We start from the raw sequence: 104,388 nt of genomic DNA on the forward strand, positions 1-104,388 counted from the left end.
AACCTAGAATTGCACAACAGTCACCTGTATAACTAGCACCTGAGCAAGAAAAATTCCAATTCATTAGGTCCATTATTTGTACAGGCTGGGAATAATGGATTTGCAAGTACAAAAAGCAAAGGCTTTCAATCACAGTATGCAACCATCTTATCTAGTAAAGTACTACCATCAGCTCAGTGGTGGTGCCCTGTTTACGTAGTTCACACTCCAGACCCTTGCCTGACACCTCCTTTGCTATCCTTCTGGTGCCAACAATATTTTATTTTCCCAGGATTTTGATGGTTGAACAGCAATATTTGTATTGCTGTCGTTTTTTAACCCGCTGTTTAGGCTTTTTAAATTTTGGTACTATCTTGTTGTATTTGTTTTCTTTTTTATTACGCAATCTACCCTGAGAATATTTGCACCGAAGGACGGCAAGGATCGTGGCTGGCCAATGCGGAGTCCTCCAGATGTTGCTGTACTATGGTTCCCATCACACCCAGGCAGCATGGCCAATGGCCAGGGAAGATGGGAAATGTAGTCTAACGAAAGCAAGCGTTGGTACTTACTGTGATAAGTCCCTTCTTTGTAGGGAGGAAGAGGCTCCTGTGTGGGTTATCCCCGCCTACCTCTCCACTGGCAGGAGGTCAAACTTTCGAGAGCATAAACCAGGGGGCAGGGCAACCTTGCTTTCTCTCTTTTGGTGCGTCTGGAGCTGCCAGCAAGAGCAACCTGCAAAGGAGCTGGCAGGAAGCTGAACTGGCGAAGAACTGCCCTGTACCCTCTCAGAAATTTGATTTCCTGCCAGTGGACGCGGGCAGTGACAACCCACACAGGATCGCCTTCCTCCACTACAGGAAAATCACTTGGGTTACCCTGGCAAGTTTGTTTTAAAATGGCTGCATTTTAATGCAGCCAGGTTAGAAAAGAATGAACAGGAAAGTTGTTGAACTGTGTATATTCCCCAACGGCAAGGTATGTCTAAACGGCCTTTATGTTTTCACCTTGTGCTCTTATGCAACATGTACTGTAATTGCAAGGGCAAATTCAGAGTCGCAGATAAGGAAAGGATACTAAGATCTTTTTAATAAGGGCAACCAAAAGAAAAGAAAAAGTTGTTTCACCAGGATAGATTCACATTACAGTACATCAACATCGACAGCATTCTCTTTCGTCTATTTTTGGTACATAAGATGGAACCTCTCTACATAACCTCGTAAGGCTTCAGTAACTAAGAGTAAAAAACCTATTAGTTTACAATTTCTTTAAAAAATTCTGAAAGACACAGCAAGTTCTAAACTTTAGTAGTGCTACCCATACACAACTACCTGATTTCAGAACCCAGTAAGAGCCCAAACGTCTTTTTCAAGGAAGCTCTGCAGCAGTGAAGTTGTGCAATATGGATGTTGCTTACTATGACTAAAAAAGAATAAAAGAGAGAAAGAAATACACATGGCACATTCTCATTCATGTTTTGCAATGTAAAAAGTTACAAACATACCTAACCAAATAAATAATAATTAAAAAAAAAGATGAATGTGTTTGTTAAGTATCCTAAAACCACTATGGAGAATAATGGCCACATTCGCTCACAGATTATTTACATGGTAATACCCAGCTGAGGGTACACTGCTACAAAACGTGTTAAACAAAGAGTAAACTTGAAATGTTTTACTTTTTCCATAATAAAAGTCTAGCAGCTTGACTAGCTAATGCTGTTGTGTTTTCCTTTTCCCCCACAGAGAGTTTGGAAAGTGTTTAATCTATGTCTTCATCCAGTTCGTAATTGTCTTTATCATAAATATCTTTTACTAAAAGAACCCGTACGAGCATGTTTTCCAATGTATTGCGATCCACTGAGGTGGAGGTGTACCAGACCGTGCTGTCTGAGGGAACCGGGTAGGCTGGCTGCAAATAGAACACATCCATTCTCTGACTGAGATTGGGCGGGCTGAAAGGTGAAAAGAGGGCAAGATGAAAACAACAACAACAACAACAACAACAACAACAACAACAACAACACAGCCTATCCACATAGACATTCATTCATATGCTGTCAGGGTACAACTACAGAAGAGCACCTAGTTAAGTAGTGACTTCATGTAACATGCAAAAGCTAGTACCTTAACACAAGTCACACTATGGAAAAGTTCATAAAATCAGTATTTATCATCCCCAAACCCACTGAGAAACAAGCAACTGAGGTTTACTAGTGCAAACAGCCCAAGGATGATCATATTCAGACTTTTCTACTGTTGTCCTGTCCATTCTTCCTTTAACAATCTGAATCTTATCATGAATGTTTAGATACATGCCTAGTGCTCCCCCTATTGGCTTTTCAGCAGAAGCAAGGCAGACATGGGTACAAATAAAACTATTTTGGTGTAGCCCACCAACTCAAAAGAAACAGAGGGAAAAGACCTGGAAAAAAGAGGGGGTCTTGTGAGACAACCCAAATGGAAACAGTCCAAACATTCATGTAGACGAAGAGGCCACTGCCGTTACAGATCATATTGTTTTTAAAGAAATAAGGAAGAATTATGTTTGCATTATGCTGTATCTTTCTTATGAGAAAGCATAATTATCTCTGTTAAGAAAGAGAATAGAAGCAATAAGAAACAGATTTACATATACACAGGCTTCACCGCTATTGTTATTTCAATACCTCTTAGATAAGTAGCATTCAAACATTTTCACAGGGCATCTAGAGGGATCCGCTGTGTTCTCAGTTTGTTCAAATACCGGCTCATCATCTTCATGCTTCCTTTTTCCAGTAGTAATTTTATCTTCTAGAACAGAAGAAAAGAAAAAAGAAGAAGAGATAAAATAATATCAGAATGGAATGAATGGAGTGCAAGCCCAAAGGCTACAGTCCCAGAAAGTTGAACCTTTCCATCTAAACCTAACAGCCCTGCCCCACAAATGGCCGTGTGAGTTGGAAGGTGGAGGTATGTGGAGAGCGAGGTTAGGGTTAAGCATTCCTTCCCCAGCTGCCACTCCACACATTATTCCCCTCCCCCCCCCACAATAAATCAGTAACTCTAACTTTCTCTTGAAGGGGTGAAGCTGCAGACAGAAGGCCAGAGGATGGATCCCAAAGCAGTGTGGGCTGGTGGTACCCCACCCCTGCCACAAGGAATGATAGCTACATCTCCTCAGCTGCTAAGTAGTGACTGAGCAGCCCTCAGTTTACAGCAGCTCTTTCTCAATGCTATGCAAAGAATGGGGAAGAGTGAGGTGTTCTATGTGATACACGACGGGGTAGAATATAAAAGAGAAAACACAATGCAATGAACCTGCCTTGAATAAAATCCATAACATCTGTCCTTTAAGTGAGGCTGTGGTTTCTTTGCCACAGCTTTGTGGGAGTGCCACATGGTTTGGCTTCAAGCACATGGTTTGGCTTCAAGGAGGCACAACTGAGAGACACCTGGTCAGAAACTCTGGAGGCGCAGTGCTAACCAGTGGAGACAATACAGAGCTGAGTGCGCAATCTGCCCTCTTTCCAGAGGCAGACCTCTCCCCTTTAGCTAGAGGTCAGCCACTGCCTCAGGTCTGTCTGAGAGAGATGGCACTATTGCTGTTGATTTCTTACCCACCCTCCACCACAGGGTCCCAGGGCAGGTTGTGGAAATTTAGAAGCCTGTAGAAATTTACAGAGCCAAGTAAGTAGCCCAGTGGCCCTTTCGATTGGGCCAAATATGGATGCTGCCACCATATTCACTTCAGAATGCTATGGTACCTTCGTTATCCGTTCCACATAAGGAGGAAACCTGGTATCTCAGACAAGCTTTGCTATCCATGGTTAGAGGATTTTTCTTCCAGTGCCTATAAACGGTGCCAAAGGAAAGTCTTAAGTGCTGCTCCACTGTTTTCAGGCCAAAATACTTGGTGTTGAAGTAGAACAGTGTATTTAGAAGAGCAACTGGAGAGTGGGATCCTAACTGCTTTATCCTCCACAGATAGTCTTCTTCAACCCGAGAAAAAATTGAACCTGGTAGGAAAGGGGGGGGGGAGGAGATGAGTATTCTGTAAATGAACCTATGGAATTTAACAAAAGAAAAATGTGCTAAACTGAATTATCAGTTATATCTCTCAGAAATATCTGCTACAAATTAAAAATTCACAGTCCCACCTCTTCAGTCTAACCAATCAATTGAAGTTTACATATATCTACGACTGACAATCAGCTTCATGGAACTTAAAACACGGAGTTTTAATTGCACTGAACTTGCTTAAGGAGCATGAATTCAGAAAGAAAAGAGGATAATGACCAAGACAAGAACAGTTACCGTCTGGAAGTATGCTTGGTTGCCAGCATCTGAGTATTTTATTTATTTCCTGCTCAAATGTTTGATAGTCTGGATCCAAGAAGATATTATCCTTTCTATTGCTTCCGTTCAAATACTACAGGAAAAGAGGAAAAGCAAAATATTTAGTAGACCAAGACAAAAAAAAAAAAAAAGAATCAAAAACTATTCCTTATATATACATATGAAAGCAGGCCATTTATTCATTTTAAGTTTTACAAACCACTCTCCCTCCAAAAAGGAATTCCTGAGTAGTACACAAAGTAATTTAAAATTACAGAAAAGGATATGGTTAAAAGTGTTTGAAGGTCTGAATATTTTTATATATTTTAAGCTGCTGTATTTTATGCTAACCCTTCTTGCTTATGATAGCATCTCAAGTTTAACACATTTGTCTCAGTTTAGTAATTAACAGGCTTGTCAAATATTAGGTTGGATTAATAGCTTCCATTCCCTTCCATTCACAGAGGTTCTTCCAGGAATGCAAAGGCCTCTGAACTAAGAGAGGAGATAATTATCCCCTGGCCTTCTGTTACTAGGTGCTAGGAGCATGCTTTTTGTGACTAGAATTGCACTCATGGAAGCTTTGGATACAACAACCAATTTATTCTACAGACCAAGACACCTAGTAGCATTAGTTACAAAAAACATATTTAATCGTGGGGGGCGTGGAGAGAGACCCAGGGAACAGTTTTGGGTTGAAAGAAAGCAAAAAGTATTTGTTTTCCACTTCAGCCAGTTCCACTTTGGCCACGTTTACTTTTAGAAAGTATTTCAACAGATAATTCCTTATTTTGCCACTGCCAGTCTTTCATTCAAGATTATCATGATATCTCTCCCATACAGATTACACTGTTGTTAAAATGACTCACTTCCTGAATCCCAAGACACAAATAATAGATGCTGTCAGGTGCATAGTTTTCCCCATTTGGTCTTCGGATCTCATTAACGAAGTGTGCCAACCCAAAGTTTAGCTCAGCAGACGTATGCGACACGATATCTTCTTTCAATTTCACTGTTTTAGCTGTAGCGCAAAATATCGAGAATCATGTAACGCAAACTCCATGTTATAAAACAAAGCATCTAGCAGAATACAGGAAACAGATAAAACGCATACAAAAGCAAACGCAAACACTATCGAAGAAGCCCATCTCAGACAAGATAATTTTTTCACTAAAACTGGCAATTTCCATTAACACTTTTATAATGCTTAACTATTTGGTACTCGTAGTTATTATTTGCAATATCTTGCTATGACCCTGTTTCACAGATCAGGCACTCAAGCTGAGAGCAACTTGCCCAAAGCCACCCCAACAATAAATGGTAAAGCAGAATTCGAACCCCGATCTAATCTCAACCCACTGTCTAAGCTCAACCCACTGCCTGCCTGCCTGCCAGACCTGAGACTTATAGCTAAGTAGGAAATACTTACTTGAATTCAGCTCATCTAATACTGGCAGATCTTCATCTAGATTCCTAGTTTTTACCCAGTGTTTCCACGCATTTACACCATACGCATACTTGAAGGGGAAACTGCACTCTGAATTCTCAGAGCTATCATCCTGAGAGTGGTACTCTGACACTGCTTTTCTCTTCGCTCCCTGCCATTAAAACAGATCTGTAAACATTACTGCTTATAAACATTGAATTTACACCACTTCTGCACTCTACTACGGGCAAATGAAAGCCAAGAAAGTCATAAATACCAGCCATCAAGTCTTTTTTTAAAAAAACACCAAAAACACCCAAGTAATACTTGCACTTTACTGAGCTCAAATCAGCATAATGGTTCCCTATAATATAATTCCTTTCAATAACTGTTCTGCACTAAGATACAAAGTTGGTTTTAATTATGCAATAAATTAATAATAATAATAATAATAATAATAATAATAATAATAATAATGCAATTATTGTTTAATTAGAGCCACCAGTGTAAAGGCACTTTACAGCATTGTTTTCAGAGGCAACAAGCTTGAGAAAGGTAAACTACATTCTGGAGTTGGGAATTATTTTATTCAACATTATGTCTAAAAGGCAGTCTTAAAATTTTAGATTGTTAAATAATTGTTACCAGCTCTTTGGAAAGGTAGGCAAGACATGTGTGACTCTGAGAAATCCAAACATTTGTGTTACTTTAAGAATTACTCTCAGGGGTGTTGTTGCTTGAGGAGGAAAATCTAAATGGAGATCTTCCCTGATTTAATTTGAAGCATGGTCCATTTAGAAAGGCATTATCTTAAGGAAGCTCCATTGTATCAAAGGAAGTGGCATAAAAAGACTACCGTGCTGTTTACACGGCTCCTTTCATTTCAGTAGGTTTAGTTCAAGAGACCTTTTCAGTGCCCCCCCCCCAAAAAAAACTTCAATAGCACACGACTGTCACCTAATGAAATGCTTCACCTTCATTCATGGTAAGGCTATTTCAGGACCCTACTATACAAAAGGTCACAGCCATATCTTCCATTTCCCATGCAATGAATATAAGTTTGGAATACATTTCAGTCACAAAAACTATATGCGTACCTTCTTCTTAGTTCGAGGTCTTGGCTGTTCCTCGTATTCCTCTCCAAAGACAGGTGGCAGCAAAAATTCACTTTCTGTGTCAAGTTCCTCTGTTGCTGTACATATATTGGAAGGGTATTAATGCAGTTAAATGTCATGTAACCTGAAACTGTTGTATCGGGTGCATATACAGTGGTGCCCCGCAAGACGAATGCCTCGCAAGACGGAAAACCCGCTAGACGAAAGGGTTTTCCGTTTTGGAGGTGCTTCGCAAAACGAATTTCCTATGGGCTTGCTTCGCAAGACAAAAATGTCTTGCGAGTTCCTGCGGGGTTTTTTTCCCTTCCCCCCCTTTTTCCCAAGCGCTAAGCCGCTTATCAGCTGATCCGCTAAGCCGCTAAGCCGCTTAACAGCTGATCCGCTAAACCGCTAAGCCGCTTAACAGCTGATCCGCTAAACCGCTAAGCCGCTTATCAGCTGATCCGCTAAGCCCGCTAAGCCGCTAATAGCGCTAAGCCGCTAAGCCGCTAATGGGCTTGCTTCGCAAGACGAAAAAACCGCAAGACGAAGAGACTCGCGGAACGGATTCTTTTCGTCTTGCGAGGCACCACTGTAACTGACAGAAGCCTTAATTATTGAACAATGTGTTTTACACATTATTCATCAGTGCTGGTCCCTATTCTAGAAAAACCTGCAGAAGACAGTATTCTGAGAAACACTGGTAGCATAACATTTATTGCTTTCTGCAAAAGTGGTTGCTTCAGTAGCGCTTGAGTAAGACAACAATTTATTACTTCATTCCTACTCCCTTTGTTTTTTGGTATGAGAGAGAAAAAGAGAGCAGTGCAGTTGAGGTGCAGGAAATGGAGTCTAGCATTGGTTTGCTAGAATAATGAGACCTTCCAAGGTGAGAGCATGTAAGTTGACAGGGATATCTAGTCCCTCCTTGTGTAGATATAAAATTCTGAACCAAGTTTGACGGCCAATAGGTTCAAGACAAACAAAATATATCTTCCTGCAGTGCAGAACTCATAGTAACAAGATGTGGTGACTGTGACCATGGAATATGGCTTTTATATGAATTAGAGCAGGGGTGGCCAACTCCCAAGAGACTGCGATCAACTTATAGAATTAAAAACTGGCAGTGATCTACCCCCATTTTTGCGGGGTTCAGGTCAAAGGTGTTGAGATTTTTTTAGGGAGGAGGAAAGGGTTTTGGGGGGAGAAAGAGGAACAGCCACTCAACAACAAATCGCTGGGGAAACAAACGGCCTGACTGACTAAATTCTGTCTTCCGTTCTGCAGACTGTGCAACAATGGAGGGCGGGGCCAGATTTGATTTTACTGCTGCTAAGGAAAGGGACCTAGCGATTGACCACGATCTACCAAAACCTCCCGGGATCTACCAGTAGATCACGATCGACCTGTTGGACATCCCTGAATCCGAGGATAGCAATGGCTTATAGCCAGAACAGTAAGAAAAGAGTAACAGTTGCACCCATTTTCAAGGGAAGGGTGCCTCTGAATTCCAGATTAAGGGACAAAAACAGGTTGCACCTTTCACCATCACGTCTTGCTTGAGAACTTCCAAAGGACACTAGATGACCAGAACGTCCAAGAATGCTGAACCAGATAGACAATGGCCTGATCCAGGCATTCAGGTGCACTTATGCTCTCTTTTAAAAGGATAAAATGACCAACATGTTTGTAGATTGCTCTAAGCCATTGCAAAGGCTTTGAGTCAGAAACCATTAACACATTAATAAAACCAAGACATCCATGTGGGGAGGAAGGGATGAAAATAAGCGTTAAAGAAGTTGGCCCCATGCTGGCATTAATACTATCCATTTTAAAACTGAGTGTACAAACCTCTAGGAAAATCAACCTCAATGTCAAGGTCTGGCTCATATGGAATATCAGGCAAGCTTTCCTGTGTTTCTGTTTTACAGTTGGGCAATTCTGTCTCAGTTATTACACTTGTCTCAGTTATTACACCTGCAATTAAAGAAAGGCAATGTAACTAATGTGTGAACATGAACAATGGGTCTACTCTGAGTAAATTGTAGTCGAATACCACCCAGTATATTGGTTTTATTCTATTTAACAGGATTTATTATCCAAAAACAATATAAATGATTCATTGAAAATACCAATCAAGCCAAACTTTAAACCCTGTCCTAGGGCCTAAGACTAGAAACTTAGCTCCAGAATATAGCATCCATCAGGAAAAAAGCATTGTGTCTGGGAAATGGAACACACAACAATCACTCTTTGCTCATACAGTCCACTGAGGGAAGAGAGGGAGGTTGTCATCTCAAGAAAGTCCTGTATATATATCAAGAGGGTGAAGAAGAAAGCCACAGGGCCAGTGCAAGTCAGCTGTCACTCAAATCCTAGTGCATGCGCACTCTCCTGCAGTCAATAGTAGTCAGGAGGGCAGAACAGGGCAGGGCCACTTTTCTGACATCCTGTCACCACTGCTGCTGTAGCTTCCTTAGGGGGGCAAGCAGTGAGGTTGGCACAGCGCAAATGCACCGGCGGGAGCACTGGATTAGTTCTGCTGGTGCACTGACACTGCACTGAGCTCGCTACCACCTCCACGCTTCCTCTCTCGGTAAGCCACAGCAATGGTGGTGAGCGGATGTCAGATAAGCACTCCAAACCCTGCCTCTAGTGCAATGCATCCTCTTTTCCAGAAGGGAACCCACCCCTGTTGAAATAGTCCCATGTCACCAAGGGAGGGAGACCACCCAAAGTCTAGGTATAGTTGCGCTATGGATGTCCACCTTCCATGGCCCTTTGCATAATACCATTTTATTCCCATCCAGATCACCACAATTGATATAGCCAGCCATATCAGCCACAAACCCCAAATGGAGAGGAGGGCAGGGAACAGAACTGTCTACACCATCCTCGCTATTTATTTATTTTTTACCTCTCCGAACTTGCAGTGGGAGTGGGTTCACCACATAAGCACTGAGGACAGATTCAAATTTGCCAAACCAATAATAAAAAAACCTGTTACCAAGACATACTTTTGAGCTCTTGAGGTTCCACTTTCTCCTCTTTTTCAGGCATCTCTTCTGCTACAGCCTGTGACTCCTCCTCAGCCTTCACAGGACTGGAATTTGTTTTGTTATTTAGTTCTTCTATTGCTTCAAGTATCTTCTCGCTGCTCTCCAGTGTGGTGGGCAGAAAAACCGGAACTGGTACCTAGTATAGGAAAGATTAAATCATTAGTGACGAAAGTACCGCTAACGCCAAGAAAGCAGAACTGGAGTAAGTCCTCACAGCCATTTTTCCGAAGGAGAAACAACCAGTGGCATATAAATGTAGGGACAAACAGAAAAGGAGAAATAACTCACTTACTGCACACGCACCCAGGGGACTATAAGCAGAAGGCCACAAAAACAGGCTGAATAATATATTTAAAGGCACAGCATTAAAAATAAAAAAGCCCCAAGGCTTAATTCTGTCTCCCACTTCACTTACAGTGGGTGGGCTCTTTAATTCCACATGCTTCCATAAGCACAAGGGGGTGGGGGAGGATGTGATTTTGTAAATTCCCCCTTTCTTCTGCAGCCTCCCATGCTATTTGAGCCAAAAGCTCTGCAGAAGATGCGGGGGGGGGGGGGAGGACACAGTGCAAATGCACCAGTAGTAACACTGGATTAGCTCTGCTGGTGCAATGTTACCTCCCCACTCACAGAGGTCTCCACTGGACACAACTGGATACAGCCCTACGTTCTCCAGAATCTCAACCACTCCTATAAAAATAGGTTATTTCTGGTATCCCCATTTAGAGGGATAACACAAGAATACATTTCAGTATATCAATGTTAGGGTGGTGGAAAAGATATGAATGCTCTGCATTAATTGGTTTATTTCCATAAACAGGTTAGGTAAAGGTAAAGGGTCCCCTGACCATTAGGTCCAGTCGTGGCCGACTCTGGGGTTGCGGCGCTCATCTCGCTTTATTGGCCAAGGGAGCTCGCGTACAGCTTCCGGGTCATGTGGCCAGCATGACTAAGCCGCTTCTGGCAAACCAGAGCAGCGCATGTGTCAGGGGCTCAGGAGCAGGAGCACAGGGGAGAGAGGAAATGGAGAGCGAAGGGGAAGAATCCGAGGGCAGCGTAGGGGAGTATGACAGTGGCCCGAGAGATTCCATGAGCTTCTCCAGCGAATCAGAAGATTCCCAGAACGGGGCGCCGACGGTCAGGGCAAGGGGGGTCCCAGGGGGGACGCACCAGAAACAAGGAGCCAGCGGGGAACCCCAAAGCAGCAGCGGGGGATCAGGACCAGTTTCCCCACCAGAGCGTAGTGGGGGGGAAGAGTCACATGTGTCAGGGCCAGCGTCTCCTCCAGCGGGGAGAGAAAGTGAGTCAGGGCTGACCATGCCTCCAACGGAGGGGAGGTCAGTTGCAGCTAGCCCCCCGAGAGGGGGAAGCAGTGACAGCAGCAGTGAAACGGTCAGGAGGAAAGTTGTTGGCTGGGCGCGCGCGCCAAGTTCAAATGTACAGGCGCGGGGGACAGCAGGAGACCCGGATGGGGAACCAGCTCCTAAAGCCCGCCGGAGGGAGGGGGAAGGCTCAGGGGATTCAGCGTCAGAAGAGTCTAGAAAGGGCGAGACCCCAACGGACAGGCGGAACCAGAGGCGGAAAGAACAGAGGAAGAGGTGGAGTAAGGCTAGAGTCTTAAACTGGTGTCTGGGGGGAGGAGACTCAGACGGAGCATCAGCGGTCTGATAGTTGAGACGCAGAGCTGCACGCTGCGGCTCTGGAAGTGAAACTGAACTTCAATAAAGACTTTTGTACTTAACAACGAAGCAGCGTTGGTCCTTTGTGAGCTGGGACCTCGGGCGGCTCTGACAGCATGGAAATGCCGTTTACCTTCCCGCCGGAGCAGTACCTATTTATCTACTTGCACTTTGACGTGCTTAGGGCTTCCTTATTACTTTCCTACCCTTGTATGCCTCACTTATCTCCATGTCTGACCATGCTGCTGGTTTATGGGCATGCAATAGGAGGGGCACAGCTTTCTGTAGAAAGGCATGGTACAATTTATTGAAATGATAAATGCATTTCGGCAATAGAACAGATGCCTGCGGAGATAAGCATATTTAAGAGAGTGATCTGTTGAAGCCTAGCAGCTGCATATGACATCTCTTAAGAGGCACTATCAACTCTTCTTAACAGATGATTTCCAGTAAGAAAATTTAGGATTACTAAACTATATTCAAAGCATGCAAAATACTACAAATTTTAGAACAAGGCTGAAATCTGGCTTACTGGAACAGGAACCGTTGTAGGAACTGGAACATTTTGACTACACATGTGCATAGGAACAGGTACATACACAGGAACTGGAACAGGTACAGGGATGTATTCTTTTTCCCAGCCATCATCTGAAACAAAAGACAGTATGCAGTTATAGACTAGCACGAGAAGGGTAGCATACAATCATGAGATTATAATTGTATTCCTCACAAACAATGTTGCAAAAGAAGGCAATTGGACAGCCCGTGCTTTGACTCAACAGTTTACCTGTCTGACAAGATTTCGTTTGCATGTGAGGTTTACAGTATGTTGCTTTAGTCATTGTCAGAGGTTTGCAAAGAACTGCTTTGTTCTTCATTTCTTTATTTGGTGTTGGGGAAGGAGGTGGTGCCGATCCCTGCGAATAAGGACATCAGTCAATATTAGCACCCCCAAAACAAAAGAAAGACCCCTGACAAAGTTGGGGCAATAGCCTAATCAGCTGACACTGAAATTTCTTTAATACAGGATAAAGCTATAAATGGCTGCTTCTGAGAGCTCAAAATGGATTTTCTATAGTGGTGTAAGAGATGGAACAAGTCTAGTGGGAGGTACCACAAAGTCCAAGCCCGGAAGGGTCTTTCCTTTTAGAATAAAGCCTGCATTCTAGTGGACGTGGAGGAGAGTATTCAGTGTTCTAGACAACTGGCAACAAGTAGGGAGGACACCATAAACTCTTTTACATCAGTAACTCTCTAAAATCAACCTGTGGTATCCAGCACAGGGCCTGAGGAGTTCCACTCATGCAGTGAGACTACTCTTTCCTCCCTGCTCAAAGGTCCTCTCCTCCAATCTTCTGGAGCAGATTTTGAGGGTGCCTGAGGGGCTGCAGGGGAGAGGAAAGGGAAGTTCTGTTCTGCAAGCAGAACAACATTGTTGGATACAACCAAGTACGCATTAAATCGCTGCTGAGTTTGCAGGATCATCACAAGTTTCCTATATAATCATTAACCCACAACAGCTTGGCCCACCCAAGACACTTCTCAGAAGTGTCATGCCATAGAAGTTGTGCTACAGAAAACATTGGCAGATGGCCAATATAAGCCTATCAGGAGTTTTATTGTGAGCCAAAATACCAAAACAAATCCCCACCTATATTTTGTGGAATACAAGTACAATGAACCCAGCTATACAAGCTGCAATTTACTTACTGTGGTTTTTGTTCGGGGGGTTTGACAGCCCTGATCTATGAATGAGAGAAGAGAAAATTAATATAGTGCCATTTTTCTTATGCAGTTGTTATAGAAGGTAAAACCAACGTTTTCAACCTGGTTGCACGACTACAGTAATGAATACCAGCCATGATGACCGTTGTTCTGCCTTTAAGGTTGGAGGGACCATGTGTCTGAATGCCAGCTGCTGGACTCACAAGCAGAAAAGAGCTGTTGCACTGAGGCTTCCTATGGTAAGCCACAGTAAGAACAGGATGCTGGACAAGGTCGGCCACTAGACTGATCCAGGAGGCTTTTCTTATGCCCTTAACATTGTTCAGCTAATTAACTGATTCTCAAGTAGCAGGGGATCCTCCTAAGAATGGGGAAAACTGTGAGCCTGCTTTCATTTTTTGAAAAGACTGCCCATTTTTGTCCACTGATCATGCAGGCTGACATGCTGAGCTCTAGGGTGATCCCTGCTTATCTGTGTGCGCTATGTTATTGTATAGACGGCTCCAATGCTTTATCTTAAAAGAGCTCTTTTGGAAGCTCATACTGCTTGACTTTCCTGAAAGTACATCATCTCTTTTTTATTCTGTGTTGTTAGTTACGGGAAGTATCATACCATACTGTAAGTTTTCTGGTCCTTTCTGTGTTGCCATATTAGGTTCATTTTGTTGACAGTAGAAACGTAGAAGACAGTGCTGATCACAGAAATGCTTCATCTCTCCTCTCCACTGGACTTTCTCCCTAAGAGTTCCTTGAGTTTTGCAACAGTCGCACCTTGCGGCCTTAAAAACAATTTCAATGTTGTTAACTAAGAGAAAGAATTACCAACATACATGTGATATAAATACTATTCTAAAAGGTGTTTAGACTGGGCAGCTGAAAAGGGAAAATAAGTAACAGTAATACCTTTGAAATATTTTTAAACAACACAGTTCTACTGTGAAATTCCTTCCCAGGGAGGCTTACCTGGAGCCTTAATTACATATCTTTAGGAACCAGGCAAAAACATTCCTCTTCTCCCAGGCTAAAGGCTAATTAAACGATTGATGGCTTTTTAAACTGTGTGTGTGTGTATGGAGGGGGAAAAGCTATTTTGTTTGTTTGTTATTAAGGTGTGTATTTTTGTGTTTTTATATTGTACACGACCCTGTGATCTTTGGATGAAGGGTGATATAGAAATTTTATTATTATTATTATTATTAATACTACAATAAAAAGGACCAGGCAAAAGCACAGTGCCTGGGAGCATTTCTCCGGGAGCTTGCATGTTGGCACATCTTTAGGAAGCCGTAGTTTGGTTTTCTGTATCATGCAAACCAAGTTATAGCATGTTATGTGGCTGCACTTCTTTATTTATATGCAGCATTTGGATCAACAATATTTTGGATAGTTTATCTCTCAATCTTCATTTCTTTTCAAGCTTTTGAATACTTATGGAATACTGCATTACCTTATAGTACCAGTCTTGAAATTTTCTACAACACTCTTCACTGCAGAAATCTCTTACTACTCCATCAAGTTCCTTAGTTGCTCCTTTTTTACAGAGCTGAGAGCAATAATTGCAAGTGACGCATCGTAATCCTAACCGCCTTGCAAAATCTTGTTTGTACAGCAGCTTGCAACCTGGAAAAAGAAAAATGACACAGACAGTTGATGAAACCTATATGATATGGGCCTCTGCCATGGGTGTCCATGTGCACTGTATTTAAACCTATCTTTAGTTGTTGCTTGGATTATTTTTAAATCTATTTTTCATTATTCTCTTTTTTTTGTATAGTTTGAGATGTGAAAGGGGATTGAAAAATGAATAATAATACAAGATAAAATATATTGATCAAATACTAAAAAACACTGAAAAGCTTTTGCTCAATAAAACTTTTTTTTTTACATTAAACTTATCTAAACATATCTATATAAGATTCTCTTCTAGCAGAATACTTCCTTAAGAAACAAAATGTAGCCATGCCCCTGGCTGAAGTGGATTTGTATAAACAGGGGTTTTATCACAGAAAACAAAATTGGCTCATTATTTCATATTCTAGATGTCCATCTGCTTTCAGCTGAGGTTGAAGTACCATATATAACTTTTTATTTTATTTTTTTGCAGTTCACTGCTCCATCTAGTGGAGATGTCGTGAACAAATCCACACATTAGAATTGCGTCCCTGGTTTTATTTTGCATAGGTTATAGGTTTAAATAAAGGTGCTTCCTAGCCATATATGACAATCCAATAGCAAAGACATTCAAGGGCTTTAGACTGTTTTATATACCATCTCAGCAAAATTCCCAAATAGTGGTTGGTCTGTATGCTCAGAAAATGAGAATACACTCTGAAACCTCAAAATCCACTTGCTTTTTAAAGGCCACCTTGATCTTGCTGTCCCCCCCCCCAAAAAAAATAACAACAGAGAAAGGCCAGCTTTTTTGCACTGTGTTGCAAAAGATGCACAAACCCCCAGGGCCACTCCAAGATATTTGCTGCCTGAGGCTAAAGTTAGAATGGTGCTCCTACCATACCATGTACAGAAGCTGACTGGACTAGCAATTAATCCTATTGAGGTGAAGGACAGTTCATGCAGCATAAACAGTTCTGTCCTCCAACAGCAGGCTACAACCAGGGAACCAGGAAGAATATCCTGCCACTGTCCCCTAAACATTTGCCACCTGAGCTGGCCATCTCACTCTGCCTAATGGCAAGCCCTGTCTTGTCCTCTGTTCTTTTCCCAATTTCCCAGATAATGCTAGCAGGTGGGGAACGAATGTGGAAAAACATAGGCTCAGGTTTCCTGTATCAGAAGCTGCTTCTACAGTATAGTGTGTGTGTGGACATTCAGTGGACAAGAGTTAAGGGATTTTTGTAGCATGTGATGCAATTTGCTGGTCTATATTAGATTTTGCAATGTACTAGACGTGCAAAATCTAAACAAAAAAATATATTCAATTGATTCAAGCAGTAGTACACTGGTGGTGGAATCTAACGCTGCACAAATGGACTCATGCTCACACAAGGAGCCCCCCCTTCTCTCGTCCTCCCTGCAACGCCCCCAAATCTGCACCTAAGGACCCTCCACAGCATGTTTTGAGGGCAAGCAAAAGGCTGCAGGGGGAAGGACAAGAAGGCAAAACCTTGGAAGTCCATTTGGCTTCCATGCGGACAGCATTGGATATTGGATGTTGATATTACTCAGCCATGAGTCTGTCTAGGTATCAGATGACAAAAACTACCTCAGATCAAATAAATGGCAGGCTACGGCCTACTGGCTCCGTCAGTTAGGCCCCAGACACATCCCAAATTGGTTCACGTGTTTTTGTAATGTTGAAATACTTAAATACTACGTTTACAAATGACAATATTGGTAGCAATATGCACCAGAGAGACACAACACACCTTCACTACAGAATGGTCTCTTGATACCAGAAAATTTCACTGTTTCATGCAGAGTCTTCTCCTCTTGACAGTATTCACAGTATGTTACTATACAATGTAGTTTCTTATAATCATCAGAACAAATTTTACTGCAGAACTGATACACTTTGTTCTAATGGAAAAAATATCACAGAAGATAAATGGGTAAGTTAGAAGACTTCAAACAAAAAAAGCAAAAAGATACATTAGCTTAAGACATTTTATCCAAAGAAAATAAATCCTTATTCACGAGAAACTCTACCCTTCAGGGAAAAGGCTATGTGTTTGTTTTTTAAAGCAAAGGAGACTCCGCTTGACTATTAGTTCTTTAAAATGTCAAATCATCCAACAATATCAACAATATGACATATTAAGGCATTTATATTTTGACTAATAAAAGTAAGAACTGTGGGTTTTTTTAACCAAGGATTGGGCAATGTTGCTTGCTGGGCACAGTTGCCAGATCAGCAAAAGCCATTCTATAGGAATACAGAGGGCAGAGCTGTTTCTATGTATTTTCAAATTAATGTTCTGCAGATAACTTGCAAAGCAGACTTTGCACACCTACAAGTTCCAGCAGCAGTAAGAGCTCCAGCTGGTTGGAAGAACTAGGGTGTCTTTGTCCATTCCACCCCACTTCCTAGGAGCAGGATAAATAGTTCTCCACACTCCTCTCAGAATACCACAAAGTATTTTACGTACAGCCATGCATGCACAAACAACATTTTCATGGGAGGAAAACCAAAGGCTGCAATGTGAGCAGGGCATTGTTTTCTACATTGGGTTTTTCTCCCGTCTATCTAATAATTTAGAATACATGGGTGATTAACAACTTATAAGAAACAGATACAGTCATGCCTTGGGTTAAATACGCTTCAGGATAAGTATTTTCGGGTTGCGCTCCACGGCGACCCAGAAGTAACGGAGCACGTTACTTCCGGGTTTTGCCGCTTGCGCATGCGCAGACGGTCAAAATGACATCATGAGCATGCACAAAAGCGGCGAAACGCAACCCACGCAGACGTGTCTTACGTTCTATTCAGGATGCGAATGGGGCTCTGGAACGGATCCTGTTCGCATCCCGAGGTATCACTGTACTAGAAAACAAGACACTGTGTTTAATCATACTGGTGACTGAGAGAAAGAACTGGCAGTAACTGGAACTGAACCATAGGTGTCTGGAATGTGTTGGTCATCAAGAATGTATTCCTTTTCTTTTGTACTAACAGTTTCCCCATGAATCCAACAACTCACACATAATTTGAACAATAAAATAAAATTGGGGTGAAAGGTCTGGAGCTGAAATTTCTGCAATGCTAGGTCTGCCTTCTTAGGGAGGGTTTTACATAGCTGAGGCACCACTATAGAAAATGCCCTTTCCTTGGTAGGTATCATAGTGTATCTCTACTAACAAGTGAATTTTAAATAAGGTCTAGAAGACCTTAAAGCATGAATAGGCTGGTAACATTCAACTAGCATTATTAAAGAAATATTAAACAGCGACTTGGGTGATAGGCTGGTTGGGCTATAAAGATTTTAAATACATCAATAAAGTATCAACAACATTTAATGTTCAATACAAGAGGTACATATCTCAGTTTGATATAATTTACTTACTTCCCATTCCAGTACTTCAGGCTTTGAGCAGAAAGTATTTTTGCAATAATTGCATTTCAACTGAATATCACTCGGAGCCACAAACTGGCCATTGGTTGAAGACTGTACACTAAGAGTCTGAAAAATATTTTTAAAATATACAGATCAAATTCCTCCACTGTTAAGACACAGTAAAAAAGTGAGAATCATAGCATTGTAGAGCTGGAAGTGCATTATTGCATTTGTTAAAAAGAATTAGCGAGAATATGTGCTATTATGAAGAGGGTTTTCCTTGAAACAGCTTCTGCTAAATTTCACATCCTCTATATAGGATCATTCAAAGTTTCTGAGGCTTACTTTTACTGTTTATACAGTCAACAATGGACATGACAACTCAGAGCTACATAGAGAAGCAGGTGTCAAAAGAGCCTCCAAAACAGCAACAGCAAAAAGGGACAAGAGGGATGGAGGAAGCAATAATAAATATGAACACTGGGTGCTCTTTGGCTTCAGTCCAGCTGGGGAAGGTTAAACCAAAGGCTTCGCAAAGAAGGGAGAGAAAGGTATAAGGGGAAACACAAGAGAATGAGTGAAGCTGTGCAAGAGAGAACTTTAGGCAGCAGGTGGTGATGGAAGAACAACATTCTCTAGTATAAATATATCAGGAGATAACAGTAGACAGATGAGATGGGGCAGGCCCATGGAGAAAGGTGGAGAAAGAGTGTGTGACGTCTCATGATCTAACTCCCTCTCACTATGTCATTGCATTCACAACCGTTCACTGTGCTCAGCCTACAGAACCCGTTTGGTTGCACTGCCACATGAACACAGAGATACACATTCACACACACACACACACACACACGAGGAGGCATTAAATCATAATCATTACTGTCAAGGAAGAGGTCTTTAAGACAAGATGCCAATGAAATACTAGTCAGGTCTATGCACTTAATTATTACAGTTATTTACATCCTGCCTTTCAGGGCACAAATCCTTCCAAGCAAATTTACAAGAAACATAAAGAAAGATTACTAAAAGCCACATTAACAATATTAAAATATAATACTTCCTGGAGACCCTTCACACGGGGCACTTGGTGGCAGAAGGCCCTCTGGGTTGGGGGCAACTGGAGTGGTCCTAATGAATCCTTTGCCTAGCTAACCTCTTTCTCCTATAATGCTTTCCAAAGAGCACATGGCCTTGAAGTAGAGAAGAAAATTCAGCTGGTGCAGAAGCAGATATGAAACCTGTGGTTGAGCTAACCACAGTTAGGCAGGCCTAAGGGCCTAATTTGGCCTGTGAGGCCCTTCTTCCCACAGCCACAGCCCCTCCACCTGATGTCTTACAGCTGAGGTGAAGGGAGAGACCAACAGCACAAGCGCACACATGCTCCCTATCAGCACAACGTCCAACAAAGAGGAGAGGAGGACCAGGAAGAGAACACCTCACAAAAAGGGAAGGCAGGCTAATGAAAGACACAGAGTTGATCTAGAACCCTAAAGGAACCCAACTGTCTTCAACCACAGGCAGGGAGAGTTAGCTGGACAACAAGATGACTCCTGCCCCTGGAGAGGTAGCAAAAGGCTTTCTGGACCCTGCCTGGCCTGTAGTCAAGCTCCATCCCACATCCCTTCAAAAGCCGACAAAACAAAGGGAGAGAGAGGTTGAGCAGAACCACCCATAAGTACAGGTAGAAGCAACAGGGAGAAACCCTTTCCACAGTAAGCATCTAGATAAGTCAAATCTTCCAGAAAAGGCTACCCCAAGGTCTTCAGACCATCCCAATTGATAAGAGCAAATAAAGACTGTATTTGATGGGTGGTGGTGATGATAGTGAACAGCAGAATCAAGCAGACAGTACTCCATTAGCAAAGCACACAATGTATGTCATTTGTCTCTGCAGCCTGTGTATTCCTTTGACTCAGTCTCCAGCTCCAACTCCCATTAATTTTCATTTAGTGCATCTTTTAAAAATCCAAACAGAGTATCACTAAAGATCAGTTCTCTCCAGAAGTAGTTCTGTTTGTGATTTAACTTTCAGGTGCCACTCAAAACCTACTACTTTAATTTTATATCAACTTGGACTGTGGTGAGGGAATAGTGCGGGGTGGGGTGGGTGATATCAATGGCAGAATAGGATGTGTATTTAACTGAAGAGCAACAGGAGGCTTGAATGTTTGAGCCAAACGGTAAGCCACATGGATAGGACCTTTGGGACCACAGAAGCTCTGAAGCCTTTCAGATATCACCTAGACATATATACATGTAGCTTTAGAATGCAGAGAGGTGTTAATAAAGTTGAAAAGTGGTGTGTAGCTACACAGGTTAACACAACATTTCCACTGGGAGAATGTGGGGTACACAAAGTCATTGGAAAGATAGGTTTCTAGGGATACACGTCTGATTGGTTTGCAAGCCTAATTTTATTTGTATTAATGTGATTCTGACATATCGTCTAATCTTACAGATATGCTAAACTCAACATGGTGCACATACCTGCAACACCCAATTATCCCAAATTGTGGAACAATGGAGTCAACAGGAAGCAAGCGTGTCTGAACACCCCAAAATGCAATCGGATTTCATAGTTTACATCAGTGGTGGCCAAACTTGGCCCTTCAGCTGTTTTGTGACTATAATTCCCATCATCCCTGACCACTGGTCTTGTTAGCTAGGGATGATGGGAGTTGTAGTCCAAAAACAGCTGGAGAGCCAAGTTTGGCCACCACTGGTTTACACCATATGGGAATCATTTATATACACTCAGCAGTTTTAATTCAGTGTACTGAGAATTAAAACCAATGCAAAAATTGCCTATTTTGTTTCTTGCATAACCAGCTATATTAAGTGAATGCTATATGTGTAGTTCTCATACTTGTGCGTAGCAGATCTGGCTTAAGTTACTCGCTTTGGAGGTATAACATGAGAAAACTAATTGTTAGCTACTACTTCTGTGACATAATGTTGGCTAACTTGGAAAATATACAGTGGTACCTTGGTTTACAACCATAATCCGTTCCGGAGGTCCGTTTGTAAACCAAAACAGGTTGTAACCCAAGGCATGCTTTCGCCAATGGGGCCTCCAAAAAAAAATTCCGGGTTTGACGTGTTTGTAATTCAAAACGTATGCAAACCAAGACATATGCAAACCAAGGTACCACTGTATCTGACCTGTAAATTTTCCATCCATCCAGTGAAAATGAGGGCAGTTCACATCTGCAGATTGCCTTCCCTTTCCATCGGATAAGAAGCAGTATTATTAGCCAGCTACATCATGTGAGAGCTGTCCAATTCTTCCTTCTTCATATACGTAACAAGGTCACCCCAAGAAATGAACCGTGTTAGGACAACAATGCAAGCAGCAAAAGAGGTTGAGTAGACTAACCCACATACACAGTTTGGATCAAATGTGGGGAGGGGGAATTAATCTACCTTGAGCCCTTAGAGGTAGACTGAAATGTAGGCTAGAATTGTTAAAAAAAAATAAAAAGTAGTAAGTAAAGCACAGCTAAAAGGCGAGTCTAGTAGGTACAGATAGCATGCAAGAAGGCCAAGAACACAAACTGGTTTGTTTCTTTTTACTGTTTTGCTCAGTTTTCAGATAAAAGATGCATCTGGTTTACATGAAAAAGGAAGCAGCCAGGGTTACAGGTACAGATAGAGATGTAGGTCAAACATATTGTAGCCATTTTGAAATGAACTATCAGTGTGTACATAGATACCGATACAGATTTGCAAATTGAGGCTTCAGTCTTGGTGACTCAGAAAAGCAAGAGTTTGCCCGATTCTATTATAAGCAAAGGTATATTCCACTTGATGGAACTTCTTTCTGGAATATTCTAATAACTTTCCAGGACACACGACCAGTTTATATGTTAATAGGCCAATGTCAAATCTGGAGATGAAATCAGGTGGCTCCTTACACATTTTATTATTAACTTGGACAAAGTTTTAAAAAACCAGTGAAGTTATCAAGTTTGTAAGAAATGGATACAATCTAGTCAAAACTAAGCTGTATTAAGATTGAGTCACTCTCCTGCTAAAGATGCCTAAATCTTTCCCACCAAAATCAACAGGGCCTTTTCCTTTTCTGAACTTGTTTTATTAAATTTCAAGTATAAAAAACATACAAATAAACCCCCACAGATAAATACAGCATATCATGTCTGAACAAATTCAATTCTCCAATAAAAGTGCCCATCAAATAAAGCACCTTTCCACAGATCGTCATGAGAGGCTGGTATTCTTTACCCGTGTACTTTTGTCATGGCGTATCTAATAAAACTGAATCAAACAGGAAAAAACTTGTCAGACTTCTTGTTATGTCTTATCACTGTAGTTTGTTGGTTAATTTTTCCATCTGAAGGCCTCATAATTATTGAAACCAATTTCCATTACGCTTGTGTTTAGCTATCTCCAAATTTTAGTTATAGTTAATCTAACTGCTGCTATCAGGTGAGTAATCACTTCAGCGTTATGAAATATTTTTATCCAAAAATTGCTAGAACTCTGGGCAGGAGGGCTACATATAGAAAAGGGAACCTAATCTCTGATAATTTGATAGTTGACTGCATTTGTTTTGGCAATCCTACTTAACAGAAGTGGGTGCATCTACCAGCAGTGCAGAAGTTTTTAATGCATTTTTAAGTGCTCAAGCAGATGACGAGAAACTGAGCTTTACCCCGCATGTGTTCCCAATGAGTACTGCACTATTATTGCACTCAGGACACAACCCCAAAGGGCCTTTAAGGAAGTTAGAGGTTTCGTTGAGGTCTGGACCAAAATAGTCAACATTTTTGACAGAAGGCCTTTATCCAAATGATTTGTGGTATAAATCAACTTTTCAAATCGTGTCATAGGTCAGGTAAAGAAACATGTAGAACCTGATGGATGTTAATCCAATTATATGGAATCTCAGACAGTTTTAGTTGTGTGAAGAAAACAGCTGAGTTCTGCCCATTTATTTAATTGCTTGCTAAGCTTTTCACTTGCCATTTTATTTAAAATAATGAATAAAAATTTCCACTCCCAGTGAACAAACCCCTTGGTGGCATCCAGGGCTAAAATGGCTACAGGCATTGGATGGTTTTGTCCAAAATTAATGACATTCAACATTAGGCAACTGGGTGTTGTCAGGTGAATTCTTTAACAATGATGAATACAGTTAGATATGATCACAGCCCATCTTTTGACCAGGGTGTTTAGTAGAGGCATTTATTTAAAGGACGGGGTGATGTGGTTCAATGGATTCAAAATCCTTCAAAAGTTTAGGAATCATAACAATTTGCAAAGTATCTGGTATTTGCCTGTTGCTTTATTTGTTTAAAAATGTTAACAATAAAGAAGCCAATTGGTCTTGGAAGACAACATTTTAGCCATCTGGCACAGGTGGTTTAAATACATTTAGTTTTCTTAATGCCCACTTGACCTTCTTCAATAGAGAGGAGTTGGTTTAACATTTTTCTATGATTAACTGTGGAAGAGACATTTTATCTATAATTTAAATTAATTAATACTCCTCTGACCATTGCCTTAAGAATTTCCTTTGGTGGCCATTCAACAACTACTGACTTGTAGTAATCCTGAATCCATTTCCAGTGGATTATTTTCCCAGATCAAAGAAGTGAACAAAGGAATATGATCAAAGTGTGCATCTTCCCACGGTTGGAGGAGTGGACCCAAAAGGACCACATCTCTGAGATCAAGAGGTAAGCTATAAGAAAGTGTCCTATTAACTGGAAAAACAAGTGTAATCATGTTAACTGGAAAAACAAGTGTAATCATGTTAACTGGAAAAACAAGTGTAATCATGTTTCTCTTGGTGGAAGTTGTATGCATCATACAAAAGCATATTTTTTTCAATAATTAATATAGCAGAGTTTCGGTAGAGGGTGATGTATTTTTCCCTTTAAGTATTTTTTTACTTGTCAAAATATTCATTTAGTATGAAATGAAGATCGTCTCCGATGGCCATCCATTCCTGTTTAAAGGATTCTTGCTATAAAAAAGTGTCTTTTTCAAAAAGAGTATTTGCTGTTTATCGGGGCAATACACTGAACCTATAGTTAACCACTTCCCACAATTGTTGGCATGTACCCATTAGTCCCATACAAGTAACAACCCATCACCTACAACTTCCCCTTCCCCTGAAACTCAATGAGTTTCAAACGCAGTGGGAATCAAAGGGGAAGGGGAAAACTCCCCACTCCACGGATCTAACAGTACAGAAGTTAGTGCTGAAGTTTTATGCTGAAGTTAAAATGATTGTTTATGCAATGTCAACAGAATGGTCACATAAAATCCCAAACTGAGCAGGTTCCATCTGGGATAAATTCTGGCCATTTCTTCTTTGGGGAAACCTTTGTCTCTTTGCCACTAGGTCAAAGCTCTCTTGATCTGGATCCCTGCTTTCTTCATCAGCTTCTTGTGTTCACTGCTCCAATTCAGGCTGCAATTCCAAATGCTGTAAAAGCTTTCTAGATTCCATTCTGGATTACTATTAACTTACAATGGTAACTCTAAATCTCTGCATTAAGTCATTTTTTACCAAGTATTTGGAAAAACGCACTACAACATCCCTAGGGTTCTTGCCTTTTTTTTGTTTGGAACAAAGTGAACTGTGTAGGTTTTCTATATCCCCCGGTTAAAGATTCACCTCGGGAGCAGCTGACAGATCTGTGCTATAAAAGCTTCTTGCAAACTTTGCTTTCCAGGTTCCTCGTGGATTCCCCCTGGCCCTAATATTCAGGCAGCAATCTTGATCCTGAATGTCTTCTAGCTGTAGCTTTAAGTCAATTTGTGGAGGTTTCATTACCTCAGTGGCGGCTTTGTTCTTGAAGCTGAGTTCCATTGCCGTGCTTGCTGTCACTGAGATCTCTGCTAAGTTGCTTGCCTATTTAGCAATGTCACCTCTAAAGAGTTGGAGGACTTCATCCAATTTCTGGTGAGGTTAGGAGACAAGGGTTGCCATGGTGCTGGACTCCTTGATATCCATATTTTTCCTTCCTAAATCTCATTCTGGGGTAGCTTTGGGAAGCAGAAATGATGGGGAAAGTAGGTCCAAATATCTTTTCTGTTCCCATGCAGCCTATGTGGCATATCATATCTGGGAATCTTTTCTTTTTTCTTGCATTCATAGCTAACAATTGCATACTTAAGACTAATAATCCCAGGGCACAAAGGGTCATCAGGGTTAAGAGGCCATCTTGCAAAGATGATTTTGCCATCCTCCAAATTTACAATTTCTATTTCATTTACAGAAAACAAAGTAGGCAAAAGGTCAGGAAAGCAACAGAGGCTCGAGACCCATTCAACATCAAGTCTCACTGGCTTGTATCAAATCTGGATGGTGTAGACACAAGCACATTTGGTTATTTTAAGTAAAACTGGCATAACATTCAAGAATAAGCAGCAGGCCACTTGGAGGCCACTACCAAGTAGCATAAACAATTGCTCCCTCTTTTCTTATTTAAAAACACTTACTGCTTTTAAAATGGAATGGGGATTAAGGTATTCAGAACTCTGTCGCCTAAAACTATGCAACGTGAATACATGGCAGCCTTATTACATGTACGCTGAGGCTTCAAATGTCACTCATATGGGATGAACAGCCAGCAAACAGTGCATTGGAAACCAATCCAGTTGTTCTGTGCAGTGTAATTCTTAATCTCTCAAAGAAGCACAATTACATAGGTTGCCAGTCAATGCCAAATTAAACATTCGGTTTTTCTTGCAGCCCAAAGGAGAACTTAAGCGCAACTCTCACTCACATTGAGATAAGATATTAAAACTTACTCCCTGCCTCTCACCAACTTCTAAACATGGGATGATATAAATGCTTTCTATTACAGTATGCAGAAATGACCCAGGAATTCCTGTGGTTATCTGAAACTAGGTTTAATACACAGGGTCATAGTTGATCTTGTGTTCAAGTAACCATGGGTTGTCCCAATGCAGGTGGTGACCTGCTTACAATCTCACTTTTCTTAGTGCAGGGGAATGGACATTCAAACAACTCTCACCATAACTCTGGAAATTACTGAGAAGTGCCAAAATTTGACCAGGTACATTAGAAGCCCCACTTGTTTAAACGCGTATTCATAAAGAGTAGTTTTTAACAATGAGTAGGTAGCAAATTATTTAATATGAACATACTAAGAGCACCTAACAGGCATGCACAGAAAAATACATATCCAGGGAGGAAGAGATTTAACACAACAGCTAACCTGAAATTTAGCTACACAACTCGAACTGCAAAAGGTGTACAGTATTCCATCAGGCATTGTGGCTTGATATTGAGGTAAACAGTTTCGCTTACAAAAGTGGCAAACAATCCCCATACCTAAAAGAAAAATGTAGTTTACAAATAAAATAAATGCAAATGTACAATGTTATGAATAACAAGTTGGCGTTTCTCAAAATCTGCATCAATGGCTGCGTTCATATCATCTTATCTTGGCTTAATAAACTGAGTATTTTAGCTGGGAATGCAGCCTCTTTGCTACTCAAGCAATCAATCCAGGAAATCTCTATTTTCCCACTTTACTTGAACCAGGAGACTACAGTTACCAGCTTTGGAAGACACCAGGTGTTCTGAAGCTAGAAACTATAGTTTCTTGGTTCAGATGAAAACAGAAACTATGGTTAATTATAGGCTTCCTAGTTTACTCACAGTGTTGGAGGAACAAATGAGCCATGTAGCATCTTGTTCATATCATGGCATTGTAAGATGATCAGATAATCATCTGAACCAGGCCAATGTGAAAGCTCTACTTAAATAGTTTGTTTTTAAATACAGATATAATTACAAACACTTTTTGTGTAAATCATGCCTCCGTGTATTATTTTGGTGGGGTTACAAAAAATGTACTTGCACTTTTTCAAACAAATTCAACCAATTTTTAACCATCTCCATCTATTTTGCAAGGAAGAACACAGACTGCACTTTTGCTAGCAATGTGTGTTCTTTGATCATGACTCCAACAATATACCTCTGTCATAAAATAAAAGCTTCACAATGAATTTAAGACAAAAATAGATGAAATGGAAGAATTAAGAGTACATTTTTTCATTATAAAGAAGTTGTAGCTAAATATTAAAAGTCTAAAGGCATCAATCTTTATAGCTTTTGTATGTGACCGATAAGCATTGCTAATGTTATTTTACGTGCTAAATGTAATCTAGGCATCAACTAATTTAAAATAATTTTCCCCCCAAAGGAAAATCAGATAGAAAGCATAAGTGAAACAAGAGTCTCCTACTTCGGATATATTATTTTATCATCATGGATGAAAACACGCCAACCTTTTCACTTACTTTCTGATTTTGCATGTTTTGATTTGTGTGTGTTCATGCATGCAGTTGAGCAGTATGGCTCCATATGTCCATTAGGTCCTATGCACTGTGTCATGTCAAAAAACCTGCACTGAACTCTGCAACCAGTACAAGCTGTTAATTTGCCATATTTCTAAAAAGCAAATAATGAAAAAGTAAAAATAACATTAGTTATGACTCAATCAGATTGTCTTATTACAACAGGCATACAGGAATTTTCTAGTATCCTCTCAAAAGCTCAGCTACTGTTACAGCAAGGCCAAGTCACCACACACAGGGTCCCTATCCACATGTATTTTACAGAATGTAGAACCCACATACAACAGAGATAGCACCCACCCACCCACCCCATCTATGCCAGTTCCACCTCATTAACATGCATTCAACATAATCTGCAAATTGTGTCTGCTTATGTGGAGCAATCTGCATATAGGCCTGCCCATGCTATTTTTATTCCAGAATGTTTATGGGCAAGGATGACAGGACTTGGGTTCATGTGTGCAGTCTCCATGTGAATGTAAAGCAGGTTTAGATTTGTTTTAATCACCTACCTAATCTATGTAACTTAATTTGCCCTTTTCACAACTGTCATACACTGAGTTAACATCTACTATAACCACTGGCTAATTAGGTAGGAAATGATCAAAGGCAATTAATTTATTTAGGAGGAAATTCAGTTATAACCCAATATGAACTGACTGACTTGCATGTAAGGGAACAATGTCTACAGGGGACAAGACATGCTTCATTTTTCTACCATGGGGTAGCCAGGATGCTACCCCGCCAGATGTTGCTGGACTAAAGCTCCCATCCCTGATCACTAATCAAGCTGGTTGGGACTGGAGGAGGAGGAGGTTTGGATTTGATATCCTGCCTTTCACTCCCTTTAAGGAGTCTCAAAGCGGCTAACATTCTCCTTTCCCTTCCTCCCCCACAACAAACGCTCTGTGAGGTGAGTGGGGCTGAGAGACTTCAGAGAAGTGTGACTGGCCCAAGGTCACCCAGCAGCTGCATGTGGAGGAGCAGAGACGCGAACCCGGTTCCCCAGATTATGAGACTACCGCTCTTAACCACTACACCACACTGGCTTTCAGACTGGTGGGAGTTACAGCCCAGCTACAACTTGAAGTCACCATACTGGGTACCCTGCCCCATGGTATCTAGTATTATGGGAGCAACTCACAGTACCATGTGAGTAATTTCTGCCTCTGCAACAGGAGCCTCTAAAACCTGCTTTTCACTCTGAAACCACCCAAGAAGTTTTTCCCACCAAGAGAAATGAGAGGGAACAATCAAACCTAAACCTTAACTTGATCAGTGGAAAATTTGATCTTATTTGAGTCTTCTTTAAATACCAATCAACATGTTCTAGACTTTCTTCTACAAAACGCAGCAAAGTTTCAGACTCATTTAATCTGAGTTTGCGCTTGCTTAGACAACCCATGAAAGAGAAAGTCTTCCTTTAAGATTAGTCAGTCGCTGTAGTACTGCTGGTGATTAATGGGGAATCTAGCTAGAACAGCCATGATTTCATATCTGTACTGAGGATGTTCTGACAGTCTCAAAAGGCCATCTGCTGGCAGCCTTGCTATCTGAAAGTTGATTTACAGAAGCTGCCTAAATAGCCTGGAGGAAAACGTCTGCTTTCTAGACAAATGCTTTCTTTGTATTAAGTAAGATAGGAATTTAACTGTGTTTTGTACAGAAACACAGCTTTGAAACGTGCAAAGGGTGTTTCCATAACCATTCCTTAAACAGTACATCCTCTAGCTGAAAATCAAGTCTTTCACTAAAAAGGAGCAAGATCTCTTGGGATCTGGAGAAGCAAAGGGAAGCAGAGAGGTTGGTGGACGAGGCCTTCAAGGACAGAGCAGCTTTTCATTCTCAAGGCAAAAGCTCCTCTGCAGTCCTAGGGAATCTTGGGGCATGAGGACAGCACTCTAAGAGGAAATGTTCCATTAGAAGTGACTTATTACTGAGGGGCTAACATATATCCTGTCACAGTGAGAATATCCCTATGGGGACAGGCTCCTTGTTGTAGGTAATTCAATCATTAGAGACCAAGATACCTAGATTTCTGGTGGATACAGTGACTTGTCCGCCTGGTATGAAGGTTGCAGGTATCACACAGTCTGGCAAAGTATACAGGGTGGTCCACATTGGCACCACTGACAGGGGAAGTAGTCATATGGTCCTAGAAGTCAAACTTAAGTTGCAAGGCAGGAGATTGAAAGTCAGGGCCTCCAGCAGTCTTCTCTGAGATCCTACACATGCAGGGCCAGCTAGGAAAGCCAAACTGTCTGAAATATGTAAATGAGACAGTGGCATAAGGCATGGGTGACTGAACCGTAGCCCTCCAGATATTGCTAAACTATAACCCTCATCAACCAGTGGCCAATGGCCAGGAATGACGGGAGTTGCAACTCAGCAACTTCTGGTGGGCCATGGGATAGTAACTGCTTGTATAGGGAGTTTAGACTTGTTAGCCACTAGAGAACATTTTGCTACAACCAAAACTGTAGATTGAATCAGAATGCTAGTGCTTAACAGCAAGAATGTGGCAAAGCAGTTTTTATACTGACGCCTTGGGGAAAACCAACAGGAGCTATGAAGCATCAGTTTCAGGATCCACCACTCCAAGGGAATGAGGGTGATGTTTTTGATGACCCAAATAGGGGTGGGGTGGAAGTAGGTCATGCAGAGGGGAAGGAGAAACTTATTGATCAGCTACTGAAACTGTTGCGGTCAAGAAACTTATTGATCAGCTACTGAAACTGTTGCAGTCAAGTCTGTTTCTCCCTTGCTCTGTCCAATGGACTCCACTGTAAAATACAGTGCCGGCACAACAGAATCTCTCCTCATAGAAAATAACCAATGTGCATCCTCAGTTCAGTTGTTTCCCCTAGACCTTTTATCTTCATGAAATGGCTACAAGTCACCCAGGTCCCCTCCTTTTATCTGAAACGTGGAAGGCCTCCTCTAAAAGAGTAACTTCAATTTGTAATGGGATAGGATGTGGGTGAAATACTGAAGTTCCATCTAGCAGAAATGATGGTTGGAAATTTGAACAAGCAAATTTCTGGGAAACTGCCTGTTCTGGAAGGGGGAGTCATATCACTCATGTTTGCAGTTTGGAATGCATCTGAGTCCTCCTCAGTTCCAGGATACCTGGGATGTGCCAGTGGTCCAAAATGCTTTTTAACAGTCTGGGTTGGTAGGCGAACTGCAAAGACCATCCAGAAACTTCAGTAGGTCCGTACATTGATGGATTTGCACCACTATGATTATAACATTTATTTTGAAACAACTTCATTGGTTACCATGATGTTTCTGACACTAATTTAAGGTGCTGGTGACCTTTAATATCCAGAATAGTATGACTCTCATGGGCAACCTTTCCCTTTTGAACGACCCATCATCACCCATAATTAAGACTGGCTAAGGAAGCACAGACCCTTATACCAGTGGTCGCTGACATTAGGTTGACATCTATAAGAAACACAGTATTTAGTGTGGTGGCTTCAGAATCATGAAATTCCCTCCCCCGCAAAATGGTATGGCATGCCCCTTTCTGGTGTAAACCACCTTACATTTAAGCACACTTCTGAAAGGCTAGTTGAGGGTTCTTAGCTATCTGTGATATAGAGGGGAGTGAAACCTCATCCAAACCGGATTGAGCACCACCTAGCTGGGCAGACAAACCACCCCCCAACAATATTCATGTCTTCCCTGTACCAAGTTTCAGTTACTGGCCCTCAGCCACTACAAACCCAAGCACCGCTCACAATTCCCACTGCCTCACCTGGATTAGATGAAAAGGAGATGTAAAACTAGGAATCATCAAAATACTGGTGACCACCAATCAGTTCACACCCCCAGATGATCTCTCCCAGTGACTTAGATGTTAAATATAGGGACCATGTAGTAAAACGTACCAGATAACTTTGTTTTCACAGTTAACTTATTTTGTTTTGTGGGACCCACCTTCTTTACTTGAATCTATGTTCCCTTTTTTTTTTTTTTTGAACAATTTTACTTGTTTTTATAACTGTATTGTTGTAACCCGCACTCCAATCTTGCGGTAAAGGGTGGATAAGAAATATTATAAATACAGCAAAAAGGCATATGAAAGTTAAGTTAGATACAGCAATGAGCTTTTGGAAGCAGAAAGAGTTGAGAAGATTAAAGGAAGGGGGAAAGTTGCTTACTAAAGGAACAAAAGAAAAACAAAGGTACAAGCAGTTTTGTAAGTAAGGGGATGCCTTAAGGTAGGAAAAAAGCCTACAAGAAGAATACGAATTAAGCATTCAGGTGTTACTTTTAGGGTTCACAGATCTAAACAGCAAATAAAGTAAATTTACCACTCTCCTGCAAGACTCATTTAGACATCTTTAGAAGCATCTGACTACAGAAGATACCTACTCTAATCTATGTATTTGAATTTCAAGTAAATTAAGGCATTGGGCTCTTTCATCTCTGTTACATTACTGTTTCGTGTGCCTTGAAGATTAATATTATTTACTCGTTCAAGCAGACACATGACATGTTCATTAGAGCATTCCTTCTTTTACCACATTTCAGTTGCTGCAAGTTCCTTTGCTCAAAATGAAAAGCCTACCTTTTGGCAACAAAGTTTACTTGTTTGATTCTATACAACTACCTCCTCTGAAAAGCGTGACAGATAAGCGCTAACAGTTAAAGTAGCAGCAAAGAAAGTAAGGAGCAAAAACTAAAAGGACATGCCCTGAATTATCAACCACTGAAGAAAAAGAGACAGAAATCATTGAGGTTTAGCTACCATAAAGCAATGCAAACAAAACATTATGAGTCAATTACAGACAGCAGCCTAAACTGCCATATTCTGTTTGTGGTCTAAGTGCTGTTTCATGAATTACTTTGCCAGATACAGTATTAAAAATGTTTGTATTAGAAAACCCATGTGCACTGCAGTGTGTGTCATTCCAAATACACAAAAAGATCATGCGACTGGATTCTGGAAACACATACCAGAATAAAATCTGTAAACTGCTTCACTCACTTATCTAGTGCAGACACCTTTACTGACGCATATATTAACACATAGCCGTAACGTCCATCAAGAGTGACTGGTTAGCAGCTGAAGTGTAAAGAGTGAATGCTCATTCTCAGCTGTATTGCGATAGTATCTATGGGCGAACTCAGCAAAACCCTCACAGCGATTGACATAAAATGGCAACATGTTCCTTGTGTTACGAAAATGCATTCAGCAAGGCATGTTGAATCATCTTTATAGCATCACTTCCGCAGCTCATACAGGTCCTGGACTTCTTGGAGGAACTGCCTCTCCAACCCATCACCTAATCACCTGGAATTTTAGACACTTTCTGTATTTCCTTTTTCTCCAAACCGCCCCCCCCCCCATGTTTTTTGCTCCTTTTAGATTCAGTGGCTAAGGAAGCAGTCTGCATGTGTTGTGTGTTTGAGTTTTAGAGATAAAATTGATGTTACTTTCCTCTAGGCCTGCTGGATTCTGAACAGACTCCTGGACCTTTAACAACTGCATGGCATCTTCTCAGTGACAAATATGGGAAAAAGGAATCAAGACAAAATGTACCTGGCAAAGTTCTCCAGTAAAGTTGCACAGAAAAAAAACGCCTGCATAGCGCAAGACCAATGCAGCCCTAGGTTTCTGTTATGTTGCAGCAGTGCTTTCAGACCTACAATAGCTGGACATCAATGATACAAATGGATGGCCAGTTGAACTCATGTTATCATAATTGAGCTTCTTTCATTTATTTATTTATTTGCTTCATTTCATATCTTCTTAAATACTGTGTAGTCTTCCACATTTAACCTTCATTTGTTTCTTCAGATTTTTATTTTTATAATAAAGGGTCTCATCCAAGATTTAACGTTCCGAGATCTTGGGCAGCATGGTAGTGAAAGGCCTCTGACAGACCACAGAAAGTTCTAGACCAGGGGTCAGCAAATTTTTTCAGCAGGGGGCCGGTCCACTGTCCCTCAGACCCTGTGGGGGGCCGGACTATATTTTGAAAAAATAATGAAAGAATTCCTCTGCCCCACAAATAACCCAGAGATGCATTTTAAATAAAAGGACAGATTCTACTCATGTAAAAACACACTGATTCCTGGACCGTCTGTAGGCATGATTTAAAAGGCGATTGGGCCAGATCCGGCCCCCAGGGCCTTAGTTTGCCTACCCATCTAGACAGTCAGAAAACACTGTACTAAGAGCTAAAGTTCTGACTCCATGTAAGCCGGCATCACTCTGGGCTCGAGAGAGAGGAAGAGCAGTAAGTAAATAAGCCCTTGTCTGTGGCCTACTGCATTGTCAGATGGTCCCTGAGACCATACAGAATATAAAGCAATGTATTGGAGGACTTTCCTAAAGCAAATATAGTGGCAGAAGCATGTTAAGATTCTGCTCGCTTTTGCACTTTGATGTGGCTATACTGAAAGCACAAGGTGAAAGGAAAAGTTTTGCTAAGCAGCAAACTGGCATTCCTAGGCTTGCAGATGTTCCATGACAGCTTGAAATGATATGTAACCAATGCAAATCTACTGCCACATAGCAACCCATCGCTTCTCCTCATGCATTCCAGTATAACCATGTGAACACTTGGAAGGAAGTATGCCTTCATATTCCAAGTACTTTTCTCACATGGCACCCATGATGTGGGAAATTATGTCAGTCCTCAAAGAACAACCAAACTAAAATAATGGTCTCTAAATTCAAGTTGTAAGCACTTTCAAGCTATTTATCCATTAATTCTGTGTTACTAAAGACTACCATAATAAAATTGCACAGGAAAATGTTGAGAGAGACCAGAACGAGTGGGAACTGAAACAACTACTTCAAGTAAGTTATTTGTGGAAAAAATTATTTATTTAAACAAAATGTTAAGTAGGTACAAATATTATGTCTATCAGTTTTCCTACTACATAAAAACCAAATATTTGTTAATACAACTTTTTTTAGTAGCAAAAAGCAAAGGCAGTTTTGCATAGCCTATTGCGTTTAGGCTAAGCTTTAGGCCCAGACCAAAAATTTCAAAACAAATGTTTCCAAACGATTGTGTTTTAATATTAAGTGTGAAAATAAACATATTTAACAATACTCACTTATAGTGCCCATAGTTGTTTGCTAATATAAGGTATAGTTGTGTTGATTTTTAAGTCAAAAAATTAAAATACTTAAGATGCAATCAGTTTACATTCCTTTATAGTAATTTTAAATCAGAATAAAGCTAGTTCACAAAATGCTAGACAGAGGGTCCACTACCATGGTTCCATCCTTCTATAGTGAAATCCCAAATAATATGTAGGTTATGCTTACACAGACCCCAAAAGCCATCAATTTATCAACCATTCTAAACTATGAATTTAAAGCCAAAGCACCAATCTCTTGGTTATTTTTTAAAGTATAGAAGTAACTTAGCTTTCTCCATAACAAACCATTTACAATCCAACAGAATGATCCATCCCTTTCCTACACATGGGAAGGGTCCCCAATACACCACTAATACACTCTCCCCCACCTGGGCCTTGCACTACTGCATATGGAGCCAGGCATACTACAAAATGCCAAGGCATTTTACCTGCAATGGGAAGACTATAAATATCTCCCATAGCCAGAGAATCATCTTCCCATGCAAGCTACTCACTCTTGGACAACAAACAGCTTATGAGTGGCCCCAAGGGGGACTGAAACCACTAGACTCATTCAAGGGCCTTTAATTGCAGATTAATGGCCAAGCACAGAACAGGAGAGGGATTTATCAGGTTCCAAGTTTTATATGCAGCTAAATATTTGCCCCCACAGCCTTCTACATAAAGTTAAGTTGATATGCTAAAGTGTTCATCCATCTCCAAATAAATTCTAATATATAGGTCCCCAAAATAAAAACTTCAATGATTCAAATAGTATTTTGTAATTTCCTCTACATATATCACACCACCTCACCCTCTTGAAAAAAACAGCATATGGGATGATATGTCAAAAATAGCATGAAATATCTATACAGGTGAAAAAATGTACATGTCACAATAAACTGATAAGATACAGAGTTGTTATTTGATCACAATTCCATGTTCACTTGGAATTTCAGCAATGCATTATTGATTGTGTGGGAAACTCCCATGTTATTCTTGTATCTTTTGGGTTCCTTCATGAAATCTTATTCAAGGCTTCTCCAAGTTTCTCCGTGGCTTCAGTGTGTGCCTATCATTTTTAGTATCTTGAATAACCTATTTTGACCCTTTTGTTTTGCTGCATAATAAAACAACAAGGCCCATGTTATGTTTCTAGAAGTGCTGTTTACATTTTATAATATATATATAAGTAGCATCTTAACATTAAGAACAGGACAGGCTAATACAAAATGAGATAGAATATAGAGTATTTTTTATTCAGTATAAAGCCTCTCCACTTTAAGAGACTAATAGTTACCTTGTTCCAAGAAAGGAATAGAAAATTCTTCCACACAGTTTAGAATCAACCTAAAAAGCACCTTGATGAAACAATACATTGGCCTGGATCCAGTGTAGAACATGCACAAGAATAGTTGCACAAGAAGAACACCCCGCCCCTCTCAAGCCCCCCTAGAAGGTCGAAGGGCATTCAAGAAAGACCTGTGCTTCGGGACTGGCGACTATAGTGGGAGAGGTTTGGGAGAAATAGTGTGGAGGCATTCGGAGTTATTGTGAGAAAGGAATGAAAAATCCCATATGCACTACCCCTGATGCTCTTTGGACAAAATTGTCAGTTGTCATGTTGCTTCAAAGAGTCTGCTATCAGTGTCACATATGCAGTAACTGGAGGGATGGGACGAAAACAAACCCCACTCCTTCTGAAGAACCAGCTAGCTACAGCTAGTTACAGCAAGTGCTTTAAGGATCCTTAATGAGAAACATATGGAAGAAGGCATATTTTGTTGGCTGATCTTTTCTTAATTTTTTAAAAACAAGTGGAAATCTAACATACAGGGCCAAAACCTGTATGTTAAGATCAACACATGAAATACAGCTTTATTGTGGAAATATGTTTGCCATATCCTAGGCATGCCTCCAAATGAATGAAAAAAGGGCCAAGGTTGATTGTGGAGGTGCTACTTCAACCAACATGGGAGTTTCGTGTCCTCAGTTTCACTTTTAAAATAAGGAATGTGCTTCGAGATGAACAAATGTACACTACTTGTAATACCAAGTATGGTTTCAAAATAAACTGGTTAAACAATTTTAAATAAGCTATCACTAAATGATAATGGAAGATAAAGAGTTACCTGTTTATATTCACTAACGCAGTTTTGGCAACAGAATCTTTTCGGCTCTCCATCAACCATAAGGATATTGTTTGCTGCTCCTTTACTTGGCAGGTATTCCCCACAATGCTCACAACAATTCATTATTAAGCCATTTGCCATTCGGTATCGATTGAAGCAGTGGTCACTACACAGCTTATGTGTCATATTTTTAAAGCTAACCTCATGACGGATCTAAAAGGGGGGGGGGGAAACAATTTTACTGTAGTGAGTTATAATTAGCGAGATAACAGCTTTTAAACATAAATTTGGATTAAACTGTTTGAAAAATGTGGAAAATGCAACTTCAGAAATGCAAGCTGCATTTGGTACTTTTGAAACTTAAAAAGCAAAAACAAAACAGGAACAGAGGATACTACATTAAATACAATTTGACTGTAAAATATATGACTGGTAAAATATTGGTAAGTATTCTGTACATGACTGAGTATTAAAAAACCAGAACGAAATAAAATGTGTTTAGTAAACTTTCACATGTAAGGCAAAATATATTCCGTTTTACAATGTATTCCATCACCACAGAAATTTAGTAACTTTCAAAAAGTTACTTTTCAAAGACTGGAAACTAATACCCTCTTCTAAGAAAAATACCCCATTTTCCATAGAACTAATGTTCACCGAATAAGCTGCACTATGGGCAAATGTGAGAAAAAATGAATTTTACGTGTATATTAAAAGCACAAAGAGCAAAATGCACCAAATTTCCTCCTTGCCTCAGACCCTGACAAAGTTGAACCACGCATTACAGTACATGCATTATTTCTATCTTTGCAAAGAAGGAAAATGACAAATGATAACAAGGATAGAGACTACCACAAGTTGTAACTAAAAAGAATCAAAGAATACTTAATCTAAGAAAATTCAAGTCTGTGAAGGATGCAGAAATGCAAACCAACCAACCTGGAAAAGCTAGGTAAATAATTTTCATTTCCTAGCTATCATATGAGAACTTGTATGCTGCCAGAAGACTGAAGAGCATGACAAGTGGCTCAAGTGAAAATTCTACCCACATAAGAAATAATGGTGAGAAATATTACCTAAGTAATTTCCCGAGAAACTCAAATAATATTGTATTAGTGTATAAATGAGGGATGGGAGAAACAAACAAACCTCTGTTAATTTTCCACAAATAGTGCATCTAGACTTATTTAAGATTCCTTTTGAGGGATTCTGTTTGTCTTCATAGAAGGACAAGCATGACGTACTGCAAAACTCCTGGAAGGACTCACTTGAATCAACCTGAGCAACAATGGTACCTTTCATTGTTGTTATGTCTCTGAAAGATAAGAAGGGAACGTCCTCTAAATATTAGGAGCCACCATAAAGTACAATAGTCACAGATAGTACAAGATTTAAAAGTCTGAACAAAAAACTGGGAAGAAGAAGAGGAGTTTGGATTTGATATCCCACTTTATCACTACCCGAAGGAGTCTCAAAGCGGTTAACATTCTCCTTTCCCTTCCTCCCCCACAACAAACACTCTGTGAGGTGAGTGGGGCTGAGAGACTTCAAAGAAGTGTGACTGGCCCAAGGTCACCCAGCAGCTGCATGTGGAGGAGCGGAGACACGAACCCGGTTCACCAGATTACGAGTCTACCGCTCTTAACCACTACACCACACTGGGAACAATTTGATATTATCAAGAGCCCCCTCCCTCCCACCACCCAAAATGGGAGGGGGGCATCCCATTGGCTGCATTTGAACATCATGATAAAAATGGTTTAATGTGAAACACACAAGAAGGAACAAGCTGTGCAACCAAAGACAATGCTTCCACTTCTTCAGTTAAACATAACTTTGGTGTCATCCAAATCCCTGCTTGTGGTTAGCATTAACTATGCTTAATTTTAAAAAGCCAGCTTCAGAAAATGTGGTTTGAAGTTAGTTTTAAAAAAGCCAGCCACAGTTTGTGTTAACCAGTTTTTTATGGCTGACCTGACAGATTGCAATTAAAAGTGGAATCCTTAAGTTGTTCTTCTAGGCTGAGAGGGAGAATAGGGAGGAGCATGCAAGCCCAAGGCTTACTTCAGCTCGTTCCTGCTTGTTAAACAAGTATTCCCCAACCTGGTGCCCTCCAGATGTTTTTGACAACAACTTCCATCACCCAGATCACGGACCATGCTGGCTGGAGCAGACAGTTCATGTACAAAACTGCTGGAGGGTACCACATTGGCTATCCCTGCTGTAGACTAAGGAGCAGTGCAAATAATGGTTAGCATATCAAAAGCTAGTCTTTTCTCCTTGAGTATCAGGAGATATGTACACCCCTTCTCATCTTGCAGTGAAAACATATTTTCCTATATCATGGACACCTAATGCAAACTATGGAGAACAAATCCCGTTTCTTTGTAAACTAAGAGTGTGAAAACGTAGCTCAATCTGTTTATGAAATTATTTTGCCATAGATGCAGCTGTAATGTAAAGCCATGACTTGTGGCAGAAAAGAGGGATAAATTGCTTTGGGGGGCTGGGGGTGGAGTCTCCCATTTCACAAGCCACAATTTAAAAGGAATTAGTCTTATATCTACATCAGTGCTCAACGGTGGTGAAAATGCAATGAAGAAAATGGAAAAGTTTATTTGTAAAAGTATTATTTGGAGACACGTGGAATACCATGAGAAGCAAAAATATCAATTATAAACAGAAACACCATAAAGCAAACATTTGTTGTTGTTTAACAAAAGGGAATGGGAGCACATTTAATTCTTTTGTGCTATAGCTGCTCATTGCTCATAAGATACTCACAAACCGTAGGTCTCTTGTGCTGAAGTATGCATAAGCTAAGCCCTATTAACCTGAAGTGATTTTACTCTAATAAAACAGGAAGACAGCTACCTAGCTGCAGACAGCCAATGGATCAACAGATAGTTACAATTCTTCTCTCTCAGTAAACCTGACAGCTTCAAAAGCAAAGTTATACATTTTTAAATTACGAGTTGATGTCAAAATCAATTTATCTAACTGTCCAACATGTCTCAATGCAGCAGTTAATGTTGTTTAGATGGGTAACTTAAAAGGGCTTCAAGAATATTAACACACTGGATTGAATCATGTTTCATTAACAAAGCAAAGCAGGACTTGGCACCACCCACAGACCTCGCTGCTAGCACTCAACAAATGTGTACAAATTAGGCCACAACGCTCCACCCATGCTTCCCACAAGTCTCAGCTTAATTTTATATTTTGTTTTTTCAGAACTGTTTATTCACCCACATCATTAGTGCCAAACAGCATTCTTCATGGATTCCAGAAGAGGAGACAGTGAACAAAACTAAGATGCTAAGTAGTACGAAATTTAACTAGGTTTGTTCCTCTTTCCAAGTCTCTATTGGCGTAGGATTATATTATACAGAGAAAGGACTAAACATGTGTGTGATAAGCAGAAAACTTTTTATACAAACCACCTTCATTTTAGTTATTTTATATTGTTTCGTGTTAAATGCTTAGAGGTTTTTCCTGATTAAGCGTTATATAAATTTTGTTAGCTAAATAATGACCAATCCATGGTTAGCTCAATGTGAATGGGCACTCAAGCCAACAATTTCCCATCTCCCACTGTGAGCAAATTATGGTTTGTGCTTCTATAGTTTGCTTTATCAAGAAGACCCTTCAAAATGGGCTAATGATTTGGTCATTACATCTGAACCAACTCAATGCCTATCAGTTTTTATGACAAGAATGAACAAGAATAAGTTGAAAGAAGGTAGCTCATTCATGTCCTGGATAAACTGCTTTGAGGATGGTTTTTATATATATATTAAAAAAACCAACTAACAAGCAGTGTATTTATTTTATGAAATAAATGAATGAATAAAAATAAAATATTTTACTGAGTTCTTGGAACATTGAACAGGAATACTGATCACACTGACAAGGATCAAGCAGTAAGATCTAACCCTTACTTTTTGCACATAACACAGAGTTTCTTTGGAGCTGGTTTATGCGAGAATGATGAAAGGCAGGTAGTGGAACAAAAAAGGTGAACTGATCCTTTCCGCTGATATGCAGTCTGGCCCTTCTGCAAAGGTTTCTTGCAGTTAGCACATGTGACTTTAACCTGCTTAGAAGGCTGCTGTTGTGTAGGAGGCTGGAAGACTTGTTTTGGGAGCGACGCCACTGGTGACAGAGAATCCACACCTGGTTGTTTCTGATTCCTTGGAAATGAAGCTGACTGAGATATCCAGGAATCTTAAAGAGACAAAATATATAAAGTTAAAATTTAAAAATTACCTCTCAATATGACAAGCTATTTGACAGTGAAGGAGAATATTCTATTCCCAGTGTAGCTAAAAGGAGACCCACTCAGTTTTTCCTAAAGGCTAAATAATAAGTGTTAGTAACATAAAGATGTTGGGATACACCGCCGCCCATACTGCATAATAAATATTTACAGATCACCACCTGCTAGTCATGGGAATAGCAATAGAATGCCTTTGTCTTCAAAATTCCAACACAATGCTCAGGAGAATTTGGTGAACGTGAAGACATTTTCCTACTCTGTGATAACTGACTTTGAAGATGGAACAGAGGGGGTGGGGAAGACGATATCAGAGTTGGGGAAACCTTTTTCAGCATTCGCTTCTGAGGACCAAATTCTAGCGGTAGGAAGGGCCACACTGAATGGATCAACAAATGTACAGTACGCTGGTTTCTACACACACTCACACACCTCTCTATCCTCCACCAGAAAACTATTATCAGAGTTCAAGAGCATATTCTAGCCAGTAACATGCACTTGGGTTACAAAGCAGGGTCAGTGAGGGGTATAGCTTGAGGAGAGTTTCAAGGGCCAGATGGAAAGGCCTGGAGGGTCACATTCAGCACCCAGGCCTCAGGTTCCCCGCTCCAGATTTAAAGCAAATTTGCTGTATGCCTCACTTTCAAGGAGGAAGCAAAAAGCTTTGAGTTTGAATTTCAGCTATCAGGACAAGGGCTAGCAACTTTCTAAAAAGGAACTAGTTTTGAACAGGGAGTTAACAGGTTTTGTCATTAGACATCCCACAACCTCCCAAATACTTACTGGAAATTGAATATGCTATAAGTGGCTGAAACATTATTTGGTCAAGTTTTATATAACTCCTCAACTGAACCCACACATTTTTTGAGAAACTCAAATCAATCATTTAAAAAACTATCCAAGTTAGTAACACTTCTTCATTGAGCAAGGCAAATGAAGTTAGAGGGACATGGTCATAAACATCAAAACATACACAACCAAATCGAACAATTTCCACACAAAACATATGATCTAATTTTTATGGTATTTTGTGTTTGGACTTTGTGTACAATCATAATATTTTATACAGTGCTATAGAAATTTCAATAATTTGCCATTTAGAAATGGAGATGATAAAATAACTAACTGGTAAATGATCAGCTGTGTCATGATACTGTATTTGAAGAACTGAAAATATTAGGAGTAACTGGACTTCATTATCTTAAGGAACTGAAACTTCTCATATACAAATAGATCAGTATTTCTTTAATAACACACTTCAGCACTTAACTTTGGACATTATCATAAAACCCTAACTCATCTCCTCTATCATTAACCTGTGACATGAAAACAATCTCTGTAGATTGTCTATGGAGATTGTCCTTCATGAAACAAAACCTATATTCTATAGTGTGGATGAAAACCTTTTTAGACCCACATCACATTAATCAGTGAATGGCTCTAGAAGCACCCTGAAACGAACAGCAAACAACAAAACCAAGAACATAAAGGTAACAAACTACTCAAGAAATAGATAAGAAAACAAGGACAATGTTTGCCCAAGAGAAAGGACATCATCTCTGATTATGATGCCTCTGCCAAAAGGTATTGAGCGGGAAGTTGGGGGCCATGCTCCCATGAACATGTACACTGAGAGAAGGGGGGAAAGCTCACCCAAAAACCTAGCTCTAGAAAGTTCTCAGCAATAATCTGCATATGTACAGCACCCATTTGTGAAACCGTTTCTGAAACCAAATCGTTTTGCTACTGGCTTAGAAATCTTGGTTTGAAAAACCCACCTTGTTTTCAACCATTGTTTGGCAGTACAAATAATCCCAGCATCCTTCCTTAACCATGGTTTGTGACCACTCCTCTAAACGCTGACTAGTCTACAAAGTCACGAGATAAGAACAACTGAAAAACCCAACCTTGGGAGAAACTTAACCATGGCCAAGCCTCTGTGTCCCAACACTGCATATTACTGACACCTAATGAAGTTGTTTACATTTTTTATATTGGGGGGGGGGGCTATTTTGGACGCATAATGGTGGGAAGTTTTCCCGGAAGTTCAGAAATTAATAAAGAATAATAATAATTGTATTATTTATACCCTGCCCGTCTGGCTGGGTTTCCCCAGATACTCTGGGCGGCTTACAGAATATATAAAACATAATAAAGCATCAAACATTAAAAACTTAAAATCCCCTATCTGTAATTACGTTCAGATGCAGATTTGCACTTTTATAAGCAGGTTGTCCTAATATGGTTTTTAAGGTGTAGTACATAACCGTAAAGTCTGTCAACCACCCAACATTGTTCAAGCAATGTTTATTACCACAATGGAATCTGGAAAGTTGCTCACCGAGTGGTATGAAGACATTATAGTAATTAATTAACTAATTAAAAACCCCAGAGTGAACTTAAATGGTTAAATTGGACAATGAGGAAGGGAGCTTGTCCTCCAAACAAAAAACTATGGGTTTTCCATTCTGGTTTCAAGTGCAAGCACTAATAACAGTTGCCAACTTGGATATTACATAAAGCACGATTACAGTAGAGGAAAACCATCTACAGCAAAAGGAGGTAAGGAGCAAGAACTCCGTGAATCAGCAGTGTTTTCATTGTGGTTGTTGCCATCAGTCTGACTCGGGAGACATTGGAGGAGTGTGCCTTTGGGGGTAAAGTCAAACTGGAGAGTTTACAGCTCCTGCTATGGCTATAGAGATTGATATGAGAGGCATGCTTTATTGCAGGTGAGGCAGATGTAGGCATCTAGTTTTGTTGCTACAGGTGCACCATGGCACTTCTCTCTGTGCTGCTCCCAGCAGGCATTCATCCTCTGGTCACTGCTGTGGCTATACAACCTGCCTGGCTGTATTTTCATAAGATTACTTTTTGTAGAGAAAGTTACAAAAACTGCTACTTGAGAGAAGACTGGCTAGCTCTTCCAAACAATGAGACACATGTGGGAAACGGGCCCTTCATTAACCAAACTATAATTGGTTATCTTTAGGTATTAGCCTCAGTTCCCAATTGTAAAATAAAATAAAATAAAATACAACAATGAAAAATATCTCATTTTAATTTATTTAATTTACTCATATGTAGAAATGACTGTATATGATACTTAATATGGAAAATCTCGTTGGTTTGGTCAAAATGACTTCAGTCTTGACTTTAGCACAAAATGTTTAAAGGTTGGGGTGGCGGTCAGGGAGCATATTAAAATGTTTAATATTGGCTCAAAGGCACTATGAAATTGTGAAAGAATGACCTTCAGTGTTTAAATCTAATAGCATCTAAAGTTAAAATAATTCACCATTTCAGTGGGTAAGATAGAATAGCATTTGACACCTGTAAATCACATATTGTATATAAGCTCCTGTTCATCCATGGACTGAAGAATGTGCTATTAAGTACCCCAGTGCACATACATACTGCAAGAAATTTGTACATGGAATTGTGACATGCTAAAATCCACAAGCAGGTTTCCGTTCAATTGCTACAGAAAATTAATGTACAGAAACCTGGTAGTGATAATTGATGTAACTGGGTAACAAGGCAAACTCAGATTTAATTGTCTACAATATAGCAGTGATAGAGACCTACCCCACATGATTGTAAATCAGTTTATACATAAAGTTTTATGGCCAAGCTTCATAAAGTGCTGAAACACCAGTCACTTACAGTGGTGTCGGTAACATATTCAGGCAACCTCTTTTGGCCAGAGCTGCATTTGTCTTTTATGTCTGAAACTGTGTATCAGGTGAAAAAATTAAGCACCTTCAGAAACTCAAGTTTTCATTAGTTTCAGATCTTTCTTAGTTAGAGAGAAACAAAGCTTGATTGGTAAAATCTCAAGAACTAAAAAAGCGGCTGAGCAGATTTGGAGGTCAGAGTTTTTAGCAAGCAACCCTTTTCCCCTGCTCAAAAGTTAGCAGAATAATTATACCTCAATGCCACTGTGCAAGTTTGGTTCTACATGTGTAACTTAGGGGTCTTGTGGGCACAGGTTTATATCTTTCTTTTGACACATAGTATATACAATTCTTTTGTAATCTTCCACTGTTTGGTTTTTAAATTTAATGTTTTGGTGACAATATTAATGTTTGTTTTATTTTCTGTAAACCGCTTAGATATATATAATTTGTTAAATAAATAAATAGATGGATTCTCACTCTTTTCTTCTTGAAGCAAAATTTTGTTCTCCCTACCCCTTGTGACCCTTCTCATGTGTTCCAAGTTACTTGTATCTATTCTATGCTCAAAACTGCATCCAACACCTTCCTTACAATAATGAGCTGGTTTCTGCTTAAGGTTTCTTATTTTCACTCCTCTTAACAAAACATGGTTTGGACCTAACCCATCCCATTTAAATTGACAGACATATAAGAAACAGTGACCAGAACCCAGACAACTCCCAAAACCAAGCCCCACAAAAGTTTGGTTGTGATGCCAGAGCAAAAGGACAAAGGTCTGCTGGTTGAACCATTAGCAGATCTTGTTAAAAGTAACCAGGCCTCCCTCTCTATTTATCATTCATAAATGAACAAAATTATCAACTTTACAGGGATGCAAAAACTGTCTTAATCCATGGATAACTAAAGTAGCTAAGCTTAACACTCTCAACCTGAGCAGGGTGTATAGCAGCTCTCTTGAAAATTCAAACCTGTTCAACTCAACATATAAAGGAAATGGGGAGGGAAGGAGAGAATGTATTTTGAAGCTAAGCAAAAAAGATCCCATATTGTATTTATTGCTGTGGGGTTTCTACTGCACCCAGTATTAATAAAGCCACCAGTGACGCTATTCATTATTGAGACATTATCCTATATCCCTGGGTATTTCTAGCTCGTATCTTCAATGGCAGCTAAAGTTCCACTACTGCCCAATCTTACTAACTTGAAGACACCCCACTGTGTGAGAACTTCGCCCCTCTCCACTCAAAAATCTAAAAAGGCGGCTAATAATTTGCCGTCCGAGAACTGAACATCTTGGATGAAAGTGCCTTTAGGGGAGTTCTTCATGGATAACAATTTAAGAATCCTTTAAGAAATAAACAACTTCTGAACAGCACCTGATTACAGACAGATTAGAAGTGGTCAAAACCTGTTTACTTAAAAACACCTTGATCCTCATCAGTCCAGAAACTCCTTTGATGCTAAGCAATGGTAACAGAAGATGCTCCTTTGAACATGTTACAGATAAGTGAATGTGGATGTGCATAAGTGCACCTCACAACACCCTGAGGCCCAAGGGGACTAGGACCTCAGTATCAGGAGGTAAGCATGGGGGCTTGGGAAATGGCTGTATATGCCATGACGATAATAACTCCATATGGCAACCTATCGAGGTTGACTGACTCCTTAAGTCTCTTCCACTCTTAGACAGTAAGTTCTTGTCATGAAACATTGTAAGCTGGAGAAATAAGGCAAATGACTGTGAGTTCCTAGAGTATCTAAGGAACTCTGATGTAGTTATGCTCCAGGAGACCTGGTCTCAAACCCCAATAGTAATTCAAGGCTTTAAAACCTATTCACTGCCAGCCTTCAAACTAAACCCAAAAGTAGATTCCAGCCAGTTTAGCCATTCTTACTGCTCTATGTTTAGATTTAAACTTGACATCCCTTTAAGCCTGTAGCTCTACTATCTAAGCCAGGCACAGGCAAACTCGGCCCTCCAGATGTTTTTGGGACTACAACTCCCATCATCCCTAGCTAACAGGACCGATGGTCAGGGATGATGGGAGTTGTAGTCCCAAAACATCTGGAGGGCTAAGTTTGCCTATGCCTGATCTAAGCCTTCAAGTTTGATTAGAATCAAGGCACACTTGCCAAAATCTATGCAGATATATCTCCCTGCACAGAGAGGCCCTCCCCATTTCTTTACTGGAGCCATCTAAGCAGTTTGCAACAACAAATTCCCTCTACTGAAATAATCTTAACAGGTGAATTTAACGAGAGGGTGGGCAATGATGACTCTGCACTTCTCAGAGTGCTTGGACTTGACCAAGGTAATTCTCTACCTGCCTTTAACTGTCTACTGTTCTAAGGACAAGATCTTGAACAATGCAGGCATATGCCTCACCAATTTTTGCATTCAATTCAGTAAAGTCTTGCTCAATTATTCATTGAGTTTTGATAATTCCATAAAGTTCACCTATATATCAAGAAGGGGTTAACTGTGTGATTGACTATTTCCTAGTTTCCCCAGTATCGGGGGATTGAGTCATGGTGGGCGTTTGCACTGTTAAGTGACCACTTATTTTGACCTTGGTCATAGAACTTAACTGTCCTGTGCTCACACCTTTCCTGCCCAACTCCTGATGAAAACATAAGACATTCTGCCAAGAATTCCTTGGACTGCATAAATTCCATCCATTATTTAAAACCAAGACAACACTGGAGTGCAGTTTCTGTAATTAACCCAGAATACCCCCAAGAAGCTATCAAAGCATATGAAAATCTAGGAACATCTCTAACTGATTTTTCAAAACCACAATTTAAGGTGTGGAAACAATCCAGGGAGTCTTTTACTAACAAGTGGCTTGACAAGGAATGTAGAGCTCTAAAATCTTATATCCAGAATATTTCTTGACAATACTGGAAGGAAGAGGGTGCTGCCTACTTCCAGAATATTTTAGTTCTAAAAATCTACTGCGGTATCTTACTAAAAGAGAGAAAGAGAGAGAGAGAGAGAGAGAGAGAGAGAGAGAGAGAGAGAACGAGAACTGAATATACTAACAAGCAATGGGAAAATCTGCTTCATAATTTCAAATAGCTCTAGGAAATTCTGGTTCTTGGTCTCTGAGGAACTCAACACCAAAGACCTCCCCACTCCATCCACTTCGCTTAGTAGTTAGTATCATTACTTTGCAAGTGTCTTTCACAAGGAACGACTAGATGGAGTGGCAGGTCACCATTCTATGCTCCCAATCTCACCTGATGAAATAAAAATGCTAATAGTCCTGCTAAAGAAAGGGAAGGGCATCTGGTCCAGATGTGATAGGCTCCAAAGTACTAAAATTAGACCTGACTGGTGAACCCCTTTGCTGGCTAACCTGTTCACATGGGTGAATAACACTGGATCCATGCCACAGGCATGGACAAGGGCAATAACAGTTCCAATATATAAAGGGAGACCGTATAATACCATCTAACTATAGATCAATAAGTCTTTTCCCTATAGTGGGTAAGTTATATGCTAAACATCTATTGGGTAAATTTACACTTTGGATGTCTCAACTTGCAATATTAGGCCCAAAGCAGGTGGTCTTTTGCCAGGGTAAACTACTATGGACCACTGTGTCATCCTATCTCACCCATATAGAATCTAGACACATAAAAACCGCTCTGAAAATGCTTTTTGTTAAAGTGTTTTAAAAAAATACATTGAATTTTCCATAAGGCTCACAATCATCTAGTGTCACATTGTATAAAGCACACATAAAATGTTTTATTTGCAGCTATATAGCTGAGTCCCCTGTTGACAAGTATTCTAAGGCATCCAAGTCAAAGCTCTATACAATCTTCCTGGACCTAAAAGGAGCCTTTGATTCAATCCCAATTTATACTCTGGAATAAATTAACCAGAATGAACATTAGCGTAAGGTTACTTTTTCTTATTAGGATATTATACACCTCCATGAGCTGCCAGTGAAATGCTAACAACTAGGCAGGCGAATCTGAAAAAATTATTGCCAACAAAGGAGAGGAAACAGGGTTGCATCTTAGTCCCTTACTTATTCAATTATTTTCCATATGACCTTGTTCTCTGTTTATGTGGGCTTGGTGCCCACTGCCCGAAGCTTAGCTCCATTCATATTCCCATTCTATTATGCAGGTTAGATTGAGGGCCACTCAGTGTTGAGTGCCCCAGAGACCTAGAACCAGAATCTCCACCAATGTAGAGCTTTTTTCCTTGCAAGATTTAACATCATGCCATCTGCTACTGTAAGGAAGATTCTAGAAAATTCCTTATTCAGAAAGATATGGTCCTTGTGGTATAAACAGGTCAAAACCATTGCACATGTTTTATTTTACTGCCCATTTTACACAGAAAATCTGCAATAAATATATAAACCCCATGCTGAAAGGAAGGTTAAATTGCCCTGACTTCTCCAGGGTTTCCTTTCTACTAAACAGCTGTAGGCCTGCCATTATGGATAATGCAGCAAAATTTCTGAGAGATACCATGAAACTACATCGCTATAGGATTTGAGAGGCACATTTAAACCTTATTATGTCTGTACCATATTAGTTTTATCTGAAAGTATCTCGTATTTTGAACAGATGCCAATTTTATGCTTTGACTGCTCCTTATTCAGTAATCACATTATTGTTTTACAGCTCTGAAAAGGAGTGAGGTTGTTGGTCTGTTTTTGTTCTTGTTTTTATTATGTACTTTGTGTTCTCATTGTGTATTTTTATATTCTGAACCACCCTGTGATCTTTGGAGGAAGGGCGGCATTACAAATTTAAATAAATAAATAAATATCTTAACAAATGAAATATATTTTTCTCCAGTAACTGAAACAATATTTTCCTTTTTATCATAGAGAATAATGATTCTATCCAGTAACTAACAATCCCTTCCGGAAAGTACACTATGTTCACTCATAAGCAAGCCACACCAAACAATGGGCCTAACTCTTCAACAGCTACTCACCTTGGTCTCAAATTAAGATATAATTCTGTAGCACAGAAGGTTCTGTGGGCTACATGGTCCAAGGAGAATATGCTTTAATTGTTATAGTAACCAGCTATTACGCACACTTGTTCAGCAAACATACTAATTACAGTGGAAAACTCCATTTAAATAACCTTAATTAAATAAATGCAGCCTGATTTGTAAACCTGTACCATGGTCCCAAAAATGGAAAAAATAATCCACAATGTAACTGGTATTATTAGTTGTGCCACTTGTAGAAGAAATATATATTTGCATAAAAAGGTACAACCTACCAGGGTTATGATGAGTCGCAGATTCTCCATTCTGAAAGACATCTCCAGCTACGTTCATTCTACCAGGATTGAAAGGTCCTACACCAGTCTTGGTCTGTGAAGTTAAAGATGGGGTGTATGTTTGTATATTAACACCAAAATTACTTGACTGCAGTCCGTTAGATACATCTCCCAAGTTGGTATTCTGTAGTGATGTTACATGTGTAATCATTAAGTTCATGTCACGCCCTTCAGTATTTTCTAAACGGCCAACACTCACAGAGCTCATACCTCTTTCTAATGTAGTAACATTAGCAATTTGAATTTCAGAGTCTGGTTCTGTGGTTATACCACTATTACCTATTCCTGCATTTACCTTACTTCTTGAAAAACTGGGTGGTGAAAATTCCATCTCAGTGGCTCTGTTTTTAGGCTCTGGAAATCTTCTTTCACTGAAACTGGAATCATTTCTCTCTTGCCCCTGATTTGCTTCGGTATCTTCTTCATCATCAATAATAATAGTTTCAGTTATACTTCCCTTTTGAGAACTCAGGTCTTTTGTTGGAACCACTGCTTTGGGGTCATTTCCGTGATGCTCTTCGTTACTGGGTGAACTAAAAGCTGCATTTCTAGGATCCGTTATCAGCCCTGCAGAAATCTGTGGAGGTTGCACAGGTTCAACAAATACAACATCATCGTCGTCTTCTACGGAAGGACTCTGGAACTTAGATCTAGAAACCAGAGAGTTAGATGGACAGCCGAAAGAGTTTCCTACATTGGCTAGGCCAGTTGCCATTGTGGTAGGCCCCAATAACTCAGATGGGTGTTCAGACAGCGCCAGTTTTCAGACAGCTTGTGGACCTTCCAGAAAAACTGTTATAAAAGAAAAAAAGCAGTTTTACTATAATGCGGTGTTCTGGTTGTTTAAATCAGAAAGTATTTTCCAAAGGCAGCATACTTCTAATTGTTTTCTTTTCCTGGCTGGTATGTGTATGTTCTCTCCCTCCCTCCCTCCCTCCTTTTATCAGTTAGATCTAGAAATTTCCAGATTCCATGTATGAGGCCAGTATCTCTGTTCCACTGAAGCAAGAGATCCCTTTTTTGTTCTAGTCATGCACTCATCTCATGAATACATGTAGATGTCAAAATCCTTTCAACAGTTTTGACAAGTGTTTTAAATTCTTCTTTATACAAATGACAGCTATTCAGAGACCAACATGTTATATGAGAAATCACACATCAAAGGACTTATGGAAAGCAATCTAATGGCCTAGTTCAGATATAATATGAAATCATGATTTACCACTAGTTCTAGCAAGCCTCAAACCAGGATGATTTCCATCCCCTCTATTCACACAATGGCAGCAAACAAAAGGCTTGCACTTTTCATTTTGCATAAAGCAGTTTCCCATTACATCAAAACTTGAGAAACAATTCTAATTGTAATTAGTTTTGAACTAGACACTTTTAGAATAAACCACTATTTACCAAATTTGAACGGAAAAGAAAATTGGTTCTTCAAAATCTAAAGTGGAAGCTTTCAGTATCCAGGTAACATGCATTTTTGTGGGGGAGGGTACCAACCCAAGGTTTGCTATGACTTTTTTCATGTTAAACCTCTAAAGCAGGTCAGAAAAAAGAAAATGGGGCAAGATTCCTCTGAACATGTGGTAATTGGCAATTCAACTTTAAGCTCATATTATGTATGTGGGCCTCTAAATTTATCAAGACATAATAAGTTAAGACTCAATCTAGATCTAAGCATCAGATTTCGATATTTGAAAAATGAGGTCATGACTCAAGGTGAACGTATACAAAACCAGAGGGGTAGCTATATAAATCTGTTGCAAACAGCGAAGACCCATGTGTCACTGCAGGCCACTAGATAGATGTTACATGCCTAATCTTTGAGTTAATGTCACACCTTTCACTATTTACTAAACAGCCAACAGAGCTCATACCTCTTTCCAATATAGTAACATTAGCATTTTCGAATTCAGAATCTGGTTATACCACTATCACCTATTAAAGACTAACAGACTTATGATATAAGCTTTTGAGGATAAGATTTGATTTATCTTACAACAGATAGCTGAAGGGGCTATTCATTTCCACCTACAAAAAGGTGGAATTCAAAAGTTTTATAACATACAAAAAATAATGTATGGTGTATAACAGTAATATCCTCTATACAACTTTGATTTGCTTGATCATGGGGCTTCCTCAATAGAAAGTGTTTGACACTGAAATTTAGTCAAATGTACTTATTCTCCTGGATTAGCAAAGATGCTGAGAACTGGACTGGAGATTTTCTAGCAGTATCCATTAAACATATTTATGTACCACATAAAAAAAAAGAATTCTGAGACATTCAATGCGATTTGTCAATGATTTCTTTAACAGTTCTTTAAACAAATATTAATATTTTGTTTCACCCATATGCAAGGTTGTCCTTCCCCAGTCCCTTTTCATTTGCAGTGTACTTTGCTTTATTTTTACACTTTTGCTTCCCTCATAAATCCATTATATTCACTTTGGGGGTAAGATTTTTATTTATTTTTGAAAGAATCTGCTGTTGAATTAGTCATTCTATTCATGACCAATAAAATGTTGAACAAAAAAAGAGAAGAGGTATCACTGGAATACCTTGCTTTATTCCCAATTAAATTAGCACAGAAATAAAAACAGTAAAAGGAACTGGCGGGATTCACTTAACCAGCCTCATCAGCAGAAGCCCTGCACAAGGACTTTTGCTTGCACAATGGGACTTCTTCACTCCCCCCCCCCCCGACATTGGCTCAGATGGGTTCGGAAGAACCCCCAGAACAGCATGCAGTGATAGAAAGGGGAATATCATTTCATCTGGTGAGCTGAACTGCATGTGCAGACAGAGTGACTGGAAGAGTGTGATGTTGAATTCTACCCAGTATGGGCAACTAAAGAAGTCTCTTAATATTCAATCATTTTTAATACAGGTTTCCTGTTAATTTCTGCGGTTTTCTGTTAATTAGTATCATTTCAGTGTTTAATAGAAGCAAAATTAAAAGGCGGGAATCATTTTGTCATTAGAAATCTGCAAAACGTCTGTTCAAACAGTTAGCTAGTAAGAAATCCATCAACAATATGAACAAATGTGTGAAGTAAACTTCCAGTGCATTGTGAATCTAATCAGGATGTACTAGAAAATAAGTCTCAGAGATAAATTGATCTTACTTCCATCTAACAACATTCAGCAATTCACCTTCAGTCAATCCTGTTTCTAGTGTAAAGCAACTTCAATTCATACTATTACAGAAGAGTCTTATTCACACTCCCAATCACAATGTTCATAATTTTATAAGCCTCATTTTACTCTTAATCGGTTTTTCTAAAGAAAAAACAAGATTTTGGCTACCCTTTACAATTCTGTCATTTGGAGTTTTTATATTTTTAATATTTTAAGGAGTTGGCAACAGAAATTTTCAACATATGCTAAACATGAATGTGTAATAGATTTTTAAAATGGTATTAAGATACTAGTCACTATTTTTCTATGAAATATTCAACAGTGTGCCTTTTTTCTTACTACAGCACACAACTTGATTTTGATGAGCTTTCTTCCATGCACATTCCCTTATCAAAAAATATTTTTCTGAGTTTACAGCAAGCTTGGACCATATTGGTGTATATTTTTGTCTCCCAACGAGCATTTACATTAAATTCATCTGCCAATTTGTAGCCCATTCATCTACACTGGAGTGATCCTTTTGAAACACTTTTTAGTCTGCCTGAAATCACCATCCTGAATACCACTTCTATAGAGGATTAGGTATTATCTTCTGAAACACTTACCCATTCAAGAATATGTAGCAGTAGGTTAAGCTTAAAAAGTTGCTCCAGTGCCTTGTTTGTGCTGGAAACCTGGCTCTCTCTTCCAGAGAGACTGGAGATCTCTGAAAATATGTATCCTGAAACAGATTAGATCCATGTTAAGAATATTTATTATTCAGAAAACTTACAATATTTCAGTCCTAACCCCAAAACTAACCTAAACTTAAAAATACACCCAGTTCCATCAGGAACTGTGTCATGTTCACTAAAGCAAATGGGAAATGTATTACTTGACAAAACTCAAGTAACATTCACATTGCTGATAAATTGCTTGGTTTGTACCATCAGTTATGTAGAAAGAAAACTTGAAAGCAACATTTACAAACAGCCACAGATTTCAAACTATATTTCTAATAACAGATATCTTAAGGAGTCCTAGAAAAGCAGAGTACATACTCATATTAATGCATAATACTTCCAACATAACTAAGTCATGGCCCTTAAAATTCCCCAGTGATAAATTTTCTAGATTTTGAACTGGGAAAATTCTCACTAACTAAAAAACTTCTTTTCAGAAAGTGTTTTGATTTTGAAGTTCCTTCCAAGTATCATTCTGGAAAAAGGAATGTTGCATGGGAGGTGGAATTGTTGTTCTCATATTATCAACTGAAATATGTTGTGATTATGGGAAGCATTTAATAACCTTTCTGTGTGGTAGCTCAAGGGGATTTCCCCCTACTCACAAACACATAGCCCATGCCCTCCCCAAAGGACTTAAAATCAACTGTTGTCTATAGTTAAGAAAAACTTCTATAACGACAGATACAGAGATTCATACGCAACTCCAAGATAGAAGAAATTTTTGACCTATTGGGTCAAAAATAGATTAACTACATACATACTTTTGCACTATTATCAAACTTTCACCAACTTAAGATACCCAAAACATGGACGTGAGTAACTAAAAAGATCATTCCTTTCACGTCCCCATTTTTAAAGTCCATTCTCTTTAGAGGACACTACAGCTACATTAAAGTAAGAGCAAATATAACATTCTGTTGGAGTTCTATCTTAGCACCAAGTTATTTTTTTCTCTTCCTGCTAAATGCAGCTGTATACCAAATTAAGCAGGGGAATGAAGTCACAAACAAGATTTGTCCTTCACCGTTCCTTTGTACTATCGCTCTAGAAAATAATTTTTTTATGTCACTAATCTATTCTTGAATACAAATTTAGTTCCACATTCACTCATTTCAAGAGTTAAAAAAGGAATACCATATTACAATGATAGCACAGTTTGAAAGCTACCAGTCACCTAGCTACCTAGAATGTTGCAAGAACCTTTAGCATTGCTCAGAACTCATACTTGTTCCAACAATACACACATGCTCTCCAAAATATACACACCGAAAGCTGAATTCAACCTCTTCCCTGCCCCCACTGAAAGGACATTATAGAAGTGTGTGCCAACCATCTGTACCAAGGCATTCTTACTTAATATTTGCTACTAAAACACAGAAGGGGTAAGCAGCTATCAGGTTGTTTTTCAAAGTACTCAATATCTACCTTTTCCCATCAGAAAAGGACACAAAAGCAGGACATATACATGGGACACTGCACAATTGTGACCCAACTAGGAATTTACATAGACAAGAAAACCATCAAAACAGTGACATCATATAGCTTGAGCTCCCAAATATTGGTAGTACCAGAAAATGTGGTAATACCTAGGTGCCTTAACCTTCCAAAACATTAAAACAAGTGTCAATTATTGCTATACTCTTCTTGGTAGAATCCTAAGCCATTTAATGCTTTTTAGGTCAAAATGAGCACTTTGATTTGGGCCTAGAAACCATTTGGTATCATCACATATAATGCATTGCAGTAAACTAACCTAGACATTGCCAGAGCATAGACGACAGAAGTTAGGCTATCCCTGCCCAAATAGGGGCACACTGGGCTATCAGCCAAAGTTGATGAACAGCATACCTTTGGGTTTATACTTCAAATTATCTACCTGTACCTTAGCAGAAAGCAGCCTGCAATTTTATATTCATGAATTCCACTCCTATGCATGTTCAGAAGTTAGTACTACTATGTTTAACAGGGCTTACACTGGGTATATATGATGGGACAGCAGCCTTTTTACTGTTATTTATTCATTAGAATGATCACTTTGAAGAGGACATGGCAAGATAGGGGAATCAATCGCAAAGATGCTGAAGAGTGCTGCTTTTGAGAAAATTATAAATATTTTATATTTCTATGCCACTATATCATAAAATATAGCAAGGTGTACACTTTAAAACAAAATTTAAAACTAAAAATAAATGAATAAAAGCATAATCATTCAAGTGAACTGGCTAATCAAAGTCTTCCAAGGCCTGGCAGCACAAAAAAAAACCCTCTTCAGAAGTCAAAAGTGAAGGTGTCTGCTGAACCTCTGCTAGAAATGTTCCACAGAATGGGACCCACAACACTAAATGCCCAACTTCTAGTTGAGGCTGACTGGAACTCTGTAAAACGGGAGACAACAAACAGCACTCCTCCATATGATCTCAGGGATCAAGATGGGATATAAGAAGTCAGGTGGTCCTTAGGGTACCTTGGGCTCAAGTTGTTTTGTACATCAACACAAAAACCTTGAACATAGCCAAGTAGTATATGGGCAATCAGTGCAAACATTTTTAGGTGTCACCTGCTGCTGGCCACCTGCCCCCATCAACTGTCCAACTAGCTCAGCATTTCCCAAACTTGGGTCTCCACCTGTTTTTGGACTACAGTTCCCATGATAACGGGTGCTACCTAGGAATGATAGGAGCTGCAGTCCAAAAACAGCCGGGGACCTGTTTGGGAAACACTGGTCTAGCCACTGAATTCTGAACCAGCTGGAGCTTCCAGACAAGGCCCTAACACAAAGCACATTGCAGTAATCCAGTCTTGGGGTTACTATAACAAAGTTATCCCAATCTAGTTACAGCCATGGCTGGCGCACCAAACTAAGGGTCACTTGGGCCCATGAATGAGAAATACATACCTACAAGTACCCCCAAGCCATGCATCTGTTCCTTTAGAGGGAGTGCAACCCAACCCAGAACAGGTAACTCTCCTATCGTCTGGGCAATGGAACCACCCAAAGCCTCTGTCTTCCCACAGCTGTTTGTTGGCTGTCATCCAGTCCACCACTGCATTAAGGCATTGGTCCAGAGCTTGCAGCCTCTCGATTTAAATGTTATAAAGAAATAGAGCTATGTGCCATCAGCGTGCCCCCAAATATCTAATGTTTGGCTTCACATTTTAAAAATATTTTAAGCCTGGTTTATTAATTGTTGTCCTATCTTTTAATAGAAGAGCCTCCATGGAAATTCTTTTTGAGTGGGAAACATGTTAGGCACTAATAAAAAGTATCACAGCATGTTTGAGATTGAGTCCCCTTTTTGGTCATTTCAATTGGATGCTTTGTTTTTTATGTCTATTTATGAAGAGAAGTAAGAGTCACTGGTTTGCTTTTGAATTATGGTGCTGGAGGAAACTCTTGAGAGTCCCATGGACTGCAAGAAGATCAAACCTATCCATTCTTAAGGAAATCAGCCCCGAGTGCTCACTGGAAGGACAGATCATGAAGCTGAGGCTCCAATACTTTGGCCACCTCATGAGAAGAGAAGACTCCCTGGAAAAGACCCTGATGTTGGGAAAGATGGAGGGCACAAGAAGAAGGGGATGACAGAGGACGAGATGGTTGGACAGTGTTCTCGAAGCTACCAGCATGAGTTTGACCAAACTGCGGGAAGCAGTGGAAGACAGGAGTACCTGGCGTGCTCTGGTCCATGGGGTCACAAAGAGTTGGACACGACTAAACAACAACAAAGAGTCACTGGGTTTAATTCCTTTTTTAATCCTTGTGTTATAGCTGTAAAATGGAACTACTAATGCTGCCATGTGAAAGATTTGACTAGCAGTTTACAGCTTAGCGCATTTTCTTGAATTATCTGTTTTGTGTGTCAATTGGTGCCCTGGATTGACCAACTGTCCTTGTTTAAGCTTTACTGCCCACCATCTATTATATATTTTGGGAAATAGCTTGTATCTGTCCTCAGTCATCACCAAATTCGGCGTGAGGGTTCCCAAGGCGGAGCCAGCAGTCTTTGTCAATGTTTAGTCAGCAGCCACCATTTTGAATCAAGATGGCAGACCAAAATGTCACTTTGACGTGTCTTCACCACCCCACACATGGATTCAGGGTCAAGTCAGGTGTTCCCAGAGTTGGGTGGGTGGATGCACACACCCCTAAATCATGCCATTACACCATCCATTTAAAAATCATGATTTTATTTTTTTGTTTCTTTGAATTCTTAGGCAGTGCCAGGCACTCCCTGCTAATCTCAAAGTAAGTGTTTTCTATCATGTCAATATTCCACATGCTGAACATGCAACTTGTCACGTCCACAAGTAGACTCACTTTTAGTTTCTACTTTGTGCTTGTGACAGTTTCACTCTACAAAGTATTATGTTGTGCTGATGCAGCCTGTTAGGTGTGAACAGTTCTTCTTGGTTACAAGATACTTAAATCCATCCAATATCATGTTTAGCAACCTCCCTCACCCACTCTACCAGGTTCAACCTTCCCTAAATTGCCATTTTGTGACTACAGCTCTGGTTTTTTTAAAAAAAGTAAAATCAGTTGCCCAACTAAAATTAGTCTGCCCAGGTATCTTAACTGTACATGGTTGTGATTAAGTGTTGAAATAAACAAGTCACAAAAGGTTTAATCTTTGTGCAAACTACCCAATACATTCAGTTTACATATGATCTTGAAATACAGTGCAGGGATAAAGCTGTAATAAACTGTGAGAATTTAAATGTTGAGCAACTTCCTACAAGTTAAGCATTCATGTTCATGAAGCCTGAGAGAGCAATTTGTTGATTAAAAAATAATAATCAATTTTTTGCAATGTAATCAGTGGAACAATTGTACTGTTTTAAAATTAGAATGTAGTTTCAGCCTTATGTTATAAGTGATGACCAAGCAGATTTGCGTTTTTAGGAATGAGCATATAGCCAAGTTAAAATTTTGAAGAAACATAACATGCTTCATGTGGCCAGAGATGTAATTTCTGCTACTTTTCATACCTACAGCAACTACGATACAATATGGTGACAGTAAGTTTCAGACAGTCAGTGTGGCATAGTGGAAAGAAAACTGGCTTTAGCCCTGATTTCAATCCCCAGCAGTCTTCAAATACCTGCTAAACCATGATGCTAACTGAGAGACCTTGGGCTAGTCAGTGTCCCTCAGCCTAACCTACCTCACAGTGTTAGAGGATAAAACAGAATATAAGTATCTACCGCATTTTTCGCTCTATAAGACGCACCAGACCACAAGACACACCTAGTTTTTGGAGGAGGAACACAAGAAAAAAAATATTCTGAATCTCAGATGCCAGAACAACAAGAGGGATCGCTGCGCAGTGAAAAGCAGCAATCCCTCTTGCTGTTCTGGCTTCTAGGATAGCCGCGCAGCCTGCATTCACTCCATAAGACGCACATACATTTCCCCTTACTTTTTAGGAGGGAAAAAGTGAGTCTTATAGAGCAAAAAATACGGTATCTTACACATCAGATTATTCTGTCCATTTTGACTTGCTGCCATTTCTCCAGGGTCTCAGGGCAGACATTACCTGCTTTTTGACTCTCTTTAATCAAAGATGCCAGAGACAGAACTTGGGTACAAAGCATGAGCCATACCACTGACCTATGCATTAAGTCCTTGGAGTAAGAGTAAGATAAGAATTAAATAAATAATGGTTTTCACTAGCAAATCCTAGTTAATTCATTGACAGAAAAAAAACACACAAAACATTTGTACTACTCCATTACATTTGTACTCTCAATACAACAAGAAAACTTGTATGACCTCTGGTATCACTGTAGTCCTAGCCAATCGTTTTAGAAATATTGGCAATAATTATTCACTCCCAAGTTTAAATTTGATTACCTAATGATACACAAGGCAAAATCAGCTGAAGGTGGCCCTTTTAAAAAGTGTTACCTCCAGGCAAATAGATGTAGTTATCTTATGACATGGAAGTTATCAACCAAGATGTCTCAGGATACACTTCCAACATAACCCTGAACACCTCCATAAATCAGTTTTTCTCTCTCTCCCTTGTTTATATGCTACTTTCCAACAAGAAGTTCTCAAAGTGGTTTACATATTAAAAGGTGTGTGCCAAACATGTTTCAGTAAAGCTGTTTAGTCTTCACAGGGATGACTGTCATCCATGCAACTTTCAGGAGCTGTAACTTAACAGATTCCAATAGACATCTAGACGCACGCAGCAAATGTCAGTTCCACATAAAATGTCTACAAAGAAATGCCACTGCATTTACTTTTAATTCCCTATCTCTAAACTCCAAATGTTATACTAGAAATGGGCCTAAAATTGAGTGGTGAAAAAAGCAGATTTTTCCCAAGAGCTACTTTTATATACACAAAGTTATTCATCTTAAGCATTTCTTTTTTTTATTTTATAATTTTTATTAACTGGCCAATCACATCAAATTAAATCACATCACATAAATTCCAAATTACAAAGCCAAATTTTTAAATTTTGTTGGGGGAACCCATACTTCAAGATCCAAAGGGGGATTCAGATCATCTTCTTATTACTGCGTTAATGTCCAAATCAGTCCCAATCAATCCAAACAAAATTCATAATTCTATCCAGTCTTATCTTGGTGTTTCCACATCATATCTTGTTCATATAATTTCTATTTTTCCTTTACGATCTCTTCTGTTAGTCTCCTTAAGCCGATAAGCAAAATAATAATCCTGTGTGGATTTCCCGTTCCTCCACTAAGTCCAGATGGTTTCCATATATCTCCTTCGTAGATAACATCGCTCTTTCCATCATAAATTTGGCATTTGTCGCTCATAAGTCCCACCGAGAAGTTGATCCACGATATGTAAACAACTCTATTTCTCTCTTTCTCCTCCCAGACCCAAGAGCTCCAACAACGCCTCCCAAAATGGCGACGGCATTTTTAACTGCGTCATTCCAAAACTCTTAGCTTTCCAGCTTCATCTTGAAACATTGCTTTGGTTTGAAAGTTTATCTCCACACAGCCTTAAATCCACAGCTTAAGTCCTTAGTTTCTGACTCATTAGGGGAGGGGATTCTTGTTAAATCACATAAAAAAAAAGAAAGGCAGGTTCCCCCCCTCCCCCATACCGTATCTTGACGTATCTTCTCATATTTTATTCTTGTCTTGTTATCAGAGATCTCTTCTGTCAGCAGTCTTTACTCCCCTTTACTCCTTGAAGCATGTGCAATTTATCTCGTCCAAATTGTTTCTTTTGAAGATACTTGCAAATAGCGGCGCGAATCAGGGACGGCGTCCAGGAGTGCCGGAATCCCACAGGAGGGCTTTGTGCCTAGTGCCCCCACCCCCACAAATTCGGGGGTGGTATAGGGCACAGCAGGCAAGGGCCGTCCCCCCCCCAATCCTGGGGGGGTTAAGGAGGCTAATTACCCCCATCATAGCCTCCAAATTACCTCGTGTGGGTCGGAGAGATGTTATTGTCAGCCATCTTCCGATGCGCCACCTAGTGAAATCCTAGTGAATAGAAATCTTAAGCATTTCTATTCACTTCATTCAGTGCCTTATCCAACTATTTATGTAGCCAGCTCTTTATACTACTACTCCTGTTGGGAATTTCCCACTACACAGTAATGAAGTATCTTAAAACTACCAAAAACGTGTTTTGTGGGGACATTTTAAATGAAGATTCTAGTAAAATCAAATGTACCAAAATAATTAAGTCACAAGACACTTACAGTGTAAGAACTTCTGTACTACACAAGTAACTGTCAATGCAAAAGACTTGAATTCAACTGGCCTTTCCGTCACAGAATAGGTATAGTATTGCAACCTTAATGTCCCAGTACCAATCACTTACTTGCTTGCCCCAGTGAGACTTAGGACTAGCTTTCATGAGACAGTCTATACTTGATTTGCTCAGTTAAATTGGTGGCGTATGCGTAACTGCACCAATTCATGAAACACCATTTATACTTTAAAATTTACCAATAACGATGTCTGCATCATCAACACCTATGTGAAGATACACCAATGGCTTTTCTATGCAAACCTATCACAAGATGATCACATGGGAGCCACCTCAGATATGAATGGGTCCCATATGCCAAATGGGATTGACTCAAGTCTTGCCTATTGGAATTTTTAGTCCTTTAGTATGTGTTATCCTATTTTATTGTTCTGAAGTAAGCAGAACCTCTCGGCTAAACATGTTTTACTTGGAAATACATACAAGTTATTCTTTTTCAATATAACCTATTTTTAAGCAAGCATGCTTAGATCCCCAGTTTAAAGAACTATGGTTTAATTCTGCAGCTGAAACCCTTCAGAGCTGACCAAACCTTCTCTCTGAAGACTTGTACAAAACAAGTTTCCATTCACCTTTAATTCTGGTATTTCTTCTATGTTGCTTGGGAAGTATTTATTAATCATTTATAATTTGTTCAAGTCATCCTTTAGTATCTATGATCCTGCTGGAAGTTGTCAGAAATCACAAATCAGGAAAATAGTTGGGGGGCTGCAACCCTGTTTGACATTACAATTTAATACACACTCATTTCCACATTTATGTGAATTTGTCACAGGTTATTTCAGCAAGTCTACGAAAATCTGCACAAAGCTATTTACCACACAATCTTCCTCATGCACTTGAAAAACTTGAGAAATTAGAATTTTGAGTCAATCTGCACCCTTAAAGTTTAAGGCTTAAACCAGTCGCTCTAAAGACAGCTTAAAAATCAGCACCCCCCTCATCCTCTGAGTAAACTAACACCTTGCATAAAGTATTCTCCTCCTGATCTTTCTCCCTAATTTCTATGTGAATAATGGACAAGGAATGCTGATCTTGGATCATGCAATACCCATGTTTGCCTCCTGCAAGCTAAAAAGTGAAATGCCACCAATGGATTCCTGCAGCGGCCTCTAGTAAGAGACCCTTAACAAGCAACTATTGATCACTTTCAGTCTCCAGATGATGGGTCACGGCATAAACTGCTCTATTAGGTTTGCCCTCACAGAGCTACTTCGCCACTTAGTGTAAAGAGCTGAAATTACTAAGGGGAAGAGAAGGGGGCTAACTGCAGTCATCTCAGAATGTAAGAAAAGGATGGTTCTTCGCTGACTTTGCAATAGCCTTGAAAAAATTCAATCAAACGAGACACAAGTGATGGGATTTTAAGATAGCATCAGGATTTAAAGGGAAATGGGGCAAATAAGACGTTTGTCCTTAGCAGAGAAACACATGAAAATGTCCATTGTGTCCAACTGTATCTTCTTCCCCACCTCCATGCCTAAGCAAATCCGCCTGAACGAGAAATAAAACGTGTGATCCAGAACACACTTCGCTCAGGACTGGATTATTTTAAGTCGTCTCCCTCTCGCCGGCCAGAGAAGTCAGGTAAGGTTGCAGGCATTCGGAATTGCGAGGGAATTAATTCGAAATCTGGTTAAATGTGCGCTTTAATATACGCTCCAAAACTCTAGAGGGCACTCGAAAGATACCCTCTCCATTCCCCTCCCCCGCGCGGCCGAGCCGGGTAAAGCGAGCGGCAGGAGCCCGTCGTCTGCTTGCGGGTGTTGGTATTGCAGGAGCGATGTCTGCAGCAGCGCCCACCCCGGGGGGAGGAGTCGCCTCACGGCCATTACCGGGGCTTTGCTCCAGGGCAGCAGCTGCTGCACCCAACAACCCCCCCCCTTTTACCCTGGAAGCACCTCCTCTTAACCCCCCCCACCCATCCGCTCCTCGTGCCAAAAAAAAGGGGGAAGAAGGATGATCTACCTCCTGCTCCTCCCCAAGGCAGAAAAAACATATAAATAGCACTCACAATGGAGCTCCTTCTCCTTGCGAGGCTCTTGCCAAGGCTGCACCAAACTGGCCTGGAGCCTAGGGAGAAGAGGTGCTGGTGGAGCGTGAGGGGGGGGGGGGTTTGAATCGGGTTTTAATCGAGGTAGTGGACGCGCCTCCTCATCTTCCCCTCCAGGAGACGCCCTTCCTCCTGGGCAAAGAAACGGGTTGGCAGCAGGGCCCTCCACTTTGAATCCTTCAGCCCCTCCAGCAGAGCCCCCTACTCCCAATGGGATACAAACCTATTGCCCCAGAGACAGGCTCCACCCGCCCCAGCGCCTCCCCCACAGCCCCACCTCGGGTGGGGGGTCGGTCCTGTCCCCCAGCGCTGCTCCCCAAGGGCGCCCAGCCTTGGGAGCCTTTGCTGGAGGGCAGCGGGGGGGGGTGTAGTTTGGACAGGCGCGGGGGTGGGAGAGGAGGAGGCAATAGCGAAGACCCTCCTCACCCACCCAACACATACACAAAGCCGCCTCTTCTTTCCCCCTTCAGAGCTCTCTCTGGGGACCGAGTGTTAAGTCGATTGAACACCCCCCCAACAAACACACACACGAACACACGCGCATATACACATACACACAAAAACAACAACCCGCGCGCGCGCCTCCAGCGCCGAGATCTGCCCTGGCGCCCGTCCCTGCCAATTGCCCCGGGTGTCGGGTTTGGCCCCCTGCAGTCGGCCGGCAGCACTGCCGCCTCCAGTCGGCCGCCATTAAGGAGACCCAGCCAAACAATACGGGAGGGGAGCGCGAGAGAAAGCGGGAGCTGGGGGGGGGGGGGGAGAGAGAGGAGGATACGCGGAGCGCAGCGCTGGGCGCAAAGAAGGGCGCCGCGAAAGGGGGGGGAGGGGAGCCGGCGGGGCGGAGGGCATTGAAAACAAAACCGCGGGCGAGGCGGTTGGAAACGAAGCCGTGATAAAATGGATCCTTCCCTTCTCCCCCCCCCGCCCCGCTCCCCACGCCGCCACCCCAGATACCCCCCAAGGCAGCCCCCTCCGCATTTCTGCCCTCAGTGAGGGGGGCTTCCTCCTGCCTGTCCCCCCCAACCGCCTCCCCAACCCTCCCCCCGCCCCCAATCCCTGCTGGCGTGAGGCGAGAGCGACACGCAGCGGGGCATTTAGCCCGGGTCGCTGCGAGGCACGGCTGGGCTGCTCCAATCCCCACCCTGAAGGGGCAAGCTGGGCTCCAGCCAGCCACCCGGCTCTCCTCTACCTCAGCCGCTTCCTCTCACGGCCCTCACCAGTCTCGGGGGGGAGAAGTAGCTCGCCCCGGCGGCGGCGGCGGGTCACACGCACCCTCCGCGGCTCCGCCAACGCTTCCTCAACTCTAACTCGGTCCAGTCCCGGGCTAAGCGCTGCTGCTTGGCGGAGGGGAGGAGCAGGGACCAACCCCACCAGCCGAGCTCGGGGAAAGGCCGCCTCGTGCGCCCGCTTATTGGCCTTCCCAGGAAGAGGGCTACGTTGCCTGCAGAACCCATTGGAGCGGCTTCCCGCCTATCAGCGTCCCCGCCGCAGGTGGTTGGGCCGAGCCCCTGTCAATCCGATTCTCACTCACGCCTACGGTCCCTCCCTCTTTGGTTCCATCAGGTTAAACCCGAATCGCATTGCCCACCACCAACAGCTGCAGCACCTCTGCCTTTCTCCTGGTGGATGGGCGGGTTTGGGGCCCCAGAGGTTGCTGCTGCTGCCGGGTACTTTCCTGCAGAAGTTTGTGATCTTTTTCCCCCTGCATGAAAGCGGGATGGCATCCCTTTTACTCCGCATGACATTTGCCAGGGAGGGAGGTGGTGTGTTTAACCCATTAATTTGCCTTCCACGGTCCCTCTGGGCAATAATTGCAGCGGAGACGTGTGGCTTCGGGTGTGAACACCCTGTTCCGTGGGGAGGTGATGGTTGTCACGCTTCGTCCACATTTTTAGGCGCGCGCGCGCCCCCACAGCAGGGCTGGGAAACCTGGATCCATTTCCATAAGGGGGCAGAGTAATGGAAACAGTCTCCCAGTCTCCAAGCTCTTTCCCAAGGGCAAAGATCCCTGTCTCCATTGAGGAACAACCCCCTTTTCCCCCCTCCCCCTGCCTACTCCGGAGAAAGAAAGCTGTGTCCCTTGCAACTGCCAGCACGGCTCCTGGTGGTGGTAGTGGTGGTTGGTAATGGTGGTGACGTCCTCCATTTTGTCGGAAGCTGCTGCAGGCAGGGAACTTGGGACCACTTCAGACCAACATGGGGCTCTATGAGGTGCCTGGTTTCAGAGCCTCTCGCCTCAGGGTCACAGCAAAGCGCGGGGGGGAACCTCTGGCAATGCCCTAAAAGGGATAAATCGAACCCAGAGCCGCCAAGGCGGCAAAGCACCGAGAACCACGCTCCCCACCCTCCCTCAGCCAAAATGGAGGATGCGCACTTCCCTTGCGCGGTTGGTTCCCCGTTCCCCAGCCATGGGATTGACGCCCGCTTCTTCGAGGACGGGGGCGTGCTCAGTCTTCTGCCTGGTTGGTTAACCCACCGACTACCCCGTGGGCTGTCCCTCTCTCTCTCCTCGACAAAAACGGGGAGAAAGAGGCGGGAAACAACGCCACACAGTCTTCTCCACCTTGCAGCGATTCCACAAACGTACACGCAGCAGCACGGTATTTTATTCCCTGGATAAAGGCTTATTATGTACGGGGGGAAAGGGAGCGGGCAAGAGCTGTTGGCCCCATTTCTATCTCAGATATGCAAGATCTTCTCGCGATGCCAAGTCCCTGGGTAACTTGCGCGGGAGCTCAGTTCGAAGAGTTTTAAGTTCGCTTGGTTGCCCTCGGTGGCTAATTTCCCTGCGCCGCAGACGCGAGCATTCTGAACGCGGCGCTGTCGCTGTACCATATCTAGTTCCCTCCTGCCACCGGCCCTAAACGCAGGCAACAGCCAACAGGTCTAGCCAAATGCGTGTGTGAAACTATTAATAGGATGCTGCCGATTTAATGGGAAATGCGAAAGCTTGCATTTCTAGGTGGGCAAACAACGTCGCAGAAAGTCTATAAACTCTAATGGATAGTGAAAGGGAGAACTTAATTTTTCACTTGATGGCCTATATTAAAAGGCTGGACAATGAGATTATCTGCTTTGATAACTGCATTTCCTGTTACATTATTTTCAATTGGAGTTTGATAGTGGAGACAGTAAAGGAAGAAGTTTTGTTGGTTTAGTCATTATCCGCAGCATCTTTCAGGACTTATGTTGTATTGTGTGGGGTTTTTTTTGGTTTTCTTTTAAGACTGAACATTTCCATTGCTTTCTCCATATTATAGGAATCTAAATACTGTACTCTGAAATCTGAAAACCTTGAGTTTTATTTAAGGGTCATTACTTGGGATTCAGAGGCACTTCTGAAGAAACGCGGGTAGGATCCCACAATTTAAAGAAATGGTTCCCAAACATTTTTGGGCCACTGCTCCCTTGGTTCCATAAACTCATTCCTTTTTATGTAAAAAGCATTATTCATAAGAGCAGTCCACTAAGGAAGATGATAACACAATAAAATTCAAAGCAGTAACAATTAATTGCACATTTATTCAAAATCTAATATATTTAGTTGACTAATTCAACAAAATTTATGAACTTGATCCAGTGATACCAACTTTTCAAAGCCTGATAATCATTTACATCTCCAGCACCTCCCTGCCACCCACTTGCCTCTTACTGCCCCTCTAGGTCATCCCACCCCCCAGGGGGTGGGACCACCCACAATGGGAACCACTGATTTAGAGTACAGTATTTTTAAGTTGACTAGTTTTGTGAAAAAAATGTTATTCTAGTTAAAATCACTCAATGCTGCACATTCTCAAAGTCTGAGGTTGAACATTCTCAGAGTCACACTTGAGTATTGCTGCATTCCATCATCCACAGGAAATACTTTTTTAACTTTACCAAGACTGGGACAAGAAGTATCTACCACAAGAGTCTCTGTACGGTGGTACCTCGGGCTAAGAACTTAATTTGTTCTGGAGGTCCATTCTTAATCTGAAACTGAGGTACCACTTTAGCTAATGGGGCCTCCTGCTGCTGCCCTGCCGCCACCACGCGATTTCTGTTCTCATCCTGAAGCAAAGTTCTTAACCTGATGTACTATTTCTGGGTTAGCAGAGTCTGTAACCTGAAGCGTCTGTAACCTGTATACAAAAAGAGAATGGGAAGAAATACTTTGTCTTACTGTCATATTAACTCCATTGACTTCCACATATGCACATCAGTGACTTCTAGAGATGCTGAAGTATATATAGAGATGTTTGCTCCCCCCCCCCCCAAAAAATGGCACCTGCAATGTTGGAATTAAGTAATCCATTCCTTTAAATCATATATTAACTCCATGGCTATATTTATCATACAGAAGATGTAAATTAGTGTGAGGAAAGTTATAAATAAATACATTGTTATACAATGTTAGTCATACTCAGGGTAGGCCAAACTAAATCAATCGGCTTCTGTAACTATATTGGATATCACCCACTGCCATACAAAGCTGCCTTCTATTGATTCAGACTATTGGTCCACCTAAGTCAATACTGTCTCTACTCTGATTGATGGTAGTTTCAGACAAGAGCCATTCCCACCCCTTCTTGGAGACTGAACCTTGGACCTTCTGTACAATTGGCAAATGCTCTTCTGCTGAGCTACAACTCTTCCCCCAAAGAAATAAAACAAAAAGGGAGTCATGTCAATTTAGGCATTTAAAATACTTATACAACCCAAAGCTGTATCATCAGCCAGAATTAGTATAACAAAATTGTTTTAGGTTGAGCAAAATAGTTTCACTGCCTCAACAATTAATAATATTTTTCTGTTGTCCAGACTACATTTAAGAATATGCAATTCTTAACCATTTACTTTTACATACTGCTTCTTTAAAGCTTAAATAACTTTATATACTTTCAGAGTGTTGACATCAACCATCTGTAAATAAGGATTTATTTATGTAAAGACTTGATTAGGGTTATTTTTACTCATCCCTGTTCATCAGGTAGTGTCACAAAACTGCCAGGGATAGTTCATTCAGTAGAGCAAAAGGCTCTTAAGTTTAGGGTCATGATTGGGCAAAAGATTCCTGTATGACCCTTGTGGTCCTTTCCAACTCTACAGTTCTGTAATTCTAATTTGACTCTTAATCAGCAGCTGCAGAAAGTGTGGGAAACAGCACTTTTGGAAAAATTAACAGAACAGCTAAAAACAAATAACAACACAGATTTCAATTATTTTGTTGAACAACTGTGCAATTTCATTCAGTCTATTTGAAACAGTGAAAGAGCAAAAGTTTCACTGGCAACACACCAGCAACACATTGACAGACAATTATAGTTGGATCTGTTAACGCAAGTGTGGGGAACCTTTGGCTGAGCTACAAGTCCCATCAGCCCCAGCATGTCTGGCAGATGGCCAGGGATGATGGAAGTTGTAGTTCAGCAGCATCTGGAGGATCAAAGGTTCCCCGCACCTGCCTTAACAGATCCACCCAAAACCGTTCTTACGCTATTTTGCTAGATATAGGATAAGTTATGTTACACGATATGAACATCCAAACAAATAAGTACCGTATTTTTTGCTCTATAAGATTCACTTTTTCCCTCCTAAAAAGTAAGGGAAAGTGTATGTGCGTCTTATGGAGTGAATGCAGGCTGCGCAGCTATCCCAGAAGCCAGAACAGCAAGAGGGATTGCTGCTTTTCACTGCGCAGCGATCCCTCTTGCTGTTCTGGTGTCTGAGATTCAGAATATTTTTTTTCTTGTATTCCTCCTCCAAAAACTAGGTGCGTCTTGTGGTCTGCTGCGTCTTATAGGAGCGAAAAATACGGTAATTTGTATTTACTTATGCAGGTAACAAGAAATCTGGACACTTAAGGGCAAGGGATTATCTGGGTGGTAGTGTGTATCAGTTTAATTCTTGTTTATTTATATTCATTGTACTCTTGGAAATGAACTAATAAACAAATACATTTTAGAAAGGTTGTGAGCCGATGGACACTCCATAGGACATAAACCCATTGAACACAGTGTAAGCATGCTTAAATGCCTGCAAATCCTAAAGGTATTAAATCAATCTTCTAGCTAAAAGTGTATTTGAGAAATACAGACATTTCTTAAAGTATTTCTGCTCACTTCTGACATAGACTGGCCAGATACATCTCCAAAAAAGAGGAAATGTATCACTAGAAAAGCGGCTAAAGTGGTACCTTGGGTTAAGTACTTAATTCATTCCGGAGGTCCGTTCTTAACCTGAAACTGTTCTTAACCTTAAGCACCACTTTATCTAATGGGGCTTCCTGCTGCCACCGCGCCGCTGGAGCCCGATTTCTGTTCTTATCCTGAAGCAAAGTTCTTAACCTGAAGCACTATTTCTGGGTTAGTGGAGTGTGTAACGTGAAGCGTATGTAACCTGAAGCGCATGTAACCCGAGGTACCACTGTACACGTTTGCATAAAATTTAGAAAACAATAATAATTTAAATAGAGATACAATACACCTCAACATAGTGGGGAAGACTGCTCTAGCTGACCTGTGTACCTGCTCATTATGTTATCTAGGTGCTGAATGTTGATGGGCAACTTCAAGGTCCCTACACTTAGCTATTATATGTGAATTCAAATCTCCAGGGCCTGATGAGCTGCATCCAAGGATACTAAAGGAACATGTGGATGTAATCTCAGCCTCTGTCTATAATCTTTCAGAATTCTTGGAGAACAGGGGAGGTCCCTCCAGACTGGAGGTGGGCAAATGTTATCCCCATCTTCAAAAAGGGGGAAAAAGAAGACCCAGGTAATTACCTACCTGTGAACTTGACATCAATACAAAGAAAGGCCCTAGAACAAATAATTCAACTGTCGGTCTGTGAGCACTTAGAAAAGGATTCTGTGATTAGTAAAATCCAGCATGGTTTCCTCAAAAACAAGTCATGCAAAATAAAACTCTTTTTTTATGGAGTCACAAGCTTGGTGGATCAGGGGGATGCTGTGGACATAGTGTATATTGACTTTAGTAAGACTTTTGACAAAGTCTCTCATGACATTGTGAGAAGCTGATAAAATGTGGGTTGAACAAGGGTAACTGTTAGGTGGATTTGTAGCTGGTTGACTGACCGAACCCAAAGACTACTCATTAATGGTTCCTCATCATCCAGGAAAAAAGGACAAGTGTGGTGCTGCAGGGTTCTGTCCTGGGCCCATTGTTGTTCAACATCTTTATAAATGACTTGGATGAAATAATTGTGGGTATGCTAGTCAAATTTGCAGATGACACCTAATGCTACAGATGACAGCTAATGCCACAGAAGACAGAATCAGAATTTTAAATGACCTTAACAGATTGGAGAACTGTGGATAACAGATAACAAACTGAATTTCAATAGGGACAAATGTAATAACCTGCACTTAGGCAGGAAGAACCAGATGCACAAATGTAAGATGAGGGACACCTGGCTTATTAGTAGTACATGTGAAAAAGATCTAGGGGTTATAGTGGACCACAAGCTTAACATGAGTCAACAGTGTGATGCAGCAGCAAAAAAAAAAGCTAATGCTATTCTAGGCTGCTTCAGCAGAACTATAGTGTCCAGATTAAGGAAAGTAATAGTACCAGTCTTTTTGCTTTGGTCAGACCACACCTGGAATACTGTGTCCAGTTCTGGGCTCCACAATTTAAGAAGGATGTTGACAAGCTGGAACATGTGCAGAGGAGGGCAAACAAGATGATCAAGGGTCTGGAAACAGCCTTTTGAGGAGCGCTTGAAGGACCTGGGTATGTTTAGCCTAGAAAAGAGGAGACAGAGAGGAGATATGATAACCATCTTCAAATATCTAAAGGGCTGTCACACCAGAAGGAAAGAGAGATACAGTGGTACCTCGGGTTATAGATGCTTCAGGTTACAGACGCTTCAGGCTACAGACTCTGCTAACCCAGAAATAGTACCTCGGGTTAAGAACTTAGCTTCAGGATGAGAACAGAAATCGTGCGGTGGTGGCAGCGGGAGGCCCCCTTTAGCTAAAGTGGTACCTCAGGTTAAGAACGGACCTCCAGAACGAATTAAGTTCTTAACCCAAGGCACCACTGTAGAAATTGAAACCCAGGCTCCTTCTGGCCTTATTGCTATAGTCAGGATGACCTTGACAGAAAGAGATAACGGAACCAGTTTAAGCCAGCTGTAATCAGCTTCTTTGAAGGAAAAACTCAAACGTTGTGAACCTTCTGCTTGTTTCTAGGCAGAATAGAAACTTACTTGTCAGCTAGAAACATCTAGCTTGCACTAGTTTCTTTCATACAGACGCTTCCAGAACCCTCTTGAATTAACTAGAACAGGAAAGATCTCTACACATCAGATCAATACTTTCTGTACCAAGAAATGCAAACTGACAAGGATATGAACCAATGACTTCCAAGTTACAAGAAAGGAGATTCCGACAAAACATCAGGAAGTACTTTCTAATAGTAAGAGCAGTGGTTGTGGACTTGCGAGGTTGTGGCATCTCCTTCCTTTGAGGGTTTTCTTTGTTTTGTTTTGTTTTTTATATTGCTTAAACATACATACATCCAATATACAGTAGTACCTCGGGTTACAGATGCTTCAGGTTTCATACACTTAAGGTTACAGACTCTGCTAACCCAGAAATAGTTCCCCTTGGTTAAGAACTTTGCTTCAGGATGAGAGCAGAAATCATGCTGGCAGCAGCAGGAAGCCCCATTAGCTAAAGTGGTGCTGCAGGTTAAGAACAGTTTCAGGTTAAGAATGGATCTCCGGAACAAATTAAGTACTTAACCCGAGGTACCACTGTACAAAGAACTGAAAAAAATACGAAGAAAAAAGCCTCAAAAACAAACATTTTCAAATACACTTCTATGTTTGATTGTTTGATTATTTGATTGTTGTTAGCCGCCCTGAGCCTGGCTTCGGCTGGGGAGGGCGGGATATAAATAAAATTTATTATTATTATTATTTTTTTTTATTATTATTATTATTATTATTATTATTATTATTACTATTATTATTATTATGTAGGGAGTGCAAATCATCTCTTCCTTGGAGGTTTTTAAGCAGAGCAAACATCTGTCATGGATGTTTTAGCTGAGATTCTTGTATTGCAGGAGGTTGGACCAGATGACCCTTTGGGTCCCTTCCAACTCCATGATTCTATTATTTCTTTATCTTCAAACAAAACTTGGACTGGGCGGCCTTTGAATACAGGATACTGCAATAAACGGAAATCTGCCCTTATTCCCTTGTGGGGTACACAAGATCCCTTGTAGAGTCCTTTGCACGTTCTCCATCGGTTGGAGAAAAATAAGAGAAGCCAACCAGAGAATATTGAGAAGCAAAGCAGCTAGTAAGCCTGATCTTTATTGACCTGTTGCAACAGGGTGCTCCCCTCACACGCAGGAAAGGAGGAGGACCCAGAACCCAGGTGTGTCCGCCCTTATATAGACATTTTAAATTGCCCACCCTGGAGTTCGAGACCACCCCCAGAAACATCATACATACATCACAGAAGGGGTGTAGCTCAAGACCACCCCAAAGACACATCAAACCTACATCACAGAAAGGTTTGAAATCTGAGTGCATTGTTTATCTCCTGTTGTTGTTTATCTCCTGTCTGGCAGGTTACCTGTTAATGCTTACTTGACTGGATATCCTGGGGAGCCTGGCCAGTCTTTTGTAATGATAAATACTTAGTTCCTGAGCCAGGTCACAGGCTCACACCCTATTCATATCTTAAATGTGCCCTTAAGACAGGATTTGTGAAGGAAAAGACAATGGGGAGCTTTTCCATTTTCCTTTGACCTTGCAGAGAAAACATTTGCTCAGTTTGGGAGTAAAAAATGGTTTCAGGTCGGTCTTCCTGTGCTGATCTATGTACGTGCTTGGTTGGTACATTTATGAACATTTATTATACATCTAAGACTTTAAAATTCTTGTCACAATACCTACAAACCGAGGTCTGCCTTCTTTAACGCAGAACACATTGCCACCCAAGACATTTTTGTTGTTGTTGTTGTTTAGTCGTGTCCGACTCTTGTGACCCCATGGACCAGAGCATGCCAGGCACTCCTGTCTTCCACTACCTCCCGCAGTTTTGTCAAACTCATGCTGGTAGCTTCGAGAACACTGTTCAACCATCTCGTCCTTTGTCATCCCCTTCTCCTTGTGCCCTCCATCTTTCCCAACATCAGGGTCTTTTCCAGGGTGTCTTCTCTTCTCATGAGGTGGCCAAAGTATTGGAGCCATTTCTAAAATGGATCTACATTACGTATGGGTGTACAAATAAATTGACTTTAATAAATTTTATCAGCTAATTATAAGTGAACAAACTGCTACATAATCCACACAAGGCAGAGGTGCTTTTTGGTCTGTCAGCAGGCAGAACAGGGAATAGTCATTCAGCCTGTGTTGAATAGGGTAACACTCCCCTTGAATACAGAGGCTCAGAGTTTGGGCATGCTCCTGGACTCAGCCCTGAGCATGGATGTTCAGGTCTCTGCAGTGGCCAGGAGTGTATTTGCACAGTTAAAGCTAGTGGACCAGCTTCACCCGTTCCTTGACATGTCTGATTTGGCCACTGTGGCACATGCCTTAGTTACATCCCATCTGGATTACTGCAATGCGCTCTACGTGGGGCTGCCTTTGAAAAGGGCTCAGAAGCTTCAACTGGCTCAAAGAGTTGCAGCCAAATTGTTGACTGGGGCTGGTTTTAGGGAGCAGACAAGTCCCCTGCTAGAACGACTCTACTGGCTATTGGCTTATTTCTGAGCACAATTCAATGTGCTGACCCTTTTTTCAGGGTCAGCCCTGATGTTAGGAAGTGTAGTATAGTATGATGTCCAAATTTATTGACTGGAAATAAATTAATTAATCATACCTTAACTGATGGTATTAAGATTAAAATATTTCTCATGAAAAGTACAACTAGCAATCTATTGTGTTTGTTGCAAGAAAGACTTAACACTGAAACCTATTTTGAAGAATTTCAGCAAACTTACGTAACAAGTTTGCTAAGGTTTCCTTAAACTAAAATCCATTGTGGGATATATAGGATGACAGCATTTAGAGTTTATTCATTATCTCAGGTTTCTAGCATATATATGAAATCAGCTTTTTCTTTTTTAAAAAATAAAGAGATTAGTGTCTTAATTCTTTATTCCCAGTACTATGAATCGGAAGTTATAACAGTAATTGAGGACAGAAACGGTTGCAACTATTATACTTATCAAAGGACATGGATGATAAGTGAAGAAAGCAGGTGTCTTAACTACAACAGTTTTAAAGCTGCAGAAAGAAAACTTTACATTTATGCAGATGTAATTCATAGCCATTATGATTTTGCAGCCAAAACTCCTATCTATAAAATAATAATAATATAACAACAACAACAACAACAACAACAACAACAACAACAACAACAATAATAATAATAATTATTATTATTATTATTATTATTATTATTATTATTATTTATACCCCGCCCATCTGGCTAAACAAATTGGCATTGACTTTAAAGTGGGGGGTTATTCAAAAGGAGCATGTATACAACTGACTGTTTAAGAGCTTCTTTACTCTCTCCAACATATCCTGGGAACTCCAGTTCTGGGAGCTATGGAATGTCTTAAGAGAATTAGAAGCATCCTCACTAAACTATAATTTTCAGGACTATTTGCAGAAGCCATAACTGGTAAACTGGTATAAAATAGAACTAAGTTTGGGTCTCCCCAGTAACGACAACCAGAACTCCAGATTCCCTCTAATATCATGGTTTGCAAAAAATTGTGTACATGTTAGTGAGTGGCTTACAAAGCATAATAATCTTTATGGACAATATTCCATAGGAAGCTACATCACTGAAGCGTCTGCTTACATGGTTGTATTTTCATATCCCATGTATATGATTAGGGATTACAGTGGTATCTCAGGTTAAGTACTTAATTTGTTCCGGAGGTCCGTACTTAACTTGAAACTGTTCTTAACCTGAAGCACCACTTTAGCTAATGGGGCCTCCTGCTGCTGCCACGCTGCCGGAGCACAATTTCTGTTATCATCCTGAAGCAAAGTTCTTAACCTGAAGCACTATTTCTGGGTTAGTGGAGTCTGTAACCTGAAGCGTATGTAACCTGAGGTACCACTGTACTTTGTCTTTAGGAAGTATTTTGACATCTTATGGGTGCTTAGATGTCCTTAGTGGTTGTGACATTGGTACATCTTTGAATGGATAGATGCTTTCTAACGTGTCACTATTTTTCTTACTTTCTGGTTGGCTGTCTATCATTTTTGTCCTTGAAAATAATTGTGAATGAACATTCAGACAATATTATCCACAGAGGAAACAGGCATGCTGGCAATCAAAGTAACAAAAGTAGCACTTTTCTTTTCTTTTTTATAAGATATTTATTAAAGTTTTAAAAGTTTATATAAAATAGAAAAAACAAAAAACAGAAACAGCAAAAATACATACAAAACACATACAACAACAAGTATAATTTCAATCCCTTATATTCATAAAACTTACTTTCCCGACCTCCTCATACCTCCCCTTTCTGTATTCCAATCTCTAATTAATTCAATTCAGCAAATCCTTCCCCTAATTTCTATATAAATTTTTAACCTTTCTTTTCTTGATTACATAATCATTACAGCTTAAAACCACTTAATTTCTGAATCAACATCGTTCTAACATTCAATAATTTTACAATGTTTCTTAAGATAGTCCTTAAATTTCTTCCAATCTTCTTCCGCCGTCTCTTTTCCCTGGTCTCGGATTCTGCCGGTCATTTCTGCCAGTCCCATATAATCTATAACCTTCATCTGCCATTCTTCCACGGTGGGTAGATCTTCTGTCTTCCAATACTTTGCGATGAGTATTCTTGCTGCTGTTGTAGCATACATAAAAAATGTTCTGTCCTTCTTTGACACCAATTGGCCGACCATGCCCAGGAGAAAGGCCTCTGGTTTTTTCAGGAAGGTATATTTAAATACCTTTTTCATTTCATTATAAATCACTTCCCAGAAAGCCTTAATCCTTGGGCATGTCCACCAAAGGTGAAAGAATGTACCTTCAGTCTCTTTACATTTCCAACACTTGTTATCAGGCAAAAGTAGCACTTTTCATCCCCTGTGTAGTCAATGAACACTGCAATTTCATCCCTCTTTCTTACTCCAAAATGTAAAAACAACAACAATTAGGATATAACACTTACAATTTTTCCAAGTCAAAGAGGACAGCACACTGCTGCTTATTGGTTGTGGGTAATTCCTTCAAATTGTATAGCACACATTGTCAGCACCTCATAATATCATGCATAATCTCTTGATCCATATGACCACCATCTGAAATGTTGAGAGAGGAAGCATGCCATATTCACCATAGGTTCAGGAAGCATCTGTTTAGCAGACCTTGCATTCTGACATGTATCATTATGTTCTTTACACACTCAAGGGCTAAAGCTCACAAATACTATTTACTTCAAGTTATATTTTGCTGTTTTCCCTCATACAGCAGAGGAGGCGACCCGGCTAAGCCTCCTGTTTTGCAGTGGTTCCAGTTCTATATGGAAAAAAACAAAACAAAATATATTCTATTTACCCAGGCATTTGGTGGTTAAGTTAGCTTCTACTGTGGTGCTCATCTTTTACTCAGGTGAGGTAGGACTTGTCTTTGTTACTGTATTGCTGAATGAGCATTTTAGGAATTTTGCATTGTATGCCATTTAAAAAATGGGCTTTTAATTGGTTGTGTCTGTTTGCATTTCCTTTCATTCTTAAGTTCCTTTGAGACATTTCTTTTTAGTGTATGAAGCAGCTAACACGGGCAATTAATTATTATGGTAACCAGGCCTGCTGACTTTTAGGATATGGCAGCTGCAACTAGAGAATTGGATTGCTTTGTCCGTGCAATAGACTACGTATAAAAAAATAAAAGCAGTCTTCATAACATCCACTCTAATTCAGGGGGAGAAGCAATGCCATAAAAAATCAATTAAGTGCCATTAAAAGCTTGTGGGAATAGGTCAGATTTCATCAGGTGACAAATGCATAGCAACGTGGGTGCCTCATGACTTGGGAGGGAGTTCCACACTTCAGCATAGGAGGACCACTTAACTGTCATGGATTGGCTGGATGCAGAGGAATTATGGGAGACTCCAGCTGGGGAACCCCCAAAGGAACCCCCAGGGGAAGATGGCGCAGAGCCAAGAGGTTGGTGGTGGGACAATATTGTGTGGTCAGAGGGAGAAGAGGGAGGAGGTGTCAAAAGCTGAAGAGGTAAGAGGATTAAGTGAGCAGGAAGAAGCTGTGGCAGAGAGCAGTCCAGAGTTAGAGGCAGAAGCAGAGGCTGGAGAGGAGAGGGGCTAAGAGGCAGCACTGAGTTAGGCAGGTAAGGAAGCCAGGCTGTCTCCTCCTGCAGTGACCAGATCCCATGGAGATATGAAGATGGTGAAGCAGTGACAAGCAAGACAAAGGAGCCTCAGATTGCATGGGAAGGAACCAGGGGAGGCGGTGACTTAGAGAGCTATGGGAAGGTGGGGACCTTCAGTTCCTCGCAACTGCCTCATTGGGGCAAGATCTGCCGGGAAGAGTTGCTTTGCTCACTAAACCTGGGCTATTTTGTTTCTTTGAATAAAGAGTTAACTTCACTGATACCTTGCCAATTATTGCTGAATTGCTCCCTACACCCACCTTGACATTAACCCACAGCAAAAAAAAAAAAAGTAACTGCATCATCACAGATTTGCATATACAAATTTGTATGTATAGGTGTGAATTTAGAAATATTTGCTGTTATCTAAATAAAATACATCATACCATCATGACCACCATGTGACCTATGTGCCTGCTTTCCTCTTTGAACTGTTTCTATTCCATGTAGCCAATAAGAACTATTGCCCGAGTTTGCCTTTTTCCTTTTCCCTCCCAATCCAACATTCTTCTTGTGTCATGTATTTTAGTCTGTTTGTCTGAATGTTGGCCGACTTTCATCATGCCTAGCTAGCAGGACCAGTGGCCAGAGATTATGGGAATTGTAATCCCAAAATAGCTGGAGACCTGAATTTGGGAAACCCTGAACTATTATTATTATTTATCATTCTATGCCATTCTGGGAGCTTTTTTCAGATGAAGAGCAGGGTAAAATGCTTCAACCGTACAGTACAGTATCAGACTTTTAGAAGACATCTGAAGGCAGCCCTATTTAGGGAAGCTTTTAATGTTTGATGTATTAGAGGATTTTAATATTTTTTTGGAAGCCGCCCAGAGTGGCTGGGGAAGCCCAGCCAGATGGGCGGGGTACAAATAATAAATAATAATAATAATAATAATAATAATAATAATAATAATTATTATTATTATTATTATTATTATTATTATTATTATAGTATAAATAAATAAATGTTCGATAATGCATGCCCACTAGGAGGCAGTAATAGCTCTCAGTCCCTACCAAACAATGCAGCTCTCCATAAATCCTTCTGCTCTGAGGACACAATAAATCATTCCCCAACAAAAATATTATTGCTCTTTTCTGTTTTGAAATTTTTGGGGAAAACAACAGTCATGCATAAAAATGTCACATTGTGAAACAGTTTAATTGGGCCGATAAATATATAAAATGTTGGTACACAAAGGAAACAATGTATTAATGAGCAAATAGCATGGGGAAAGAGAAATGTCATGGCAAGTTTTTGGGATTTTGCTGCGTTGAGGGGAAATGTTAGCACAATGCTTTTGTGAATGTGCTCAGAATAGATCATTTATCAATATAGTTCAGTTATTTATGACAGTTTATTTTACGCTTTCTCATTCCTGGAATGGAAGGGCTGTTCCAGTATGACTCTGATGTCAGTAAAATACTCCTTTATTATTATTATTATCCAAAGCTTTAAAGGAGGTTAGAATTTTTACAGATGAGATATTGAGTAGCTCACCATGCTGCTTACTAGCTGTTTACAAATGTTATTAATTAATTAAATTTTTCAGTAACATCATCAACACATTACCAGAGAGTACCAAGTATAGAATATTACATGAGTTCAAAACTGTCCTTCAAGCAAAGTCCATTTATGTCATCCTTCAAAATTAGTTATCCCAATGTGTCTTTCCACAATAAACCATAGGTGGTTGGGGATCACCAATCATGTTCCCTTTGTGCTATGTAGGCAATAAAACAAACCATTTGTCCTTAATTGTTGTTATTGTTTTCTGTCTTTGATTTGTTAAGATAGTTTTCTTCCATTAAAACAACTGTCCATATTTATTGATACCATTCATTTTAACATTGTATATTTGCTGCTCTTATTAGTAATCTGATCTACAGGTTTGTTTATTTTTTAAATGTTTTTAGCTGATATAGGTCATTCGCCATTTGCATATTGTATTCCACCGCAGGATCCACTGTGATGAAAGGCATGCAGCAAATATGGCTAATGCATCAATAAACAATGAAATGAAAATAAAAGGCATCAAAGCAGATAAAAGCATCATAAATGACAGCCATAAAACTAATAAGATTGGGCAGCAGAGCTACCCCATAAACTAAGAGTTATAAAACACATTGAAATATATGGGGACAGAAGAATGAATTTGCTTGGCATGGAAATGAAACAGAGTTGGCACCAGGAAAGCTTTTCCACTGTCAAGAAGGCCATCTTTCTGCTCACTACAGTGGTACCTCGGGTTAAGAACTTAATTCGTTCTGCAGGTCCATTCTTAACCAAAAACAGTTCTTAATCTGAGGTACCACTTTAGCTAATGGGGCCTCCCTCCCGCTGCCGCCACACGATTTCTGTTCTCATCATGAAGCAAAGTTCTTAACCCGAGGTACTATTTCTGGATTAGCAGAGTCTGCAACCTAAAGCGTCTGTAACCTGAAGCGTCTGTAACCCGAGGTACCACTGTACTGATCAATTCTGGGGGATAGGCAGGGCTGGCCCTACAATGAGGCAGATGCTGAAGGGCAGAGCTATTTTTCTGGAAAAAGAGGTGCCAAAACTCTCCATGAACACCTCCCTTGTTCTCTTAGAATGGCAATGGCGCCCACCTGAGAGGTGCTGGAACTGAGTTCCAGTGAATTCCAGGTGAAAAAACCCCAGGCATTCTGGGCAGCTTCTAACAAATTATAAAACCACAGTAAAAAACTGAACATTAAAAACTTCCCAACACAGGGCTGCTTTCATATTGTATACCATACTATACAGGGTGTCCCAAAAGTAGGTATACTTTCTAAAAACGAACAAACAAACAAATAAATAATAAAAGCTTTATTTTTCTTTACCGATATTGTGAATGATGAGAACTTGAGACAAGAACAAAGAAAGTGGTTTCTAAAGCTGTATCCCTACTTTTGGGTCACCTTGTAGTTAGTTGTATAGTAACTTATCTCCTTGACATCTGATGGGAGGGTGTTCCACAGGGTGGGCGCCACTACCGAGAAGGCCCTCTGCCTGGTTCAGCCTGGGGAGGAACGGAGCCCACCGCGCCTGCCCAGTCCCTGCCAAGACACCAGTCCTGAGCGGCATGGCTGTTGCACCCTTCTTGCACCACCCTCCTCGGATCCCAGCCTTGCAAGACTGCTGGGGGGCACACGCGGTGGCATGGGGATGCAGCAGCTGTGCCCTCTTCAATCCCAGCCTCACTTTTGCTCATGAGTCTGGGATCGAGGGGCATGTGACTGTTACACCCTTTTTGTGCCGCCCTCCCCAGATCCAAGCCTTGCAAGGCCTCTTGAGGAGGGCGGTGTAGGGATCGCATGAAGCTGGGGTCGAGGGGTGCATGGCTGCCACATCCCTTTCATGCCACCCTCCCCGAGTGGTCTCGCCAAGTGGTGTAGGGCTGGCTCAGGGAGGGCAGTGGGAGCAATGCGACCCCCTGAAAAATGGACCACAGCGATCTCCCTGGCATGGCTCCCCCAACGCTAAGCCCCTGCTTAGAGTGGATCTGTGGAGAGACATTCCCTGCCCTCAGGCTCACACTCTAAAAGACATGGCACAAGAGGAAAAGCAAGTGCAGGCCTCAATTCTTAATCAGAATTAATTTGTTTTGTTTTTTTAAGTTTTTATTCCATTTTAATAAAAGTTTAACCAAGTAGGGCATTTATATATTATCAATTTGAAAAATACAAAAAAACAAGAGACATCTCTTATTGTGACACCATCTTTTAACTATTAAGAATCAAGTGCCCACAAAAAAAAAGGAAGAAAAACGGGGAAATTATAAACAGAAAACAATACAGTATTTGTTGAGTACATTGGTCACCATTATTTGCGTGGCAGCCATCTAATGATAAACTTTGCGTTTCAAGTTAAGTAGGTTGGAGCAGGGATGATTATTAACGAAAGAAGTGCTTCCTTTAGGACGAAAGGTTTCCCCACGGTGACTGGTAACCCCCGCTAACCCTTTCCAGGACTGTGAGATTCAGCGAACGCGGGGGACGTTTTTGTCTCCGCGCACTGCCAATGGTCCAGGCGCGAGGATGACACGCAGGCGCATTGAGCTTCCAAGCCGAGCGCGCTGCCCAGCGGCAGTTCAAACCTTGCGCGCCTGCGTACTAACAAAGCGGGAGGCGAGTTGGAGGGGGCGGGGCGGCGTTACGAGTCGTCAGCGAGATACGGCTCCCGCCGCCATTTTGGGTTGGGTTTCTTTTTCCTTTTTTTGTGCGCGTGTGTTTGCGCGCGCGCGCGGCTCGTCCCTCCGTCGCCGGTAGCCGAAAGAAACGGCTTCGGCGCCCGAGAGGTGCCCTCCGTCGCCCGCCTCCTCTCGTCTCCTCTCCGCAGCAGCGTCGCCTCCCTCGGCGAGATGTCGGCGAACAGGAACCTGAAGCAAGTGAGGATTGAGAACAGCTCCCCGGCGGCCGCCCCGCCGATCAGCATGGTGGGCGGCGGCAGCATGAAAGGGCTGCGCGGTCTGGAGCCTCCGCCGGACAACGAAGCGGCGGCGGCGGCGGCCATGGTGATGGTGAAGGAGGAAGAGGAGCAGGGCGGCGGCGCCGGCTTCACCGTCGACATCAAGAGCTTCCTGAAGCCCGGCGAGAAGAGCTACACGCAGCGGTGCCGCCTCTTCGTGGGGAACCTGCCCACCGACATCACCGAGGAGGACTTCAAGCGCCTCTTCGAGCGCTACGGGGAGCCCAGCGAGGTCTTCATTAACCGGGACCGCGGCTTCGGCTTCATCCGGCTGGTGAGGAAGCGTGCTCTGGGTTTCCCTTGGAAATGGTGTCTGTGTGTGTGTGTGTGTGAGAGAGAGAGAGAGAGAGAGAGAGAGAGAGAGTGTCTGTGTGTGTGAGAGAGAGAAGAATGAAAGGGAAATGTTCCAGTGTCCGTCCTCGCTCTACTTCTCTCCCCCCACCCCGCTCACGTGTGAACGAGGCCGTAACGTGTCAGTCCCTGCTCGCCCCCTCACTCGGGAACGGCTCTGCTGCAGAAACCGAGCGCGCGCGCACGAGCGAGCGACACTCCTCCCGATAGACGCGCGTACACACACACATTCACACACATTCACACAAGCCCCCACCCCGCGAAGCCGCTGTGCACGCGGGTGGCCTCCTCCCCTTCTTTCACGTGCCTGCTGTGTGGTCTACGTAGCCTACGTGGGGCTACGACTTTTCCTTCCGTTTGCCGTTGTCCTCCGTAACCCACGTTCACACCCAGTTTTGATGATGAATGAATGGCTTTTGTTCATTTGCAGCCATCGAGCCGATTTTCTGTCCTTCAAACACCCCAGGAGCAACTGATGTGGATCCTGTATGAAGTGTTCAGGTGAACGGCCCCCCAACAGAAATACCATTGATGATTCTTAGAATTGTAAAGTTGGAAAGGACCTCGAGGATCATCTAGTCCACCCCCCCCCAATGCAGGAATACAGTGGAACCTAAGGTTGTGGATGTAATCTGTGACGGACGCACGGACACAACCCGCGGCGTTCACAAATAGATTCGGCACATCTGTGCAAGCGCTTGACACGATTTAGCGCTTGTGCACATGCGCGAGCGGCGAAACCCAGAAGTAACCTGTTCTGGTACATCCGGGTTTGCCGCGGTGCGCCAACCCAAAAACACGTAACCAGAAGCAATCGTATCATGAGGTATGACTGTATGCAGATGTCCCATACTGGGATCAAACCGGCTGCAATAAGAAAACTATGCTGTAGCCAGCTGAGCTATCCCATGGTCAAGAGTTAAAACGTTGTCCACACCAATTCTGAAAAAGAGATAAAGCTGTTCCATATTCCCAAGCTCCATGACTATTTTCCTCAAGTTTGTGTCAAAATGGTTACCCCATTCAAGTATTTAATGGGTGGTCTCACATGTCTTCGTGTGACTGTGAGCCGCCACCTGCGTTTTCCCCATCCTCATATATCATCTGCTCATCTAATTGGTTCCACCATTCTTTATAACAGTTGCATGCCGCAATACAGTAGGTGGCTGAGGAGACACACTGTGTTTCAAATTATAAAATTTAAATTATACTGCTTGGTCTACATTCAGGCTGCTCCACAAATCTAACATCATGGGTTGATAGAAAGCAGGACTAACTTTTCTTTGTGCCCGAAATGCAGCAACATTGGTCAGGCATTCCTACTGAGCTCTTCAAACTTAGTTCTAATCATAATTAACATGTATTATCCCCACTTGCTCTGATAAGCAGACATTGACGGGATATTGGAACCAATTCACAACCTCTTTGAAAACTATTTAGGCTTCTCTTGCTGCCTCATGATAAAGGGCTATTTTTACACGTCCCCCTGTTTCTTGCACCAACATGGTGGCTTCTTAATGCTAAGTGGGACTGGGGACCTCAGCAAACACGTAGGGATGTTTGAGGGTACTGTAGTGCCTCCAGGTGCCACATTGGTTCCCCCAGCTTTAAGATATTCCTCCTTCCCCAACACCAAACTGAGATTATTTTGGAATATTCATGGGACTTCTATGCTGCCCACTAATTGAGGTTCTTTGAGCAGCGTAAAAATTACATGGCATTCATAGATTAAAAAGGTGGGGGATGCTCGTAAATAATAGTCAGGGGTTTCTATGGAGGAAGAAAAGCTGGCTCAGGTGTGGATGTGTGGATGGTTTGACTTTGTGTTGCCTAGGCATTCAAGCTCCAAAACAACCCCAACCTTCCTCCCATCTTCACATCAGGGGATGTTGCAGTGGTCACAGTTCAGCTGCTAGGGGGATGAATGGTTTGTTTTTGTTCTTATTTTTATCATGCATTTTGTGTTGTTTATCATGTATTTTTATGTTGTGAACTGCCCTACGAGTTACAGATGAAGAGTGGTATACAAATTAATAATAATAATAATTCCCAAACACCTCTGTAGATTCAAAGCAGGGTTTGAAATTAGCAGGGTGCCAGGCGCATTTTGCACCTAAAGATTCTCCATTTGTGAGCATCTCAAAAGGATTGGGTGCCATTTTTTTGTGCCTGGCTGACACTCAAGGATTACAGAAATGTATCTGCCTTGAAGCCTCAAAGTATATGTTACAGATAGGCAATATGTTAAGGAGTTTAACAATAAGGAGTAGGGTGTTTTGAAAACTGAAGTAGGGTGCCAATATTTTTATTAAACATTCATTAAGAATTTCTGCTAAAATGTGATATTAACAATGTGTCACTTATGTGAATTGCGTATTAATTCATGCTTATCAAAAAAATTAAGTGTTGCCGACACACACCCCCCAGCGGCGACTAGACACTGTTTTGGCGCCCACAACCCAGGTCCTAGAAGCCAGTTGACCCCTAACTTTTCTATCCCAGTTTCTAACACTGATTCAAAGTTATAAAGAAGACAGGTTGCTCACCATGTACGCTAGAGGGCAATGGAGAGTGGAATTGTTGAAGCCTGGTCATAGAAAATCAGAATACAGAGTACTTGCAGATTTAAAGTACATAGGGTGGGATTCACCTAACCAGCCCTGTCTATGGAAGCCCCGCACAAGGACTTCAGCTTGCATAATGTGGCTTCCCCTTTACATGCATTCTGAAATTGACTTGGGGTTGTGTGTTGGGAGAACCCCCAGAACAGTGCTGGGGGATGGGTATTGTTCCATCTGGCAAGCTGGAATGCTTGCATAGCTGGAAAAATTTGAAAAGCGCAAAGTTGAATTCCCCCCATAAAATGTTGAAATGAATTATTGGTGTGTTATATTCAACTGTGCATTATGTGTATATGTTTTTTTTTTCCTGAAAAGGAATCCAGGACACTAGCTGAAATTGCAAAGGCAGAACTCGATGGAACTATTTTGAAGAGCAGACCACTTCGAATTCGGTTTGCTACTCATGGAGCTGCTTTAACAGTAAAGAATCTTTCACCTGTTGTTTCCAATGAGCTTCTGGAACAAGCTTTCTCTCAATTTGGCCCTGTGGAAAGAGCTGTTGTTGTAGTAGATGATCGTGGTAGAGCAACTGGGAAAGGTTTCGTAGAGTTTGCTGCAAAACCCCCAGCACGTAAAGCTCTAGAAAGATGCAACGATGGAGCATTCCTGCTGACGACGTAAGTTCCTGATTGAATTTATTGTGGTATATGTATAAAGAAAACTATGTAATTGGACTATCTTATAAAGTAGCAATAGAAGTTGCTCAAAACTCTTGGAAATTTGAACTGGTCTCAGAACCTAGTTTAGATTTCTTTTTCAGCCTAAAAAAGCTGATAGTGACAGTGGCTTCTGTGAAAGATTATGACTCTACTTTATAGCAAGTATATATTACAGATTTCAGAGGAATCCAAGGCAGGGGGAAGTATAAGATAATGATTTTAATCCTCATGATACTTTGCAGCCCTTAATTGAAGGGTCTTGCACCATAGCAGTCTAGTCTGAGAGGTGATGATGCGTCTAAATTCAGCTGTATCATGCTGGCTTTTCTACTTGTAGTCCTTAGTCTGCATATCTGCATATTCTGTAAGATGTTGGTTTTTAATGTTTGATGTTTTATTATGTTTTCACGTATGCCGTAAACTGCCCAGAGTGGCTGGGGAAACACAGCCAGATGGGCAGGATATAAATAATAAAATTATTATTTATTATTATTAAATATGGTAGTTATCACTTGGATAAAATGTTACTATGCAGAGACATAGGAGAAAGCCCGCTCCTAATCTAAGACATTTAGTTATTACTCCCATTTTAGCAAGATGGTATTAACCCTTCTAACTATTCTGCCCATTGCTCCTTGATAGTGATTCCGGCATACCTGAAACATAATGTAGATTCTAGACACAGTGCAGCTTAGCTAATGTTGTACCCAAAAATCCCATATTCATTGCTCTGGAATAAAATCTTAGTTTATGTGATCATGAATTTGTTGGGTCAATCCCAACTCTGTGAAATAAGTGATGTCCATCTGCTTAATATGCAGAAGGTCCAGGGTTAATTTCGATGAAATTGAGCAGCAAGCAAAACTTACTCTACCGATTGTAGAGTACAAAACTGTAAGAAGAAGGCAGAGAGTACAAAAAAAAACCCCCACAATACAATGATGAGGCAGCACCTGAAGCCTTAGATGAACTTTCTCCAAGAGGCAAGTTTAGGGTAAATTCATTTATCCTTGAAGCCAACCTAGACAGAAGACCAACATTGTATAGGAGTGTAGCTGACAATTTTCCATTTTTGGTGAACCTGCAAGCAACCAAGGAATAGATTTAAGTGGCATTGAGATGTTGATGCAAAAGTATCCAAAGCTAGTGTCCTCAGCAGGAAGTGATCTGACCATAACAAGTGGCGCATGTCAATATTCACAACTTTCATATAACCTCTCCAGTTGAGAAAACAAGGTTCAGATTGTGGCCTGCCACATGTGTTTGGCTGATGACATGTTGGGACAGTCCCATTATCGTCATGGCAGCTATGAAGTCCTGAGCCACCCTAGAGCCTGTTGCCTCAGCATGGATGAGGTGTCCCCAAAACCATCAGTATTGGAGTCTACCTCAGACACCAGCTCTTGTCACCTCAGGCAATGAGATTGCTGGACAGCAAGACTGGTAGTAAACCATCAGAGTCCCTAACCTTTATCGATTCCCCAAACCCAGGAACACACATAATGGCGTGGGAAGGCATGTTCAGTTAAAATTCCCAAAGGTTGTTACTGTAATTTAAACTTTGTTTACGATGGCTGTCAAAATGTCGGTGGCGTGTCACTTAATATGATAATTTCCTCTTCTTTGTATGCTTTAGCCACAAACACAGGTGATCACTCTGTCTGTTTGTTGGGCTAAGAACTGGCCCTGAAATGATATGTTGCAAAATAATAATTGCTTTTATAATTCCATGCTTGGTACATATATAACCATGGCACTTTGATATGTTTCTTTGTATCCAGTTATGTAAGCCTCTCCCCCCTGTAGCAAATCTTTCAGGAATTTTTGTTGCAAATGGGATTATTTTAATCAGCCATTGAACTGTAATGAAGTACTAGGTGCAACAGACCTTAAAACAGTTGGATTGAAATACATTTTGCTCAGTAGAGAATGCTGCCGGTTTCTGTGGATGTTGAGGTTCCAATGCATATTCTATGGAATTTTGAGTTAGGTCCTTTTAGTGTTCAGATTGTTAGTATTCACAGAGAGCTAAATAAGCTTTGAGAATCCTTTTAGAAGTAAAAATGTGTCACCAATAATAAAGCTACAAAGCTATCGTAAATCTGCTCTGAAGTTGCTCAGAGTGGCAGCAGCCATTTTTCTTACTGCATCAGCTGCAGGCTTGGATAAATCAAACTTCTTCAACAAGTGGGCCTGGCCTTGGCCTGCTCTTCCCCCAAAACACCCTGTTGTGGAGTATTGTGCTGGCAGTGGGAATAACACAGGTAGCTCCTTAACTGCCCATACCTTTGGTAAGCTCAGTGAGGGCTTCAGCAGTTGCCTGCAGTCAGTGGAGCCCAGCTTTGAGGTTTTATAAACTCAAGGTATGTAAAAAATATTTCAAGGCTATGCTATGAAGTTAAAATAACAATCTGGTAAGGAATATGAAATAGCATAAAGAAAAAAAATACAAAACAGATTTATAATGAAATGAAAAAGGTATTTAAGTATACCTTCTTGAAAAAACCAGAGGCTTTTCTCTTGGGCATAGTCGGCCATTTGGTGCCAAAGAAGGACAAAACTTTTTTTATGTATGCTACAACGGCAGCAAGAATACTTATAGCAAAGCACTGGAAGACTCAAGATCTACCCACTCTGGAAGAATGGCAGATGAAGTTGATTGACTGTATGGGACTGGCAGAAATGACCGGCAGAATCCGCGACCAGGGAGAAGAGTCGGCAGAAGAAGATTGGAAGAAATTTAAGGACTATTTACAGAAGCACTACAAAATTAATGAACTCTGAAAAGATGTTGGATTGAACTTTTGTGGTCTCTAGCTGTTATGATAAAGATAATAGGGATTAAAATTGTTTAAGTCATAAAATTTAAAATTTAAAAAGTTGAGTGAAAATAAGGTGTTATTTTAAAAAGGAATGTTAAGAGATTAGGATTTGCTGGATTAACAAGTTGAACTAGAAAACAAGAAGGGGAGGTATGAGGAAGTCAAAGAAACATGTTATTGGAAAATTGTTATTGAAACTGACTTGTTTTTAATATTTTTCTTTTTCTCTTTCTTTTTGTGATTGTATAAAATTGGAAAATCTAATAAATATTTATAAAAAAAAGAAAAAAAATACAAAACAGCCAGGTTCACAGCCATTACTTCAAAATACAGTGGTACCTCGGGTTACATATGCTTCAGGTTACAGACTCCGCTAACCCAGAAATATTACCTCGGGTTAAGAACTTTGCTTCAGGGTGAGAACAGAAATCATGCAGCAGCAGCATAGCGGCAGCAGGAGGCCCCATTAGCTAAAGTGGTCTTCAGGTTAAGAACAGTTTCGGGTTAAGAACAGACCTCCAGAACGAATTAAGTTCTTAACCTGAGGTACTACTGTAAAGTACATTCTCTACTTGGTGAATTAAATGTAACAACAAACCATATTGATGCAGAAAGAATACAAAGTTAATGTTATGAATAATTGCATATTCCATCTCCATGTTTGGCTGACATGTAAGCAACAAATGGCTGCCAAATGGAAGTAAAATCCATAAATTTAGCTGCACCCTGAGATACCCTTCATTTATAAGCCAGTTTCTCAGAAATAAAAATAAACATTACCTTATTGAACCAAATATTGAACCAAACATTACCTTATTGAACCAAATTAAAGAAAAACCAAGGACTCCTTTCAGCCATATGATATGGTCAAATGATCAGCTTCTAATAGATTTACATAATAACTCTATTCAATTAATCAAAAATTGATAAAAGACAGAGTTTGGAGTTCAAAGGCACTGGTATACCTATTATTTTATTACCTTTTCCCAAAATTTGTACACATGTTTCCAAGACCTCTACATGAGCCAATAAATTCTGATAGGTTTTGTTAAATAAAAATAAATGTTGTTTGACAGAGCGGGTTGATTGTTAACTCATGGTGACTTTAATCATTAAAAAACAAACAACATTAAATCAACATTTTCTGTTTATTGTTTAGGTACTTCCTAAACAAGTATGTACTAATTAGTTGCTATAACCGTAAATAACACATTGATTTAAAGTGGATCATGTCTTTATATAGCCTACTTTAGAAAAATGATAGACTTTGTATATAAAAATGCTTTGGATCATGTCAAGCTTAATTATAACTTAATGCCTGGGATCATGTCAAGCTACATTAGAATTACATTGACTTGTTTCATGTAAACAGCACAATATGTAATTTTGTTTAAAATCTTTTTGTCATATAGTCACCCTGCACCATCTCACACAAAATAAAATGCTCTCCCTAAGAAGCAAAAGCTGCCAGTAGTTACTTAGTATATTGGCGTTCTTTATGAGACGGAAGGTAACTGTCCATGTCCTTTCATCGTTAGTCATAAATATGTATGACTATCAACTCTGAGCCAATTAATTTGTATGCACCCTGCTGTTTATATGCAAGCAATATTCCTTAAGTCATTTTTGCATACAGACTCAACATGCAGATTTTGCTTATTTGTGCTATTTGATAAGTGAACTGGGGACACTGGCATATTATGGCATATTATATTAATAATTGGTCTACTAGATTATGTCGCAGCTTCATTTTACAGGAGTTTGTTTCATTTATAATGTTGTTTTCTTTTTAAGAACCCCTCGACCAGTAATTGTAGAACCTATGGAGCAATTTGATGATGAAGATGGGCTGCCTGAGAAATTAATGCAAAAAACACAACAATATCATAAGTACGTTTTATACATTCACATTATAGAATATTAGAAAACAGGAAGTAAAGCTTTAACTCCTGAGAGGTGTGGATCTAATTCAAAAACTTGATTGTTGGTACCAGTAAAGCTAGCCATGACAATATACCTTTATTTAAAATAGATTGGTGACATATAATATGAACTAGGGGGAAACTGTCATGGTTGAAGGGCTCTGTTTTTGCCACAACAGAAGTGAAAGCTAATGGATAAGGATGCATAAAATTAGAATGCATCTCACTGGCCTCGGCCATAACAAAACTTATGAAATACCCTCACATTCCACACCAAAAAAAGCTGGCTGAATTAGAAATAGTGCAAGAGATGGGGCTAGCTCTAGCTTTTGGAGGGTACTTGGTAAGATTTTGAACTCCTCCCCCTGCTTTGATGAGTGTCATGATCGCTTTTCCTCTTTGCCCAATCGGTTTCTCCCTCCCTCTCAGGATTGTGTCCAAAGGGATCAGTGGCAGGTAGTGAGGGGCACTGTCCCTTGCTGTCTCCTTGGTTGCTATATGAGAGGTTCCCTGACTGAGAAATAGGGGCTGCACAGTAGCAAGCTGTTGGGAGAAGGTTCTGTCTACTGCACCAATGTGCCCCAATTGATTAAAAAAATTGCCCTGAACTGTTCCTCTTTCTATGTGTTTCATGCAGATGTGTGTTTTGAACACACAGGTGTGTTGCGCCTACATCTTGTTTGGCTTTAAATGAGCTAGATATAAGTAAAGAAACGAATTATTTTCTTTAGAATGCGTAAGGAAGACTTGATTAAATAATGGAGAAATTTGTCAATTAACTGCATTTTGCTCTGTCATTTATGAATGCACCCTGTTCATGTCAAATGTGATGTGCTCCTAGGGAAAGAGAACAGCCACCACGTTTTGCTCAACCTGGAACATTTGAATTTGAGTATGCTTCACGATGGAAGGCTCTTGATGAAATGGAAAAGCAACAGCGGGAACAAGTTGATAGAAACATTAGAGAAGCTAAGGAGAAACTGGAGGCAGAGATGGAAGCAGCTCGACATGAGCACCAGTTAATGCTGATGAGACAAGGTATTTTGCATTCCTATTCTGTAATTTTTATTGCATAAACTGAATAATTACTGAAAGTGGTCTGTGTTGTCACAGGAAATATATATCTAAAGTGTCTATACATTGTGAACATTTCCATACTTTTACAAGCCATAAGCAGGGATTTTTCAGGAAGTTTGTGCAATGTCCAGAGCTACCTGTAGGTAAACATACTATGACCAAACTTATTTGACACTTTGTATATGCTCTGATGCTATGTTCTACTCCATGACCCACAAATGTAAACTTGCCTCCATTAAAATATTTTACTCCAGCCTTTATTAATGCACTAGGTCAGGAGTGAACAACCATTATTCCTTTTGTTATTAATGTAAGCATCATGTATCATTGCTTTATAAAAAAATCACAGTAGCAAAATAATAATAAAACTGTGACTGGGGTCTAAAGTGCATGTGTAATCTGCGACATAGTTTATAGGTAACATAACTTTTCATTGTGCTTTTTAGTGTCTATTTTTATATTGATAACTGTTCCTGTTAAAATGATAATTGCTAGCTGCTGCTTTGACTTTTCACAGATCTTATGAGGCGTCAGGAAGAATTGAGACGTTTGGAAGAACTTAGAAATCAGGAGTTACAGAAACGAAAGCAAATACAATTGAGGTATTCTATAAATCCATGCTAGAGGGAAATAGCCCTTAGATGTATGAAATGAGATTTCATAACTCGAGATACCATTTTAAAACTAGCTCTAGTCCTCTGTAGCCTTTAAAACACATACATAGTGAATTGACTACTTAGAGACTGACTACAAAGTCCCATGACCATGACACAGATGTGGGAGGTTGTGTCAGTAGCTGCCAGGGCTAGTGCCTTGTTTTCTTGATGCAACGCTTATGATGCCTTCTCTCCATCATTTTAGTTACAGGAATTATAGTATAGTAATTCAGGAACCTTAGAACTTGTTATAAAACCATTGCTTATATTTTACTATGTTGAATGTTTACATAGGTTCTTGAGGTATCTAAAAGTAACATGGGGCGAGGATCAAATCACTCCAAAATGCTTGTGAGTTGTTTAAAAACAGGATATTAGAAGCTCAGTTGGAGTCTATACTGCAGATGAGGAAAGGTATTATGAAGGCCAAGATGATGCCAGCATGGTTAATGAGCAGACTCAAAGAAGCTATTATAGGCAAGAAGGCATTCTTCAAAAAATGGAAGTCTTGTCCAAATGAAGAGAACAAAAAAGAATACAAACTGTGGCATCTGGTTGGCCACTGCAAGAACAGGGCCATTGGCCTGATCCAGCAGGCTCTTATGTTCTTATTGATGGAGAAAGTGGTCAAAATACAACAAATAAAGCAGAGAACAGTAGATGGATGATGATATCATCACCATCAATTAAATTTCTATACTGCCCTTCAACCGAAGATCACAGGGCAGTTTATAGTATAAAAACACAAGAATGTGTAACATAATAACAAACAACAACAATAACCCTTCCACATAGGGCCATAGATAGTTTAATTAGCCGAAGGCTTGGGAGAAGAAAAATGTTTCTGCCTGGTGCTGGAAGCTACTGCAAAAAAGGCCCGTTCCTTGTGGAGGAGGCACAGGAAGAAAGGCTTCAGATGATGATTGCAGGGTCTGGGTTGGTTCATATGGGGGCTATAGTTCTAAGATTGAAAATCATGTTTTTGTGATATTGGAAGGGAATGATTTTATAGTTTTCGGAATGAAAAGATGTAATAAGTGTCTTAGGAAGATGCATTCTGTGCAAAACCATTAGACATGAAGAAGAACATAGGCGCCGTGAAGAAGAGATGTTGCGCCAAGAGGAATTGAGAAGACAGCAGGAAGGAGGATTTAAGTCCAATTTCATGGATAATGTAAGTAGAACTCTTATTTACTGAAATGGACACATGCTTTTCCTAGGCATACAAGTATCATCTTCCTGTCTGCCTTTACTTTCTCTCCATTATAACTTTCTTTAAAGGTTATTCCTGGAACCAATGTAATGATCTAATACTTGTCATAACTCCATAACAGAGAGCAGTGGCCACATCTCTAAAGTAATAATGATTAATAACGTAAATGATTACCCCCCTCCTTTTCATATTCATTTCTAACTTATGTTGTCTATGGCTTAGATTCTAAGCATTAGTACTAATAGAACAGAAACTACTGTCTAGAATCCTTTGCACTGAGAGCAACTTTCAGAAAAAGCATGGTTTCAGCTTTCCCAGGACTGTACTGCTTGTAATTTCCTTTGGGTCAAATTTGCACACACAAAAATGGCATTAATTCAACTCTGATTTTGTCTGCCATGGAAGGCTTTGTAGTACACATGAAGCAAGTGTGATATGATGAGAAGCTAGTATACGGAAACTCAAATAAAGGGGTATTTTTGTTCCATTGTTGCTTTCCTCTTCTACATGGTACCAGTAAAAATGAAGAAATAATTATTGTAAATCACCTCAAATAATTATTCCAATGCAGAATTGCTAGATAGTGTCTTCTATACTTATATGTTATCATACATACAAAATAATAATCTGGGAACATTTTCTATATCCTATATAAAGATGTGTTTCCAGAAACAAGCAGCTTCTAATGGTTTTGTCAAAGGCAAAAAAATTATTATTAAGATGATTAAATGAAAGTGGAAGAAGTACAAAGAGAGGGGGAGAGCATTTCTTGAAAGCAGAGAAAGGTCAGAATTGTCATTTGGACCCTGTTGAAGTCATCCTTCGGGTTCATCTGTAAGAGGATATGTTTTTTAATGCAGGTTGTATTTGTCCATAGGAAGGAAATACAACTATAGCCACATTGGTATCCCTCTCCTGTCATTCACTGTAGCAGATGGGTCAGATGCCTGGACTTCTACCCTAGTCAAGATGCAAAATTTCCAGAATTTTTGAATACAAGGGGGAAAATTGCTTGGAAATTTGGGGAAACATGTAAGTTTGCAATATTTAGGCATCTAATCTAAAATTACTACTTTTAAGAATAGAAAATATATTATGTAAACGAGGGGGAGCATACCTGTGTGACAGAGCACATACTTAGGAAGCAGAAATTTCTAGATTCAGTCCCTGGCACTTTTAAGTTAGAAAAGAAATCTGGCAGCAGATAATGAAAGAGACCTGTCTGAGATGCTAGGGAGCTATAGCTAGTCATAGAATGATAGAATTGTAGAGTTGGAAGGGAATCTCAACAAAAGCATAATTTTAAAAGAGAAAATGGTTCCTAAGACAGTTTCCATATTTTCCATGGAATTTTTAAATAAAATTTGGAAAAATGCTTCCCTCTACTTTCATATCTATATTGAAAGTTCAACTGCATGAATGGTTAGTATGTTTTGTAACTATGCTCACCTCTCACATTTAAACTTACATGGAGGTGAAATTCCTTAGAGAGGTTTGCTGAAATAAAATAACCAGAGTTTGCTGTGTTCCCACAGTTCTGTTATATGTCCTCGTATGGGTCTTAAATTCTGCTGTGCCTGCACCATTCTTAAGTGTTTTTCCCCCTCTGATTATTCATTTGTGTTGCACCTTTGATCCTTTATTGTCCCTGGTGATTTTTCTTCAAAGCTGGCGTGTGGAATGATTTGTAAAGACTTTTGTCATGCTCTTCACCCAAGTGTTTCTAACTTTAATTGGAGAAAAGTCTTCAGATCATCTCCTGGAATTTTAAAAATAGTGTTATGTTACAATTTTATGCATTTATTTTTTCTCATTTATGCTGTAGCAGATCTGATTAATGCATGATTGTGCAACACTCAATTACTCCAGCGGAATGTATTAGTCGCCTCCACTGAATTGTGTTCAGGGTGCTGTGAGATGTATGAAAACTGCTGTGCATACATGCAAACCATCAATCGGTTTGTGAGAAATCCTCATAAGGCAAATGTTATTAATGATGAAGATTCAATTATACATATTAGCTGTTCGTTTTATTTAGCATGGGGAGGGGATATGAAAGATAGGTTGTGAAATGTGTTGCACTTTTTAAAAAACCCCACCTTTAACCTAATGGATAGGGCGAGCTTTAAACAATATCTACATAATTTGGCATACTAATTTATAGTAGGTGGAATATATATGTAAATTCACAATATGCTATTTATTGAGTAATAACTTAACAATTTTGAAACTGTATTTGATTGGTACTGGCCAACGTGCACCCATAAATTTTATCATTTGGAGGCCTATCTTCTGTGGATATGACTAGTGGATGTGCCTACTTGAAGTGGTGATCTGAACAGTTTATGAAATCTGCTGTTCGAAAGAGGATAATCATTTAATGTAGCAGGTAGCTGAAAGTTTGGGGTGGGGGGGGGAGATGTTCATTTTGCCTTCATTCTCCAGAATTTGCTTCTAAATCTACTTTGAAAAAGAAGTTGTTTTCAAGATGTTGCAAGATAGATGTAATTGCACTTGCTTGTAAGCAGCAGTAATAATTATCTTGAGGCTAATGTGCTTCAGCAGCAACACTTCATGACTACTTTCCATAAAGCTGGTATGACATTTTTGCTCTATAAGTTAATGTTATGTTGGAATGTGGTATCATCCAGCTGTGTGTAGTTACTTAGCTAATGTTTGCCTACAGTTTAATAACCTTTCAAAGTACTACAAAACCTGAAAGATTCTATAACATTTTATGTAGTTGTGGGTCTTGGTCCAGCGGGTTAGCTTTTATGTAGAGAGCCCTGCTTGTCCAGGGCTTTTTCTGCTCTCTTCTTCCAGAGGAAAATATGGGTGGTGCTCATGCATTCTGAACATTTTCTTGTGAAAAAAAGAGGGTGATCTAACTATACTAGTAGGGGGAAAATTTCACTCATATGTTTTCCTTGCTTTGTTAGAAGGGCACATCGTCTGCTCTCTTCCAATGAATGTGGATAAAACCTGCATATGTGAAGTCTGGACAAGTTGCATATTAAATTAAGCATTTATGCTAACGTCTTTTCTATAATTTTGTAAACGTTTTAACTAAAACTCTCCCAAGTGACTTGGTGGGTGCCTCCTTTGCTACCTCTTAAAAGTTAGAAGGAAGACAGCTTCACTTGTGTAACCCTAGTTAGCACAGAGTTATATGCCATGCGAAGTCCACATGGCATAGCCATGTACATGCTGTAGCTCTTTTAATCTCAGAATCTGCTGTGAACCTTAAAGAGAGCCCCATCCTCACCTTAGGTAGATTTTCTTCTCATAGAGTTGTGAACCTGCAAGAGGAAGGAACAGGACATGTGTGAGGGATGGGGGTGGGGAACTGGGTGGGTAGAAGAGTTCATGCGACTGGCTGCCAGTGCAGTTCCATGCCCAATTTAACAGGCTAGTTTTAACTCTTTAAAGCCTCTGAATGATTTGGGCCTGAACTACTTGAAGCAGTTCCTTCACCCATATCTACCTACCTTTACTCTTAATATTAACAACAGAGGCCCTCCCCATTTTCCTGCTGTTTCGGTTAGTGAGATTGGCCGGTACTGGAGAGACTTTTTCACTGAAGATTTTTTTCACTGTTTATGTCAAGTGATCTTTAAATTGGTAACACTTTTTGGTTGTGATACATTTTTCTTGTGCCTCATCTCCTTAAATTATGTTTTGTTTTATGAGATGAGTTAAGGTAAAGACATTTTATTGATCCTGTATCTTTGAATTTTAATATGTTAGTACCAGTAGAACCTTATTATTCTGTCAAACAGCATGTAAGTATTTTTAAATGAATGGGAAGGGAAAACAAAACTGGCTTGTGTAGAGTTTTTGGCAGGACTACTTAGCTTCTGTTTTAATAATAATCTTTTTACTTTTGGTGAATCACACTGGGGGGGGGGTTGACTGATTATAAAAATGTTTTATCTGTGTTGTCTGTCCCGTTTATTTTGACGGTGCCACTTTATTGCAGAATTAAATTTGAATATATTTTTTGTGTGTATTTATAAACAACGTAACTTTTGTTTCTTGAACTGTGAAAGTAAGTCTACTTACATAAACTTCAACATTTTTTAATTAAAAGGAAGGCATAAATGGTAAGTGTACTTGGAACCACAAAAAGAGTCCTTGCTTTTAGAGTTAACGCAGAATTAATTTTCAGATGCTTCTACTTGGGACATGTGTGTAGTTCATAAACAATATCGGCATATTGATTTAATTACAAGTTGCTAAATAAAGAAAACAGCTTACAATTTTATTGAAGCTATTTTACTATGGAAGTAAACAAATAAAAATTCTGCCAACCTTCAGTCGTGTCCCAGTAGATACTTAGGATAGAATTCAACTGACAGTTACTCAGAGAATACTAATTGAAATGAATGGGCTTATATTAGTTGTGCTCATAAATTTCAGTGTGAAGCTACAAACATGAGTCTGACCAAACTGCGGGAGGCAGTGGTAGACAGAAGTGCCTGGCGTGCTCTGGTCCATGGGGTCACGAAGAGTCGGACATGACTAAACGACTAAACAACAACAACTCTGAGTAAGAGTTAGTTGAATTTCACCCACAGTTTACTATTCACATGGTTTGGGATAGTGCTTTTGGCCAGAGGAAAAGTTATTTAACTTGCCTACAGTGCAAATCACTGATAACTTAGGGTGCAGATTAGCACTTTTCTATTATCTTCCTAAAGCTAGCTTAAAAAGCAGTTCTGGGCAGTTTTGATAGTAAATATGAAATGTTTGTAATTTAATGCCTTTAATCAGTACATAGGTAAAAGCAATCATAAAATGAAATCATAAGAGAATTGTGGTAGAATATGTATTTTGCTTGCAGAAATTCCAGGTTCTATCCCCATCAACTTCTTTTAAAAGGATTAAACAGTAAGTGAGGCCACTGACAGAGACCTTGCAGTGCTGGTGCCAGATAGAGTAGGCCATACTTGGTTAGATGAAATGATCATGATGTGAGGCAGCTTTCTATGTTTTGGAAAATTAAAAAGAGATCCCTGTTTTTGCATTTCACCAATAGATAATAAACTTAATAGTTCCTATACAGCAGGGGTGGCCAACTCCCAAGGGACTGCAATCTACTTTCAGAATTAAAATCTGACAGTGATCTACCCCTGTTTTTTTGGGTTCAGGTAAAAGTGGTTGACCCCGTTTTATGCCTCACAGCAAAAACTCTGTCTTCCATTACAGATATTGAGAAAATGCAACCAGGGGAGAGGGGGCGGGGCTCTTAGGCAAAAGCAAAGGAAAATGAGCCAGCGATTGACTGCAGCCTCCCGGGGATTGACCAGTCGATCATCCCTGCTATACAGTATACCAGGGATCTTCAACAGGTTGCTTGTGGTCTACTGGTCGATCGCATGGGGTCCGTGGTTGATTGCAGGACCCCAACACCCCCGCCCCCCGGAAAAGCTCAACAACTTGCTTCCTAAACAAAGCTCAACAACTTTGGTAGATCACTGCCAGTGTTTTTTATAGTGGGAGTAGATCACAGTCTCTTGAAAGTTGGACATGCCTGCAGTATACCATGTCATCTTCAATAGCTTTTATATCAGAATATGATCAGTTCTGACTTTATTTCTGTGATCCTAGCATCAGTATTGAGGATCCTCTAAAATTAGTATGTTTATTTGATTTTAATTTATGCTTTATACCGCAGCTAAGCACCAACAGTCGAGGCTTCCTGTCAAAGTACTCAAAGTTAGCCAGTTTTTATGGTCTTTACTTGAATTGTGTGTCTACTGCATGGTGGTGCTAATCATTCAGTTGGTTTAGCATTTATTTTGTTTACTGAAAATGCTTTCATTAAGGGTGACTGTTTAATATGTATTGGCAGTTTGTGAAGTAAGTGAAAGACAGTTATTAATATATGTATAATTTCAAATTGGAAACTTCCTAATTAAATTAGTACATATTAGTAGTGACGCAATGAATATATTACTCTTACTTGAGTTTTTTCTTTTCCTGAAATGTCTTTAAAGGCTGCTGTTCTCAGTAATGTTTCCTGGTGATGCACAGGGTATGTGGAATAATTTGCCCCCCTTTCCAGCTACCATCATCTGCAACCATTGTCAAAATAGTTTTAATATAACTGCCACTAATTGCCTTTGTCCGTGCAGTTCATAAATCAAATAAGAAAGGAGACTTATTGGTGTTTAAATGCCACTACCAAACAGTTGTGGTTGTGGATCGCCCTTAATTACATGTAATTTTAATCTGAGAAATGTACTTCATAGCACTTTGCTTGTGACATGAAAATGCAAGAGATTCGATCTTAAACTGTAAGGATTGTTTTATTGGCGTTCAGAGGGGCAAAGACAGGATAAGAAAAGGTTTTGTCAAGTAAATTTACAGACTACTGAGTTTCAGCAGAGAGTTTTCCAACAGATTAAATTAGTGTTTCTCAAAATTTGGGTCTCTAGCTATTGTTGGACTACAACTCCCATCATTCCTACCTAGCAGGACCAGTGGTCAGGGATGATGGGAACTGCAGTCCAGCAACTGTAGGGGACGGACCCAAGTTTGAGAAACATTTGATTAAATAATGCAAAAGCCATACTTCTCCCATTCCTTGGGATGGTGAGTAGGAGGGAAGAGATGCATTGGCTTAGCTGTTGGACATTCAGTGAAGGTTTGCCCCATCTGAATACTCTGCAGGACTATTGGCTGCTGGGAAGACAGTTACAGTCTAGCTCTTTATGGGGTCATGAATTCTTTTGTTCAAACAATATCACAGTTTGCTTATATTTAACCATGCCTACCTCAGAACCAAAAGTGGGCCATTTAATTTCTGTCACCAAAAACACTTACAGTAAAGTGAATAGCTAACTCTCAATACTAAAATGAGGGTTCATTCAGTTAAGCTGAATGTTGGGTGATACAAAAGGAAGTACTTCACACAGTGAGTGCATAGTTGAATATAGAATTTTCTACTGCAGGAAGCTGTGATGGTTTGGACAAGCTATCAAAGGGGATTAGACAAATCCATGTAGGATATAGCTGTCAGTGGCTATTAGCAATGATGGATATGTTGAAATATCCGAGGCACTAGTCCTCAGAATAACCATTTGCTGGGTATCACAAATAGGTTGGCCAGTGTGAGAACAGAATGCTGGACTAGATGTGCCTTTGATTTTATCCAGCAGTTATGGTCTTACATTCTTAACTGAGCTTTTTTGCTTGGGCATCAAGAATCTGGAGGAAATGTGTTAAGAAGACATTTTAACACTTCTTAATTTTCTGGGGAGTGGGGAGAATACATAACGGGTGAAAATATATTTAACTGACGGATGTACAGTGGGGATTAACACGATCCAAGTTAGTCAAAATGGGAAAAATTAGTATCTGTGGATCAATTTTCATTCTGGCTGACGGGTTCTATTGCTAGGTCTATGTCCAAAGTTCAGGATATTCCTACATCTGATAAATATATCTACTATTTCCCCCTACACCATTCTGCCTCAGGATATATAGAAATAATGAAAGTAAGTGAGAAACAGGCTTGTGCCTTGGTGTCACAGGTTTATATAGAGCACCATGTTCTCATTGTTGAGAATACCAGGAGATTGACATTTCAGTTCTTGGGGTGAAGAAGGGACCCATCACCCTTTTTAATGTTTCCCAGGCCCTAGTGACTCTTCCCAAGTCTCATGCCATGCTTTGCCCAGGACAGAGTTCTTTGAGCCTCACTATGTTAGTATTGTCCGGGCAATATTTTGGTTACCTTAAATTCTAGTTTTTCATCAAGTTTTTCTGCTGCTTTGCTCATTTTAAACCCTTCTCCCCAATTCTCTGCTTTTTCTGCTGTGTTTCTCTTTCACCTGATTCTTATGAAAAAATCCAAAGCTGTGGAAAAAATAGAAAGAGAAGAGGATGAGAAGGCTTTATTTCCTCTCATCAGAGAAGAGGGAGCATGACCTAGTTGAGTCTGGGAATCCAGCTGTATTGTCTTCACCTCTTCATATACTTGCTAGCATTCATACATGCTAGTTGTATTTAAGTGAAGTCTCCCACACTTCTTGCCTCTAAACCTCTTGCCTACTGAATATATTTTAAGAAGGCTTTTCCTGGGGTCTAACTCCGTCATTTAAGGATTGTCAATTGTAGAGCCCCAGAAATAGTTGTATTGTTTTTAGAATGTGTAAATATGGTTTTATTGTTTTTTATTTTATAGCTCGTTGAAATGATTTCATTACTTTTAGAATTTGTATTTTGATGTCCTGTTCCATTCTTCTACGCTGCTTAAATGGTGTTAATGTTGTGAGGTAGTCTATAAATGTGTTAAATAAACTCCATAGGTTTCTGTCTATATCTGTACCATGGACAGAAACTGGGGAGGAGCCACCAGGGATTGGGATGCATACTGAAGCTCGTCAAATGACTATTTGCCTGTCCCCTGGGTGGAGGAATGGGTTAACCCATTAGTTGATGGGTGCCTTGTTCACTCTAGGAGAGAAAGCCATATTCAAGGTAAGTAACCAATGTATCATTTATGTGCAACCACTCCTCTGTTTCTGTTATTTTCTTCCTTCTTTGATCACAGTTTTGCATATACAGTGGTACCGCGGTTTAAGAACAGTCCTGTTTAAGAACGATTCGGTTTACAAACTCCGCAAAACCGGAAATAGTGTCCCGGTTTACGAACTTTACCTCGGTCTAAGAACGGAATCTGAAGGGTGGAAGGGAACCGGTGGCGGTTGGTTTAAGAACAGTTTCGGTTTAAGAACGGACTTCCAGAACGGATTAAGTTTGTAAACTAAGGTACCACTGTAGTAGATCTTTGCAGTGTGCTTGCTCACTATACAAATTGCTTTACTTACTATACAAAAGGACAAAAAGTTTATTCAGTACTACTGATCCCTTCAGGTTTTTTAATACGGTAGTTTTTTGGTAATTGGATTTGCAGCTAAAATAACTTGTGAGTTTTTCCGATTCCATGCAGGTTAGAGATACAAACGTTGACCCCCCTGAATGCTTATACTTTCTTTTCCATGGCATGTTGTTTGCAGTTTGGTTCTAGAACATTTATTACAAAGATAAAGATAAGGCTTCTGTCATTCAGTTTGATATGCTTCAAGATACAACTGATTTGCATGATGTAAATCTTTAGCCACTTAAACTTCTGAAAATGAACTGTGCTCTTCGTAGGTGACTGAAGATCACTTCATAGCTGATGAATTTCCTATATGCATATTACTTTTCATGCATGATGAATATATTTGGCTGTGGTACATGTGTGCTTAAGATTATGCTTATTTGGTCTCCTGATTGTCTTCCATCCAGGCTATTGATCAGCTCCATGTCTGCTTATCTGACCATGCTGTGCCATCAAATGTTTCTATACCATTCATTGAGTTAGAATTTACAAACATTCTAAACAGAAGTGGCATCCATGTAGGAAATTAACATATATGAAGCATTTCTTTTTAGTTCTGTTGGCTTGAAGAATGGGGATCTGTTCAGTATCATGTTAAGGCACTGAAGTTTTATAAGGCTGAGCCACCACCCACCCTCCTATTTTACTTGTCAGAGTATTCTCAGCAGTTCCCTGAATAGATCTAAGAAAATGTCCGATAATGGTTTAATTGCTTAAAATCTTAGTATTTCTCAATAAAAGGGCAATGGTGAATGCTGTTTTCCCGAAGATTTCCCTTTCATAGGTAAGCACTCTTTACAGTCAGGACTTTGTTAGTGAAATAAACTTTTTGGATATTAACTAGAAGTATGCCTGTATACTTAATGCATTTTTAAATAGAACAAATATGTGCTATAATTTGCTAATATTCTCAGTTCCTAATAATCTTCAATTGCCAGCATTATAAAAAGTAATATGAAACTACATTACATGTCATCTATGCAGTAGGAATGTAATAAAATTATTGTCTATCATGAGTGGTTATGTGTACCCCTCATGCTTCATTCTACCTCTTTGTACTTATATGTACCTACCAAATGATCCAACCTCTTTTGTCAGTAGGCCTTGTAATGTTTTTTCTCCGGTTAGCCTCTGTAGTGTATACATGGGTCATCCTTCTGCCTTGTATAAGGTTTTGGATAATCAAACTGACATTCACAGCAGTTGCACTGAATTTTCTACAGTTATGATTGGCCCTTGTCCCCCTCTGTTGTATTTGAAGTATTGATGATATCACTGCAGCTCATATATGTTTTTATGGTGACAGGCAGCTTGTTGTTCACGAAATCCATGCTGCGTCTGAGGTCAATTGGAATGTGCATATTTTGAATTGTGATACACATAGTTTTTAATTATTATTTTAAAAATACATTTAAAATATTTTATGTACAGTAGTTATACT

At 40.4% G+C, this 104,388-nt stretch overlaps 2 protein-coding genes across 15 annotated transcripts in view; one reads left to right on the forward strand and one right to left on the reverse strand.

Moving 5' to 3' along the window:
• Nucleotides 1-340: 340 nt before the first annotated feature.
• On the reverse strand, nucleotides 341-65,265 carry ZMYM2 (zinc finger MYM-type containing 2). 14 transcript variants are annotated; one of them, XM_083608978.1, is made up of 25 exons: nucleotides 65,137-65,265; nucleotides 53,924-54,039; nucleotides 50,469-50,965; nucleotides 50,114-50,207; nucleotides 40,837-41,122; nucleotides 38,045-38,210; nucleotides 36,896-37,108; nucleotides 27,597-27,747; nucleotides 26,507-26,622; nucleotides 18,300-18,416; nucleotides 16,665-16,815; nucleotides 14,726-14,898; nucleotides 13,892-14,057; nucleotides 13,264-13,298; nucleotides 12,341-12,470; nucleotides 12,086-12,201; nucleotides 9,833-10,010; nucleotides 8,667-8,792; nucleotides 6,819-6,913; nucleotides 5,725-5,893; nucleotides 5,165-5,316; nucleotides 4,275-4,389; nucleotides 3,725-3,976; nucleotides 2,648-2,771; nucleotides 341-1,933 (listed from the first exon to the last, which is right to left on the reverse strand). In XM_083608978.1, the coding sequence occupies exons 3-25, from the start codon at nucleotides 50,886-50,888 to the stop codon at nucleotides 1,741-1,743; spliced, it is 3,738 nt and encodes a 1,245-aa protein (XP_083465104.1). In that variant the 5' UTR covers nucleotides 50,889-50,965; nucleotides 53,924-54,039; nucleotides 65,137-65,265; the 3' UTR covers nucleotides 341-1,740. The 14 variants fall into 14 exon arrangements, with proteins under 14 accessions (XP_083465104.1, XP_083465102.1, XP_083465103.1 ...); XM_083608976.1 differs by having other exon boundaries at nucleotides 65,082-65,256; XM_083608977.1 differs by having other exon boundaries at nucleotides 65,054-65,256.
• A 13,341-nt stretch (nucleotides 65,266-78,606) lies between these two features.
• PSPC1 (paraspeckle component 1) overlaps nucleotides 78,607-104,388 on the forward strand; it is a 65,535-nt gene continuing 39,753 nt past the window's right edge. The window contains exons 1-7 of the mRNA XM_083609192.1: nucleotides 78,607-78,989; nucleotides 79,212-83,007; nucleotides 86,021-86,322; nucleotides 90,981-91,076; nucleotides 91,950-92,146; nucleotides 92,703-92,787; nucleotides 93,916-94,015. Of these exons, the coding sequence (XP_083465318.1) occupies nucleotides 82,627-83,007; nucleotides 86,021-86,322; nucleotides 90,981-91,076; nucleotides 91,950-92,146; nucleotides 92,703-92,787; nucleotides 93,916-94,015 (1,161 nt within the window). The 5' untranslated portion in view covers nucleotides 78,607-78,989; nucleotides 79,212-82,626. The remainder of the gene's footprint in view (nucleotides 78,990-79,211; nucleotides 83,008-86,020; nucleotides 86,323-90,980; nucleotides 91,077-91,949; nucleotides 92,147-92,702; nucleotides 92,788-93,915; nucleotides 94,016-104,388) is intronic.

Source organism: Podarcis filfolensis (assembly GCF_964270895.1).
Source record: "Podarcis filfolensis genome assembly, chromosome: 4".
Lineage (NCBI taxonomy): Eukaryota > Metazoa > Chordata > Lepidosauria > Squamata > Lacertidae > Podarcis > Podarcis filfolensis.

Excerpts from the sequence above, each read along its gene's own strand:
- ZMYM2 (XM_083608973.1), bottom strand. The coding sequence starts at position 50,888 with ATGGCAACTGGCCTAGCCAATGTAGGAAACTCTTTCGGCTGTCCATCT. Across the intron at positions 16,816-18,299 it reads CTGAAGTACTGGAATGGGAA|AACAAAGTGTATCAGTTCTG; the intron begins GTAAGTAAATTA and ends TTTTTCCATTAG. Across the intron at positions 1,934-2,647 it reads GAATGCTACTTATCTAAGAG|CCCGCCCAATCTCAGTCAGA; the intron begins GTATTGAAATAA and ends TTCACCTTTCAG.